This window comes from Saccostrea echinata, unplaced genomic scaffold, assembly GCF_033153115.1.
Source record: "Saccostrea echinata isolate AGI-Se365-2 ecotype Australia unplaced genomic scaffold, CSIRO_AGI_Sech_v1 ptg000054l, whole genome shotgun sequence".
In the NCBI taxonomy this organism is placed as follows: Eukaryota; Metazoa; Mollusca; class Bivalvia; order Ostreida; family Ostreidae; genus Saccostrea; species Saccostrea echinata.
Genome location: NW_026889803.1, coordinates 46,163,903 through 46,275,838, shown reverse-complemented (window position 1 = coordinate 46,275,838; position 111,936 = coordinate 46,163,903). Strand labels below are relative to the sequence as shown.

The 111,936-nt window shown below is 33.5% G+C and overlaps 8 protein-coding genes and 1 long non-coding RNA gene across 10 annotated transcripts; 6 read left to right on the top strand and 3 right to left on the bottom strand.

Moving 5' to 3' along the window:
- The first annotated feature begins 2,866 nt into the window (after window positions 1-2,866).
- LOC133204942 (uncharacterized) lies at window positions 2,867-4,789 on the top strand. Its single transcript, XM_061340685.1, has one exon. The coding sequence runs from the start codon at window positions 2,867-2,869 to the stop codon at window positions 4,787-4,789; it is 1,923 nt and encodes a 640-aa protein (XP_061196669.1).
- Window positions 4,790-11,432: 6,643 nt separating this feature from the next.
- LOC133171785 (adhesion G-protein coupled receptor D1-like) lies at window positions 11,433-15,617 on the top strand. Its single transcript, XM_061306586.1, has 10 exons — window positions 11,433-11,474; window positions 11,598-11,701; window positions 11,800-11,899; window positions 12,491-12,583; window positions 12,949-13,079; window positions 13,301-13,367; window positions 13,538-13,623; window positions 14,349-14,475; window positions 14,712-14,887; window positions 15,475-15,617. Exons 1-10 carry the CDS (start codon window positions 11,433-11,435, stop codon window positions 15,614-15,616), a joined length of 1,068 nt encoding a protein of 355 aa, XP_061162570.1. The 3' UTR covers window position 15,617.
- Window positions 15,618-30,445: 14,828 nt separating this feature from the next.
- Window positions 30,446-32,592, bottom strand: LOC133205666 (transcription intermediary factor 1-alpha-like). The gene has a single exon (XM_061341512.1). The coding sequence runs from the start codon at window positions 32,579-32,581 to the stop codon at window positions 30,593-30,595; it is 1,989 nt and encodes a 662-aa protein (XP_061197496.1). The 5' UTR covers window positions 32,582-32,592; the 3' UTR covers window positions 30,446-30,592.
- A 3,365-nt stretch (window positions 32,593-35,957) lies between these two features.
- Window positions 35,958-63,632, bottom strand: LOC133172361 (PH domain leucine-rich repeat-containing protein phosphatase 2-like). 2 transcript variants are annotated; one of them, XM_061307234.1, is made up of 17 exons: window positions 63,556-63,632; window positions 51,738-52,405; window positions 47,803-47,937; window positions 47,468-47,649; window positions 47,021-47,196; window positions 46,282-46,428; window positions 45,597-46,048; window positions 45,214-45,274; window positions 44,973-45,068; window positions 44,601-44,759; window positions 44,309-44,503; window positions 43,787-43,949; window positions 43,514-43,644; window positions 39,561-39,695; window positions 38,721-38,915; window positions 38,248-38,467; window positions 35,958-38,159 (listed from the first exon to the last, which is right to left on the bottom strand). In XM_061307234.1, exons 1-17 carry the CDS (start codon window positions 63,609-63,611, stop codon window positions 36,165-36,167), a joined length of 5,166 nt encoding a protein of 1,721 aa, XP_061163218.1. In that variant the 5' UTR covers window positions 63,612-63,632; the 3' UTR covers window positions 35,958-36,164. The 2 variants fall into 2 exon arrangements, with proteins under 2 accessions (XP_061163218.1, XP_061163217.1); XM_061307233.1 differs by lacking the exon at window positions 63,556-63,632 and adding an exon at window positions 54,282-54,536.
- A 13,289-nt stretch (window positions 63,633-76,921) lies between these two features.
- LOC133204941 (E3 ubiquitin-protein ligase TRIM33-like) lies at window positions 76,922-77,932 on the top strand. Its single transcript, XM_061340684.1, has one exon. The coding sequence runs from the start codon at window positions 76,922-76,924 to the stop codon at window positions 77,930-77,932; it is 1,011 nt and encodes a 336-aa protein (XP_061196668.1).
- A 1,660-nt stretch (window positions 77,933-79,592) lies between these two features.
- On the bottom strand, window positions 79,593-80,843 carry LOC133204940 (nociceptin receptor-like). The gene has a single exon (XM_061340683.1). It carries the CDS (start codon window positions 80,841-80,843, stop codon window positions 79,593-79,595), a length of 1,251 nt encoding a protein of 416 aa, XP_061196667.1.
- Window positions 80,844-86,277: 5,434 nt separating this feature from the next.
- LOC133204939 (von Willebrand factor D and EGF domain-containing protein-like) lies at window positions 86,278-93,113 on the top strand. Its single transcript, XM_061340682.1, has 16 exons — window positions 86,278-86,320; window positions 86,580-86,824; window positions 86,958-87,044; window positions 87,154-87,528; window positions 87,837-87,986; window positions 88,103-88,309; window positions 88,435-88,640; window positions 88,754-88,822; window positions 88,956-89,235; window positions 89,418-89,567; window positions 89,841-90,033; window positions 91,589-91,773; window positions 91,876-92,133; window positions 92,267-92,297; window positions 92,550-92,649; window positions 92,909-93,113. Exons 2-16 carry the CDS (start codon window positions 86,642-86,644, stop codon window positions 93,111-93,113), a joined length of 2,679 nt encoding a protein of 892 aa, XP_061196666.1. The 5' UTR covers window positions 86,278-86,320; window positions 86,580-86,641.
- Window positions 93,114-101,923: 8,810 nt separating this feature from the next.
- Window positions 101,924-102,653, top strand: LOC133172578 (uncharacterized). The gene is made up of 3 exons (XR_009718950.1): window positions 101,924-101,977; window positions 102,311-102,508; window positions 102,587-102,653. It is a non-coding gene; the product is annotated as an uncharacterized LOC133172578 (long non-coding RNA).
- A 7,798-nt stretch (window positions 102,654-110,451) lies between these two features.
- LOC133204938 (uncharacterized) lies at window positions 110,452-111,658 on the top strand. Its single transcript, XM_061340681.1, has 4 exons — window positions 110,452-110,634; window positions 110,744-110,830; window positions 110,938-111,316; window positions 111,522-111,658. The coding sequence occupies exons 1-4, from the start codon at window positions 110,452-110,454 to the stop codon at window positions 111,656-111,658; spliced, it is 786 nt and encodes a 261-aa protein (XP_061196665.1).
- The last annotated feature ends 278 nt before the right edge of the window (window positions 111,659-111,936 follow it).

Below are 111,936 nucleotides of genomic sequence, written 5' to 3'. Positions count from 1 at the left end.
ATTATTTTTCTTGGTTATTGCACCTATCGTAAAATCATTGTACATTTTTATGGACGAATTTAAGCTAACCCTCGCTTTATTTGCTCATAGAATAAAAAAAAGATGAGGAAAGGTACGTAGTTCATGTTATGAATATTGCATTGTTACATGTATGCCCTGTCTGGAAATGAGCATGAATTGTACATACATTTATGAATATGCCACAACTGATTTTAAACACTGAAGCACATGTAATAATCTGTGTGTCAATCAATATTGTCTTAGACAAATAATTTACATATAAAATATTAATACTATTCAATAAAATAATTTATCAAATAAAATTATTAAATAAAACAAACTAATTGAAATAAAATAAACAATCAGCTAAAACTTCAGATCCACCCCTTGTACTATTCCTACACCTATAATAAGCTACCTGAGTAGAATTCAACTTTCTTTAATCCTATTGGTCAAGACTTTTACCTCCAAATTCTTGACACCAGACAAAGACATTATTCAGACTGCTTTCAAACATACAAGACATGTTCTAGTTATTATCAATAATTTGAACTGTGAACTTGCTACCAGATCCTAATATGTAAGTAACTTATTTACTTCTTCTTATTAACAAAATATATTTCAAAATCTGTGATTTATCTGAAATTAATAAACTAATAATGAAAATATTGAGTGTGCAAGAGTTAAGAGTGAATGTTATTATTATATTACAGTATATAACTGGTGAAGTGCCAGAGATATGATTATATAAAGGTACCAGACACTCTGTTCCATAAACAGGTACATTTCATATTTTAATAAATGTACTTATCATTTTTATATATTCTGAATTAATAAGTGGACTATAAGATTACTTAAAGATTATCATAAATAATGTAAAACAATTCAATATATGTTTCAAGAGAATATATATTAATGTACAAGTATAAATGTAGATTTTTATAAAATGCTGTGAAAAGGGGAGTAACTCTTTCAAATGATGCATATAGTAAGAATGTACTAGTAAATGTGATTCTAATTATATGTATACGAGGGGTTATCAAAAAGTTCGTGGACTAGTGCCACAAAATTAAAACCGCGTAAGGTACATCAATGATTTATTTAACATTTAATAAACAGCATTTTTTCTATCTATATAATTAGCTATAAAGCATAAGATTTATTTTTCAATAACTTGTTAATGTTTTTGTAAGCATTGGTGTGTCCAAGCATCCTCGCAAGCCAGAGGCCCTGAGTCAACACGTTGCCGTCCAACGGTGTCCAGGCGGCGCAACCTCGAACATTGCGGGTTTTTTTTCTACCTGAGTGTGACTGAGGAAAACTTGTTTGATATTCATGAGTATTTGTCATCCAAAAATCCCCTTAATTCACTCATGTGGTATGATACAATTATTCCGTAAAAAATTGCAATTTTAATCTCATTCTGTAAGTTCTATGAAATTTAATCGTAAATTTTATAGTGAATATCCAATCAATTTAGGGGTTGAAAATGACGTCAAAAAGGGAGAGGAATTTCTTTGTCCAACATTCTATAACGTTTCACCTATGCAAAAAACTGGCATAGACCTAGGAAATGTTTGAACGGGCTACAGGGAAATAAAATGCATCCAGAGTACCTATTTTTAAATGCCAAAAAAGATTCCGAGAGAGGAGAGATGCACAGTTAATGTCGATTAGTAGTCCAGGTGTCCAAAGTCAATCACGTCAATATGTAACGTCTGTGGTAGAAACTGAACTTCGACAAGCAAATTACTGTAAACCAACTTTTATTCGCGACGACTTTATTTCGTGATTTACCAAGGGTTAACTAGTTCGCGACGATTAATTTTCGCGATCAAGTCTTTTTTTTTTATCTGTTGTTAATAGAAAGAGAGACTTTAAGGACCGGTTTGCGGCGAAAAATATTCGCGATGACGAGGCTCTTGCGAACCTCGCGAAAATTTCTCGCACGCGAATAAAATTTGGTTTACAGTATGCTAGCATGATGAAGTGAGGATCTTTCCCTCTGTACAGATCCATTTACGATATTATGTGGATTAAAATGAACTGTTCATGACTGTGTAAAGTCATATAAAAAAGTTGGGTTTAGGTCTTCACTTAACTCCAGTGAATATCATCAAAATAAATGTATGAGGTAGAGGGAGCGGACATTGGGAAACAATGACGTTGTCCGACGTCATGAAACTAAACGGCGACAGCTCCGGGTTATCATATAGCCTGACCACAATGTCTTTTTTATTTAATGATAATTTGTCTAATTATCAACGTATCAAGCTGAAATTTTCAACACTTCTTAAACTTTTGTTGTTTCATGTTTCTCATCAATTTTGTAAGCACAGACTACATAGTTTAGTTTTATCGCATCAGTCCACGAACTTTTTGATAACCTTGCGTATTTACAGGGTGATCATTACTGATTGCCAGAATATCATTGTAATTAACAACTGAGGAATAAAAACGACTAACGAACCGCAGGTGTCTTATTGTATTATTATTATCTGCAAGACCCCTCTTACAAGCACAATTCATTAACTGATTATTCTGCCATATTTAGATGAAACGTTTTAAAAATGGTATACCTTAATTTTATCCAAGAGGTTTTAAATTTTTACGAACAAAGCGTTAATCACACTCGAATAAAAACTCGCATTCGAGGCATATTAACTGGTATTAGTGCTACCCATTGCTTGTCGAAACTAGCAAATTTTAAGCACAAAGTTAACATCAATGACGATGTCATCAAACGACAGAGTAAACGACGTTTTAACCTCAATTCAACGTGTTATTGAACGTAACACTATACCCATGCAGTGAACTGCATTCAAAAAACTTCAACGATTTCGTAGTGCGGAAAGTGGAAACAGAAATGCGTTTGTTGAACATTAATGTGAGTTGTGTTCAAATCGTGGAGAAATTTGACAGATTGGGACGAGAAAGAAACCCTGAGTGGAAGATAAGTAATTTTTTGCCTGTGTACACTGGAAGTTATTCAGAGGGAATGCCAAACTCTAGCGACACGGACAGACTATTGATAGCAAAATGGATAAACGTTCAGGAAGAGGGTTCTATTATTCCTGATGTAAACGAAAACTCAAAGCATGATACCATGAATTTATTCTATACAACAGAAGACTGTCATTTCGGATATATTAAAATCGTTATATCGAAGGGAATCAAGCATATTTTTAGTGACGCTCAAATTCGAAGGTACAAAAGAGTTTCATATTTAAGAAGCGATACCTTTATCCATGATATGAAAACATGGATCGGTGCCCCGCCACTTTCGGAGCTCCAAGGACCTTCAATCACATACAGCGGGTACGAGGGTTTCTCTTACGATGATGTTTACGGTGTAAGGATATCTGGGTGGCCATCTCTTGCGAAAGACACACTGGACAGGTGCAATCAGAGAACAAAAATTGTTTTACAGACCTCTGATGTATACGCAGTTCCAGTCGGATATACCCTCAGTAAAACAAATGACATAGAATGGAGGTTATCTTTTACAATGGCAGAAAAAGTCTTAATGAAAAAATGGTCTAAAACTCATTTAAATTGCTATTATTTATTGAAACAACTGAAAACGATACATCTTGCCGACCCTGATTGTCTCAAATCATATCATATTAAAACTGTGTTGTTCTGGATGACAGAAGTCTTACCTATAACATACTGGTGTCGAGAAAACCTTCTCAAGTTATTTGCCAAATCGCTACATATCCTTCAATGGTTCCTTTTTCAGCATTGGTTACCAAATTATTTTATTCCAGAGAATAACATGATTGACCATAAATCAAGAGAGGAATGCCAGAATGTGTCTATTAAGATATCCTCTTTGTTAACAGGCAAAATGGAACTCGTTATTGCAGAACTTTTATGTGAAGATCGGATCGAGGAAATTTACGAATTTGTAGGCTTAAAAAGAAGTGTTTTACCACCCCGTACTACTAAAATTTGTATACTAATTGAGAAATATATTCAGACTTTATATGCTGAAATCTCAGGAAATTTGTTAGATGAAGCAGACAAATTAAGTTCTTTGACTATGTGTACTATAGAGAATTTGTGTCAGTGTAAGGCAATGGAGGAAATCATTCAAGACCTGCAAAATTTCTTAACAAAGGAGGTTTCGGGGTCATTTTCAGTAATCCTACGTCGACAAGTTGCAGATTTTTATCACTCCCAGAAAACAAGGCAGTCTTACGAAAAGGCAGAGAAACTGTACAAAGATTGCCTCTCTCTTAGATATCCCAGTGGATTTGATGACAATTTTATTTCTGGGGTAGCCCACCTTGCGTTTTTCTATTACCTGAATGGCAACTTTATTGCTGCGCTGGACTCGATAGAACCAACTCTGGAAACCATCAAACAAAGCGTCAAATCAGAGACGACATGTGGCTTCCTTCATACTGCCATACCCTTTAATGTGTGGAGTGATAGAATTTTGCATGACATCTTGCAATCTCTGTCTTTCTTTTATCCATTGTACATGAATGTGATTTCACTAATTCTTTATGTCGCAATAAGATCTCTCCTCGTCTTGTTTGAGCCACAATCCAAAGAAAGGGAACTTTTACAGTTGACTGAATTGTTTGTCCAATGTGGACTTCAGAATTTAAACCCCTGTTTATTGGATACCTACAACTACCTGATATGTGAAATCAGGAAACTTTTGCACTCTTGTTCCATCCCTACACATACTTTATCACCTTACACGATGCCCCAGATTGCTACAAGAACAGAGAGGCTGAAAAATTACCACAACTGGAATGAAAATGGACCAAAATAAAAATGGTTCTGCTTTGGAAATTGTCGAAGAACATCAAAAGGATTAAAACACATCTTACAATGTTCATCAATTATTATTCAGCTATATATTTTATCTGTCTCATCAATAAATTTATCTTTTAAATGCTCTTTGCATGTTTATTTGGTAATCGACGGTCCTTGAAAATATTTAAAACCTCGAGTATGATGTGGTGAAATACAGGTATGTATCGTTTCTCCTTTTCATAACAATGACGATGAATTTATTCTCATAAAACTGGCATAAAGTACAGTGTAGAGACAAATTACAAGTATAGTTTTTAAAATATATGCAAGCGTGAAAAAGAAAAAGAAGTTCAAAGACAAAAAAAAACTAGCAATACTATGAGCTTACCAGGACAGCCAACTCTCTCAATGATACTTTTTATAAATTTCCATAGTTTTATCAATTTATCTTATTTTTTGTATTTAAAAGTTGTTCAACTTAATACATGTTTGCATATAAATGATGATGATAATCTTGATTTCAAAATAAATGGATCATGAAAATTAAATAAGTAAATAAATGGTATTCAACACAAATTTCATTTTTCGAACATAACTCACAAAGGTGTGTTCCGCGAACGGCTACTCGCCAAAAACAACAAGTAATTATCACACTCAATTAAGGGGCCCTATAAGGGGTACTGGTAGATTTACCTGTGTTTACCTGGATAACCAATTTTTGATAAATCAAATAAAAATATGAAATTTCATTTTTTTCTATTAAATTTAAAAAAAACCCAAAGATTTAAAAAATAAATTTAAACGAAAAAAAAAAAAATCAAAATATTATCAAAACATATTTTATACATTGCTATGTAATATTAAACTTTTGATATTATGGTACGTTTAAATATATTTTTTTCAAAGTATTAAATATTCTATTGATGGGGAATTTTTTGAACTTGAAATGAGGGTCCAATTTTTTCTCAAGTTTTTTTTTTAAATACATTGCCTAATGTATGACTTAACTGCCACAAGAAAAAGAGGGGGGGGGGGCAGCCTTTCAGTAAACATTTTCAATAGTATATTGTTATGTTTGGAAAAAAGTGGGGGAGCAGCCTCCCTCCTGTCCCCCTGTAACTTCGTGCCTGGAAGTTATTACTTGTCAAGGTATTTCCAATTTCCAGTGGTGTCATATGTTTTTGCCAAAACTGTTATTAATTAATTATTAATTTAAATTTTTTGCTTAGAAATACATCTTTTGGAAGAATGCTTTTCAATAAGCATAAGAAAAAAAATGTTTAGAAAAATAATTTTTAAAATTACTACTTTCTTTTTTTAATCAACAAAACTCTTTAAAAGATGTTGCTTAGGACAAGAACTCCTTCTCATATACCGTATAACGGGTATTTTCTGCGGTTGTCCAATTTTTGCGGAATTTTGCGGATAGGACAAATCCGCAAAAATTACAATCGCAAAATATTTTTCAATATTTCTTCAGATATATATTTTATACACGCAATTATAATAAGTTGTGCGTATGTCACAGGATTCTCATTAACGCAAGAAGCTGCGTACTGGACGCAGCAAAATTATTTGGGACGCAAGGTTCTTAAAAACGATGCGTCCGCAGACTCATGAGTGGACACGTCCTCGTTAGCGAGAATATTCGGGTGTCATCGAAAGTCGAAGATTTTAGATGTCACTCAGGATTTGTCCAAAACATATTGAATCAAAACGGTCCTGTAAATAATATCAATTTCATAATTTTATACAAAAGATCTTTTCTTGTACCTATTTCTTTATTTTATACGGATATGCATGTAGGCCTACATGTAAATGACTAAAAGAGATTTCGCAATTATTCGCCCAAACTCCGATAGCTGCAAACAACACATATTAGCTTTTCTTTCTTTCTTTAACACTTTTTTTCAATCTTGTGTTTTATCTTGAGACCATAATTACTGCTTGTATACACAATGTGGCTTGATTGTCTCGTGAATTTCACTCAATGCAGACGACTGACAGGATTAGTTACGCTTCATTGCACATGGCACCTGTGATTGTATACGGTCAACTTTAGGTTACCTGATTATGCAACTGTTTGTTTGAGCTTAAAATATAAACACCAGGTTAATTTTGATGGCAATTAAGTATAAGTGTATTTTTAGAATATGGCTTGGATGCATTAATTATCTATATATTTAAATATTTTAATAGATCGCATAAAACGTTTGTTACAATGTAGAATAAAGATTTTTATTGTTGTTTGGGTGGACTGATACTGTAATAATTCATTTCAATTGGGACTCGACATAATTGTACAAAGACTAACTAAAAGATAGTAGTTTAATTAAGCGAAATAGCTTAATACCAGTTCTCATGCACCTTTGATCAATATGCCTCAATGAATTTATAAAACGTAAACATGGCAGCTATCTGATAATTCTTAGAGTTTGGTGATCATACCCAGTATATATTTTTTTGCGGTATAATGCAACCGCAGAAATTGAAAACGCAGAAATTAATTTGCTATCTTTTAGGGGTTAAATCGCAAAAATTTCCAACCGCAGAAAATACCCGTTATACGGTATCTTCATTCAGACATTTTATTTATTGTATTTCTAATGTAAAATGGTTCCTTGATATTCACAGTTCAAATATATTTACAAAGTAACAATTATTTTGGACCTTTAGCATTTTTATATAACATATTTATATAACATATATAACATATTTGGAAAGTGACAATTATTGTTGGAACTTTCAGCATCCGAATTATCCATTCGAACCAGTTTTAATATAATTTTTTATAATGTTGACTAAAAATGAACGTTTTTTATGCTGAACATACACTTTTTTTTATGTCTTACGTCTTAGAAAAGGTATGACAAATTATATATCTATTGCAGTTATTGATTAATTAAAACTATACTCAGTGAAAATAAATGCAGTTTTTCTACTTTAAAACCCAAAGGTAGAAATACCTTAACTGTACATCCTCAGATAGAAATCGAAGTTATTTAACAGCAAAAATAAATAAATAAATAAATAAAAAATAAATAGTAAATAAAATAAAATAAAATAGATAAATAAATTTAAAAAAAACTACAGGATATATTGAACTAAAAATGACTTGATAGATTGTTCTGTTTAAATATACACTTAAATTCAGGTAATTTATTTCATACAGGTAAGTCTACCTGTACCCTTTAGAGGGCCCCTTAATTGGGTGTTATAATTAGATGTTGATTTTAGCGAGTAGCCGTTCGGGGAATAAGCCCTCACAAATTCTGATTTCTATGTACATTTTTCCATCTCCCAACTTCTGTTGGTAATTTAGTATTAAATGTTCTATTACAAGTTCTATATTGATAATAGAATATTGATAATAAAGAATGGTGGAAAACAATAGGTCTACAATCTAAATGTCATAATTACTCAATAATTTTACAATCATAGACAGTTCAAGGTCATTAAAGATCAATATCTGGTATGCCCCCCACAGGCACCTATGATAGCCTAAAACGTCATCCCAATTGACGCAAATGGAAGAATTTTAATACTGTATGGAATGCTATTCCACTCTCAATGTAGAGCTTTGGCCAGTTGTTGCCGAGTCTGAGGATGCGATTGTCTTTGGCGCATTTGTCTGTCCATTTTGTCCAATGCATACTCATTGGGGTTAAAATCTGACGATTAAGATGGCCAAGGATGCTCTGGCTTTGCAAGAATGCGCTTGTGAAACGAGCCTAATTTGACTGTGTATTGTCAGATTGAAATACGGCTCCAGGATGCTGTATTATTGGAAGGACATGTGTAGGTAGAACAATATCAGAGTACTGTTGTACCATTAAAGTCCTTTAATTTATAAAATATAAACAAAATCAGCCCTACTTGTTTGTTACATTTTGTCCAGCTCTGTGTTTTATAATATACCGTTTTCCACATCATTACACTACCACCACCAAATCTATTAACCTCCTGGAGGCAGTTTTCTGTAAAACGTATATTACGAAGCTTATGCACTCTAGCTGACTCTTACATCAGGCTTTGCAATAAACATTTGGACTCGTAGCTGAACCAAACTGTTCAACGGTGTTGTTGTGGCCCTACTCTGAGACCTTTGAAGTCGAATTTGCCGTGTTGTGGGGTCAGAACAATGGCATGAATCAGTCCTCTGGCGATGATTCCAGCATCCCGTAGTTAATTGGAAACGGTCTTGTTAGATATTCTGTGCAGTTCAGGGATAGCTAATGCTATAGACGACGTTGGGAAACGTTGATGAAAATTACGCAAACAACTGAAAGGATTCTATGCTGCTGATGTCACGCATGATCTGCCGTATTTTTGGCGATTTTGTCGTACCATTGCCATGCTGTTGGTATCTGTTTTACAGGTTAGATATGGTGCTTTGTGCAACGTTAAAACCTTTTGCAATTGTAGACTGTGGTACACCTGACCCAAGTCGTTCAATTTCCTTTTTTGCAATAATTGCAACATTCAGATGCAGCACTTTTAAATAGCGTCAATTTTCAGAAAAAAAAAATAAGAATCAAAATATCGACACCCCAGCTTTTGATGGCCCTTTGGTACCTGAAGAATGTGGATTAGAAACCGTGTCAAAAAGACCAAATTAAAGCATTTTACAAAATAATTTTTTTCTCTGTGAATTTTGTAGAATGGCTGTCAAGATAACAATAGCGTTAAAAAAAAATAATGCATTAATTCGAATTTATCATATCCATCTAAAAACAATTGTATGAAAAAAACTACATGTATTTTATATTATTTAGGGTATTAAAAACTATTATTGCTATTGTGCGGTTTTTTCTTGCATTCGTACATTTAGTACATTAAGTATTATGGAATTAATGATATCATTTTTGTTATAACGAATTCAAATTATTGTCACTGTAGATACATGTAATATTGAGTAAGAAATTAAATAATTTCTGTTTTAGTCAATGAGTATTATTTTGCTGATATTTAAGTGATAAAAATATATATACTGACAAACGCAAAAGCAGTTAACTACAAATATTTGAGTTTTTTATCTAATAATTTTCAAAAATGAATACAGTAAGGTATAACTCGATTTTAAAACAACAGAGATTTGATAAAAATGTTGAATGATTATTTATTAACTTTAGAAAGTAACACTGTCAAAACACCCCCTCCCTGCCATTCAATTACAGCACGCAAAACTGCCATACACAACAATTGCAGCTTGATTTCTACGATGCATTAGGTTTATCAATCTCGAGATTTGAGCGAAAGAAATATTCTTTGGCATTTTAAGTGCCTGTTTTTCAGATGTTTCAGAGCTGTTTTTCGAATTTTCTCGAACCTAGTGCAGTGTAGTACCCTTGGACTTCCTGTCCACGGACTGTCAATCATGCTAATGATACGTATGAGCCTGTTGAGGCGTGATGTGGTGCATATTTGCATCTGCAACTCTACATCACCTTTATTTTGAGAATGTCCAGTTAGAGCAATGGAAATGCGTACTTTTCAGGAAGCCTTGTCATCGCTTCTGGAAAAGAAAGGAGAATTTATTTTTCAGAATATTGCTGCATTACTTATGATGAACAGATACAAACCCTTAAAACTCCAAATTATTGCCAAATGTTTTGATTTCTGTTAAGCGGGCTCAAAGTTAACTTCCGGTATTTCCCCCTGAAATAGGATGTTGCGTTTCAGTATATTTAATCGACATGAATACCCAGGATTTAAACTGGCATATATATGAAAAATAGAGAAGTAACGACAGTAAAATGTTGAAAACTCAAAGAGGATATTAGTAAAATAAAAAAATATAGAAAAATAAATAACTCGGTATAGTTTTCAGCTGCATTGGTAACATTATTGTCATATTGTAATTTTTGAATTTACCGGGTGGTAGTAAATACAAAAATTACATATTTTAATTTTTTTTATTTACTACCACCCGGTAAATTCAAAAATTACAATATGACATTATTAGTTCTTCTTACTTACAAGGGTGTAATACAGACTTATATCATCAGTGTATTTACTGAAATCTTCCATAAATCTATACATCTGAGAAGAGTATGGACTTGCTGGTAGAGACAAAGAGCCTTACTGTAATTAGTCTGCTAATTACAAAGTTAATCACATTTTGCGATTTAAAATAGATGAGGAAATGACTTCTCACGCTAAATTTCGTGCTCCACCCCGCCAATCTGCTTAGCATGACATTCTCAGAGAACGAGCACAAAGAACTCAGAATTCCAGGAACACTGAATGTTAAGTACTGATCACAACAGGTTTGTCACATTACACAAATGGTTTAGGGTGGTGGATGAGAATAGGATGACAGTGCAGTGAGCCGGGGATCGGGATATAACAAAGGTAATCATTGCAGAATTCTAGTACGGTGAGGTAAGGTATGCAATAATAATAATTTTTTATAAGTTTCTTGAGTGTAAATTAAATCTAGAATTGGTATATGTGCAGATATGATTAAAGCAGCTAGTCCGTGCACTTAAAGGATTGCGTAGTGTACTGAAACACTCAAAATTTGCAGAGACTTGTTACAATGATTGAAAAATCTTTAAAAAAATCTAGAAAGCAAAGAAATTATATTTTTATTACTTATTATCAGCAAAGACTTCTTTTTTTTATAGCTGAAGTTACAACTCTTCGATCAACAAAAAATGGCGAGTTATACTTTTCTAATGGATGTTGGAAACGCATCGGTCAGTTTTTTTCTTGAGTAAATTTCATATAAATAGAACATTCAATTTATAAGGTATTCAATCTCACATATGCAGAAAAAAATCAACTCATATCTGTTAATGTAGATCATGTTTTCTCTGCAGCTTACGGACTCGGAAGTTTCTTCCATGGTGAAACTTTCTGTAACCGGAAGTGGCTTCTCATTGGTCGGAACCATGTTGTCTTTGTGCTTGATTTGTTTTCTACCGTATGTAGAGTTTTTTCCTTCATTTTTCTTATATGTAAACAAAAAATTACAAAACATGAACGAATAACTGGATAAAGTGTTCTTTGCTTGATTTTCAGAGTTGCATCAGACGGCATGTTTATTCTTATAAATATGAACGTTTCACTAATTGGTGCTCAGCTAGCATTGATCGGTGCAGAGAATTCCTTTCAAAGCAAAGTTAGTATTTCATAGCAAATTAAAACTACTTTGAAATATTTTCAATTTACTCTCGTAATCTTTTTTTTAAAATTTGCTGCATTGTTTTCAGCATGCCTCATTGATGCTGATATTGTAGTCAAGTAAATTTTAAAGCCAACGATTTTAATGTATTTTTTTTTTAAATATTAAAATTTTCAATGTAATGATGTACATGTTTGGTAACAAGAGTTTTCAGTGCAATTATGAATCCCACGCTGGGTGACTTTTATGTGAAAGTGCTATTCAACCCAGACAGACAGACAGCAGACAGAAAAAGATTCCTACAAGTGCAAGTGGATGTACATGTCTAGCTAGCTAGACAGGCGACAGGATGTATATTTACTATATTCAGGGTTATTTTCAACCCTTGTTATTTTCACCCTTTCACACTTTAAAACAATTTTGCCCTGTTTTCAATTTGCCCATAGTTGTAATTAAGAGACAATGCTGTTTTTATTTTAATTCGCACCGTTTTAAATTCGTCAATTGCGACGAGGGCGAAAGGGCAATAATAAATTGGGGGCGAAAATTTCTTTATATACAGTATTTCAGATGTTATTTTTTTTCCAGCTGGTGTGTAGGACAGCTACTGCTGTGATTCATTATTTCTTCCTCACTCTTCAATTTTGCTCTCTGTCTTATGGACTCCATTTACTCTCAAAGGTAATAATCAGTAAATACACACTTATTACACATCTTTTGCTTGTTCTGAACAATCCTTTTGTACTGGTCACCTTTGAATGAAATTATGTGAAGATATGTCGAAAATTCATTCTTGTTCCAGTAACTTTTCATTCTGTTGGGAAGTGTCGTAACACAGAAAGGATTGATAAATTTCAACTAGTATTCTTAAAAATAAACCATTTCAATATAATTTTTGAATGACTATTTAAATACACGGTAAGTTGCGTACTAAAACTGATCATGGACGCATGAAAACGTACAAAAGTTGGATACAAGATCTGAACTCAATTATAAGTGCTTCATTTTAACGACCGGATGTCTATTTTAAATGGGTATCATTCCAGCTGAAGTCACTGGCCTTCATGGAGAGGTGCCACAAGCGTGTGACGGCCCTGTTTATCTGTTGGGTGCCCGCCATGGTAGTTGTGGGATTGACGGCGGCTCTGAGGGGGGACACCTACGGAACAGGATCACTGTACTAATTTGTTGATCTGTCATCAGTAGAGTTTTATTAATTGTTTACTTCTCAAAAAAAATTATTTTTGATATACTTGTTTTTAATGGTACATCGAGTATATATAAAAACAATGTCATATTTTAGATGCTGATTTAAACTAAGTTTGATAACTCTGAAAATGCTTGAAATATTGACAGATATTTGTGTCAAGAAAAAAATATATCGAGATCTTGCTTCAGATGCTGGTTAACGGCTGAAAAAGGAACTCGCTGGGCATTTGTTGGTCCCACTCTAGCCATACAGTTGGTGGGTTCAAGATCCCGTAATCTTACCATCGAAAGTTCAAACATTTTTTTAATTTAAATTATTCATTGAATAAAAAAAAATGTATACAATATTATATAAATCGAGACAAAATTCGACTTGATTTTTTTCCCACTGTTTAATATGATTACGAAATTTTCATTTTTTATTAGGTCAATCTAAATGTATTTGGTTTAATAATGACCACAAGATTTGCAATGGATGTCAAAAGGAACTTTGGATTCAGACGTGTTGCAAAGTGAGTTTAATTAAGCAACAAGAAAAATTAACTTATAAATGCTAAATACTGAAAACTTTGAGAAAATTTAAAGAGATATGTAAGACATCTGAAAAATATAATTATATATCTTGTCATATCTAAGGAATGGTTAGTACTGTATACAAGGAAATTTTCGCCCCTTTTGCCATCGTCGCAAATGGACGAATTTAAAACGGGATGAATTCAAGGAAGACAGCATTATTTCTTTAATTGCCAATCTTTCTGAGCGAATTTACAACGGGGCAAAATTGTTTAAAATTGAAAAGGCGAAAATAATTCTGTATACAATATTAAAAACAATTTTTATTAGACATACCTCAAGTAAATCATAAAATTTGCAGCTTCTGTGTAAATCAAAGCCTTGGGAATAGCATTTCAATTCACACGACCATATCTTTTCATTACTGATTTACCTCAATAGGCAGTCCTTTAATATAAAATTGACCTTTAACCTAACTCTTGTATGTATGGTGCGCTTTTGTTTAAAGAAATGCTATTTTTCAGTGTTCTAATTCTTTCTAAAGTACAAACAACGTGAAATGCATTGTCCTTTATTTGGTTTGGGTTATCTTCGATATCTGTTTGCTATATTGGTGTGTATAGACACTAAATATTTGAATGTTTAAAGGTATAATGACTGGGTATATAGTAATGATAGGGTGAAATATCAGTTGATTTATCATGACTATCTGGTGTCGTATTAGGAACCAACTCTTGACTGCAATGTCCCTTATCCCTGTCCTTGGCCTCATGTGGTCCCTTGGGCTAGCCACAACATTTGGAATCTCCAGGACCACCCAATACGTATTTGTGGCCCTGTGCTCCACTCAGGTATGTGTTATACAGAAAGAGTAACAAGATATGTACAATATGTGGCTTAATTGCTTACAAGTTTTCATATCTTTAATGCCATTTTCTTCTCCATACAATTTTGGGGTTATTCTCCAATATTTTATTGAAACCTTGGAATTATTTAAATCATGAAACTGTAACAATAAAGTATTGTTGCTTATAAATACTCGTATAAATATACGTTTTTTTTTAATTTTCTAAATTTTGTCCTATAGGGAATGTGCATCTTCCTTGGTCACGTGCTGACAAATAGTCACGTGAGAAGGTTGCTGTGCATAAAGATAAAACCGGAAGAAGATAACGATGAGGACGCCTCGGTGACCAACGAAATTAGTAATGAGGTCACCTACGTATCTCAACTCTCTGAAATGAGGGAGATGCCTAGAGGTAGGTACGTATTTATAATGAAACTAAACTCAACAAAAGTAGGGCTGTTATAATTTTACTTTAATTTGGTTTCAGTGAGGATTTGTGAACTAGTGGTATATATCTATCACACCATCTACAATATATGAAAATATATTAGAGAAAAGTAACTATACAAAAACATTCAATAAGGACTTTGAACTCAGTATAGAGACATGCTCACTATAATAACGTTATCACAGACATTAACACAATTGCTGAGATAGCCTTAAATTAAGTGCTAGTCACACGGAAAAGTGGTTAATACCATCCTCGTGTAGAATCCTGAACAGAACCTGGGATTAAATGGTCTCTCTATTGAGAGAATAATGATTCTGTATATTAAATGTTTGTAGGAAGTTAATTGTGAACTGGGTTAATTGTGTTGTAAAAGTCACAATATAGATTTAAAGTAAGTTTTATACCCAACGACTATACAATGTTGGTGTTTCTACTTCACTTGATGTAGAGAAGTATTTACAATGTATATGTGAGTATTAAAATCTCTCTGGTATATAAATCTTTAAAAAAAAAAGTAGCATTAAACACTAATGATGAAACATACTGTTGTAGCTTAACAAACAACGAGAAAGAGAGGGAAGTCGAGAAAGAAAGAAGTCTGTCTGAAACGGACATACAGGTCTCTCCTAAGAACCTGCTTAACGTTCCCGAGGGAAAATGCCGACAACGAACGCCAAGACACAGCCTAAAGTAACATCATTATTCTAAAATATCTGTTGTGTAATGTCAATTTTTTTAATTATTATTAATACATCAAACTATATCATGTATTTTAATTGTGTGTATGTAACACTACGATAGAATGAGAAATTTCCATTTGGTATTGTTCATCAAACACATTTAAAAGAGATTCTTAAGTGTTAAAACTAAGCTAAAAAAAATTAATATTGATGATTTTTATTTTTCCTCTCAAACTTATTTTTTACACAGCAAAACATGTGATAGACATGCTGTAGCGCCTGTAATGGTTTTGTCATTGTTAATTGAATACCTTATACCTTGTACTTTCAATACTGTTTTAGCAACACACAACGTACAAATCTCGAAGACAACTCAGTAAGTAAGGTTTGACCTTACGAAATCATAAACGAATTCAGCAGCCCTTTTCATGTAAAATATGATCAATACATGATCAAAAAACAAAAAAAAAAAAAAAAAAAAAAAACACACACACACACACACACACACACACACAAACAAACAAAAAGAAGTACCAAAAATGACAATAAATACACCTTAAATTGTCCACTCTCAAATTCTTACTATTAAATCCGACATCCACCTTCTTTCTTCTTTAGTTTTGCAATTAAAGTGTAAATTGTTGTTTTCAATTGCAATTTATCTTAAAATAAAGTAGAATTGTGTTTTTAATCGCAATTTATCCTAAAATGAAGCAGAATTGATGTTATAATTGTAATTTCTTTCTTAAATATAGCTGACTTGACACTTTAAAAAAACATTCTTCTTTAACAGATCCAGTTTCTAATTTTACTGAGCAGGCTAAGCCTTCATGTGTCCATTTCTCATAGAAACGGTACACAGCTTGTAATTAAGCAATGTACATTTATATTTCACATTGCATTTATTTATTTATATTTGAGGATATTCAGTTATTCAAATATTTTGCTCCTTGCTGGTTTAGTCCAGTGTTCAGTAAAGCACAAACAAACATCTTCAATATTTCTAGAAAAGTAAAATTCCTTCAATACTTAATATTATAAGATATCATATATTTTAAGATTGTTTAATGTACAATTCATTTAATTGTTTTACCGAATTCATAATTTTTACATGTACGTACGATTGCCAAAGTGCATGGAACATTACTGTGATTGTGGTATTGCTTATAACATTCGTACTTTATTTTAGAAATATTTTTAAGCGAAATGGAATTTTTCGAAACGCATAGCATGCATGTTTCTTAATTTTATGAATATAAAGTATTTAATTACATTTCAAAGTAATTGACCCCAACCCTGATATATAATACAATTATGTAATGTACTTCCATAAACCATCGTGATTATTAAAACTGACACACTGAACTAGTGTACATGTATGTTTTACACAATGTGATTGTGACTGTGTAAAAATGAATGTTGAATAGTTTGTGTGAACAAGAATAACAATTTATTTAGAATGCTTTAAATTAAATTAGAATTGTATGACAGAGAGCTGAAATGTTTAAGACTAGATGTTGACTACATGAAGATATAAATGTTTAATACCACTATTATAATGTTATGAGTCATAGAAAGTGAGCTATGTTTATTGTAGTATCAATGTGAATATTGGAATTAAAGAACAAATGTTTCAGTGTATTTAAAGTAACGCCATTGTTTTAGTGCTTCTTATGTTTATAAGATACCAACGTGTTCGATTTCTTTAAATTTTGAAACACAAAAATACATAAATGGCGAATGTATTGAACATTATTTATTCACATGTGTTCTATCAAACTTTCCTATATCTTAAAATATGTATACTATGGACATATTATATTGTTTCTGTACCTTTAGTTGTTTATCATTCAAATAAATTAATTTGACTGCATATATAAATCTTATACTTGTAGAAAGTACACTCTTCCTCTTATCTTTGAAACAAAAATCTACAGTGTGAAAATCTCTGAAAAACAAAATAAAAATATTAAATAAAAATAAATAAATAAATAATGGGAACGCAAATTCATAAAAAAATATTGATCAGATCGAATATACTGGTAAATACATGGACCTAAGAAACTGCAGTGGAGGCTCTGAGACTATTCTTCACCCAATTTACACAATTTATAGGTAATGGTTTATATGTTTGTTTGTTGTTTAACGTCTCTCTCAAGAATTTTTCACTCATATGGAGATGCCACCACTTGCCGGTGTAGGGCTGCAAATTTATACCTATGCTCGGCACTTATAGGGCCATTGAGCAGTGAGGGATCTTTTTCGTGCCAACACCTACTGTGACACGGGACCTCGGTTTATACGGTCTCATCCGGAGGTCCGGTCTCCATGTCCCGCAATGAATTATATGAGAGTCCTTGATCCTGTGCATCCATACTCATTGCCAAAAGACAGCAAATCTTTCAATGCAATAAACTTATTAAATTGCACGAGACTGACAAAAGGGTCAAAATAGAAGTGCAAAATTTACAAGATAGGTGCAGGCAAAAATAGATAAATAACACCTTGGCACACGTCTGACAGTTTGTTATCTTCTGTAGCGTCACTTTACGTCACGTGATATGGTATAGGAAGTCAACCATAGATCACATGATGAAACCGCCACAGCAGATCGGTAACTGATATCGGGGTTTGTGGCCCTATCTGATGGCGTGAAGGCACTAGTTCAGTGACTACTAAAAGCATTGGAGAGATAAGAGACGTACTACTGTTCTTTGCGATCCCCTACTGAGGTTTCAATCTTGTCACAATCTTTAGCAGAAGCCAAGAATCGTTTGTCCCTAATGCATGATGATGCAAAAAGAAACTTGAAGAGATAAAGTATTTCAAATTTCAAAGGTGTACGTTCCAAAAATAGTAAGGGCTATTCTTTTAAGATCTTGTAAAATAGTCAAATCACCACAACTGTTTCTGCCTTCGAAGAGACTAATATTCCTCACAATTAAACCCTCTGTAAACATCAAATATGGGACAAGAGGATATGCAGATGGACATAGCAGAACGATGTGATAGTGTGAGTGACTTTGTATCACCAATGTGGAAAATCAAAGGAAAATCTCGCAAACAGCGCAGTAAGAAAATGCCACCACCCATCCGTCCGTTCTCTGTGATTGGGTCGTCCAACTCGGATGAGCTCCACGTTGACTTGCCCGCACGTCCAGAAACATCATTTCATAAAGTCAATACTAACTTTTTGATGACTTCTAATGGCGAAGGTGTCTCCGTGTTGGATTTCCAGGACGACGAGAGGCCCCTTTCTCCGGCAGAACATCCTCGTTTTCTATCCGGGAGCCATCTGAGTCAGTTTCATAGTTTAAAGACGTACCAGGTCCACTCGCGGACACCACACTGGAGGCGCCATATTGAGGCCCAATCCAAACCTGTTAACGGAGAACACTCCACCATGAAAATTGTGGAAACCACAGAGAAATGGTTGGCTCTATATGATGACCTTTACCGAGCAACCGTCTGACGTCGTCCATCGCTCCATTATTCCCGTGTTCATTTGTGTTTCTAACACAAAAACATGATAGAAAACAGGCACCTTTGTCGCACAGACAAGACAGTACCATTGCCATGATACAAAGACTGTAATACAGTCTTATATGAGAGCAATATTGAGAGAAAATATATCAATAATGGATCCGATGGTTTTTCCAAAAAAAAAAAAAAAATGCCAACATAAAATTTCATATATAATTACAATTTGTTGTCACGTCACCTTGTGAGGCATTTTAAGTCATTTTATTTATTTATTTATTTTTTTACAAAAGTTTCTATTTGAATTTCGTAAACAGTACTTCATTCTTTACATGTACTTGAAATAATGGATATATTACAGTTGCTTTTGGAGAGCAAACCTTTAAGCACTGGAGAAAATTAGGAATTTTCATGCATGTAAGTCTGTATCAACAATTGTCATTTTTTAACTTTTATATAAGTGGTTGTCAAATTTATATACATGTAATGAATTTTTGTACAGTATAAATTTATCTAAATGTATATCACTATGATTTGTAAAATTTCTTATGATTTTAAAGGATGCAATAAATAATCATAAATCTTTTTTGTCCATCTATATTTCTTTTAATGTAAGAACGTAAATCTAGGCAAAATACACAATTTTTACGTGAATTAATGAAGGAAAAAAATGTGCATTAAATGTATGTGTGTATATACAAGTTTTTTTGATAATAATGTGGCTTCCTTTTAAACTAAGCTAGAGATGAGTATCGTTTGCTTTAACGTTGTCGGAAACCAATTATTCTTTCACAGCTGCACAAAACTTGATTTTCATGCTGAATTAATATTAAAAAATAAAGAAAGTTCCCTAATTAAAAAAAAATTCTCTCAGGGGTTAGAACAATACTTGCTTATGAAAAGGACTGCAACAGCATTTCCAGTTGAATTGAAATAAATAATGATCAACTGTATTATTTTTAAAATCCTATCCAAGATTCTTTATGTGCAAAATTGATACTATAGCAATTTACTATATCATCAAAGAAATCAAAGCAATTTTTTTTTAATTTTTAAAGATCAATTTGATATAGAATTTTCATTTTTTGAATTCCAATGTTTTCTGATGACAGAAAAAGAGCCGTGAAGTATTGAAAAACAATTTTTTTACTTCAGTTTCGAAAACATTTTTTTTCTTCTGATCGTGATGATAAAGCACAAGTTATAATTAAACAGTTAGTAAAGATGAATGAGCATATGAATGCATTGCTTTTATAGATCACATACTTTTTCAAATTATCACCGCTCAAAGATGTAGTTGACCAATGTGATAACTACCTCCTTAACTGTTGTCACGTCACCTTGTGATCACGGTTACATTAGTAAGGTTGTCTTTGGTTGCGTGCAACAAAAATTATTAACGTGGTTGTTAATTCATTGATAGAAACCACTCTAAAGAGCTCGACAACAACAACAAAAAGAGAAAATGGTTTATATATATTATTGTGCCAGCTGTGGTCTACCTTTTCTGCTTTTTAATTTGGACTCACAAAGATGAGGTCAAGTCCAAACACGAGTATATATATCTCACATCTAGTACACATTGTTAGTTTCCTTGATATCATGATAAGTTATCCAGTGATTCTGTTCATATATTTTGGGAGATATGCTTTGGGTCATATAGGGTTACTGACTTGATCTGGGTACTTTAAATATGCACAAGAATTCAAGAATTACATGTATTAACGTTTTTTCACAATGTACTTGGTTCTGATTATTTGTTTTTAAAGATCTTTAGCAAGACGAGGGATCGATCAACATTGAAGTTCTAAACATTATCTGGTGATGATGTTCATCGAAGTATAGAACAGTCCAATTTTTTCAACGTCTTCATTAAAAATAACTCTAGCATCAACGGATATGTTTCTCATGGAATCGGTTCAAATTTTAATCAAACACAATAAACACAGTTTTTCACATTGTAGAACTCTAATTGTATAATCTATAAAAGCCGGTGCTTTTGTTTTCTTGTTCCCTAAACAACGAAGCTCTTCCTCTACCTCTTATGCCAAAATACTTAATGTAATACTGAGGACTTTTAGACATTGAGCACTACATTGTAACTTTCTATAAAATAAATACTCTACACATGCACGTGCATTATTCGCCCTATAACCCCCGAGGTAACAAAATTCAGGATTTATTTTTTTAGGGAAATGGTGTATACTTTTTCCCTCTCTAATGGAAGAACTCGTCATACTTGTCCCACTATACTTAATAAAGGCTTGTACAGAGAATGGGCGAGGTCTGTTACAATAACTTCGCTGAACAAAATATTCTTAGGATTAATTCGCATGTCCCGATGGTATAAAATCTTGAGCTTAATTATCCCAACAATGATTATTAAAATGTAATTTTATCAATACAGACAAAAATAACTAATTTATTTAAGTACAATATGTAGTTTCTTGGTTTTTTTCTTTACTAACACAGTGTCGTGTGAGTTACTGTACATGTACATACTTTTGTTACACAATAACAACTTCACATATACATGTATTTTTGTGTTACCTAGCTCAAAAATGAACGAAAGTAAAAATTGTCTAATCCGGATGTTTATTCCGAAATCTTGCCTATTTCAATGAAAACTTGTAGTCCCTTTTCAGTAAATTCAATTGTTTACAATGTCTAATCCGGCCAATTTCTGTGGAACCAAGGGTGTCCGGGTTGGACAAGTTTTACATTATAAAATGCAAATTCTTTTATTACTATGAAGTTTCTGTCTAGAAACATGTCGACATGGAATGTAGTTCATCAACACTAACATTGTACGATACTAAGAATTAATGTCGCTCCTGCGAGAAGTCCGAACGACACATCCACATTGTCTCTGAATATTTTGACGGACAGATCCTTTTTCTTCAATTGTCTTTTTGTCTCCAGCAAATTTCCAAAGAGACAACATCGGTCGTAGATGTTCCCCACTAATCCCATCATGCTTTGCGTTGACAGAGTCTGTCTGTTCGGAACACTTTGTACAAGATTCTAGCTCCCACTCAGTGTCGGGAAAAGACGGGATCAAGGAATGTCTCCTTCCAGGCCGTCCTAAGGCATGATAGCTATATTCTAGTCCGAAATGACTCAGATTAGAGGCTGAGCTGGGTCGAGATTTCCTTACGTACCTAATAACGTTACGCTCTTCCACCTCTGTAGAACCGGCATGTGATTTATCCGGAGAGTGTGAACGATTCTTCTTAGTATCAACTGACTTTACGTTTCCTGTTGGTCTTATCATGCCCCTTTCGCGGATATTCAAATTCTTTCGAAATTTCTCTTTGCTGATATCCAGAATCCCCATCCAGAAAATTGTATATTGTTCTGTGCGTGCGTACTTTGTGGGTTTTTTGAAACTTTGTGGCAATTTATCTGGGTTTTATAACTTATTTTGACATTTAAAACTGTAAACATGTTTCTTTAAATGGAAACGGATAGATTTAAAATAGATGGAAAACAAAGGCATTTAAATCGTTGTTAGACGAATTAACAGGTTTTACAAAGGATAACATCAACAGAATTGATTGGATTACTTCTGGTGACCAGTTGTCAATGTACTTATTTTTAACAACTCAATAGTTATTTTTCGACCTAAGTCTGGGCTGACAGATAGCAAGGTCGGATTTTTCTAATGCTCAATGCAAAAAAAACTATGTTTGTCTTAATAAATAATAAGTCAAATATATAGGCGATAAAGGGTCAATTATATTACATTCCAATGTACCATGTAGGCACTGCATGTCCGGTGTACTTTCTTATAACTGATTGTAGAATAGGCTTTCCCCTCTAAAATCGTTTTCCCCGGAAAACTGTCTCTAGAGTAGGATTTCCCCCATGGGAAAATGACTCTAGAGTAAGATTTCCCCTAAGGAAATCCCACATCAGATTCAATTTTCCGGGGAAAACCCTACTCTGTGATATTTTTAGATTGCGTTTTCCCTCAGAGCCACCCCCCCCCCCCCTCCCCCATGAAATATATACATGTATTGTTACTAGCTTCGTGTCCCTTCTTCAAAGAAGATGGGTGAACAAGGCGGGCGAAGTGCCTATAGTGCAACAAACATGAAGTGAAAAATAGAATCTCAATTATATAAAAATTTTCTTTGATATTTCATCTAACATTAAAGTATATTTTATGCTAAATCTCTACAATTTACAAAAATCTCACAAAGACTGAAATTATTTGCCTACGAAATAGCATACACACACTAAAGAGGACAAAAAGGATCATTTTCTCACACTTTAACAAAATTTTTCGAACTGAGTGGGTCTTCTCTCCATTTTTTTGAAAGTTGATCCTAAAAGTTTGCATAAAAATATACATTTTTTGGTATACAAAAACATGGAGCAAAGACCCACTATACCTTTAAAGTACACTTTTATGACAAAGCATTCGCATCTTTCCCAGAAATACTTGAAGTCCATTAAGTCAAGGGTCATATCACGAACATGATTTAAATGCCACTATTCGTCAGGAGCTGCGTGGCGTAGTGGTTAGCGTGTTAGTCTCAAAACAATATGATACTCCGGATTTTTATTGATAGGGGGTTCGAATCCCACGAATACCATTTTATTTTTTTTAATAAAAGAATAATTTTTTCCGAGATCTTTTTTCTCAGAGAAGTTTTGTTAATCATAATTTCATAAATTTCATGAGAACTTTATTTTAAATACTTAATTCACAAATTGATATGATTTTATTAATATCTGAAGCTATAGGCATTCTGCACGCCTTGTTCACCCATCTTCTTTGCAACCAGGTCCATTGAAACATACGATGTATGAAAATTTCAAATTTCAAATCTCTTTTTTCTCAGTAACCGTCAAACCAATTCTTTTAAAGCATTAAAATATTATTGAGATCAGGGCAAACTGTTTCTGAAAGAATATTGATACATTGTAATCAGTTGAACAAATTTAAAACAGCATTCATGGAAACAAAAAGGAAATTTATTCTAAATACAAATGTAGATTTTTTTTCTCCCATTGTATTTTAATCTACATGTACATAAAATTGATGTGTGTCTCTCCAAGATTCTATAGTTTAAATATCCTAAATAGCTGACGTTGCCATGGAACTAAAAATTTGTCATTTATTTCTTAAAACTTGAAAGTTTGCAAAACTTCAAGAGAATATTTTCTCTCTGCTTTTAAATCCAATATTGCACCGCTGGGGTCGAAGGGACATAAGCTTTGGCTTGCAAAAGCAGTGTTTCTTGTATGTTTTGTTTTTGGACGTTTTTCCCCCATTGAAGAACTACTCAATTCAAATGCTCACAAAATAGCATGTGAAATCTATCAATATAACATAAATTTTAGAATTTTCTCACACACTCTTTGTAAAGAGGATCCATCCATAGATAAAATACTGGGCATTGGAGAGCGAACAAATCATCAAATCACTAAAGATAGCCTGATATACATTACAACATTCATGAACAAACAGGTACTCCTGCACCAAGAGAGGGTGATAAGAAATGTAGTCTTACGATTTTTTTATTTACTAATTTTACAGTTTCCTGTGAGTTTAAGTTTTAGATTGAGACTTGATGATTTGAACTATACATTAAGATTTCATGTATTACTAAATTCGACAATGCTTGAGTCGAAAACACTCATATTTCCTTGAAAAAGAGCTAGGTTCACTTAATGCATAAAATGGCCCTGTAGATATACTAACTTATTGACTGATTTATTGACTTCAAACATCAATATAAAGTAGAGACTTATGGCTCCTATTTCCTTTATAAAAATTTTCTCTGAGGGTCCAGGTATTGAAAAACAGGCTTTGTGGTAATGCAATTTTCTTGAATTTTAAAGAAAACAGGTTTATTTGAGTACTTTCAGCAAAGAATCATTATATGAGCGCATCCCTCGATCAAAAAAAAAAATAATAAATAAATAAAACATTAATCGTTATCTTCAGACACAGTTCTATCCTTGTATCATTGCACATTTTTAGTCAGAGGTTGACTTGCACTCTATACGAAATATAAAAAATAGCTTAAAAATTTGACCGTTTTTTGTATAAATTTTCAGGATATAAGAAACATGACGCAATTCATGACGTCATAATACATTCAATAGCCAGAAAATTACCTCATTTTTGACAGATACGCAGTCACCAAGGGTTTAAATGAAAATGCATTGTCAACTAAAACTAAATAGTTTCAATCAAAACCAAAAAAGGCCCTAAGTGAACCTTTCATATAAACTTTTAGCCAAAATGGAGTCGATATGATTTAAGCATTGATAAAAGAGGGGAAATCCTACTCCGAGAAAGAAAGAGGGGGAAATCTAGAGTACAGGTTCTGGGGGGAAAGCTGAATATGGGGAAATTCTACCCTACTCCACAACATCGGAAGTAATTTAAGATCAGTTTTGAACAAAATTTGTATCCAAAGAATGGATGGACATGATGGCATATTAACACTTGTGAGAAAGTAAGTATATCAATTATTGAAAACATTCATAAAAAATCCATTAGCGATTAATATAAAAAAAATCCACAAAAAATAACCACAAATGCTATTGTTTCAACAGAGAATTGTTTGATGATCAACCACACTTTTCTGTCGTGTAAAACCTGGTTTCAATATTTTTTTGAAAATAGATTTCCTGTCTGATTAAATTCTGTTAACTTGGTTGTCCTCATAATATTCAGAACTGTGAAATTACCTTATTACCTTGACTAAAAAGCAAGACAGACTTTTCTGTCAAACAGTTTTGGGTCACCCGAGTCACTCAGTTGACCTATTACTATCCGTTTAAATTGTCTGTTGTCTTGCGTAGTCCGTCGTGCCTTAACATTTCAGCATTTTCAACCAATTTGGCATATAGCATCTATGAGTGAAGGGGAACAAAAATTGTGAAATTCATGGTCCATGTCCCCCTGAGTCCTGAGGGGTGGGACAAAAACCACCAAAATCAGTGCAATCTTTAAAAACTTCTTCTTTACTCCAGGACATCAAGCAGCCAAACTGTTGGCATGATTGTAATAAGCATTGAGCCCTTTACCAAAAATTGTGAAATAATTCATATTCCCAGTGCCAGGAGTTCTGGTGCTAGGGCGGGACTATATATAGACCATATAGTGAAAGTGCACTTATTCTTTGAAAATCTTCTCTGCTCCTGGGTAGGAAACAAACTAACTAAATACATAATTATGATGAGCAAGGGTGCTTCTTCCAAAATTACGAATTTCTTGGTCCCTGGGTAAGGGGCTCTGGTGTCAAGGTGGGCTTCTATTGATTAGATAGTGAAAAGCATTATTTTTTGGAAAATTTTTCAAGTCTGCTATGTATTAAACAAAACTAAGTACATAGTTATGATGAGCGAGGGTGCCTCTTCCAAAAATATGAATTTCATGGCCCTTGTGTCAGGGGTTCTGGTGGTAGGGCGGTGCTCTATTGTCTCCTGTCTGCTTCTTAGTTATACAAACATATTAACAAAGTTATGATGAATAAGGGACATCAATCGCCTAACAATGGTTTGAAAAACGTCAGCAAACATTCGAATTAATAATAGATTTTATTTGCTGACTAGGTCATTGTATCGACAACAGAATATGCCAAATGTTGACTTTAAATGAGACTGTTGAGATTATTGTTTCATCAACTTATTTTTCAATAACTTGCCTCCTCTTAGAAAATTGTTTGTTTGTAGAGCATATTCTTGTGCATCAAATCAACTGGGAGACATAAGCTATTAACTCCACATATAGGTGATAATGGTATATTTTTATATAGATAAGGAAGTTGACGATAGAAAAGTTGAAGTCATCATGTTTGTCATAAAGTTTTGTTGTCAGGTTACCATTAAAGTCTTTTTTCTAGTAAAATATCCAAATATGAAACAGATGTATCAGACTCAGTGGTATCCTTTTTTCCGAGTTTAAAACGATATATCGAATTAACGTAGGAATGAAAATGAATGTTATTAATTGATAAAACGTCGTCGATAGATCTAAATATTGAATTAAAGGCCACCGCAAGAGAATAAATGTAAATTATCAAATGTCATGAATCAAATATGAAGATTACGAAGAGAATTCAAGCTCAATGTCCATTTAGACAATACAGATCGGGAGCAGGGCAAACACGGACCTCCAAAAACATCAGAGGTGGGATCAGGTGCCATGGAGGAGTGCGCAACCCCTGCCGATCGGTCACACTCACCGTGTGCTAGCTCCTCGTCCTGACCGGGAAAACGCAAAAATCTGTAGACAATTCAGTATGTAAATAATGGCCTAACAATTAGTATGAAGAAGATCTGTCAGCATTTGACTTAATGATAGATTGTATTTGCTGACAAGGTCATTGTATCGACCATAAAACTTGCAAAATGATGACTTCAAATGAAACTGTTGATACCCTTGTTTTATCAACTTGTTTGTCAATAGCTTGCCTCGTTTTAGAAATTGTTCACACTTAGAGCATGCTCTTACGTATCGAATCAACTGGGAGACAAAACCCCATATGCAGGTGATAAGGATATATTGCTACATAAGTAAGGGAAGTTGACGATTGAAAAATTGAAGTCATCACGTTTATCATAAAGCTTTGTTGTTAGGTTATCATTAAAGTCTTTTTCTAGTAAGATATCCAAATATGAAACAGATGTGTCAGACTCTGTGGTATCCTTTATTTCAAGCTCACATGGATATATCGAGTCGACATATGAATGGAAGTAACTATTATTAATTGGTAATAAGTCGTAGATATATCTATAAATGTCGAGTTGAAGGCCAGAGCAAGTGTTTCTTCTCATGTAGAAGTTTTGAATAAATTCTACTTCGTATGAATACAAAAATAGGTCTGCTAACAAGGGGGCGCAATTGGTACCCATGGGAATTCCAACAGATTGTTGAAAGACCTGATCTCCAAAAACTACATAGATATTGTCAATCAGAAACTCGAGCATCTTTTTAATATCAACATCAGAGTATTTGTGTGTACAACCAGAATGCTTTTTAACAAAATAATTTGGCAAATGACCAATGACAAGGAAAGTAAATGAACGAGTTCCATTTTTATTGAAAAAACAGCTGTCAATGATGTCAAAAAGTCTGGACTTTAATTTATCGTGGGGAATGGTTGTATAAAGTGTTAAAAAGTCGTACGTTTTGATGTTATTGATTTTGTTCAAATTCTGTGATTTCAAAATTTTCTAAAAGTTTGTTGGAGTTTCTAAGTATCCACATCTGATTTATACCTCTTCTCGAATATACTCTTGTACAGTGCTCCAGAAGTTTCTCCTTTACTGATGTAAATATTTTAGTGAGGAGTAAAGAAAGAGGCTTGGTAGAATATTTACTTGAACCCGCTGTAAGGATTTTTATGGAGTTTTGGAATCCAGTATAGGTATTGAAATTCAAATTCATTTCGATTGTTGGAATATTAAAAATATTTAAAACTGGCATATGATTTTAAAGAATTTCCTCCTTAGAAAGGAAACTATGGATATAAGTTGGGTTACCACTTACAGAATTAAATCCTAGTTCCTCTAAAATCCAATTCAAATAATGAGCCTTACAAACAAAGACAATGTTGTTACAAATGTACCTGCTTTGTCAGCCGGGACAGGTACATACTGATCGTATGAATCTTATTATTGTTTCAGTTCTGCATTGTCAAAGTCAGAAGGATAGATGATTTTCATATTGTCCCTCAATCGCTTAATGCGCGATTTCAAAATCCATCTAATGATGCATTTAATCCATTCTGAAAAGTCTCAAGGTCTTCTTTTTAATATTTAGTCCATCGTCTGGCGCAATCTTCTAATGAATTCATAATATTTATGACGTTATGACGAGAGTTGAAAGATCAAAGTTCCCAAACTTAGGCCCTCTTATAATAAGTGATTTAATATTTACGTCCCAGTAATGACGTGGCCAGCAGGACTATAGTTGTATGCTGTCGTTGAAGAAGAACATGTACACATTGGAGAATTATGTTTCAGATGCACTATAGAGTTTTTTTTTATTTAAAAAAATTTGGACTTCATTTTGAAATATGATGGAATACAAGACTGGACCTTTTTGTGATTAAGAATAATACTTATATTAATTGCGTCAATTCCTTGTTGGTATATTGAAGTTTATGGAACAAACGGATTGTTTGAGTGGTATTTTCTTCCGCGAAACGTGGCGGTTCAAAGAGCTTGTGATTTGCAATATCCGTTATCGCAGATCCGAGCCTGTATTTTGGTGTCGTAGAATCCAAATATGGACTTTCCTTGACTTTTACAAATAGACAATTCAAAACTTTCAGAGGAACAGAGTAAAGTTTGGTGCGAATGTAATGAAGGCCTAACTGTTTATTTACATAAGGTAGTAGTGAATCAAAGAATTATAACTTTCACTGACAAAATAGAATGATCAGGTAAATTAAAATGTTTGTATAGAAGCTGCTGACTCCCGTTGTTGGTTTGAAATCTATGCCCCGATATTCTTTTATTAAGTGAACCCTTGGTTTCACCAACATAAATAAGCCCACAAAATCAGATACTGGAGCGGATATTGGAGCGGAAAGAGGAGCCCTAAAAATCATTCTAGTCACCTTATTTAATCTTAATATTTTTAGATATGCCCAGAACTTTACAATTTCATTAATTAAATCAATTTTTTAATGGTAAATGTATTTAGATTATTAGATGGTCCATTAGTCACCGGTAATAAGTTTCTCCTTCCTTTGCATTTGAAATTCGAATGTTAACCAACTTGAACTTTGAAAACTAAATATCCCTTGTATGTTTATCAGTGTATCTTTTTAAAGAGAATTGTTTAATTTTTGAGTAGATGTATGTATAATACTATTTCTTTTCTTTGTCTGGCATCTATTATCCCAGTTTAATCAAATTGCTAACCTTTCCTGGTGAATAGTTCCTCAGACATGTCTACTAGCTGTTTGTTCTTCATTATGAATATTTCAAGTTTTATTCTCTACCTTTTATGTATATTTGTCCCAATGTTTGCTTTATGAAGGGGAAAACGTAGAGAAAAAAAATCAATAAAATACTGTATGTGGTCATATATTGGCGTATTCAAAATTTTGCGCAATCACTGGTTATGGATTTGTTGGCGAAATCAAAAATTAGCGCTTCACATGTCCGTGCCGTATATTGTACATGTATTTATAAATGATTTCTTAGCGGTGTTCATAAATTAGCGCATCATTATCTGCGCCAAAGCCGCTAAAATATGAAGCCCGCTGTTTTTAGCATTTTCATATAAATAACAATTTAGACATGTCGATTTTATTTTCATTTGAACATTATCATCACAAAAGAAAATTGAAAATCTCAATTCAGTCCAAAGTTACTCATAGATTTTAAAGAAAATATTGTAATTTTGACAATATCCTTACAATTTACTCATTGCTGAAATCATTTATAATTTTCACAAAAGAAATAAATGTCCAGTATTTTTAATTTTGGAACCACTTCACTTTAAGTGCATTCGAACACGTGCTGTCCTTCTAATTCTCAGTCTCAAGGCGATTTCTGTGACATGATATATCAAGAAGCAGAACAGCTCCTTCCGTGTTTGTGAGAAGACATCTTGTTCCTTTTTTCTCGACGTTGATACTCCATAGTTTATTTACCCCGACAGCAGGGATGTTTATTTTTCTAATGAACTGTCCATCGTGAGACAACTGGAAAATACAACTTGATTTATCATGGACAACATATATGTTACCAACACAGTCAGTAGTAATACCTCTGACGACATTCAGCTCAGAATCAGAGTAAAGTTCCTTTGTTTTCTGCTCTGAAATGGAATACATGTAGCACATTACAGCATGACTAGTCCCAAAAAGAATTTTTTTGTTAATTGGGTCACAAGCCAGTAATTTTGTGCTGTTTGGATATATTTCAATTTCTTCCTCTCCACTTTTCTTTCGAACCCTCCAACGGTCGGAATAAAATATTGTGTCCCAAATGTATGATACTCCTTGGCATGTTGTTAAAGTACGAATCTCTAAAGTTTTCTGGCAAGTGTTCGCATCAATCCGAACAATTTTTTGCTTTTTGGGAAGGGAGATATATATGCCCTCATTATCGTCTACTGATAAATCCCATGGGTAGTCTTCCAGTTCAACTACTTTGTCTGGCAATTCATTTAGCTCCATGTCACAAAATTGGATAAAGCTAGAGTACTGAATTATTATCACGATGATGTTTCCATTTAAAAATGCAGCATTACAGAAACCAAACTTCTTTTCGAATCTCACCAGTTTCAATAAAGAAACCTCTCCACTTCTATACATAGACGGCAGTGTGCCATACTCTCTTCTTTCCACTTCTAGATCACCTACTGAATTCAGAGAGGTTTTTAAAGCATAGAATGACTGACTTGGTTTGAAATTTAGAGCACAAACGAAAGTTTTGTTACAAAATCCCTTTGTGCTGTGTTGGAGTTTCTCTTCAATTTCACATACATTTTTTCTTTCAATAAGACATTCTACATCCGATCCACAGTCAATGCATGTTTGAAGCACTGATCCGATTTGTTCCACTCTTAAGAGCACATTTGACATTCCGTCCACATCAGAATCTATCTGGAGGTTGCAAAGTTCTAGCTGAGATTTCAGATCATTAAGTAAGGTAAAACAAACGGCGTCTAGATGTTTCTTGATATTTTCTTGGAAATCTTTTATTACATTCTCAACTTCAGATGCCTCTTTTTGAAGTTCTTCTTTAGCTCCCTTACCAGAACTTATCATTTCTCTTAAGATAGCTTTGAGTTGACTGATTCGGTTTATCAGCTTACAAGTTTCTTGATTTTGTTTGACTCCTTTGGCGGCATTTTCGATTGAGCAAACATCAACACATTTTCTGTGACCGACAGCAGCACAAATAGTACAGCAGTGGATTCTGTGGTCCTTGCAGTAGATCCTTGCAGGCTCGGAGGGATGTTCGAGACAAGGTATAAATCCAGACACATCATACTTATCCAGAACTTCTTCTGCAAGTCCAACAACTCGATGGTTTTGTAAAAGCTTGAATTTCTTGTGATAGTCTTTGCATTTTTCACAAAGCGCCTCTGTGCAGTTCAAACACCAAGCCACTGCCTTCTCCTGTTCGCCCTGTGTTAAACATGGATCACAAATCTTTTCCATAATTCTTATTGCTCGTTTATCCAGCATGCTGACGATAAAATGGTTGCTAGGTATGTGCTCGATCCATGTTTTCCTGTCATCTTTTTCCTCGTTAAATTCAATTTTCATTCTGCACACTGGACATAAAAAACTTCTTTCAGTTAATGAAATACATCTATCGTTGTTTTCACATGGATTGGATGATGGTTCCCTTTCCTTTACGTTAGTTGAGATATATGCCTGCAAACACGACTTACAAAACGTGTGTAAGCACGGTAAATATTTTGGCTCCTTAAAAAACTCCAGACATATCGAGCAAGTCAATATATCATCACATTTCTCGTCCTCTAGCAAAGTCCGTGTCATACTTGTCGCCATTTTCATGCCGAATTCACTGGGTATATATAACCCTACTTGAAGGTCACAGGATGAAGGCAATGAAGCGTGAAAAGAGAGATACGTTGTGGGATTTTAGTATAGATAGTTGTTCTCGTCAATACTGAATGTATTTTTTTCTTTTGTCATAGGAAATAAGAACGATAATCGTCAATGTAATATAATGTATACTGAATTTACCAAACTTACACGTCCAGTCATCTGCATGCAAATTGCGATATTATTGAAACGCATCGAACACTGTCTATCAGGCAAAATAAGTATGCCCTTCAAAATGGACCAGAGAGAATATAACTATCTCCACAAAAATAAAGCAGAAACATGTATTTGAAAAAAACATAGCAAAAAGGGACAATGTCTTTGGCTCGAAATTTTGGCATTTGATCCAAAAGAAGAGTTTTTCTTCTTTCTGTGTTTGCAATCATTCCAATCCAACAAATTAAAGATATACCATTTGAACATTTTACCTTCTTTTTTGAAAAAAAAAAAACAAATCAAAACAAAACACACAAAATTTGCAAAATATGGAGAACCGCAGAAATAATTCGAGTTATATGGCATATATAAGGTTTAGTGAATGAGATACATGTACAGACAAAAACACGCTTCCTTTTACTCACTCTGCAGTCTGGGTTTTACTGAAATTAAACACATTCCCTTCCTATCAAATGTGCACGTGCGCTTGTGTCGAAAGAGTTCATTTCTTCTTTATAAAATAACGATTCATACTTTTGTAAAAATACAATTGACAAGTATTTTATGCTGATGAGATGCATGCATCATCTTCAAGACACGGTACATACATGTGATCTAAATGCACGGAGTATAATTACTCAAGTTAGGTCATGTCACAGGCGCCTGAAATGTGGATGGATAGCCCCCCCCCCCCCCCCCGCGCTTTTTAATTAAAAAAAATTGTAAGAGTTTATAATTTCTCAAAAATATAAAATTTCCCCGTCAATCACATCCATATGTCGTTCCATACAAGCAGATTGTACTTTTTCTTACGTTTAGAGAATGGCCTTGTACGGTATAATAAAAATACAAAGAAATTATAAACTCTTACAATTTTTTTTAATTAAAAAGCGGGGGGGGGGGGGGGGTTATCGATCCACATTTCAGGCGCCTGTGGTCATGTATGGGCATTGTACGGGTGCTGATTTTGAGCATGAAAACAAAATGAATGCGATAATAATTATTGATTGTCTAAAATGAAAGATAAAGTCCGCAGAACTTTATGAATACAAACACTGTCATTTTTCTCCTAGTGCTTATATACCATATCTTTGATATAATACAATACACCAGTAAGAGATAGTTTCTTAAAGTCCGATATTTTCAGAGAAAATAAAGATTGTTTCTTACTTGAGGAAATTTTTCATGTCAGCGATGCAGCTAGAATATGCCTATAGATAGCATCATAGCCTATAGTTTACAGCTGAGTCAGTATTGCTAGGGGTGGATTCAGATTTTTCTTCCTGGCGGGGGCATTATTTTGCATTTACCCCCCCTCCCCCCTTTCCCTAGTAAGTTCAAAATTTATATCATGATAGAATTAATATAGATACGAAAACTACCAATTTACTTTTTTTACACGATGTTTGCAGAAAGATATTTGTTAGAAGATCGAGAAGGAGGACATTTTTCCCGCTCCAGATATAATGACCTAGAAAGTACTATGCAGACCCCCCCCCCCCCCTTCTCTCTCTAGAGCTTTCTATACTTAAACATATTTCTTTCAGGTATAGCACTTTGTAAGCGTTTGAAAAATCTAAAATCTTCAATGAAATATATACAGTCTCTAACTCAGAGGGACTGACAAAACAAAATAGCTGAGGAATCGAGGTATCAAAGCTTTATACATGTACTTTAATTCATAGTTCCGATCATAGATAATTTTACGTTTGGTTTGGAAACCATGGTTTCTTAATACATCTAGGAAGCTTCTCTACCTGCATTCCTGTGACTTCTGTATTTTATGCCAATTGGTTCCTGATTTGGTAATAAATTCTATGCTATTTTAATTACCATCTGCCAATCTTAGGTTTGTTAGTGCAGTTCCCGATCGAAAATGCCGATAGGCAGGAAAAACGTTCTCAAATGGTTTTCTGGTTACTATTTATAACCCCACATCACTTGTTTTTCTTCAGTATTTTATGGAAAGCAGTAATAAACAAATGCAAAAAGCAACTTGAGTTCAAATATTTTTTTTTAATAAGTTTTTTTTCCCATGTAGCCTAGAAAAGAGAACCACTCTAAATCCCATAAACAAAGGTAAAGAAGATATTCTAACCTAAGTACTTTTACTTCAAAAAAAAAAAAAAAAAGGAAACAGGCTGATTTGCTTTCTTCTTACACACTCCTTTTTATGCCCCCTTAATCGAAGATTCTGGGGCATACAGCTTTTGCTCTGTCCGTCTGTAAGTCTGCAAAAACTTTAACCTTGCCCATAACTTTTGAATGGTTGGTGTAAGGTCTTTCGTATTTCACATTTATATTTTCCTTGTGACATGACCTTTCTTTGGGTACCAACATATTACCTTTTGACCTTGGAGTTTGACATACTTCTGCAAAATTTAGTTTTACCAAATTTTAACCTTGGCCATAACTTTTCAACAGTTGATGCTAGGGCTCTTATAATTCAAATTTGTATTCCACGTGACCAGACCTTTCTTTGGTATCAACTTTTTTTTTACCCTTTGACCTTTACCTTTGTCCTACTTTTGAAAAACTTCAACCTTAGCCATAACTTTTGAATGGTGGGTGCTATGGCTTTCAAATACCACATGGGTATTTCTTGTGACAAGACCTCTCTTCGAGTACCAACATTTTTACCTCGTGACCTTGACGTTTGAGCTTGACCTACATTTGATTAATGTATGACTTTCAGTGCCTGCTGTTTTGCCTCACACTGTCGGTAAACATCTAGCCAACAAAAAAGTTGGTATGAAGAACATATGTACTTAAAATTGTAATACAAGATAGTTTATGTATCTTTGCATGATAGCTTTATACAAAATATGATAAATAAAGAGACTGGCTGAAATCAATTTTCCTCAAACCCTTAGGAAGCAATTTCAGTGAGGGAGATGTGGGGGCAAAACTAAACATTTTCAGTTTTGTGGGGCACAAACCAAAAATTCCTTGACAAGAGGGGGCACAAGCATTAAGTAGGTACATTTTCTAATGTACACTATATATGAGCAAAAGTATAAAGGGAGGAAGCCCCCCCCCCCCCCCCCGGTACCTCTTATTTACTTTGCAAATCAAATTAAATCCTTGTATATATTTTTTTTTTTTTTACATTTTTATTCATTGATTCTCAACATGAAAATCATATTGCACAATTAAATTTTTAAGACATCATTTTAAAATATCATAAAAACCAGTATTAAATTGATCAAAGAAAAACTGTGTATTTCTGGTCACTTTACAAGCAGCTGTATGCCTGTGAATATGAATTTCTACTATTAAAATTTGTAAGAATGATCATTATATACCGGTATTGCAACAAAATGTTTGGTAAATCCATTTAGAGATGGTTTACTTGCAGTTATAAGTATGTTTCTATAACACTCTGTTGGCTCAGTGACTTGTGCAGGAGAGACTCCATTGATGGTGTACTAAATGGATTACTGGCTTCATCATGACACTGGCTTGTATGAGTCCCATTCTGTAGGGCAAAATAAAAGTTCTGAAGACTGGTCAGAGAATTGGAATTCACATCAGGTTCGTGTTTTAAATAGCCTTTATCCTCACTTGTTTGTGTCTCACTACCTTCAGAAGTTAGAATATAATCCACATTCCTCTCTGGGACATTGGAGGGTTGGTGGTCACCGATTTCAAATTTGGAAATTTTGGCACGAATATTCAACACATCTCTTCCTTGCAAAGCAAGAAGAGAGTCAGTAAGCTTCTTTATCTGACTGTTGTCCCCTGCCTCAGGTTTCGACAGATAGGTCCTTGGAGGAACAACTGGTTTCACAGTTTGAAATGCAGATTTTTCCTCATCTTCCTGGACTTGAATTGTGGTTTTTCCTTGTGGTGATCCACAAGTTGGTGGTAGGGGTGCAGCTCTCCTTTCCTTCTTTTGAGGTTTAGCATACAGATCCTCCAGTGACACTCTTGGTGGGAGAGGAGGGGGTGGAGGTGCCCTCTGTTTTTTGTCTTTAATTGTTGGGGATGTTTTATAGCCACTTACAATGGTTTCATCCTCATATATTTCAGGGGTTTCCTTAACATTTTCATCAGAACCTGCTGGTGAAATGACAAGACCTTGGGGTTGGCTTTTTTCTTGATTTTCTGCTACAAACAAATTATTCATTGAAGCATCAAATTTCCTGTCTAATTTATGAAGTTTCACATGTTCCATCTCCACAGACTTTGTGTCGGGACAGGAATTAGGAACCTCCCAGTCAAAGTCCTGTAGAGAGAGATTCTTTTGATGTGTGGGTAGGTAACTAGGCTGAGACCCTCCAAGTCTCTCCTCCCATGATCCATGATGTGGTTTATGAATGAGAACCTCTATACTGTGAGAAGAGCTCTTAGTTGCCACAGGAACATCCCTATATGATGAACTATTGGGAACAGACTGTATGGAATCCATGCTATCTGTGCTCTTACTTTTTGAACGTGCTATCTGCATCTGATGAAATAACACAGCATCTCTGTCCACATTCTGAGAACCACTGTAGTCCTTTGTAAATTCCACTGATTCTACAGAAGGACTTGCATTGATCAAAGCATTTGGTTGATAGTTCACAGGACTGATAATGTTCACATTAGGATCTGGTGCATGATGTTTCTTTTTATATTTTTTCTTGCTGGTGTCTTTTGTATTCCAGTTGGGGTCCACACCATTGTATCCCATCTCAAAAGCTGCATTCATAACATCAGTCTCTTTGTTCTCATCATCAAACAAATGTCTAAGTTCTTTGTTTTTCACTTCTTCTGCAAGACGCTTTTGGAGAACTTCTTCCCAGTTTTCACTAGAGGAATCAGAAGAACTGAAAGCAAGACTCACATAATCACCACCTTCCTCGTGGAACACATCGAATGCCTGCATTCTCCTTTTTCCATGTTTTTTTAGTTTGAGGATGTCCATAGGAACACCATCTTCTTCATGAGCAATTTCCTCTTTTTTCTTCCTCCTCTCCTCCTCCTTGATTGCATCCCTTTCTTTCAGAACAGCCAGTAATTCCTGCTCAGCCTGAAACTGCTTCTGTAAAATGGTCTTCATTTTGTTTCTCTCCTTCTCTGACAACAAGAGTCTGATGACAAGAATCCCTATGCTCTCCTTTGATCCATATCCCTGTGCCAAGTCTTGCAAGCGTTTGGCAGCTATGACAGGATCAGGAATGTTTTTTATTTGTTTCACAGCATCCTCATAGTTTACATATTTCCAGAGGCCATGATTAGCTATGATGATGAATTGGTCATCATGATGAAGATTTACTTGCACCAGATGGGGGTCAGGAATAACATGGGGATACAGAAAACTGCTTCCAAGGAGTCTAGTCTGAAAGGCCACTCCATTCACTCTGCCATCCTGAAAACAAGGCACAAATGATTCCTTTTTTTAGCATTAAACTCAAATGCAGAGATGTGACATCAAATTTATATTTTAGTAAACAAACCTCTGTAATTATTCCATCAGACTTGCAGATTCGTCGGCACTCTTCCTGGTCACTCTGCACAAGGAATCGCCTAGAGACAGGCACCACCTCCCCTCGACGACAGATGACTACCTCTACATCCCCAACATTAGCCATACACAGACTGTACTGGTTGTTCTCTTTCTTCAGATGACACACAGCAGCTGCAGCTCCTACCTTCTGACCGGTAGACTGCAGTTTGCTGAAAAAGAACCGTTAATATTCATTTGAATTCCATTCCTGTTTTCTAAATGACCCCATTGATTATAGGTTTTTTGAAATGCTCTTTACAAACAACCTTTAACCCAGACAAAGATATCTAAACCAAATGGTTTAAGTTAAAAAACCATGATACTTGAACAAAAAATTTAAACTCTTAAAGGGGTTTAACTAAAAATTAAATTCTAAAACATTTACTGGTCCACAAACCTTGGCTCAGATTTAGATCATATTACCTGTGAACAGAAAGCAGGGCATATTTCAGACTCTGCTGATTCGCTGAACTCTGATTGGATTCCTCCAGCACCGTGTCACTGATGACATCATCAATGATCTTAATGACCTCCTCATTCCGCCCTCCATCAAACACGCCAAACAGACCCTCCACCTCATTGGTGAATTGGGGCTTGTTAAGAATTGTCACACAGAGTCTAAAATAGTCAGCACAACAGTAAAAAGATTACACACTTTAAAGTGAATAAAGGTCTTGTATACTAAAGTTGATTACTTTCAACACTTATATTTTAAATGTGGATATAAATTTAATCACAAATAGTTTAAAAAATATAGTAGAACCTGGATACCGGTATATGTAACAAGATACATGTAACTAAGTTGAGTCCTTTTAAAATAAATAATAACTTCAGAACCACTGACTCAATATGACCTATCCTTGGTATTCAACATACTCGTATTAATGTGTGTGATTCTGATGTTCAACTGTATAAAGCATTCAAAATACAGTTGAACTTTGGTATTTCAAACACTGATATCTCAATTAACATGGATATGTCAGAGTAATTTGGCAGTCCCATCCATTCATTCTGTAAGTATTTTACCCTTGATATCTCAAATTCTCAGATATCTTAAAGTTTTCTTTTGGTCCATCAAGTTTGAGATAATGAGGTTTGACTGTACTTTGAAGACAAGCACAATTCTCTCATACAGTAAAGTAGTTTACAATTTTAGGGGGAGTGGGTGAATTCTCTCTACTAAGATGCATGCATTTGTAGAATCAATTTAGAGATACATGGTATATTACAGTAATTTATTTGTTAATTAAAAATAATAATTACTTATTCCTCATTCCTGAGGTCTGAGACAGTCCAGTCTGCCAGGGACACCCTCCACTCTCAAAGGGAGCCTGTCTGAGGTCAAGCAGTGAGCGGTTCTGTCCCCTCATGTCCAATGTACATATCTTCTTAATGGTACTGAAAAAGGTAAAAAGTGAGAAAATATATACAGTAAAACACACTTACAGCGAACATGCTAATAACGAATTGACGCCTACAGCAAAGTGATTTTCATTCCCTATGGCTTTAAAATATATTGTGATTTTAAGGGATATAACGATTTATGTTTATAATGAAGCAAAATTGTCCGTCCCTTGCACTTTGTTATAAGCGTGTTTTACTGTAGTCCTTCATTTGTATTTAATGCTAAACTAGTGCTAATTGTAACGGGAACCGTTACAGATGTTCCCCAAACAGCTACCCAATCCCTTATGATGCTCCATTCCCTACAAGCTTAAATAAATTAGACAATACTTTAGTAATATAGATGGACACTTTATTTTTAAGGGTATTTCATTGGAAACTACTCCAATATAGCCATATGGGTATTAGCCAATCAAATTTCAGCGCATGTGCTTGCACATGTTTTCTACATTTTTCACATTAATTTTCTTATAGTGTCTCACAATACATACATTTGTGTTAAATATTAAAGGATCTCATTGAAAAATAAAAGAGATGTAACCCTTTAGGTATTAGCCAATCAGAATTCAGCATAAGCGCATGCATGGCCTTGCATTCAATTTTGATAGTATCATAATGTGGGGGCTCTATGTGCCTATCCATGTCGTAAATTTCATTCTGTTTTGTTGAAAACCAAGGGAGTTATACACATTTAAAGTTTCAACCAATCAGATTGCAGCACACCTGCATGCGCATGTTTTCAAGAAATTTCCTATATAACATGTTGTAGCACTTTATAATATATACTTATATTCTAAATTTCAAAGTATTTTGTCAAAAAACAAGGAAATTATTGAGATTTTTGTATCAGCCAATCAGAGAAGAGCGCACGTGCATGCGCGTGAGTTCACGCTAATTTGACCATGTTTTCTTGTCTAGACTACTAATATATCTTTATACTTTGAGTTTCAAAGCAATTCATCAAGAAATATAAAAGTTATGGCTTCATCAAGTATATCAGTCATTTCACTCATCGCATGCGCGCGCACGTGCATGCATGTGCGCGCAAAATGACCTTCGTTCCGAACACCTACACAACATGCCTATTAACCCTAAAAAGGTTTCATGTCAATTGGATGAGTGGTTCTATGAGAACACTCCCGGACAAAAAAGTACCGGAGAAGAAAGTAGAAAAAAAGAATAATAATAATAACTAGAAACTCATTGCGAGCAATGAGAGGTCTTCCGTCCGATTCTGAAAAAAAGAAAACTCAAACTGAAAAAGTGATAAAAGAAATTCAGACACTCTGGAGATTTAACCCTCGTCGTCAGACTGAAAATCCAACGTGCTAACCATTAACCATTCCCTTATTTGCATTACTTTCTGTCACGACCGGAAGTAACGGCGATACAAGATTTTGTCACGATTCAAATAAACTGATCACTGACTATCAGTCCTGAAAGTTTCAGACTTCAATCGTTTACTGTTGCCGAGCAATAGACCGGAAGTTGACGTTTTATTTCCGGTGGAATCTAACATATTTCAAAACAGCGAAAGAGATGCAATCAAGTGATGCAAGTTTTAGCTTAAAAAAGAAAGAAGAGAAATAATATGATTGCATCCTCTGATCTAAATAATAAAACAGGTTTTGTAATCCTCAGAAAAAGTTCTATCATTTTATAGTTGCATATTTAAGATCAGAGGTTACGCTCTATATTAAATATCGAAAAATTAGCTTTAAAAATTGGTTTGTTTTGTAGAATTTTTCACGATATGAGGAAAATGTCGCATTTCATGACGTCATAATGCATTGGCTAGCCAGAAAATTACGTCATTTTGATAGATACGCAGTCATCAAAGGTCTAAATGATATTTAATGCATTGTCAAAGAAGTTTCAGTTTTTCTGAAATTCACAGGGCCAAAAAAGGCCCTAAGTGGACCTTGTTCTTTAATATTGATACCACTACACTAGCGCAATGTACCAGCCATCATTGATGTTTACCTTGCACTCATTCCCTGAAGTAACGAGTGTCAGGCAGGTTAATCTTTATTTCTTATAGTGTGGAATTATAGGATGAAAACTTGCCAGCTAAATTTTGTGCAAGTACTAGTAGATTTACATCGGATTTGTTACTTGAGTTTTAACAATAACTGATAGCAGAGAAAATAATCTGTTACTGATAAAAACTAAAAAAAAAAAACTATTGTGTTTACTTCCTTTTTTCTTTATGCATTCAACTTTCTATTCTATGCAATTCCAAATTCAGACATGTCCGTGTAATCTTTTTCTGTACTTCTACACTACTGCATCAGACCATTTGTGAAAGGCGGGTCAAGATACATTATTTCGCGCCAAACGTCACGAGTAAATCATCGCGCCTTTTCTTTGGAATGTGTCTTCAATTGAATAAGAGTACGTGATAGCTTCAATGAAATTTTTAAAAATATGTTGCTGTAGCCTGATTTTCGAGTCTAAGAATGTATATTTATCACACTGTACATATTACATATCGTATACGGGCAAGTAACATAAAGGCAGCACTAAGTTTTCTTACACATTTTATATTCCTCTTTACCCCCAAAGTGGATTATTCCAATTAGTAACACATTAATGAAAAGACTGGAATGTTTCGCAACAAAACACGTCTCTCCATATGACGCTCAAGGAATCTGATACCTATTATGTTCTGTAACTTGCATCTATAAAGGAATATTGCCCTACTAAAATCAAAGAAAAATATCATTGAAGTTTATTTTTCTCTCATTTGAAATTGCTATATATGTTATTCAATCAACATGAGAAAGTAACAAATTCTACTTTCAAAATACAATTCCGCAACTCTCCAATTTATGATACAATTGCATAGGTATCTAGCTACATATACATTTGCACCAACATGTTTTCCTCATTTTGTCATATCACAATTGCATCTATGCACATTAATTAGTGCAAAATTAAACTGCAAACTCTTTATGAGGGAGTAAAAAGACACGCTGATATTGTGCCGTCAAACACCGCTGCTCTGACGTCTAAAGACATAGCCCCCCCCCCCCCCTTTAAGATAAAATCTTATATTTGAGCCCCAAAAAGTGAGAAAAAATTCGGAAATTCTTTGGATTGAATCCAGATCGCCCACTAGAAAATTCAACATGCTAACCATTACACTATCAAACACCGTCTCTTAAAATTGAAAAATGATAAATATTCAGAGTATGGGTTAATCAATTTTTAAACAAACTACATATTTAGCATTCTTGTAAAACTCTTTATTAAGCCTATCAACATCATAAAAAAATATTGAAAAACAAAAAAGTTCAAAAAATTACCCTTTTTAAATCACTTCCTGTGACGACCGGAAGTTACGACGACACACGAAATGTTTCCATCACACATCTACAAACCAAATTCTATCATACCTGAAAGTTTCAGACTCCTACCTTTAACAGTTTCTGAGAACATTCATGGACTAGATTTTTAGTGGAAAAAGTGAAAAATCGTAATAATTCCCGACCGGAAGTAAATTTTTCCAAACTTTTTCAATATTTCAAAATGGCATGAGATAACAAATCATTCCTGAAAATTTGGCTGAAAATGAATGAGTAGTTTTTGAGATATCGCGATTTGAAAAGGTCAGAAAAATAAAAATGAAAAATAATAATAATAATAATAATAAGAAACAGTAGAATCACTATAGGTCTTCCGTTGAAAACGGAAGACCTAATAAGAAACAGAGTAAAAACAATATGTTCCCAAACTTCGTTTGGGGAACATAATTAAGAGTGTTCTGAGAATACAAGTAACAAGCAATAAACATTTGATTTTGTTTTTACCTTATTCCTTTCAGTTCACTACTCTTGACCATGATGTCTGGGTTACCAGAAATGTCCAACAACTGGACCTGGGAACCCATTAAACCGGTGACTGACACATCAGACAGTCGATTCGATCCTACCTCTAGGACCTGTAAATAAACAAAAATGTACTAAGAAAGGCATGAAAATATGAAAAGTATTTTTTCAAAAAGGCACAAAAAAAATTATTGCTGTGGTCCTTGTGTGTAACACCTCTGCTGAAAGCATAATATATTAAGCTCCTGCACAAACCTTCAGGTTATTTGCCATTTTGAAATCAGGCAGCTCCTTGAGGTAGTTTGTGTTGGCTCGTAAGACCTGCAACTTAGGATGTCTCCCAAGGTTGTGGGGAAGAGTTCTAAGGTCATTTCCTGATAAATTAATCTCCTGTAGGTTCTCTAGCTTAAAAATATCTCTGAAATTGTGTTAATATGTGATAATGTAAGAGACGAACCAGTACATTATTCAGTATAAAAGCCCATGTATAAAATGTATTTACATAAATGTACATCTACAGTAGTCTGTTCTGCAATACTAGCGAATTTTAATATCAGATTCAATCCTTCATTGGAGTATTTCTGATATTAACAATCAACTGCTGCAATGCTTATAATTCACCTTTTAATTTAAAAAATGATACATGTACTATAACACACAAACTCTTGTTGTTTTTTTTTTTTAAATCTATTGGAAAAAGCAAGATTCTTTTCTGAAATTTTCAAAAATGCAGTATGCCTGCCAGATGACACACAAGACATCAATACAAGTAATTACCTGTTTCTGATTTCTGTAATCCTGTTGTGAGCTATGTGTAAGATTCTGAGCTTTGTGAATGAACACAAGAAAGGAATACAGTCATCCTCAAGTTTGTTATCAGACAGGTAGAGCTCATGGAGCCGGGAACTGTGGGTAAAACTGAATTGTGGGACTGACTGAAGGTTATTTCCTGTCAGATTCAAATACTTTAATCTGAAACAAAGCATAAAGTCTTGTTAACATTCTGTACATGACAATCAATGTTCACTGGCAAAGTAAATTGAGTTTATAAGAGGAGAGTTATACTGACTTGTTAGCCTGCAGCATGAGATGACCTGGTAGTAGATTCAGACAGTTGTGCTCTAAATGAAGCTCCTCTAAGACACAGTTTTGGGTATCCGTGGGAACCTCAGAGATCTGATTGTGACTCATATTCAGCACCTTCAGCTTACGGGCATCACAGAACAACCTAAAAAATAATCATTCATCACGAAAAAAAAATTAATGATAGGAAGAAACAAGTGTCATTTTATTTTACTCCTAGAAAAATCACCTAATTTTCAAAAAAAAAAAAATCATTTGTAATTTATTCTATTTGCACAATTTCATTACTTATTTCCTTTGGCAGTTTAGCTTACAATTCTGAGGAGAGCACAATATAAGGGGGATAACTCTTACTCACCTTGCTGGCAGCTCTGTTATGGCATTGTGACTAGCATCAAGTTTGACCATGAAAAAGCACTCAGCAACCCAGGGAGGGAGGCTGGGTAATTTGTTCCTGACAATGACAAGGAGGAAATATGAGTTAATGTGGATATAACATATATATATAAAATAAATCTTCAATGCAAGAGTAATTATTTTTGTAATGAAACAGATGTTAATATTTGGCGTATATGGTAGACTGATAAACTACTGTGTACCTTGATATATCCAGGTTGACAAGCCATTCAGGTTTAGGATTGACTGAGAAAACTTCTAATTCTAGAAAAAACAGCAATAGAGTAACAATATGATACAATTTATTCAACAGAAATTGTGTTGAATGGTTTAGGATTGACGGAGAAAACTTCCAATTCTATAAAACAGTTGTCGAATAGCAATATGATACAAATTATTTAACAGAAATTATGTTTGATACATGTATATGATAAAAACAAGAGCAATTTTTAATGCTGGAGTCAATACATGGTACTTTACCACATCTATATACATGTGTATGTTCATAAATATAGTTTGCATATAAGTCTAATTTTTTTCAAATTCTTATTTTTTAGTATTTATTAGCCTATGTATTTAAGTTTACCATTGTCAGCAGCATAAAGATTCTTCAGAGAAGATCCATTCACTTGTAGACTCTGCATTGTGTTCCTTTCACAATTAAGGTATTCCAGAGATTTAAGAGAACGGACATCCAGGTCTTTTATGTGGTTGTCCCTCACATCCAGGTGAGTCACAAGCTCCAGAAAATGAAACTTGGCTGTCTCGCTTGGCAACAGTGATAAACTATTCATCCTAAGATCTATCTTCTTTATGTGCTGCATCCTACATAACACCTCATGTGGAAGTTTTTCTACCCTATTCCCTGCCATAATAATGCTGTCCAAATTAGACTTGGAATTCTGGGATTGTAGAAGGACTTCTGGGATTGTAGAGAAGTGGTTGAAGGCAAGAACAATGATTTTGAGAGAGCTCATCTCTGTCATTTCTGTGGGTAGTGAGTGAAGATGATTGTTGTGAATGTGCAACATCTGAAGACTAAAAAGGAAGAGAATTCAGTAAATTAGTACAATGGCTCAATATACGCAATGCTTTCTGAGAAACGGACAATTATAAATCTTTATTTTTTTCCTCTCTAATATAATTTTCTTATTAATCAGCATTTCATCAGTTCTTAAATTTTTAAATTAATATCTGTTCTTTCTAATTAGAGTTGTGCTCTGTAATAGACTATGCAATAACATCTGACACAAGATTTCAGCAAAACCTACCTGGACATGTGGACTATTTCTGGTGGGATTTCTTTGATTTTGTTGCTGGCAATGTTGAGTTCAGTTAGTGTCACCATTTGACAGAGAGCCACAGGAAAGTTTGACAAGTTGTTGTCAGCCAGATTCAAGCTACACAAACTGTGGAACCTGCAATAAGTCAAGAACAAACATACAGAAATAAGCAAAACACAGATGATTAGACAGGATTCATGATTTCTTTACAATTATATGTATATGCATATCCTAACACAATCTATTTTCCTAACAAGTCTCAAACTAAAAATACAGCTGAACTTTGGTATCTCAAACACAGATATCTCGAATACCATTGATATATCGAAGTGATTTGGAAGTCCCAATCACTTTATCTTTAAGCACAGTTGAACTTCGGTATCTCAACCACTGATATCTTGAATACTATGGATATGTCGAAGTGATTTGGAAGTCCCAACCCCGTAATCTTCAAGTACTTTACCCTGAATATCTCAAATCCTCGAACATCTCAGAAAGTTTTTTCTTGTTCATAATGTCTGAGATAACAAGGTTTGACTGTATTTACCCTCAATATCTTGAACCCTCGGATATCTCAAATTTTTTCTTGGTCTAAATTGAGTTCGAGATAACAAGGTTTGATTGTTTTCATTTTTAGCACCTGTTGTATCACTTAAATACCAGTCTTATTTCATAAGAAATTGCATATTAAAACCATTTTGAAAGAATGCTTAGTATCAGTACATACTTTGGGAGGTCATCCAGCCAGCCAATGGTATATATGTCCTCCTCTATTGGCCTCTCTTTGAGGGCATTATGTCTCAGATTGAGGCTCCTCAGGTCCTCATTGATAAATACTGTTTCTGGCAAAAACTCCAAGTGACAATTAGAAAGGTCAGCCTTAGATGGCAGCTTGGCTGTAGCCTAAAATTATAAAGATAATCAATTGTACTTATCAATTTAAACACAGAAACTAATCAGAACTTTGAAGGAAACACATTTAAACAAGACCTCCAATGAATGAAATTTAATGTGGAGTATGTATATTCAATTCAGTATCCTGTTTTAAATAAAATGTAGTAAAGCTATAAACAAGATACTCTATTATTTGGGAATCAATGCATGAATTTATCCATCTGAAATTCTTTTAATTTATCACAATGTATGTGGGTGGTACATAACAAATTTCTCTGACCTTTTTGGTTTTTCTAAGCCACTTGGAGTAGTCATTGTCACTATCAAATGACAGATACACAGACCGGTCCCCCTGCTGGGTGGAGGTCAGCTTTAGGCACCGCTCATGACCTTTAATGGTCACCTCCTCCACTTCACCTTTGGCCAACTGAACCACTGTGGGTTTGGTGGTCTTGTTTTTGTCTGCAAAACAAAAAAGCATTTAGAGCAAGTAGTTGATAAAGTCACTGTGCTCTTCTTCACAAGATATATCTTTTAATATGTTTAAATATTAAACCTTTTAGTCCTGGGATTTCTTTCACAACCATGGATAGACTATAGTCCTATCATCCTTACCTCTGTATATGAGTAACCTGGTTCCCGACACCACACACAATCGCCTCACCCATTGGTGCAGGAGTTTACCCTTCCTTACATAGGCATAGGATGTCAGCTGATTCCTAGAATAGGTTCCATCTGATAGAGGCTTACCTGAAAAATCAAAACATGGTCAAGAAATTTGTTTACTAGTTTCTACATAAAACAATAAATTTCCATTTGAAAACATCTTGCCTGCAAAGTAAGTAACTATCAATTATCATTTAAAAAAAAAACAAATCGAACTAGTGATGGGAGTTATAAGAAAGTATATCAACAGATTAGCTTTCCTAGGGAAGAAACAATTCACCACAAAGTTTCTATAAATCTAAAACAACAAAAACCATAAAATCTCTTTTTTTCATAGGGTCATATTTTAGCGATTTAACTGAGGAAAAAATATTTGTGGGGATTTGATTTCATTTTTGAAAAAGCAATGGTAAGACAAACATATTAGTGTGATTTGAAATTTTAACATTTCTAAAGGATATAAATTTTTGGGTTACTTCAACAAATGAGACCCATGCGCCACATCGCTCACCTGAGCACATTGGCTATGAAAAAAGCAAAAATCAGTTCAGTATTGAAAAGTTAACTTGGGGAGGGGGGGGGGGGGGGGCTTGAATTTTAAACTACCTGATGATGCTTCCAAATCAATATAACAAATGGCTTTGCTTTTCTTTGGCAGCAGATTTTTTCCTTTATATTCATTTGTAAAAATTTGATACCCAATTGTTTTTTGAATGATGCTATTATTTTTTCACTAATTCCCAGTTATCTCCCCTTGAAAGAGGGTGTGGCCCTTCATTTGAACAAACTTAAATCCCCTTCACCCAAGGATACTTTGTGGCAAGTTTGGTTGAAATTGGCCCAGTGATTCTTGAGAAGAAGTCGAAAATGTGAAAAGTTTACAGACAGACAGACGGACAGACAGATGGTTGCTGGACAAAAAGTGATCAGAAAAGCTCATTTGAGCCTTCGGCTCAGGTGAGCTAAAAACAATGAAAATCAAATGAGAAAAAGATTAGTGATTTCACTGTAATAATTTCAATAAATTTAGGATGCTGCACTTAGTGCTATAATTAGTGAAATTAGTAAAGGCAGCTTTATATTGTTCCACTCAAAAATATCAAACTTTAACTTGCGTGTAAATTATGCCTGCATATACATGTACATTCAAATAAAATTAAGTGAAATTCATTTTTATCCAAAAATAGACAAGTTTATCTCAATAATTCTTTTTGAAAATGAATTAATATTATAAGCATACAAATGTCTATTGTATACTAATATTTTTTTTAAATAAGTGGCATTATATTACAATGTTGGCACTATATCTGTTGACAATCAAGTGCATATTATTTACAGTACATATTTATTTATGTTCATATATGTAAAGTCAAATTAATTCCACAACAACAAACATTAAGTGTAAGTTGAGGTTAGAAGGAAGGAATTTTAAATTACTTTAAACCCCCAGGGTAAATTATTTTCCCACATATGTACGCATTACATGGCTATTTAGATTAATTAATGCAGTTGATCAATAGATTCTTCATTTCTAGGTGTACATACAGACCAAGGCAGGCAGATTTCTGTCTATAAAATTTGCCCTCTGATTTTTGCCTTATAAATCAATAAAGTGATATGGTAATTACTATACTCGATATGTTTAAAATGATTTTAAATTTTAAAATTTACACTTACGTGACTTAAATAGAAAAACAATTTTTGTGGTTCTTCAAAATGCCTAATGACAGTTATTAAGATCACTACATGGAAAAAAAGAAGATTTTTAAAAAACTGAAATTCCTTTCTGAGAAAAATAAATACATAAATGTTCAATCAACATGATTAAAATCAGCTTGTTGATATATATCATCTTATTACAAACAAAATAACCAATATATGCCTTGATATACAGAGCATATGTGGGGGGGGGGGGAGATATGTTTTCTATGAATCTTAAAAATAACCAGACTAAAATACTGTAACAGCCACAACACCTTGACAAGATGTCAAGCAGTGTATACTTCTTTTGTTTAAATTTTCTTTGTTTACTGTGATGTAATTAATCTGAATTTCAAAGGCCTGGCTTACATAAATGTAAATGTATATTGTAGTACCAAAGTCTTATGTGGTTAAAATCTAACACAGGAACATTGTATAAAAAGATGTACCTATATTTTCCTGTGTTTCATATCCATAAGGTTGTCACATGGGTCAACCAGTTGACAAGTCCTTTTTCCATTTTTGCAATCTTTTTCTTGAGTAACTATGCAATTAAGTAACACTTTCAATAATCAGACCTTCTGATGAGCACCGGCCTGGTTAAATAGGTATTCATTGAAAAACCTATATATCTATATTTATATATAGAGAGAGAGAGAGAGGGGTTGGGGGATGCAGAGAGACAGCTAGTACACAATGTACATATATCATGTATTTTTTCAATAAATGTCTCACAAATTTCAGAATACAATTATTTTTGTTTGTCCTATTCTATTTAAATTCGGAGCTGCTCTCATTTTAAAATCACATCATTTAACAATTATTCTGCCCCACTGATCCTGATGATTGACCCATTTAGTTTAATAACGATTTTGAGAGTTAAAATATCTAAATGGGCCAGCTTTTTATACCGATGTATCTGTATTACACAGATTTACATGTAATTTCACAACAACTTGTGTATGCCATTGTTGTATGAATATCTGATTTCATAAAGAATGCAAAAGTCATGAGAAAATTTAGGGAAGCACTCTTGACAGCTCAGTTTTCATTTAAATTTGAAAAATGCCACCTCAAGATTCAACCTAATCTCAAATTACAGGGTGACATCAAGTCATCAAATTTTGTTTTGTTTTTTTTTTTTTTACCTTGTTTGAGTGTAGGATATATGACCTTACATGATATATTTTTACTATGAAAATAAAATTCTCCCCGTATTCAACTCCATAATATCAAATTTTAAAGATTCTTTCATTAAAGATGGTTCTAGAGTAATTAATGCTGGTTTATGTCCATCCAAACACTTTATTTTTATGACCTGGCATGTTTATCTCTGCTTCACAAATGTTCCTTTTCTCGATAAATACTATAAATTGGTGAAATAAACACATAAATGGTCAAGCAAGAGAAATATTTCTAATGTTAAATGTTAAACTACAACCGAGGAATGTCCCCCATCAGATCTAGATATGACTGGTGCCAGCATTTTACTGGAACACCCCTAAATCCAACAGATCACCACCATAACACTTTAACACCATCCTCACACACAGAGAAAGCAACTTTACCTATCAAAATTGTTCATACTGCCCCCTCTTTCTGTTTATGTACATTGTACCTGGAGATCTTTTACAGATTTCAGTTAATGGACATAGTGATTACACTGATGTTTGGCCAGAAATGTTGACAACTGTATCAGTCATGCATACAAGTAAATAGTCCCAAGTTTATGCAGTTAATATCATTTTAGATGTATAAGAAATACCTTTGAATCGAAAATTCATTCCTATATGATTCTTTTTTTTATTAAATGTAATAAATCACATTTTAATGGGTGCATGCTTTTATAATGTGACGTTATCCTGATGCATCATAACAGTGTTCAAGACATCTGCAATTCCATTTATAATTCATCTTAAAATGAATGTGAATTTAAAAAGTTTTTATTTAACACAGAAAAGATGGTCTGAACTCTAACTCTATATATGTAGGAGGATGTAAGGTACGTCACAAGAAGTGCATAAAATTTGGAGAGAAATCATTACATTTTCATGTTAATAAAGACCGGTGTAACCACTTTAATATGTAAATCCAAATTAAACTGTCTCAATGATCTCATACCTTAACGAGTGTTTGCTAGACATACACACTATAGAAACTAGACAAACATCCCTGTCTCTTACCTGCATAAAACTTGACTAGCCAGGGAAGATCAGAACAAAGTCCCATCTGTTGAATTTTTCTGATGTCTTTGTACCCCACAGTCTGTAGGTATTCATTCTGAATGGCCAAGGGACTATCAATTGGTTCTAGCCTTCGAATGATGTCCCCATTCAGTTGTATATGCAAGGAGTTTGGGGGTCGACCACACTGTAAACAAAGTTTGTGTGCTGTAGTAGACAGAGTACATGGAAATACTTTAGACACTTCAGAATCAGGTTGAAACACCCGCACAAATCCATTATTTGTATCTTTCTCCAACCACTTCTTATCAATTTCAGTCTTTGATTCCTTCAGTTGTTCTGTGACTTTGTCTCTGTCCTGTTGTTCTCTCTCTGAAGCCTCCATGTACAGGTCAGCGATAGAATCACTTAGATCCCAAGTATCGTCATCGTTTTTGCCACTGAGCGACAAGCCCACACTCTGATGAGTAATTCCCTGCTGTAAGAACTCACCCACGCTCCACCATGCCTCTGCTCCGTGATACTGAGTACTCGAGCCAGACTCGCTCCGTGACTGAGTCTGTACAGTACTGTTACTCGATATCGAGTTCATACTCTGGTGCCCTGTGGTTGGCTGGTGCCCAATAGTGGGTTGGCTTCCTTGAGGCATCTCCAACATTACATTTGGTCTGAAATTCACAAAAGTAGAAAAAAAATTACCTATGTAGAAACAATAACACATCGATCATACAACAAAGGACTTGCATAATAATGAGAGTAATTAGATTTTCTAATGATTTCAAGAGCTGACAGAGATCACTGAGCAGATCACTCATTAGGGAGGAGCGTAGTAGGCCATGTGCACAAATCTCTGCATTTTGCATATATGTAACAGTGCCTTACTTATAAATGAGCATCGAGGGCTTTACAGGGATATCACAAGGAATACATTTAGTATATAAATGGACATAAAAAAAACCTTAACTCATTCTTCATGATACTTCCTTTTCCATAAAATTAACATTTGGTTTCTTTAACAAAACAGATTCATCATCAAAATGCATCTTTAAAATGGGAATTGAAATTTCGTTAATAATTACGCAGTTAAAAAACAAATATTAATATTAATGTATAAACATGTTTTCATTTAAATTTAATTGAATGCACAAAGCTACCAATAATTCTTCAAGGCTTAGATGCTAACACAGAAATCAAAAATACATTCTTGAAATATTTCACCAAATATATAATGATATAATAGAACATTATATTGTCATAACTTCTATCCATCAGTTTTCATAGTCTTGAATTTTATTGGCTTTAAAATGATGATGCATTGTATCTTAGTTTATGAACAAGAAATGAAGCAATTTTATACTCAATAGAAAACAGTAAGAGAAAAATGGCATGACTCACTTGCTCAGAATCCACATTTTTAACTTATTGTTCAGATGTTTAATAATGCCTCATAAACTTTCAAAGAGACCAAGGTATAGACATGGAAATATAGTTTGAATAAACAATTTCATCCCCCAGTGAAAATTACTACTTATCAATATAAATAACTCAGGTTTCTAAGTCTAATGTGACAGGAATTTTACTTTTAATATATACCTTTCATAAACATCTCGACCGATACTTTAAACATTAATTTGTCAAATGCCCCTAGACATATTATTAAAACTTTGCCATCTCAATACACGGCAACACTTCCAGCATTGTCATTCAAAATCTTATTAAACGTATCGGAATATGCACTGGAAAGAATGTCCTAAGTCCATTTATATTGAGACTTTTTAAACAAACTCCAAACATAAATTAAAAATTTATCCCAACTTAAGAGGACAAAGTCTTGTTAATCATGTTGACAAAAAACAGCTCTGAATGTCATTTAAAACCGGGGACTTCCTTCTGGTAGCGAGGCTACTCTGTCAGTCAGAAAGCAAACAGACAAAGAGACTGTAATACTATACCCTTGATTCATGCCCGTTAAATGAACTTTTGACTGTAGCAATTAAAGACTTGTTTTCTTCTGATTATAGGTAGTTTGAAATGCTAAACATAATAATTTTTTTTTATTAAATATTGAAATGCATTTAAGCCCGATAATGAGGTTTTAAAGAAAAAGAAATAAGACAAGTTGTACTAATGAAAGCCATTTACATGATAGTCTTTAATGTTGCTGTTACATGTACTATAATTTGTGAATGGACTGAGTGTCAAAAATACAGATATACCAGAGACATAATAATTAACTTCAAACATCCAAAGATTGAAGGCTTTACAATGTATACAGGTACATGTAGATAAACTTGTTATTCATCTATGACAAAATCAATATCTGAGAGCTAGTATTCAAATCTTGAATTTCTTCAAATTATAAAGAAAAATTATAAGAAATATACCTTTATGGCAAAAAAAGTTAAAATGAGACAACTGCAACAGTCTAATGCCAAAACAAGAAACTAAATCACCCAATTAAGCTATGGAAATCACAAGTGAATGGATGGGGAGACTATGAATTAAACCAAGATCAGAGGTCATAAGTGAACTATTGGTACTCACTTTGGAAATGGGAAGACCATTTTAGAGAATTGGGGGGCATGTTTAGGTACCTCATACCCAGTGTCTTCAAGTTCCTCGTCCATCAGATGGACAGTTTCTGAATCCTCACTCATATCTATAGAACATCCAGGTAAGAAATGTCACTTAATCAACTCCATTCATTAAACATTCACCACACTGTCTGAAAGTAAGACTTAATGAAGTGACGTGTCCCTGTGTACTGGACAGTGTTCCATGTACTAGCTAGTATTGAGGGTAATCCTATTCCATGGCTGATCGACTGGTACAATGGGACAAGGGTCACACCAATCATAACAAAGGGTGTTCTAAAGACTTATCAAAAGTCTGTCACTGTATCTGTAGACCTGACCACGAAATATACACAACCTCTACAAAGGCATTCCACCTGTAGGCTAATCTACCTCCTGGTGTAATCTAACAAAACTTATCTTCCTAGAATAACAAAGACAGCAAATTGTTTATCCATTGTTCATGATGTGTGTAACTGTAGTCACCGGTCAAGCTGGGCAATGTTCTGTCATTATTAGCACTGTTCAGATTCTGTCAGAGAAATACACAAGCTTAAAACACTGTGGACTTGTACCCTGTGAGTCAAGCAGTTTCTTTGTGCTGGAGCTTCTGTGGTTGTGACGAGGAAAGAGTGACAAAGGCTATAGACTGCCACCCACTACAATATCTTCACATATTCCATTCACTGATCTCTAGGTATTTAGAAAAGCAAAAACCACTGTCATTAAAAAAAAAAAATCACACAAATTCAACTGTTCCAGCTGACTTGACAGACTGTCAGATCAGACGAGTCTCAGAGAGAGAGAGTGACATCTTAGTGGATCTGTTTACACCGATTCCACTTCACTAAGCTTACGGCCTATCCTCTGCTTATACTAAATGCAAATTACTTGAACTGCTTAAGTTTCTTTTTTTTAAAAACACAGACAGCTGTTAATACACCTCACGACAGGAATAAAGAAATCAACATGCCTTTAACGACCAGTAAATTCATCTTTATCCGTATCACTGTTCGATAAGAATCACTGATGCATGTCTATTGATTGCATTATCCCCCATTATAAAAGAATTGTCAACATGCTCCAGTCTAATTTTTTTCGTGGACCCATTGACGTTGTATAAGATTGGCTCCATAAGGAACACTGCGGGCATTTAAAGCCAATTATCACCTAAATTCTCACACTATAAAACGCTTACCAGATTAAACTAACTCAACACATCCTTTTTGGTCCTCGACAAATATGCACAATGCTTTCATACATTTTCAATAATCTTTTCATCCGAACAATGACATTTACTTTACTGCATACAGTCATTACAACATGGCAAAGAATATTAAACATAAGGACCAAAAAAGGTCCACTGGTTTAATTTTTCTCAAGCCTTTGCCTCAACTGTGGACCAGAAAACTTGTCAACTAAGAGATAAAATTTATTGCCAGAAGCCACATTTAAACTATTGTCATATTGTCAGCAGCCATAGAAAGCATGTGATTAAATTCAATTAGGAAGCCATTAGAGAGCATCGTTTTATCATTTAATGTCCCTCCTGTTTCTCAAGGACAGTATGGAAAAAAGGTATATGACCACAAAACTTTTTGTTTCGAGGGTCAGTAACTTCATTCTATTCAAACTAGTGTCACAAGTACAAAATAATACTTATGAAAATATATCAATTTCGAACAATTCCATAATCATTTAAAAAAGTCATGTAAACCAAAAGCAAAGTCAGAGTGAGTCAGACAGACCCAGCACTATTTTCATTTGGTACAGATTATATAGGAAATAATCTCCTAATTACTTATGTACATGTATTTTACATACATTATCTGCAACATTAAATACAATTATGCCATCCTAGATAAGGTCTTCTCACACTTATGGAACAGGATCTCCAGCATCAAAATTTCTTAAAACTCATTTTGTACTCAAATTTTTATACTTTCAAAAAGCACAGTTACTATACTGACAAGTACATGTACATTGGTGTGCATGTGCAAGTGAATAATATTTAAATCCATTAAAATGAAAATTCAGTAAGTTCATGATACATGTATCACAAACGACCAAACAAATAATAAATTATAGGCATGCACTGAACACATTTGTAATTATAGTCAATATTTACCCAAATTTTCTGGCCAGAAAATTATGCATCATCTTACTGCTCTGTTAATCATTATCTATAAGTGTCCTAAAATATTGAAATTAAGACTTTTACCAAACTGATTTAAATAGTCCTCAAATTTAAATAACTTTATCAAAACATGGTACTCTTTATATACTTAATGATTTAAAAATAAACAAGTTTTTTGTTTGACAATTTAACCTGCAGTTACACACTAATCAGAAAGTTCAAAAATCACTTATAAAAACCTGTAGGGATTAGTTGAAGGGTAAGGTTGGTATTAAGATGTGACATTGTAACAGTCCCAGTACAGTTATGGTCTGGGATGACAGTTATAGTACAAGACCCCTGAGGGTCGGATTGACGTGACATATCAATGTTCGATCTTGAGAAAATATTGCGGGTCTAAAACAGGTATTAAATTAAATGTTTCATAAGCTTTGATAAGTAATGGAGATTTATAATGTGTTACAGTTTAATAGCCGGATTACAACAGTCGCTGAATGGGTAAATGACCTTTTAGTATATGGAGTTTAAAGTTACTGGACACAGTGAAAGGAATTAAATACACTCATATGTATACCTGACTTTCAAAATTATTTCATTAAATATATGTCAGACCAAAAAGGAATATTCTTGCAATGCATAATGATGAATGAATATGTAGATACTGCAAAATATTTTTAAAAATGTTGGGGTTTTTTATTATCATTTTACTGAACACGTACCCCTCCCCCTTTTATAAAAAAAAAAAAAAACAACTTGGAATTACATATTTTAATGAAAGCTACATACAAGAAGAATGCTAAATAATTAGAAAATAATATGAAAATGAAAATCTTCATGCAGCCCCCATTCTACTTTTTGCTGTAGTATTTCAATATACATTCAAAAATGGAAAATATAAATTTCAAATCAAATGGACTTACTTTTCATATTCCATTAAATTACAGCTGCCTGATCTCTTGTATATGCTGATCAGCAATAAAACACAAATCATTCATTAATTATAACACCAAGTCCAACATAACAGGGGACTAATGTAGCACCAGAGGGGGGAAACTGGCCAGACTTAGTACATATTGTATTTGATGTTCAGGACCAACTCCACCTTTTTAAATCGTTTCCCCTATCTGATTAAAGTAGCCACTGATTACAGAGCCTTTTAGCACGGAGCCTCCATTAGATAATTCCCACACACTGGAGTTGTTAAGTAGCAATAGAAAAATGTCCTGCCTTTAGCTATATTTCCTTTTTAAATATATTTTAAACTTACCTAGTGTCCTTAGCCTTGATCTCCGTTGTATCTATGTTATTCAGAATGAACAGATATCTTAAATATATAATTATAAAAAATACATGTCAAATACTATTTTAAGTATGCCCACAAAATCTAATTCATATCATTATCAAAAAAAGTACTCCATAATTTGAGTTAAAACTACTGGTATTTGTTTAGATTTTTCCATTCAAATAAAGTCAAACCTCAGAATAAAAAAAGTTATTCTTTACATGAGCACTTTGAAATGTGTCTCTAAAATGAGAAATTAATTGCACAAATACATGATGTAATGACAATTTTAAAAGTTAACAAATTCAAAAAGTCAATTACAGCCTTGAAAAATGTCATATTTTGTCAGAGAGAGGTTCCAGCTAATAAAATATTAAATAGGTATAACAAAGTACAGATTAAGTGATTTTGGGTTTCCCAAGCATGTTAGTTGAATCTACATGTTACTGCAATAAGAATCCAGGACAATTTTACACAAATTTAAATATATTTCTTATCTGAGTGAACATGAGAAAGACAGCTTTTAACAAATTTCTGAGCACCATTTTCAAAAACGAATTTTGTGCATTTTATTTCTTAATCTAATTTATCATATAGTGTTAGTAAACCACATTAAATTAACCTTTCACCAAAAATAACCAAAGCAATGAAACCAATAGAAAAAAAAATAATACTCTGCAAAACAGAAAAAAAACCTTGGAGCTGTACTTTTTTTTAATCTTTCCATTAAATGAAATCTTGTTTAAAATTTTTTAAGCAGTCTTACCTTTTCTTAGATAAGAAGAAGTAAATGTAACCTATGAATACACATTATACATTGCTGATCGTAAACTCTCAGAGAATTAATCAAGTCAACTGATGAAACATAACACTTAACCCAATAAATATGGGAATTACTCATAATCCAAAGATCAACTGTTTTAACATAATCTTCCAATTCTAATCTCAGGATAAAGAAAAGTTTTTATTGACTAAGGCATTTTCTTTATATGTCACAAAGTCACTGATCTGATTTACGGGAATTTGAGATTAAAGAATTTATTCGGCAACTGTCTGCAAGTCAACAAGTAGTTGTTAGAACTGGTCATTTATATATTTGCCCTGCGTCACTGTAAATCCGTGTACAAACAGTGATTTTCTTCTTCAGAGGAAAATGAAAATTAATTGTTCTTTTATCAAAATATTTGAATCGCTTGAAATTGCTGAGGTATTTTAATAGTTCAGAGATATTTCAATATTTGAGAAGGTTTTGAGCTCAACTGCTACTACAATGTATTCACTCTAATCTAAGATCACTAGGTACAAAATTCCCTGAGACACTGAATTTACAGTTATATTAAGCAAATGTACACATTCTCAATTCATTAATCTGTCTCAATATCAGAACTGCAGTTGTAATTATTGAAAAATAGCTGTTTACCTTGTTTTTTTAGAATTCTTTAAACGAAGCAACAATCAAGAATAAAAATGAAAATTCCAGCTATTTAATAGCGATGCTCTATTGAGGTCCTAATAAATTCTGCCAAAAAAAAGACTAGTCCAAAAAATATTTAACAGGCAACATAATATTAAATGTTCAGTGGTTTTGCTATTAAAGACAAGAGTATTATCTATCTTGTGAGCTATGAAATATTCCATACTATCAGTCATTAATATATAAAACAATGATGGATGTACACGGATATTGCATCCCACACAGAAAGCATTTATACAGTAACTAACTCTGTATAAAGGGAGATAAATCTTACAGCCACTTACCAGTGAAATCTCTATCACTGATGCATCTCTTTGAATTTTTTTTCTAAGTGCACTAGAATATAATCCTCATTTATTTGATCTTTGGCCCAAAATAAATAGTAGTTCCTATATGATCTACAAGTATTTGTGGAATGAGAAAATTTCTTTTTAACAAAGACGGAAAAATTCACGGTTCACAGTTTTTTTCATTTCACGTACACAATAGACCGAATACGTACAGCTGTTGACATCTCATTGATGGTACATGTATACAGAGCCATGCAATAAAGACTTTCAAATTGATGAAGTTTAGGGTAGCTGATGTTATACAAAAACAAGTAATACTCTTATTTAATCCCTGACCACTGAATATTTGTCCAGTTTGTTTATGTTGATTTTTCTTGTCCTCAGAACAACCTTCTAATCAGAACACTGAAATACGAAGAGAAATCTAATCATTGCCCCATGTTGTCAGTCTAAATAAATTTTCACACATACCAACTTTGTGATTGGATAATGTTTAAATCTGAGTATCATTCCAGAGAGAAATTAATCAAAACATTCTTTTCCCAAATTAAAGAAATTCTCAAACTTAATTTTATCTTTGACCTTGGTGAAGCTTTACAGAGCTGTGTCAAAGCTAACATTTATAATACAGCTGTCACCCACTTAGATATCAGAGGTATATCAAAAGTGCTTTGTGACTTCATCACAAAAAAATGTTAAATTTTAATGTATACATCTGGAGAAATTGAATGTTTTAAAAAGACCTGAAATACTGATATTTATGTAAACTATATGTTTGTAGATCAGTATGGCAACTTCATGTCATGATTTTTTTTTTTTTTTTTTTTTTTTTTTTTTTTTATTGGTGAGAAAACCTACAAAGTGTTTGTCAATGTTTGCATGTACTAGTATAGTATAATGGTATAGGCCAGTACATGTACAGTTTGATAGTTTGCATTTTTAGTTTGGATGGCTAGTTGGAAATCCAACTTTCAATGTGAATCTTTCGTATCTCTGAAACATTGAATCCTTTTGTTCTCTATTTTAAATTATAGTAAACTTTATTAAAATAGAATGGGAATTAAAAAAAGAGGCAAACAAGGCTTATGCCCTGATTCCCCTCTAACATCATTAATAGATAAAAATGGTGACAAATGATGCTATATTAATGCATACATATACATGTAAGTATACGCATCAAATTTTAAATTTATAAGCATCAGTCTCTCTGTGTGGGCTGATAGAACTGTAAGCTGGTATTTGACCTCTTGACATGAATTTGTCACCTTGTCTATAGCACACAAACTTCACATGACTATATATACAGAAGTTTACGGTATTAAATTCATGTCAAAATGTCAATGTTCTGTGGTGTTTAAATATTCTATGAAATATCTTATATTACAACAGACATTCTCATAATACAGGTAGTGTAGTAATTTAAATTGTAAATCCAACACAAAAAATTCCAATCAAGATATATATTAATATATATAGATAAAATCTTATTCATTGTAATTCAAAGTTTTCACCATTAGTACCTTTAAGATTTCCAAAACAAAGATCTACATTTTTTGTTAGCTGATAAAGCTAGATTAAAAGTGCAAGTGGAATTTTCTTTTATCAAAAATTTTATAAAATTGAAAGCATGCAGTTTCAACATGCAATTATAAACATATAGCCATAAACTTGTTTTTGGACTTCTAAGTACTGTCATATGCAAAATCTTCATATCAATTTTCAAATATCATAAGATATCACAGAAGAGGCTGCACTCACGACAAAATCAGAACGAGTATAAACAATTATATAATAATTACGTTTTTATTTCTTTCATGAATAACGAAAGTCAAAATTATTGTCAGCAGTGTTTATGAAAATGATGATCACATGAGAAGATATCAATCTAATATTTATCAAGTCTCAAACAGAATACCATTTCCTACCCACAATTTGCAAATAGATACCTTTTTTTCACTTGTAAAAATGTCTAGATATTTAGAAAAGCACAATTTTTCTCTCCATCTAGTGCTTTTAAGACACATAAATATACCAGATAGGACATTGTTAAAAGCTTTCTGACCATTATCATTTATGGATGAGATATTTCAATATAGTAAAAGTTGGGAAAACACCGAATTGTTAATATTTAGGTGAAAAGACTGAAACCCTAAACAAAAGACAGATTCATCTTGTCACTTTAGGACTAGGTGCATGGCCACCTGGCCAAGTGAACACATAGAAGTTAAATGTATTTGAAAGCATGCAGACATTGGTGAAAGCATATGCAAATGAATGAAGTACATGCAAATGCATCTTGATTATAATCAAACAAAGTGACTTTTAAATTAAATGTGCAAAAAATTTCATGTATCCACCCAGTCCCCCTTTATAATATATTTTTGAATTCAATGGAATTAAATCACAAGATACAATTTTGGTTAGAAACAAGAATTTTTTTTATCTTAATGTTAAAATAAATTTTAAGTATTTCAAAATACTTTAAGATATGGTTTCCATCTTTAGCTATAGCAACAATATTGTTCATTGAAATCACATTTATAACTAGAGTTCCTAGGAGCAAGCTCAAAAAATCCTATATATCTCCTGCTGCATTTTTTCTTAAAGTAACCCATATACAATTTTCTAAATGTGACCTTGAACTTGCTAAAAATCCTCGTTTAAAGAGAAAGACATTTTCTGGTCATCAGTAATCTATGAGTGAAATATGGACATCCAAGGTTTATCCATTAGAGAGTTTCAACTCTTTTGGCCCAATGGTTCTTTAAAGATTTTTTCCCCATACACTCCTATGTTAATTTTGATTGCCTATTGTGGCCCCACCCTACCCTAACGGAACAAGATTTAAACAAATTATAATAAGAACATATGCAACACAGTTTTCAACTTTAATTTCTTATTCCCTGTACATTTAAGAGTTTAATAACTGTAGGACCTTAATGTGTGATTTTATGATGCCTGAAAATGCTGTACCACCTTCTCTGAATCAATTTTATAGGAAATAACAGCTAAAACTACATTTTTGTTAATTAAAAAAAAAACACAAGTATTACATCATTTGATATCTGTTCAAAACTCCTAGTATTGTATGCTGACATTTTATCTAAGAAAATTTGATGGTACCATTTGACTTTAAAATAAGAAAACTTTGAAAATTATCATAAGGAAAGGTACATTGTAGAGTACATATACATATGTCCTGAATCAACACAACGTAAAGGAGTCATTGTAACTTAATTACTTTTCATTTGACACAACCCAAAGTCTTTAAGTGCAAAAACGACAAAGTTTAAAGATCATAAGTTTAAAAATGTCTAGATAGGCACGATATGCATGTTATTTGATTTGTTTGCACAGACTGTTGCAGTTATGAGACTACATCTTTCAAAAAATAATAATTCAATGCTTTTTAAAAATATATCCTCATCCTTATGTGTATGTTTTGTGATAATCTGCCCAGTGGTTCATGAGAAGATTTTTTAGCAACCACTATTTTTTTTATATTTCCCCAATTATCTCCCCTTGCTGAAGGGCCACATTTCTATTATTAGTATAAATGAAAGTCCTTGGCCCAAGGATACCTTAAATTGCCTGAGAAGTTCTTAAGATATGGCCCACGTCATTCAAAAAGGATTACACCTGTCACAAGCCAGGCCATAGCATTAGCTCTTGGAGCCTTAATTTGGCTCAGAAGAGCTTACAGTTGAACTTCAGTATCTCGAACACGAATATCTTGAATACCATGGATATGTCAAAGTGATTGAGAAGTCCTTACCACATATTTCTTAATTAAGTATTAAATTTTACCCTCGATATCTCAAACCCTTGGATATATTGAAGTTTTATCTCAGTCCCATCAAGTTCAAGATACTGAGGTTTGATTGTACTTAGAAATAATTTTTTTTTTTAATAAGACCATATTTGCAGAAGCAGCATTTCAAAAAACAATAAAACTTTAACATATAGTAACTTGGACAGACAGACAAAAGACACTTTATCATGCAAAAATTTCTAAATGAAGTCTTTTACTAAGCAAGCTTAATATGCAGAAATTTTACGTACAGTTCAATTGTGGATTCTGTTCTCATTTCTTCTTCAGCCATTTTCGTGCTTATCATAGAAATCTTGCACTCTTACACAAGGTCTGATAGATGATCAACTTTCTACCTAAAACATATAATAACTGAGTCAGGTTTTAAACCTTTGAAATGCAACACTTATCATCTAGTGCAATCTTGATTATTTTATACAAAAACGAAAATAATAGGACATGCAAATGAAAGTGTTTAAAAATTAATGTAGCCCTTTTAAAGCAGAAATGTATCAGATTTCAAAATATCAATATCGTTTGTTGAAATTATGATAAAAAGAACTGCACAACTCAAAGTGCACCAAACACTGAATAGTTGTCCTGATTGAACTATATATGTAATAATTCTAAAGGAAATTTTCAGATTTGCATATTTTAATTATGCTACTCATCAACTCAATTTTACAACTACTGATCCTTCCAAACTTATTTTTCTATTGATATTATAAATAAGCAGTCCATTTTGAAACTTTGCCAATACTTAAGTGACCATATAAAGTTATTTAGTGTAAAGTATATAAAGTTTTTGACTGATCCTTTTGATCTTGTCCTTTTGCAATTGACCTTGGTCTAAAACAATGACACATCTCTAGTACCATATACATTGTACAGTATTGTATGTCAAAAGTGATTAATGCAATGCTTCTCACACGCAGAATTGTGCCAATTGGAATAATGCTGGACAGAAAAAATGGACATAAAGATTAAACATCAAATCCTTATGGTGATTGCAGGGAAAAGATTTATAATATTAATACATGTACCAGGTAGAAGTAAAATACTTTGTTGAATTGAACTGGAGTCATAGGTAACACACTAGCTTTGACTAATTATTCACTCATTGCTTCATTTGGAAGACTCAGAAAATCCCTAAAACACTATGGCGATTTTATGACAATTAATTCTCAGAAAATCTTGATAATTTACTGAATGAAATTGATTCTCAGTTTCATTCATCATCTGAACTTCTACACTTCTCAAATAGATGCTAAAACTAGAAATAATTGTAATTGCCTACAATTACCTCCATAAAAGTGTTTTTGGACTCACTTAGGATGTCTTTAAAAATGAAATCCTTAGATGGATTTCAGAAAAATTTGATACTTTTATTGTACAAATCTATCAGAACTCTTGATCATTCCCTACCACACAGTGTTAAGATATGTTGAACATGATTCTAATAATTGTTAATGAAGGGAAAATCATAAAACTCATACATGAATACAAAATATGTAGGTACAATAGTATTATTGTATATATAATAAGCACATCCATTATTATTTACTCAATCATTTAGGCAGATCTCTTAAAATGGTGTAAAAATGTATTGTAATCTTCAAATACAATCTTATCTCAAATAATGGAGGTTTATCTACCAAAAAATAATTTGATAGTATGTACTATTACCTACACACCAAAAACTGAATAAAACTGTGTGTCACTTGAGACTTTCCAGAACATTTTCTTGCTAGTTTTCTCAAGGTGATAGAATGTCCTGTCAACAGTTAGTTGTCTCCGACTTCCTGCCAACAGACACCGCCAAAACAATTTCTAAAACTACACACCATTTCGACACAGACACTGTATCACATTCATAAGAAATTTAACTACAGCATTAATAACAACCAAAACCTTAACACAATGCATTGTTGAGAAAAATTATTACGAATCAGTCATTATTCCTATTGAGCAGTCACACACTTAACATTGTTGTAATCTTAAACTTCCTAAGCCTGTCCATTTTTTAAGTGTACAATTCTATCTGTTCAAGGAATAGATATAAAATGTCACAGTTCAAACAGTTTTAATGCAATTATATGCATGCTTAATTCATATATTTTAAATATTTTTCATATGGTATAAAACATTTTCATGGAAAATATATCATTTACTAAAGAAATCTTTATTTACAGTAATAATCATGTGACCCTGATGGTACAAATTCGCAATACACGTACACATTTTTTCCAATGACTCATTTAACATACTTAAGTGCTTCTTGCAGTGACAATAACAAAATATATTGTGCAGGCCTACTACAGTCAATAAATTGCAATGAAATGTATCGGTACTCCTGTGGTAAAACTGTCATAAAAAAATTAACACTTACAGTATCTAAAAGAGTGGCATCCATTCCATGTTCAATCTTCATAGAGGATGGCGAAGGTGATAAATGATCTTACGCAGCGCATGAAAAAAAAAATGCTACAGTTTAAAAATCACACTTAAAGATGCTGGAAATCACTTATATATTTCATCGGTTGAACTTTTCATATTTCGTATTTCAGACTTTAAAGCCAGATCATTTTTACATTGACAGTATCACAAAAGATTTATTTAAAATTCCATGGCAATACAAAAGCTTTTTTCTGTGCCACAACTGTGTTTCATATTCCCTGTTCATAATGCACACATCGAATCAAGCGTAGCTGGTTGAAGTCATGAAATTCACTCAAGCATGGAAATGCATGGTAACACTGGTCTATACATCTCTGGAAATGGAAAAATAATACAGGTGTCTGTAACACCCTCTTATAGGATTAAATCACAATTACTGCTAGCTAGTTTGGAACCACTGCCATTCATCTGCAAAACAATTTCAGAGTAATTTCAGATCAAATCACATGGTTAAGTATTGAAATTTTTTTTACAATCTATAAATTCCTATAGGATATGACTGCCCATGCATGCATTTACTGTGAGTTACATGTGTGCATTAGAGAAATTAAAAAATAAAGGTCATGTGAAAGGTCAAGGACAATATATTTGAGTACACAGTAAAACATGCTTAAAGCAAAGTGCAAGAGATGAGCAATTTTGATTCAACATAAACATAACTCATTACATTCATTCATAATTTCACAGTATGTTTAAAAACTATACACTAGGAGTGAAAATCACTGACATACACAATTGAATTCATTATAAATGTGTTTGCCAAGGCCATGTTTTCCAGTATAGTTAGATACCTAGTGAATGTAAGTTGAATTTTCACAAGAAGTTACATGAAGAAATAATTTACAATGCTGATGCAAAAAAAAAAAAGATGTTTTTGTGAAACACTGATGCCCCCTTATGGCAGCTTATGGCGAAGGTTAAAGTTTCTCAAATGCAAGTCAAAATCCAGGCCAAAAGATAAAAAATGTTAAATGTTCAAAAGTTATGGTGATCAGGTTAAAGTTTTTTAAAAGTAAGTAAAACATCAAGCTCAAGGTCAAAGTTGTTGGTATACAAAGGAAGGTCTTGTCACAAGGATTACAAAAGTAAAGTTTGAAAGCCCTAGCACCAACCATTCAAAAGTTATGGCCAAGGTTAAAGTTTTTCGAAAGTAGGTCAAACTCCTATGTCAAGGTCAAAGTGGTTGGTATCCAAAGGAAGGTGATGTCACAAGGATTACATATGTGAAGTATGAAAGCCCTATCTCTAACCGTTCAAAAGTTATGGCCAACGTTAAAGTTTTTCAAAAGTAGGTCAAACTCCTACGTCAAGGTCAAAGGGGTTGATATCCAGGGGAAGATCTTGTCACAAGGAATACACATGTGACATTTGAAAGCCCAAGCACCAACTGTTCAAAAGTTATGGCCAAGGTTAAAGTTTTTCAAAAGGAGGTCAAACTCCAAGGTCAAAAGGTCAAAGTTGTTGGTATCCAAAGGAAGGCCTTGTCACAAAGAATACATGTGAAGTTTGAAACCCCAAGCACCAACTGTTCAGAAGTTATGGCCAATGTTAAAGTCTCATAAAATTTTGCAAAAGTGGGTCAAACTCCAAGGTCAAAAGGTCAAATATGATGGTACCCAAAGAAAGGTCTTCTCACAATGAATACACATGTGAAATATAAAAGTCATAGCTCCAACCAATCAAAAGTTATGGGCAAGGTTAAAATTGACAACAGACAGACAGACAAACAGATAAACAGAAAAACAGACAGACAGGACAAAAACAATATACCCCCGGGATCTTTCGATCCGGGGGCATAAGAAGAAAAGAAAAGAACAAGATGTGTTTGTGAAACACTATGCCCCCGATGGTAACACAATTCTGGAGTGGGACGTAGACTACAGTGCAACAGTTATGGCCAATGTTAAAGTTTTTCAAATGTAGGTCAAAGGTCACAGTTGAGGTCACATGATTAAAAATTTCTGTACCAATGGAAAGGTCTTGTCATAATGAACACTCAAATCAAATATTAAAGCCTTACCCTTGACAGCGCAATCGTTATGGGCTAGGTTAAAGTTGACAACAGACAGACAAACAGACAAACAAATAGACAGACAGGACAAAAACAATATACCCCCGGGGTCTTTCAATCCGGGGGCATAAAAATGTGGTCGGGTCAAAGAATATTGCCAAATTAAGTCGTAATTATTTGGCACAATGAAATATTCTTAATGTTTCAGTTATAATGAAATTCACTGGAAATATTTTTGAGTGTTGATATAAATGAGCTAATTAATGCAAGAATTAAATGCAAAACAGGAACCAAACAGACATACTGAAGACAGCTGAACAGCATTAAAAGTATAAGCCTCAGCATCACATTTCTTGAACATTAGAAAATTAAACCATCAAGTATGTGTAAATTGTTTGATAAATATGCTTTAAATAGTACACAGAGGAAATCCAATTATGAAGAATGCATTACTAAATGGAACAATGATTCCATGGAACATTAAATGTTTCCATAGATTGATTTTCAAATATTCCTCTTAAAAAATAGTGAAGAATCAATAAATAATTTTGTTTGTACACTATAGCTTGTATAAAAGTATTGGAAATCAAATTTAAATATATTTTCAAGTTAATTGTGCTTGGCACAAAATACAGTTTCTAATTCTGCATGTACTCAAAAGATATTACACATGTACATGTACAAACAATTATTTTCCTTTATATTGATGTAGTACATGTATGTTTTAAATTAGCTGCAGATCTGTAGCTTGCTGGTCAACCATAGAGTTAGAAATTAAGCCACTCATTGAATAATGTGTATATTTATTGAGCAAAAAAGTGTGCTGTTTCTTGATTTATTTTTCCATCTATTTAAACTGTAATCTCAAAATATTACAGCAAGTTCCTAGCTAACATATTCTTTTTCTATTTTCACAGAAATTAATTTGCTTTAATCATTATTAATAGCCCTCCTGAAATTGACACCATTGAAATTTTCACCTAATTTTACATCCATTTTGGAACTGTATATGGATGGCAAGACAATTCAATCCAATGCACTAATGTTGCAGATGTTAACAACAAGAGAATTTGATAGAGGTCAAAGGAATTTTTTGAAATCGAGGTTTTGTGCAGTTGAGGTAAGAATTTGGAGAAACAAATTCAGAACCAAGCCCAACATTTTGTGCAAAATAAAATATACAGTAACTCTACGGGTGACACTTAATAGCTCTCCAGTTTGTCAATATTCTTTTTCCAGAGAGCTACAGTTCTGCAGCTATAGTTTTAAGTAGGCCTTTTGCAAATTTAATAACAGCAATCTATCTGATACAAATTACGTTTTATATTATTAAAACATTCTGCATTTAAACATAAAAGTACATGTGCCTGTCTCCTTTGCCTCAGTAAAATTAACATTAATCATAAATCCTGAATTTAATAACAATTTCCATTTCACTTAATTCATTCTAAGTACATTTATTAAGAGATAACAAAGTTTCTATTATACAACATTTGTTTGATGTTCGGTAAACCCTTGTACAATCCCTTACAGAGCCATAAACAGTTCTCTATCACTTAGTAAATGTAGCAGGTGTGAAACTCTGCACCTCTTTTGTTACTTCATTCTGTTTCTCATCTGCTGAACCAGGCAGGGACATGTACCAATACATAAATGTAATGCTGTATAATTTTATAATGCCATTCATCATTCCTGTCTGACCATCACATCACTGGCATTTCGTCCACACACTTAAGGTGCCTGTCCGATTAGATACTATGGAATGTATAGATCTCTGATCTTTCCTGGTTCACAGACTTCTCACATTCTCCTGAAATATATTTTGTTTGCAAAATCACTGTGCATCAAACCACAACTAAATAACAGGAATTAAAGGAGGCTAATTTTAGTGTTACTAAAGGGTACTGAAGAAACATCTCCAGATCCTTGAAATTTACTTCAGTTGATCTTGCTGAATTTCATTCATTTAAAAGTGAAAAAAATTCTTATTTTTGAATATTTCAATATTCTAATAAAAGGAATAAACAATAAATATTAAAAATGCTTAAAGCGAAGAGACAGGGACCAAAAATTTTGATCTAGCTGTTATAATATAAACATAATTCATTATATCCAATATAAGCTAGTTCAAATTTTTTAAAAAGCAAACAATAGCTAAGAAATTAATATCATTTTTTTGAATTAAATTCAATATAATCATAGTCATTGTGTTTTACTGTATAGAAGTTAAATAAAATGACTTAATTTATAAGTTTAATCCATCCACATATCCTTTTTTTAATTAAACACATTTTAATCAACAATAAAATCTAAAAATGGGTCTTAATGGTCAATATTTACAAGGAAATAAAGGAAGGTCAACATCAAGAAAGAGTTTCTGAATATATCTTTGTTTACAAAACAAAAATTTGTACCTCAATCATAAATATTTTGGATATGAAGCTAAATTTAGACCTAACAGCAAAAAGGAGAGATCTCTGTCTACATCTAGAGTGTTTTTATTTTCAGTCATTTTCCATAAAACCAAGTGTTCTATGACTGCCACATCTAGCAGCACCAATAGCAATAAATCATTGCTGTACAGACCAACAATACTGGGCAGACTAATGCAATCAACAAGTACTGAAGTTTGACCATTTACACCCTCAGGTTATCAAAAAGATATGATTTTCCATGTAGTACATGTATTATTATTATTGAAATATAAAATCATGAACTAGCTTTCTTCATTTTTTAATATACATGACTGTTTTGAACTGTTATTTGAAGTAAAAGTATGCTCTTCACCTGAATAGCATATCAGATTACTTGTATGTTGAAATGTTTGTCGATGCACATTAACTTATCATGTAAATAACAACATGTACAGCTTTAACAGTGCATAAATGGTCAGATTGGGGGGTTAGCTGGCTTTGGGTTGTCATTAAAATGTCCATCTCATTTGTAGATGTCCACTTTTCTGTTTTCCTGAATAGCACTTAATGTTGTCTAGATGACAAAAAGGTGAAAATATGTCACTCTGATACCTGTATGCATATTATTCATACTGTACAAATGTTTTACATAAAGCCTGAGGTATATTGGATTTTACCATTTTATTTCATATATCATGATATGTTCTCATTGATATTCAACATCCAACAGTTCTTCCTTTTATTGTAAAATGCAGTAAAACAAGTTTATAAGGAAGTGTCAAGGACAGACAATTTTCCTTTATTATAAAGTTAATTCATTATATCCGTTAAGTTCAAAATATAATATTTACATCCACTGAATATAATCTCCTTTATTTGATTCTTTATATAGACGTAAATATAAACAATAAAATGTCTTTCTTTCTTTGTTAGTATGGGAATTAACTTTGCAGCTATTGCAGAAAAAAATTATATTTTTTTTCTGCAACATTAATTGCCATACTAATAACCAAAGAAAGCAATGACCAATCAAGAGGCCCATGGGCCACAACACACACCTGAGACATCTTGGCTTTGTGTTTTCAGAAGATTTTTAAAAGATTTTTTTTCTCCCTTCATTTACATGCAAAAATTTAAACTTATATTATCGATCCATAATATATCCCCAGACCAAGACTTTAACAAGTGGCCCATGGGCCGAATCGCTCACCTGAGCCCCCCCCCCCCCCCCCCCAGCTAGGTAAAAGCAGAAATCATTCAGTACAGTATTGATAAGATTAAATATACAAGTGGTACCAAATACCCTGATTTTTTAAAACTTGAATCCATGCAAACAGAGGATGCTTCCACATTTCTTTGGTTAATCATGGCTTTACGTATACAACATTTTCCAGATTTTTTCCTATAGGAAAGATTTTTAAGGTTTTTCCTATGTATTTCAAAGTAAAACTTTGATTGCTCATAGTGGCCCCACCCTACCCCTGGAGGTCATGATTTGAACAAACTTGAATTTACCCCATGTCAGGTCCTTCATCTGAATGAACTTGAATTACCTTCACCCAAGGATACTCTGTGCCAAGTTTGGTTGAATTTGGCCCAGTTGTTCTGGAGAAGAAGATGAAAATGTGAAAAATTAACAACAATGTCAACAACAACATCGACAACAACAGCAGACAAATATTGGTAAGAAAATTTTACCTTAGCCTTCAACTCAGGTGAGCTAAAAAGGATAGCACTGTATTTATATCATGGACATGATTTATAAAATTTATAAGGTCCTCCTTCATGCTATTACTCCTTCATCAAATGATTTAGTATTCATTTATCAACTCATATTCAAGACAATTTCATAACTTTTTTAAAAACATTAAATTTTTAGGCTACAATAAAGCCAAACCATACCTGCTTCTTTCTGGATTGTAATTTTTTTGACTGATGTGCCCCCCCCCCCACCCCCTTGAAAAAAAATCCTGGATCCCTGCCTGTTATGTCCACTTTTCAGAAAAATATGTTGTCTACTGATGGCATAAACTTGGCATAGACACATTTTCATCTTGAATTTTTATAGACCTGAATAAGTGACAAATCAACAAAAATATCTGAAAGTTAACAGAGAGACATATATAACTTGTTATTTATGTCTCTGGTTAACATAATTAATATCTGACAAGTGGGGGGACAGAACTATGCCAACATACAAACTTTTAATATTCAAGCTATTGCCAATTAACTAACATGCATTAGACACATTAGCTACAATTATCTACTGTAATTTAAGTGCGAGATGAAAATTTAACAGGTCTGGTACAATCACTAAGATTTAGCTACGTAGCTTGAATTACCTACATAGCTTTATTTACCTACCTGAAGTAGCTTTATATAGCTACTAAATCAAACTTATTTCTTGAATTAACATATTTCCCAGAAGGTGCAGAAAATTGCACTTTGATGTGATAATTAATTTTCAACTTTAAACTCATCTGAACATGCTGAAAACAATTCATGAAAAAATCACTCTGGGAGATGTGTCTTTTTCTGCGCAATTGCAATCAAAGTTCTAAAAGTTTTGGGGCTATATAAAACAGTTAATTTGTGACCTAACAGTTATTTCTTGAGTGAAATAACAAAGAAAACCAGTTCTGGTTAACATGAGCACAATGTGAAGTAATCATACTTATCCACGCCTCATCGCACACAAGGTGGTGTACAGTTACTCAAACAATGGAAATGCATCTTTTCCTTAAAAGTGCTCAAACACAGCAATGTTAAAACTATCTCGATCACCTTCAATCGATTGTTTCCTACTTTAGTTTCACTAAGTTTGCTGGATTTTAGTTCTGCCGCCATTTAAAATACCGAACCCGATCGAATTTTGCTCCTCTACATGTGAAAAACAGGTGTAATGCACACATGCTCCAATTATGATAGGTTTAAAGTATAAGTGTGCATGTTGTATGCATGATACAGTATAGCATTTAACGCGTTTTTCACTTACCATGTGTACATGTCACATTTGTGACGGTGTCATAAATCAATTCAATTCAATTCAATTAGTCATTATTCAATTCAATTCAAGTCATATGTATGAATAATTAACACATTTCTATCATTTATTGGATCCCATTCCACAATTTATGGAATCAATCAAAGAAATAAAGAAACAATCGGCCCTATAAGAAATAAAACATAATGAGAATACTGCATCAAACAATATATTAAATTATATGCAGTATCATGGATCGACACGGGTTTTAACTCTTACAAATTACAGAATTACATGTACCAATTAAGCCTTGTTCAGATAGGAATTTCCTTAAATTATGAATAATATTGATAAAAGTATATTACAAACGCATAAACAAGTAATAATAAAATAAAAATTATTTACATGGAAAATAGTACATATAAAAACATTGATGTGATGCCAATCCTTTGTTCTTGCAATCTAAAAATGTACATTTACCTTCGGCAGTCCTATATAATACTGAGTTCTAAGATATTAAGTGTAATATCAGACGGTCTCATCACTGGTTGAAAACCTAAAAACTGGATTGTTACTGAACAAAAGATATTTAGCAAACAGCAAACTTATATCTATAGGTGCAATGATTATATCAAAATAAATTGTTAAGTGTTGATGAAACAGAATTAAAAAAATGAAAAATTAAACTACTAATTAAACTGAATATATAGAGCTCTGTTACAAGAAGGGGAAAATGTGACTGACCAGTCTAGGATACAAACACGAGCCCCCCCCCCCCCGAACTTGTTACAAACTTCTTTAACTTTAGCAATGTTTTAATTTAGTGTAGAAACTTACCTGAGAAATCACCTTACCTGAGATGACTGGTAAATTTGTCATGATTTTAATTATTAAAAAAAGAGTTTTACTTTCGGGTATATTACAGAATTATCCATTACACATGCATTTTTTTTTATAAAATTATTCTCAATGTCTGTATCAGGCCCATGTGCATAGGAAGCAATTTCAGTTTGGGGGGCACAGCCATATATTTTTCAGTTGACAGTTGAGGGGGCACTACCAAAAACTTCCTGACGAGCAAAAAAAAAAAAAAAAACAAAACAAAACAAAACAAAACAAAAAAAAAAAAAAAATAAAAAAAGGTCATCAGACGTTTTTATTGATTTTATTGAGGGGGCACAAGCATATAGTATCTACGAGGGTTGATCAAAAAGTTCGCGAACTATCTCTATATTTACAAAACCACAATTCAGATCAGAATGAAGTTTGGCACACATATAGTCATACACATATTCTATAAATAACATATGTTAAATAATGTTTTGCTCCGTGTTTGTGACGTCACAATGTGAAAATGACGTCAATATGTAGGTCACTTGTGACAAAAAATGGTTGACTCAGTCGTACTCGAGCAACGAACGGCTGTAAAGTTTTACGTATATCTTGGAAATTCCTTTGCAGTAGAATATGATAATTGGTATAAGGTTTATGAAGACAAAAGACTTACCAGAAGTTCAAACATTAATTGGATTGATTGTTTAAGTAAAGACAGGGAGACGGTTAAAAATGATGTTTGTTCTGTTGCCAAGCGAGAGCAAGCCGGGGAAAAGATGTGTCCTTAGTTGAGCAATTTGTTTTGAAACATCATCAAGTAACAATTAGAAAAATTGTTGTATATCTTAACAATGATATAATTATTAAATCTCTAAAATATCGTTTACTTTAGACTTTAAACATATGAGATATGATAAAAAGAAGGCGCCCATACTTTATCCACGTTGGAAAAACGACTCTCCCGAGACAGAGGACTCGGGTTGTGATGGGTCACAATACTAATTGTGGGAAGGGATATCCTTATCCACCCATCCTATTGCCGAGATTTGGCCATTTCTGACAGATGGACTGTTTTTAAAATAACTTGCATGGTAAGAAATATAAGAGTCGGAAAAATCTTTTAGCTTCTCTGAACAGACTGCTTCGGAGCATGTCACATGACTGCCTGGATCACGTGATTCGCGCATGGGCAGAGCAATGGCAGATGTGCATTAAAATCGGAGAGGACTACTTTAAAAAATAATAATCACCGAAACTTCATTTTATTTCTTTTAAAGAAGTAATTCAATTAGTTCGCGAACTTTTTGATCACCCCTCGTATATATATTTACTATAGTAATCTATATATAGATTACTATAGTATATCGGCAAAATTATTGGGGGCCACCCCCCCCCCCCCCGGTTCCTACGGCCATATGTATAAATTAGAAATTAAATATACCTTCCTTCTTTTATTTTCTGAGTTTGTTCTGTTCAAATCAAAGTGCATATTAAGCTCTCTAGATTGTGACATACTTGGTTGCATTGCTTTCTGCTCTCTGCATGAAATTTCCTCCCCACTCTTCAGATCACTTCAAATACCTTCAATTGTGTAGCTGATTCAAAAATACTGGGTAGATTTCATTCAAGCCTGCATTCTTGAAAGAATTGCTTCAATGATCATAATTAACACTTTTGTCTTTTGTTAAAATATACTACTGTGTCAGGTAAATCAACAAATGAAAATTAAAGGGCAATGTTTTAAGTACGATACATGCCTCAAACAATTACAGTTATGTATGAAAAATGTCAGACAGTTTTCGACCAAAACTGTTTGATTTTTTTTTTAAACAGAACTGTATATGGCATAACTTAAAATCCCATATCATATGTCATATCTGGCAATTTAGGTCATTTTCAAATACATGGAGTCAACAAATTTTAGTTCATGAATAGTAGTACATGTATGTTTCAATAAAATCCAGTTTTTAACTTAAAAGTTTTTTTTTAAACGTTACTTCTGGTTTGATAAAATAGTTTTTGCACGCCGGTCCGATTCTGAATCATTCTCTCTACAGAGTTGTTTTCGGGAGCATAAGGCGGGAACGACAACTCTGGACAGAGAACGCATGTACTTTTCTGTAATAATTTTTTTTTAATTCTTTAACCAATAGTGTAATAATAACAATTAAAATAACCATAATAAGTTATTATTGTACTATGGGTCAAAACATTTATTACAGAAACAAGTGCCTGTGATAGAGAATGCGGTCTAAATCGTGATATGGGTTTTCGGACCGTCTTTGATTGATATATGGGGTATTGTGAAGTCACTTGTATCGTACAATGCAGAATCGGTGTATTTACTGCTAAGTGTGTATGATTAAAAAGTGGTAATTGATATGATTGAAACAAGATATTTTAAAACCAAAAAATATATATTGATCAGTTGAAGATCTTAATACAGAAAGAGTGCCAGTTTGTGAAAAGGGATTGATTTTCATTGTTGAGAAGACACGTTTCATTACAAACAAGAATTGATTCATTGTCAGGAGGACCCCTTATAGTGCATTACAAGAACAAAAATCGAACTCAAAATAACGAAAAGGCAGAATATCTGACAGTCCTGATTTAGCATGGCAGAAAACAGCATATCAGAAAATAATATTTATAGTGACAACAAAAGTATTGAGGAAATTTTAAAGTGTCCTATCTGTCTTGAAAAGTTTAAGGAACCACGATGTCTACCTTGTTTGCACACCTTTTGTACCTCGTGTTTGCATAAATATATCGCCGGTCCCTGGAATCAACCACTAGGATCTTCCCTTTGGGAATCTCTTTGTCAATCCTTTCAAAATCAAACCGTGGATTCACAGAGTGATCTGTTGAAGAATCATGGATTCTTGTGTCCCGTATGTTGAAAGCACTTAGATATTGATATGAAGTATGAAAACAGAGAAGAGTGGATCGAGCAAATTCCAACCAATCATTTTATGAATAATTTGTTGGATAAATTGTCAATTGATGAAAACAAGAAAAATTGCGATCCTTGTTTTTCTCAAGGCAGCAGTAAACTTGCTACCTCCTGGTGCCTGAATTGTCATGAGGCTCTCAGACAGGCTTGTGAACAGGATCACAAAAAATTCAGGCTATTTAGAAATCACATGCTTTCGGACTTAAAAAGAAAAGGAACTGATAGAAAGGACCAAATTACTGGTTTTATTCCATGTCCAGATCATAGATCAGAAGATGCCAAAATATTCTGTCATGATCATCGAAGCGCATGCTGCACCATTTGCGCTACAATTAAGCATCGGTCATGCAAGGAAGTTACTTCATTAAGAGATGCTGCATTTGAGGCAAAAGAGAGTTCGGAAACAAGGAATTTACTTAAAAGATTAACAGATATGGATAATCAGTTGAAAAAAGCAACCGAAGAAAAACAAGAATTCCGCAAAGAAATAGCAAACGAGTCCACATCAATTAAAATCAGAATTGAAGAATTCAAAGAAAACGCAAAATTGAAGTTAGATAGCATGTGCTCTTCTCTTCAAACACGACTTCAGTTTGAAAGTCAGAATGCTGATTTTGAGATAAATAATTCGTTACTTGATATTGCTCGCGTTTCCAGTCGTTTGCAGCAACATATTCAAATTTTGGAAGCATCGATTTCACAAGGGTCCAATGAAGAGTGTTTGATTGAATTAGAAACAGTGCGCGCAAATGAAAGAGATATCAAAATCGATGTCAAAGATTGTTTAATGAAAAAGACCCCTCAAAAGATATCTCTCGAGTCTAATGCCTTTTTTGAGATGAAATGGCCGGTGACACTCGCAGATATCCGTGTCCTCCGTTCACCGATATCCATAAACACCGAGACTCAGTATAATTCATATGAAAATCCCGTCAGACATGAACAGCGCCGAAGTAAGGGCATTTATCGTCGTTAATAGCCATTAAAAAAGAAAGAGAAAGTTTAAATGTATATAACTTTACATTCCCATCTCTCATATCGAGGCATCATCAGCTCTGGGTGAAATATCAAATTTGCTGTGGAATCAACCAATACAGAAAAGGATCTTTCCAGCATGATACACTATCTCGAATGATGATTATAAGAAGATCTTTGACTTTCACATGCCTATCTTACATCGTGGTGGTGGTGTGAGTAAGGATGTGCCTTAAATTATTTGGTGACTGTTCCTTCGTCCAACGCTTTACAATAGAGCACTTTGCTGTACTGAACTAATTTTTTGGAAAAAAAAATCTTATTTTAATTTTACGAATTTGTTCAATATGGCGTTTTTATAATTAATGAGTGGTTGATGACATATTTAAACACATGCTTAAAAATTATCATGATTTATTATTTTTATCCCTATAATTGCATTATCATAATTGAAAATCACTTCACTATAAGCGTCAATTCATTATAAGCGTGTTCGCTATAAACGTATTTTACTTAACTTATTCATTATGCCCGGGTAGCTCAGTGGTTGTGCAATGTCAGTAATATTTCCAACAAAGCGCAGTAGTATGTGAGAGCGTATGGTTATTTACAGCCCGGATGCGAGGTTTGATTTCCGGGTTCTCCGGCTTCTTCCAGAGGGTCTGACTATAGAATGCATGCCCAAATTCTACACTAAATATGTAGAGCTATGTGTCATATTATTACATGTAATTACTTGTACTGTTAGATACATCTTTTACATTTTCAATGTCATTCGCTAAACGCAGAATATATAAGAAGCAAATATTTCTTCAATATTCTAGAATAAATGTATACTTCCAATCTGAAGACTTATTTAATTTGGTTATAGGGAATGTAAATCACAAAAATTAAGCTGTGTTCGTTTTGTGTTTCCTCACACACACACGGTCCATAAAGTCCAAACCACCTCAGCTTTAATCAAATATTTATAAACAGTACATCTTATACATGTAGAAAATTTTATGAAAAATAGATAATTTATTCAGATCAGCTCCATTTCTATGGAAATGTCAACTTTAAACGGACAAGTTGATTTTCAATCGGATTTCACCTGTTTTTTGCGAGACATATTTCTTATTCCTTCATATCCATGATTACACTAAAATATTTGAAAATACAAAGATATTTTCTGGATAATCATAGTAGTATCTTTATTAATGGCGTATAATTTACAAATAAATATATTGCCGAGCTTTTTTTCGAAATGTCAGCTGAATGCAGTTTAGACATGAAAAGTAAGTAAATCGTTGAGTGGCCCTGGTTGTATCCATGCAACTCCGGCCCCTTTGTTTTACTGCCCTGAGTAAAATTTAGAGGAAATCATGAAACACATGTACAGTTTAAGGAAGACAAGACTTCAGAGTAGTACTGTAATAATGTCATTTATTCAAATAGTATTGTCGTTTCCTAAATAATGAATTGTAAGGAGTGCATGACTCATATTATGACACTTTTGTAATTCATTATTTAGTAAACGACAGTAACAAAAAGGTTTGATATAAACTTAACATTATAAAAAAAACAACAAATTAGCACTTTGTTTATTGTTATTTTAACGTAAACTGGATCAATGTGCAGAAGGGCATGTGTGTATGACGTCCTGTTAATCCAGTCTTTCACTAGTCTTCTGCTGTTCTGCATTTTGGACTCGATTGTTTCTTGGAAAACGATTGCTGAAAGCTGTCTTTGGAGATAGAGGCCATGGATGCGTTGAAATTTCGACTGAAAGACGCTCTCAATGGCCCATTTCTTTGAAACATACCCTTGAACATAGTAGAGAACCTGTCATCAGATAGGCCGTAAATAAACGGGTTAGACACATTATTCAGGAATATTGTCCACAGAAATATGTAGTACAAAGCGCCGCCATAGAATCCCATGGAACACTCAAGATTTTTCTGGATGTGCAGGACAAGTGCCAGGATATCGTGAGTTAGGGCGTTTATTAAATAAACAACGGAAATAATTAAAAATGTCATCGTCGTCTTCCCGATGTTGAAATTTTTCTGCTGTCCCTTTTGGCGGTTTTTAGTTCTTACAGTGCTGTACTTGGAGTGGCTACGAATCCTCCGGAGAATCAGGGAGTACAAGACACACAGAAAGACAGTGACAATGACCAGCATTACTGTCAGGGCTATGTAGTTCCACTGGGCGATCGTTATGGTCAAAGGGTCATTCTCCAGAAAGCAGCGTGTTCCTTCTATGTGGTTGATGTTCGTGTTAACTTTTGAATTTCCGTATAGCAGTGGCGTAAACCACGAGAACCCCAAGGCAAACACACAGATGAACAGACAACTTAGCTTGGATTGCTGCTCCGTAAGCTGTTTCTTTAGAGGCCGGCAGACTTTCAGGAATCGGTCCACGGCTATGAGGACTAGGACCAACGATGACGCAATGTGTACAAAAAATCCAAGAAAATAACCGGCCTTACAAATAAAGTTAGATGGAAAGTTAACGGGATAGTACAATGAGAGAATTGCGAAGGGCATTACAAATACACAACTGATGAGATCTAGCATCACCAGGAACAAGACGTACACACGGTAGTTAGAGACTTTAGTCTTCGTGCTATACAGCAACAGAACACTGACGTTTCCAATCAAACTCAGTGTCATTTGGAGACTTATAAAGTAAATCCCCGGAATATTTCGGCGCATGAATTCAGTGTTGATGTCTTCAAGCGTCGTTTGGTTGTTCCATTGTCTGTGGACAAGCCACTGAGGACAGGAGAGAACCTCCCTCTGTGCATGGGTGTGGTTCCTGTGTGAGCTGGTCAGTGGGATATCAGATCTTGGACTGGGTAGATGGTCAATCACTGGAGGTTGGTCCGGCATAGGAGCTGGCATATCATGTAATCCGTCTTCATCCATCTTTGATATATTCTTTAGAACTGTTGGTTTTACTGGTAATGCTCTTTCGGTTTACGTGTTCTGTTGTAAAAGCAATACTGATATTGAGAAAGAAATGTATCTGTAGACTTCACATAAAATGATAAACGTCGATTCAATTATATATTTATTACTTTTGTCTCTGACGTGTATTTCACAAGATAACATCAGTAATACTCAGATATCAGTTTAAATGGAATATAATTGCATTAAAGATAAAATGATGACCAATTATCGATGTCCCCTGGTCAGTTTTTATTCATTGAAGGTAATAAAATTATAAGTCTCCCTGTAGGTTAAAAATGTAGTAATATGTTGTACCTTGTTTATTTGAATTTAGTAGACAACCTTTTAAAGTTAATTTTTTTTTTGCATTATACATGTACATATACATGTATATAAATTTCTAATCAAATGTCAAGAGTCATATAGACACATGAACTCTACTTTAAACTGACTAGAAAAGATTATATTTTAATTTAATATTTGAAGTTATGCTTTTCAAATCAATAACAAATTGTAAAATTATAACATTAACTCTTATCGTTTTCGATTATCGCAGCACTTGAGTATGCAGTTTTTAATTATAAATATAGATCGATTGTGTTATATTTCTTAAAAAATTTAGTAGTTCTGTCGAAATACTGTTCTTTTTCTTCGAGTACGTATAGAATAATAATAATCCCACGTAGGAAAATTTTAAGTCATTTGGTTCTATTTTTAAATGTTTGATATGTTTTATTCCTTTATTTGAAACCAATCACGTGTATTAACTTGGCATCTAAACTGCAGTAAAAAAAGTCAATAGAATATATAACAGTTATCTGATTGTATAAAACATTATTTGGACCTAAGCTGCCAATACAAGTTATGTATAATGGTGCTACCGTTAGGACTGGTTTTCCTTGTTCTATTGCGCGGTTCTTATGGTAAGGATGATGATTAAGTTAAAATTTGTATCCTAAGTTCAAGTTCATTTTAAAGAAATGAACAATGATTTTTATACATGCAAATTTTCCATGCTTATGTGGAAGTGCTCTTTTCTAAAAAAAATCTCAAAGGTTTTTCATATGGAATGATATAAACATTTTTACGAAAGCCCATTGAGCTCATTCTCGTAGATAAAAAAATATATATTTTTCGCGTTATAACGCGTAACTTTCGCGAATAAACGCGTAACTTTCGCGTTATAACGCGAAACTTTCCCTGTAAAACAGAGACATTTGCATAAGTCTACAGTTTGTTTTACTTTTTAATGATCTAGTTTATTCATTACAGTGAAAAACGAAAGACTATTTTGAACTTGGATTATCACGAGCTGAAATTTTATGTTTTCTCGCCATTGAATGTGTCTTTCCTCTTTCTAAATCTTTTTTGCCGTCACATTTTGTCTTTCTCAATGCTGTTCAATACAAGTGTTGAAGCGTATAGTAGAGGAGCGAAAATACAAGTCTAGATTGAACACTCTGTATAGAATTTGAAATAGAAGATCTCAGAAAATTGACAACAATGAGGTAAATTTGTATTTCACGGAACAATTGTGTCACATCACATGTGAGTAACCTAATGTGAAAATTGGATGACAAATATTCGTATCAAATATTTCATCTCCGATAGACTCACTGAAGAAATACAACATTGTATGTTAAGGTTGCACCATTTGGTCATACCATTACTTACGAAAACATTGACAATTTATTCAAAGAAAGCAACGAGTGGAGATCTTCCTGAGAAAAAAAAATTAGATTACAGAATTTCTTGGATTCAACAAGTGAAAAACAAGAAAATCTTTAAAGGAATATTCATTTAATTAATTAGTAGGGTTTTGAGATTAAATGCAAAATCAACACTAATCTATCCATTTCTCGCATCAATTCTCTTTTATATCTTCTGAAGAAATGTCATTTATAAATTCATAGAAGTCCCCCTCTGCGTTCATGTTTTTTATCTGTCAGTCAAGATCACAGGTTCCTGAGTAACAAGACTATATATGTATAATTTCGCGTTAAAACGCGAAAGTTTCGCGTTTTTTCGCGAAAGTTACGCGTTTATTCGCGAAAGTTACGCGTTATAAGGCGAAAGTTACGCGTTTATTCGCGAAATTTCGCGTTATAACGCGAAAGTTACGCGTTTATTCGCGAAAGTTACGCGTTTATTCGCGAAAGTTACGCTTTATAACGCGAAAGTTACGCGTTTATTCGCGAAAGTTACGCGTTATAACGCGAAAAATATATTTTTGTTACCTACGAAAATGAGCTCAATGGGCTTTCGTACATTTTAAAGTAACTGGTTTATCACATAGAAAAATATGAATTCGTCGAATCTTTATATAGTGTCAATTTTGAAAACTGATAATAAAAGTCAAACTTCAGTGTACACTTATATGAGATTATTAAATTTGATGGCTTCCTTCTTTGTGTACATGTATGTTTGTGAAATTTCAGGTTACCACAATGACCCTGAAGCGTGTACATCAGACAATACGACTGTGATAGTAATCAATCAAGAAGTCTCCTGTGTATCGCCACAAGTAATCTCCAGTAATACGCTCGGTGTTTGGATTCGACCCCAGCTCCTGGATGGACGACCACTTGTGCTGTCGGACGAATGTACGTGTGAACATTCATGTTCTTGGCTTCTAAACGGTAAGTTGATTGTATACTGCAAACTGATATATGAAATAATTTTATATATAAAATGAAATGTGAAGGTAAAGAAAGTTCAATTAAACAATACTTGTTGATCAGGTGCCCTGAATTGTTTTGATAATTTTTAATTTATTTTTAGACACGTTACCAGCTAATGGTACAAAGACGGCGAGGGTATTTTCTCAATGTTATGGAAGCTGGTACTTTTGGGTCAGGAAATGTGACGGGTTCTTTTTGTTTTACCTGGATTACTGGGATTATTTCGTTTTGATAAACTGGTTTCATGGTGGAATATGTCTAGGTAAAATAGAATGTTTTAAAATCCTTTTTATACCCTTAAAACTGTTTGAAAAGTTAAAAGAAAGAAATAAATCTATGGTGATATTAAATATGTGTAAAAATGTATATGGGAAGGTATGATGTAAGCCAGAAGCGTTTAAATCATCGTCCAAACAAAGAAACAGATACAGATTAACTCTAGGTCATCGAAGTTTCACAACTAAATATGATCGCGCGATAATTATTTGATATTAATAAGCGAGACAAAATTTCACTAGCTTGGGTAATTCATTTATATAATCTTTGAAAATACAAATACGCAAAATAAACTGTATCCAATTACTCGAAATTAAAGTTCTCGTGAATATAAAGTGAGTTACACTATCTAAAAACCATTAGACAGAAGCAGTCCAAGGACATGCAGGTAATTGTAATTGAATTTAAAAGCTTTTCAAAATATATTGAATTACACCACGCTGAAACACGTTATTGACAACTGAAGGCATGAGAGTGTGCGTGTATCAATTGTTAGGTGTGATTTTTTTTGGTTAAAAGTGTGGATTATCTGTACATAACTCCCATTTTTCTATGAACTCCGCCCATCAACCCAGGACAAAAGAGCATTTCAAAGAACCAAGCCACATTTTTTTTAAATCGAACAATCATCCGGACTAGATACACCAAAATCAAGAGCAAAAAATATATAAATCGTAAAAAACATCAGACGATCATTATTAGTTGAAAACCTGCATTTTAGTCTTTGACTTTCGTTAACATATGAAAAACAAGTGCGGAAATCGCAGGATTAATTTTTTTTTTCATTTTTCTATAAATATTCCCATGGTCATTGAGCCATTACCTAATATTGGTGTTGATATGGTCGGTATTTCTTAAATGATTCCAATATCGTTTTATTTATAACCAACCAAGAAATTTGATATATAACATCAAAAATGTAAAGGATCAGAGTTTCACTTAGAAAGAAACTTCCGATAAATCATTATACTCACATTTTCTGTCCCCAGAAGACTTTCACACTATCTTCTTCCTCAAACTCCTCTTACATTTTTGCAGTAACCATGCACTAATATTTGGAATATGATTGAGACTGTCCTGTAAACTTGCAATAAAGTTTCGGAATTTCGATTTTCACCCACAATAAGGAATCAAAAAATGACGTTTTTCTACAAAAATATCGTTCTCTGAACTCCTCTTACATTTTCTGCAGTAACCAATAATCTTTCACTGAACTCCTCTTACTTTTTTTGCTGTACCCGTTTCCTCTTTTGCAAGATGATTAAGGGTGTCCTGCAGATGTGCACAAAGGTTTTGGAATTTTTATTTTAAATCTAAAGGTCAAATTTGGGTTGAAAATTGTTGATTTTTCATTTTACAAAAACCTGGTTCCCAGAACTCCTCATGCATTTTTCACAAAAGCCATGTTATCTTTTGCAAGATGACAGGGAGTGTTCTGTAGATGTACAATAAGGTTTTATTATTATCATTTTTACCCTGGGGGCCAAATGGGTTAAAAAAAACACGATGCTTTTCATTATACAAAAACCTGGTTCCCTGAACTTCTCTTAAATTTTATGATGTTGCCATTTCAACTTTTGCAAGATGATTGTTTGTGGGTGTCTTGTAGATGTTCAATAAAGTTTTAGAATTTTCATTAATTTTTTACCCTTTGGGCCAAATGGGGGTCGAAAATTGACGGTTTATGTTCTAATTTGGGCGATTTTTTCTTCGGTTTTTTCCAATACAGAAAAACATTTTTTTTTTCTGAAACTCCCTCTTTTAAAATCAGAATTTTCTTTATTACATTCGATCTTTAATTTCAGACTGTTATGAATTTATTTTTTAAATACTAACATATAAGACGTCCACGGCCATATGTTCATCTGTCTATTTTACGCTTTATTTGATAAATGTATACATATTTGTATTTATTACAGAGTAATTTTGTGGCTTCTTCGCTACCCAGGTATAAGGGAGCTAGCGTGCGTTAGAGACAAACACTTTAAAGTGCGGATACTACTGTCTTATGACAGCATCTAGTTTCTTTAATTCTGACTTCTAAAAGTTTGTGGGACAGATCCATGAGACAGTCACTAAGAATCCCGGATCTATAAATAATTTATGGTTAAGCCCAACTTATTTATATAAAATTGCATCAATACTGGCATCGTGCATTTTAAATTTAGAAGGTGGAGGTAAATATTTAAAAAAAAAAAAAAAAAAAAAAAAAAAAAGTTCACTTTGTAATTTTTCTGATGCCACCTAACTAGTAAAAGTAATTATAAAATTTACAAATTGTTGTCATGTTAGAATTTTTGAATTTATTGTTGCAACCTGGTAAATTAAACAGATTACTATGTAATACGACGTGGAGAAAATTAGCACTTTTTTATTAAGCTTAAAACAGAATTCACTTTTCTTCAATGTAGTCGTGAGAGCAATATATAAGTACATTTATTCTTATAGCTCCGTATCAAGGATCATGCAAGAAATCAGGAACCTTTGATGCCACAGGTGAGTTCTAGGTCAAAATATCCTAAAAGCACTCATGTAATATTACAATATAAAAACTCTAAACATCTGTTTGTTGAATCAAAACTACCCGATAGTTCTGAACCATTAAAAAAATTTCCCTTGAGTACACCATATCAAAGTAAAAAAAAATTAAATGTTCTCTTTCACATGGACGCATATTTTACATTTTTTTAAAAACAACTTGTTGCAAAGCAAATCTCTTCAACAAAACATTCTGACTTTTTCATTAAAACCGAAGACACTCTGAATGTGTGTCCCAAAGTGGGGAGTTTTCATGAGGAAACTGAAGATAAGACAGCAATGGAGGCGGTCTTTAAGTGTCAATTCCAACCAATTCCTGGAAACGTTGTGTACGACGTCCAGTGGTATATCGACGGAACGCTCCTCGATAACGCCAAATACACTGGGGTCAGTTACAGTAACATTAATGATACAGCCCTACGGACAAAGCACTGGGTGAACAACTTCACTCTGAGTTTTCAGGTACAAATAATTGAAAAAAAAATCATGCAGCTTGTAAACGTGTTGTCATGTGCTCTCAGTGTATATAAAACTGATGAAAATTGAAAAAAAAAATTGCTACTGAATATCTTAATCGTTACCTATATATTTGCAGTTATCTTGCGCTGTAAGAGTTAGAAATGTAACGACTGGGATACAGGGAGATTTTACTGAAAGTTATCCATATTTTGCGGGCATAAAGGTAGAGAAACAATTAATTGTGTTGTGTTTACTGTAATAATTCACTTGAAATATTTTGCATAGAAGTTGATGAAAACAATTATTTTGACACAAAATGTTCAATCTTGCAGTCAAGTCAGCTCCAGTATTTTGTGTTTGAGGGGGAGACAATTCAGATAAGTCTGGAGGCTACAGTGCCATTCAGCTGTCCTTCTACTCTGAGTGACGCAATGAAAGACTCCCACTGTAATTTCCAATTTTATATCTGGACCCCAGGGGAGGGACAGTGCGTGAATGGTCTTACTAGCAACGGAGTGGCCTTCAAGGATAACCCTTGTGGAGTTACATTTGGTTATAAAGACAAAACGGCATCTATCAGTGTCACTGGTTATATTGACGGAATGGTCAATTTCAGGGAGAGAAAATCTACCTTGAGGATTGCTTCTACAAGAAATCCAATGGATTCCACTGGAATATGGAACGGAGCAAAGATTCCGGATATTACAGTACGTTTAATTTATCTCTCCTATACTTATTTTCTGTATCTTTACTCTTATACAGAATTCGTATTTCCCACTTTGCTCTTCCACTGGTATTGTCTGCTATTCTTTGAGTACCTTTTTATCCATAAGTTCTCCGCATTTCACCTCAATTTTTTTTCTTTGTTACATCATGTAACAGTATATTTTGGTTGATTCGCTTTAGACAACTACGGTTACTTGTAACTGGTGAGGTACACTTCATTGATTAGCTATTATACACACTAGTTTGGTGTACCTAAGGAAATATGATAAATTTTATTCATGTCCTAAAGGTTACCGTAAAAGACAAAGACTCCTTGGTATCGGGTAAGTTATGTGCTTCCTACACGGATCCTCACCAAAGAACATTCGACGGGAGGTACTTCTCCAACCAACGGGCTGGAGAGTTTTTGCTGTACAGGCACAAAACGTTGCCCTACACGGTATGTCAATTTAAATGCAAAAAAATCAACAAAAGTATGACCACCCATCATATTGGCTTAAGAGATTTCAGCTGAATGGTCATTCTGTAAATATGGGCAGCTCATAATTTTTTCAGGTGCATGTTTTGTTTTCTGCATGTGTTTGGAGACGCGCCACATGTAATTGTGGTATTGCCATAAGAAATGGCAGGAGTCTCTTTTCTGTTCGCACATGCGCCGAGATATCTACAAGTTGGACAAAGACTTTGACAATACCAGAAGAAAAAACCGAAATATGTAATGATAACGATCTCCACATTGAAAAATTTTGGCGCTATTACACGGTAAGAAAAAATAGAACAACGCAATCTTGCTCACACAAACCGTATGTGCATACTATACTTTAAGCTTTATCTTATTTACTAAGTGTTTGGTTTGAGAAAAGGAATAAATTTAATGGTTCAATTAGGTTACTTTTCCGAGCGGTACGGAGGTGTCGTTCTCGATTTCCTGGTGGAGTAACTGGGTGGGTAGTATTCGAATTAGAGCATCTGTTTCTGATATTGGGGAAACGGAGGGCTTGTGTGGACCCGCCAATAATGATGTCACAGATGACTTCATTCCTAGAAATGGACAGAGGGCTACAGATCTAAATAGCTTCGCAGAATCATGGAGGTATGGCCTTAAGTTATTGAATAATAAATCTCTATTTTTTAAAGTATCTGTCGACCTGTCAGCTTTAGATATAAACTTCACATGAGTATATAGTCTAATAATTTATTGTGCAGAATACCATGGAATTCTGCTGAGGAAAGTCTATTTGTGAAAAATCCAAAACTCTTAACGAAATCCTTTTCGTAAGTAAAAATTTAATCCTATGAAACATTAAAAATGCATATCCATCGTTATATTTTTTGAAATATTCATATGTGTCTGTTTTAAATTTTGTATATCATATTTCAAAGACCTATACCTCTACATGTACCACAGCTATTCCTCCGAGGGCAACACAGACAAAGAGAATTATTGTACGTGCCCGTCTGATGAGCCACTGGATCCTTACAGTCCAGACTTTGAGTCTCGAAATCAGGCCCACTGTAACCAGACGACACCAAGCTCTGTGTGTGGCAGTCAGGTTTCCATGGTGATGGATTCTTCTGCATGTGACACCACCTCACGTAGAAGAAAGCGTTCAGTTGAATCAGATGATGTTGGGGACTCTACTGTACTTACCTATGCTACCGATTACGATGAAACAGCTGTCTTCAATGTAAATATGAGAATTAATTAAATTTTTGACCGTATGTTTTACCGTTTATTTTCAATTTGTTAAGTATTCTTTTACGTTGACTATTACCTATGACCGTTTTTAGAATTTTTATTACACTCTCAATATGTAGTCTTTTGGTGAATCAAATCATGCATTTCATTGGACATAAATATCCAAAATAGGTAAGTGACTGGATTAATGGATGGAACGCCACGTCAGCCAGGAAATATTGCACTGACGCCTTTACCTTTGACCCCGCTGTGGAGACGTGTAATTCACTTGTCAACATCTCTTCAGAGTCTTACATAGACAGTTGTGTGGAGGATATCAAAGTATTTAATTTTTCTCACTAAATAGCACATCCTTCTTTATCACACAGTCTTTTTTATTTTGATAGGGGTATATTTTTATTTAAATATAAATACAAAAAATCGACTTACTGCTGAATGTCTTACATGCAAATATAATCTTCAGGACTCATCAATTTGTTTGCATCAATTAACAAAGCATTTACTATCCTGAGTTAATATAGAATGATGTGCAAATATACATGATGTATTCAGTGAATCAAATAGTTACTTGTAATTAGCTGGTAATGATTTCAGATGTCTGGAAATACAACGTGGGTAGATGATACACTAGACACACTAAAAGGGGCGTGTCTTACGGAGGCCAAGAAACAGGAAGTGTTTTATACTAACTCCACCTCTAACTCCTCCTCGGAGTTGTCAATCATCCAACTGATCACAGCTCAACTTTGTCCCGCCAACTGCTCTGGAAATGGAGAATGCAAAGATGGTATATTGAGGACACTATTTAACACAAATCAGTTCATTAAAAAGTCTGCACAGTAATTGGCAAATCTATCGAAATTAATATACTGAATATAGATTATCATAACCATTCTGCATTATTGCTATGCAAAAATATTAAATCAAGTTCATGATTGAATCCTTATTTGTCATTGGCAGGTTCATTAATATAAATATTAGGGATGTCAAAATATTTATTTTCCTTAGTCGATTATTCGATTGCATTATTCGAACGATAGTCGAATATTCGGAATATTTTCTGAAAATAAAATTTTATTTCAAACTGCGCTGGTTCATGACATATTTATAACTCAAAAACCCTTTTACATAATCTATTTAAAAACGTAACATCAAAATTAATGCAACGTAACGCGTGGAAAGCATGATTATATGAAATTTTAGAAACCTAATTCTCCAAAATATGTGATTTCCCCATCAATCGAATTCATAAATCGGTCTATACATGCAGTCATTTTTTTATTTTAGTAGGCATTTAAAAAATTGCCAGCCGATATCTTTTAAAGCTTGTTAAGAAATAAATGGGGGGGGGGGGGTGATCAAACACTATCCACATTTCAGGTGCCTGTGAAATTGTTTAATTAACAGTTAGATACTGCTTATTCATTTATTGATTGCTCTGCCTTTCAAAATGTCCTTAAACAGTTTAAAATATAAGCGAATTGTTTTAATAATTATAGAAGTGTCAAAACATGTCATAGCTATGGTTTGTTCCTTGCATTCGAAGATTGATTGATTGATTGTATGTTGTTTTACGTCCCATTCGAGAATTTTTCACTCATATAGACGTCACCACTACCGGTGAAGGGCTTTAAATTTTGACCTTTACACTGCACTCAGGGCCATTGAGCAGTGAGGGATCTTTATCGTGTCAACGCCTGCCGTGACACGGGGCCTCGGTTTTTAAGGTCTCATCCGAAGGACCCGCAACTTTCACTTCAAAGTGCCGAGCGCATGGCGAAGGAACAGTTGCTACCTATTTTTTATCGACTTAGGTCTGTCGCTGCCGAGATTCGAACTCACGACCTTCCGATCACGGAGCGAGCGCTCTACCGACTGAGCTACCGTGAACGGTTTGCATTCGAAGAATCTTAAAATAAAAGATAATTGGTGCATGTATAAGATCAAGTCCAATTAGTAATTTTATAAACAAAGCCCAGTATAATTACAAAAACAACACGGGCAGTAACTGACAAATAATTCTCGCAGTATTGAAGCACTTATTATTACTGTACAGTTCTTTCTATACGTGCATGGAAAATCAATCATTTTTTGTTGCGGAAAAATTATATCTTATCGACTGTCTCTGAGGAAAGACGGTTTCTCAATTTTGTGATAAGAATTCCATATCGTTATCATTCTTTTATTGCATTTATTGAATTATAATAATAATATTCAAATGTCGTTTCATTATTCGATCGTCGGTTTATTCGACTGATAGTCGAATAGTCGACTATTCGTGGACATCCCTAATAAATATGTTTTGGTTTTCTTTTAGTTACATCATTTTTTCTGTTAAATAGCTGCGTGTTTCTGTCGTAACGGGTTTATTGGGAGTGATTGCTCTGTCCGTTTGTCAGTGCCACCAACTGACTTTTCTTTGCCGTCCAGTGGAATTTGTGATACAAGAAAACGATCATGTCAAAAAACAAATATTGTAGGCAAATTCTACTCTGAAAACGTCGTTGCAAAGATGTTGTATTTTGAGGTAGGATATCTCAGTTTAAATCTAACAATTGTGTAATATATCATACGTTCTTCAAATAACAATGGTCAATAAAACTAATTGAACAAAAAATATATTTCTAAGATAGAAGAAATGGAAGTGTCAGAGTCTTTTTCTGTGACCTCAAATGCAACTTTCCGTCACTTCAACCTGATCACTGTGACGTTGCCTTCCGTTTCTGCGTCTACTCGACGTCGACGTCGCTCAGTGATGGATGGTGTTCATGGTTGGAATATCTCGCTTAGTTATGATGGTATAACCTTCAGTGATCTTGTGACTTTATTGGTGTATGACAGTCAGAGATACTCGTGTGACACAAAGACTCTAACGTGCCAGAAGATGGTATGTGAAAGTGAAATTTAAGTCTCATTTATCTTTGTAAAGCAAACAAAGATTTAAAAAAAAAATTGAATATACATGTTTTAGATATAATATAAATATATTTAGTATACATTTGAGTGTACAACTTTTTCAGATAAGTGAGGCGAGATCCTCATCCAAATCAGGTACGTTAAAATTCGCTTTACACTTTTATTTCTGGTACATTCAATTTTACCTATGTTGAAGGTTTACTTACATTCATAATATATAATTGTGATCTTTATGTTTTTGGGTGGAGATGCTCTTTTAGATAGACAAACTGACAAATACACACGATGTCAAGAGTTTATACATCAGATGTGTACATTACTTAAAGAAATTACATGAAAGATTACAGTGTACTATAACGCCAAACTACATACTTGTTTATATTGTAGGTCCTGACGTCAACATTCCTGCCATTGCTGGTGCTACAGGTTTTGCTACTGTAGCAGTTGCTGTAATTGTAATTGTTATTGTTCTCATTAAAAAGAAAAGGTTAGTCGTGATGCGATTCTTTGAAGACAATTACCATTTAGAATTAATGAGAGCAACTGAATTGAGACATGCTTACTTTGACTCTATACTGTAATGTTGTGAGGATAGTAAGATTATGAATTCCAAAGAGCTTGCAATTTAGCTGAGATTCCAAATATAAATTTCTTTTTAAACGTGCAGGTGATTTTCTTTGGAAAAAGAGATATTTTACTTGTTTTATGCATCTTTTATCCACATTTATACTATTCATGTATTTCAGGTTTCCAGAAGGTCGCGCCCAGTCTGTTATAGGTATACAGAAGGAAGACGGTCTGAAAACGATACCAAGAAATGACGCTGGGTCTCTGTGGGTGGGGGGTACTGACTACGGTCAGCCCATACCGTCCCTGCCCCCAACTTCTTATGTCTACCAGCAGAAACGGGAACCCACTGATATATCTCTGCATTTTGAAGAAAAGAATTAGTTTTTTTTATTTCTTAAATGGACGATCAATTTGATACGGCTTAATTGTGAAGATTGTATTACTTTGAATCATTCTTAATATTTACGATTTAGTGACCAAACTATACTAGTATATGACTCGTAACTGTGTAAAATAATTCTGATATTTTTATATTTTGTGAGATAAATAAAGAAGATGGGCATATTTGGGTTCTGATCTGCAGGAATCATCTCTATGAAACATAGTTTAAAAGTCCACGATATGGTCGGCTGACCAAAGCTGAACAGACTTTACAAAGTTACACATAAAGGAAAAAGTTTTATTTACATTAAATTGCCCTGTCAATTTTAAATTGTCCATTCATCATAGTAGTTACGATAATATAGATCACAAAAATGATAAACATCTATAAGATAATAAGATAATAGGATAGGGTACATATTTAAGTTTCAGTAGGTTGGAAGAATTGCTGTCGCTGTCGTTGCAATTGAACCTTTATTGATATTTTTTAAATTTTTAATAAATCAATAAATATAATTAAACTGACAAATAACTTGATTGTTAGCTGAGGAACTGTAACGTTAAGGTTTTATATTTTAGCCTTTGACAACAACGCTACAGATCTCGTAATGCAAATAAAGTGCAATTTACGGCGCAAGATTTTCTGCGCACTTTGGGGATGTACTTTGCCACTTTCCAGCACTAGTCAATCAATGATCTTTCATTCCCTAATTCTAGACATATTCTATAACCAACCTGTATATTTTTTCCACCTACGAACCCTTTCTAGTCGTCTCTACAGACCAATAAATAACTTGAAGTATGGCTAGATAAGTCATTTGGTACAGAATGTTACATTTTAAAAAAAAAATAATCTAAACATTTACTATCGCAGTGACTCTCTCCATCATTATAAAATGTTTTTGTGCATTTTAATCTAAAGAAACGAGCAAACATTTTTAAAAAGAAACAAGACCAAGAGACCATGATGAATTCCCTTACTAGCAGTCTTATAAATATCTCTCAGATTTTGTGATATGAATTAGTCTTTTAGTGGATGACTTTGCATGTATTTATGATGTACATTTGCAAGCAGTAGTAGTGTTTATTTATTATAGTGAAGTGTTTAACAAAATAAGCAATAGGCATGAATTAATATCATTAATTGAAATACAAACACCCAGCCTGCTGGGCCTATATGTCACCTTAGAAGAAATAATCATAATTATCTAGTTCAAATATACAGCTTATATTTTTATACTTATACAGCCTGGTCTTTTTTTATTTGGATAAGAGGTCTTTATAATTTAAATTCATTACAGATGGCTCGCTCCGTAATTGGAAGGTCGTATGTTCGAATCACGGCCGCAACTGACCTAAGTCGATAAAAAAGTAGGCAACAACTGTTCCTTTGCCAAGCGCTCGGCACTTTGAAGAAAAAGTTGCGGGTCCTTCGGATGAGACCTTCAAAAAACCAAGGTCCCCTGTCACGGTAGGCGTTGACATGATAAAGAACCCTCACTGCTCAATGGCTCTGAGTGCCGAGTAAAGGTCTAAATTTGAAGCCTTTCACCGGTTTATGGTGACGTCTCTATATGAGTGAAAAATTCTCGAACAGGACGTAAAACAACATATAATCAATCAATCAATAATTACAGTGGTCCATAGTGAATATCATTTGAATAGAAAATTCTGCCACTATATATAGATATATCCGTGTTGAATTTAGAAAGTTCGGTGGACTTTCATCATAGTTCATTAAAGTATCAGATCTAAAGTGAACCATGGCGCAAATGAAAATCATACATCCTCACTTTCACAACTCAGACAAATCTGAATCTAGATCTGTACATAAAAAAGATCTCTGGTGGCAAATCGAGGTTGATTACTACATGTATGTTTCATCTTCTTCGTTTTTGCAATTTGTTGGGCTAGGTTGCCGTGTGTAATGCGTCTGTTTTCATCCACGCGGAGTGATCTGCTCTGCGCTTGCGGCAGACTATGGAGTAATGAGCGTGCATTGGTTTCAATAAGATGCTCGATTTTGGATTTGCTGTTTTTTTATATTCACTGATTTAGAAGACTCGCAGTTTTTTAATATTCACCTTGTTTCTTAACAACCTTCTCCTCTTTATTGTGCAAGCTGATACATGTATTTGTATTACTATCACAGTGGATAAAATGCTTTATATATCAAGAAATGTTTAATTATTATCATTAATGGTTAATAGAGTTGAAGTGTAATGATACAATTTTATAAGAAATAGATGCAAAGTGATCCAATGATGTTGCATCACAGTGTACATTATAATTGGTTGATTGTTCCTTCGTCATGCAAATATCGTGACTAAAATGTATGTAGATGGCAGAAGCTGTCAATGCATTTAACTCCTGTTGAGATTCGTAAAATTATCGTGTCAAGTCGAGATTATTTTTGTGACAATTTATTGAGACGTGATACAATTTTTTTGTTGAAATTTACAATCCATTTGATGTAATTGATTAATTCCTCTGATTTCTGGCTATTAATGATTGAAAACGAAAATATAAATGTACAGGTAATTGATTAAATTATTGCTTTAACATCATTGAGCTCGTATTATGAATTGTTTGATGACTACTGAGTTAAGTGTTGCTTATTAATTGATTGTTGATGAAAGCAAATCAATTTATTCCCAAATGTTTGGGAATCTTAACATGAAATAACAGCCATCAGCTTTCCATCATTGAACATACAATACATACAATCAAAATGGTTGATTTTTGCTTTTAAGTTCACCTGAGCCGAAGCTCAAGTGAGCTTTTCTGATCGAAATTCGTCCGTTGCCTGTCCTTGTCGTCGTCGTTGTCGTTAACTTTTCACAATTTCATCTTCTTCTCCAGAACCACTGGGCCAATTTTAACCAAACTTGGCACAAATTATTCTTGGGTAAAACGGATTTTAGATTGTTCAAATGAAGGGCCTCTTCCAAGGGGAGATAATTACAAACTAGTGAAAAAGTATGGCATCTTTTAAAAATCTTCTTCTCAAGAACAACTGGGCCAGGAAAGACGATATTCATGTGGAATTATCCTCCGGTAGTGTAAATTTAAATTTGTCCAAATCATGACTCCCAGGGGAAGGGCGGGGCTACAATGGACGATCAAAGTTTTACATATGTAAATATAGGATTTTTTTTTAAATCTTCTTGCACAGAACAACAAAGCCGTGATTGGTAATATTTATATGGAGGCATCCTCAGGTAGTGTTGATTTAAGTTTGTTCAAATCATGACCCCCGGGGGATAGGGTCGGGCAACAATTGATGATCAAAGTTTTACAAAGGTATACTTAGAATTTTTTTAAAATCTTCTTCTCAATAACAACAAAGCCATGATTGGTCATATTTATATGGAAGCATCTTCAGATAGTTTAGATTCAGATTTGTTCAAATCATGACCCCGGGGTGGGATGGGACCACAATGAACGTACAAACTTGTAGGAAAAAAAGACACAGTTAGTCAAAGAAGCATGTTAGCATCCTTAGTTAGTGTAGAAATCATACCCCTCACCCCCACCCCTTGTAGGGGTAGGTCGGGACCACTTATGCATTTAAGCTTTTCAATACTGAACTGATTTTTGCTTTTTTCCTAGCCACAGTGCTCAGGTGAGCGATGTTGCCCTTGAGCCTCTTGTTTTAAAAGTTACTTTGATACTGAAGGGTGATATATATCTTGTTAGGTTAACGACAGCTTTACATGAACTATAAATGATTTTAAATTCCTATATACACCAGCCTTTGCGAACAACGCTATTTCTTTCTTCAATTAACCTAATATTTTAGGTATATCAAATGCATAAAAATTTTGAAAAAGTTACTGATTTTTGAAAGATAAAAATATACAAAGATGGTAGACATAGACATTTAAAGTTACACGGGATTAAATGATTAGACGATTTTTGATGCCACGTAAGAAAATTTTGAACATTACTTGGTTCAATAAATACATTGTAGACCTATTTTATTACTTACTGCATTCTAGCTTCTTTACATAGATCACACATTTAACATAATGCTCAATGCAATATTTAAAAACTACTTTATTTGGTTGTAATGTATAGAAGTCGGACTTGGAACTGATTTTAATAACACGTGTTGCCAACAGACAAACATGCCAAATGGTGATAGTAGCATGGCTGGTTTTATTTCTTGCTTGAAATGTGGATAGTATGTTAAAATTGATTAGATAGTTTTTATTTCCATCGAACAATTAAAAACATATCTTATTAATAATGATGGATAATTTTGAGCCTTCATGACGTTAAGAATTGTGAATGACTTTAAAATTTTAAATTCTTATTAGTATATAAGATACTTGCTATACTTGCTTGTTAACGCCTTCTTTCAATTCTTAGATAATATCATTTCTCCCACAAAAGCTGGCCACACCACTCACCAGAGTCAATATGGCCCAGTCCTTCTTCATCATAAATTTTTTTCCAATATATTTGTTAAGACGCTAGTTGTTTTCAATTGACGTCCGTCACCGTGAAAAATATAACTGATATTGAGAAAGAAGCGGACCTGTAGACTTAGCATAAAATAACATCGATTAATTATATATTTATTACTTTTGTCTTTGACGTGTTTCTCTCAAGATAATATCAACAATACTCAGACATTAGTTTAAATGGAAACTTTAAATATAAAATGATGATAAATTACCGATGTCCTCTGGTCAGTTTTTATTCATTAAAGGCAAGAAAAATTTTTTATGCTTCGCTTTAGGTTAAAAATGTAGTCATATGTTGTACCTTGATTATTTGAATTTAGTAGACGATGTTTAAATATTTTACTATTTTTTTAAACAAAGTGGTTGTTTTTCCTTGCATAATGTTAAGTACATAGACACGTGATTTCTTCTTTAAGCTGACAGGCAATATAGTAATTTGAAAAGGGTAGACAATGGAGTCGTGCTTTTTTAATGGAAAACAAAGTGTAAAACAATGATACTATCTTATCGTTTTAATTAATAATTATTTGATGAAAATTTGTACATACAGTTTTTATTTTCATATATGGATTAATTACAATGTATGTTTCTCTTTCATCCAATATAAGTTAGCTCTGTTGATAAATATTGATCTTTTGAGGACTAAACTTATACAATAGAAATAATGCCAATAATAAAATTTTAAAAGTTATGTGGTTCTAATTATATGTACAAGTATACGACTCGTAATTATTCCTACCTTATAACTTCCTGCTTTATTTCTTTATTTGGAACCAATCATGTATTAACTTGGCATCTACACTGTAGTTAAAAAAGGGCAATAGAATATTTAACAGTTATCTGATTGAAATGTACGAAAGCCGGATAGGCTCATTTTTGACAAGACAAAAAAAATATTTAACTCGTTATAACGAGATAATTATCTCGTAATAACGAGTTAGTATCTCGTTATAACGAGTTAGTATCTCGTTATAACGAGATAATTATCCCGTTATAACGAGTTAGTTATCTCGTTATAACGAGTTAGTTATCTCGTTATAACGAGTTAGTTATCTCGTTATAACGAGATAATTATCTCGTTATAACGAGTTAGTTATCTCGTTATAACGAGTTAGTTATCTCGTTATAACGAGAAAATTATCTCGTTATAACGAGTTAGTTATCTCGTTATAACGAGTTAGTATCTCGTTATAACGAGTTAGTTATCTCGTTATAACGAGATAATTATCTCGTTATAACGAGTTAGTTATCTCGTTATAACGAGATAATTATCTCGTTATAACGAGATAAAAATTGATCTAGAATTGATATATCTAAGTAAAGAATAGACCATTATTTATAGGAAATATACAGAAGCAAGTCGATCAAATTTGTTTGAAGTGTGTTTGATAAAGATTTTATGGAACAGCATACTAGTTTTTTTGTGTTATGCCTTTGATTAGTATTGTTTATTGGAAAGACCGAAGACAAATATACGGAAACTTGTGACCCCCTCATGTTGTTGTGTTATACCTTAAAATTGCAAAATAGAATTAGTGTCATCTTCAAATGGAATGTATAAAACATCAAAATTTTGTCAGCTTGTACAAGGAGATCAGAAAAAAATGATATACTCTGGCTGATTTAACTGCCCTGTTCAAGCTTTCTTGAATTTGTTAAAATTATAATAATGTTTGCATAATATTTGTCGCAATAAAAAATGCATAGAAATAATCCCATTTTTTTTAAATATTCCGAGTAAATCATGTGGATATGAAACCATTTGTTAGGCTTTAACGATCATATTTTGATAATTCCTTGCCTGTTAAAAAGGAATACCAGTTCAATTTTATCGTCTTAGAGTGGCAAAATCAAAATTCAATGTCTGACAAAAAACTAAATTCACGTTGTTTTTATCATCAACCCCTCCTTCCCCGCAATAATAAATATGATGAATATCAAGAACTAACACTGTACTTATCACTTAATAATTTATATATTTCTTCTGTTTATTAAAAGAAAGAAACATTTTAATTTACCAATTTGGCATGGAATTATAAATTACAATATGTAATTTTTGCGTTATTATCAATGTGGTAGAATTAAAAAAAACTTTTGGAGCTCTTTATTCTACGGAAGCCACAATAAAAGGTGAAGGTCAGCATTAGTAAAAACAGTTGACATGTGATCCTTTTTGGGTATAGAATGAAAGTTTAATATCTAAAGTTTACAAAAAGAGAAGCATTACTTAAGGTGTATTTCAAGCATAAATTTTGCCAAGAAATGTGTATTGTATGTTGAGACAGGATTTTTGATATTTTCACTCGTGCTTCGCACTCATGAAAATATAAAAAAAATTCCTGTCCCACTCGTGAAATAAATTCCATATCAACTATAAAACATTGAATATCCTCTATTTATTTATAAAAATTATATGCTTGTAAAGTATACATAATAAATATTGTGATGAGGAAAATAATTAACGACATTGCTTCAATGTTGTATTAATAATATAAATGTACATATGTAGTATTAGGCCTATTCATTGATCAATCCTAAGTAAAAAGATTATAAAAGTGAACTGGCTTTGTAAACTCTGTAAACTTTTGTTTTGTTTTGTAAACTCTGGTTTGACGTTCTGACACTATGTGGTAAACATATAGGATCCGCCAAATAGACGTGAATCTCAAATAGGTCTCCGTGAATCTCTACAACTTGGACCCCTCCTCCCCCCCCCCCCCCCCGCAAAAAATATAAACAGTGAATCATGACAGAATATTAGATAAAATGTCAATATCAGCAGATCAGATTTAACGTCTTATTACTTAAAAGGATGTAATATCATTTTTGCTTCACCATTCCTCATTATCGTGGACAATATGCATAAGCTAAGTCACAAAGTTCAAAGGGGGGGGGGGGTAAACCAAGTAAAATATTTGACAAGTAAAAAGAAAAAAAATAGATTTGATATTCCAACTACGAGTATTCGCCATTATTTTCGGGAGATATTTACTCAGGTAAAAAAAATATGGAGGAAGGGGCACAAAATTACTCTTGACCGCCCCCTTTTCAAAAGTGGTGTTGTGGACATGAGCCCCTCTATTACTACGCCTATGATCTAACTGCTGATGTCTCACCATCCCCCGTCTTCAAAACATTTCTGAATCTCAGAAGTAACATATGTATAACACTGTAATCTATATATTATATGTTGCATAAACGATATGTTGCACTTATATTGTCTCTGATATTTAATTTTAGCGGTATAGAAATTGATATATGAAAGTGTATAAGTCGTCCAAAACATATCGAAATAGTGTCTTTCATCAGAAATAGTTGTCATAAATAAATTGCCAAAGTTTGAAGCAAGTATGTTTGGCAATATTATTTTAAGAAAAATATCGCGTCCTAATGCAACAATTTGAGGAGGAATTCACGAAAATGTGTAAATGTGTTCGCCTTAGAGTTGCTATGATTATTGACAGCGAGATAGTTCAAGATTAAATCATAAGTAAACCCCAGAGCAAATTAAATTTTCAACCATTTATCAATTGTTCAAGTTAAATTTGACTGATCAATAATTACTTGCTAAAAATTCAATGGCATTTAAAACTGCAGCCATTTTTATTCCTATATTGCTATAAAGTCTCAAAATAACAAGAAAACTGTCTCGTTATAACGACATAACTAACTCGTTATAACGAGATAATTATCTCGTTATAACGAGATAATTATCTCGTCATAACGAGATAACTAACTCGTTATAACGAGATAACTAACTCGTTATAACGAGATACTAACTCGTTATAACGAGATAATTATCTCGTTATAACGAGATACTAACTCGTTATAACGAGATAACTAACTCGTTATAACGAGATAACTAACTCGTTATAACGAGATACTAACTCGTTATAACGCGATAATTATCTCGTTATAACGAGATACTAACTGGTTGTAACGAGATAACTATCTCGTTATAACGAGTTAATTATTTTTTTATCTTGTCAAAAATGAGCCTATCCGGCTTTCGTAGAAATGCGTAAATGTCTGGTTATACTAACTCGTTATAACGAGATAACTAACTCGTTATAACGAGATACTAACTCGTTATAACGCGATAATTATCTCGTTATAACGAGATACTAACTCGTTATAACGAGATAACTAACTCGTTATAACGAGATAACTAACTCGTTATAACGAGATACTAACTCGTTATAACGAGATAACTATCTCGTTATAACGAGTTAATTATTTTTTTATCTTGTCAAAAATGAGCCTATCCGGCTTTCGTAGAAATGCGTAAATGTCTTATTAGAATTTTTTTGGACATATGCTGCAAATACAAGACGTGAATAATGGTGATACCGTTAGGACTGGTTTTAATTGTTCTATTCCACGGAACTAATGGTAAGAGAATTGATAACACATCTATCATAAGTCCAAGTTTTTCATACAGCTCATGTCAAAGAAATGGACAATGATTTTGTTCATACATGCATGTTTTCTATCATGAACGTGGTTTGTGGAGTTGACTTCTTTTTTCCCCTTGAAAATCTCAAGTTTGATACATGACTGTTTATAAACATTTTAAAATAACTGATTCATCGCACAAAAAAAGAATACGTCGAATATTTGTGTAGTTTCAATTTCGCAAATTGAAAATGAAAGACAAACTTTTATGTACACTTACATATGTTATTAAATTCAAACGTTTACTTCTTTGTGTTTGCTAAATTTCAGGCTACCACAACGACCCTGAACCCTGTACATCAGCCAATACGTCTGTGATAGTAATCAATGAAGAAGTCTCCTGTGTAAGACCTCATATAATCTCCAATATCTCCAGTGTTTGGATTCGACCCCAGCTCCCAGATGGACGACCACTTGTACCTTCTGACGAATGTACCTGTGAACTTTCATGTCCCTTGTTACTAAACGGTTAGTTTCATTTTTAATTGTAAAAAAATGATGTTATTTTTCAAAAACAATTAAATCTTAATCTAATTTGATTTTTAGACACACTACCAACGAATGGGACAGAGAGGATAAGGATGCATTCCTGTTTTGGAAGTTGGTCCTTGGGGATCAGGAGATGTAACGGGTTCTTCGTGTTCTATTTGGATTCTACGACTTATTTGTATTCGGTGTTGGGTGAAACGACATGTCTAGGTAAAACAAAATGTTTTTGACTTCTTTTTCACCTTTAAGGACAATGGATACTCAAAATAATATGTCTTTGAATTTTAAAACAGCTTGTACAGGCTTTATTCTTGCTAAGAGCATCAGATTATTCTAATGATTTCCTAATACAAAGTATCAAAACAATGTTCCGGTATATCATAAATCATGGAATACAGGAATATTTAGAAAATCTATAAGGTCATTTTTGGGAGAATTTAATATTTTTCCCAATGTTTTTGCGTTGAATTTCAATGTATTTACAAATATGAAAACAAATTTTTGGGAGAATACAAAAAAAAAAATGGAAAATTGTCATAGTTCTAAAATCTAATCAACGTACTGATAATGTGAGGCTATACGCATACATATTTACTTAATAACTCTTTATTAAAATCACAATTTAATAACCAAAAAGAATAAAACTGATTGCAAAAGCAGATTTTGGCTTTGATAAATAAATAAGCTCTTTTGTAAAACAAGGACCGGTCTGACAGGTAGAAATTCATTGCATAAAAAGTATTAAAACTCATGGTGGTATTAAATTTTGAAACTGAGTTATTCATTACAACTGTACGAATATTTGAAATTATTACAGTGTGTTTAGTAAAGGATGTATTTTTTGAAATTTAACTTTGTCGAAAATTATCTATAATATTTACCAAAGATGTTAAATTGTCATTGAGATTAATAATTTTCATGTTAACTTGAAAATTACTACCCTAACCCTCCTATTTGATCAGTCAGAGATTATGAAGCAATGATTGCTAGACATCATGAACATATTTGAAATTACAATTACATGTAGAACCGTGCATTTCCAAGTCTATGTCTAAATACATGAATGGAGCGGATATTTTCCTTATCCCAAACATCTGCATATGGGTGTTTGAGCAAACATGAGAAATATTGAACAGATGATTTATTATTTTCTATATAAATTATAAATGTCATCTTTCGTTTCTGAGCTATTGCAATTTTTTGAGCTACTTTGGATTTTCTTTCATTCAAAAGCAATAACAAAGAGTAGCGTACGTTTTGATTGAAAATTACCGATCTCCCCTTATAATGAGAGAATGCTTACCAGTTTTGGAAATTAATTTGTCACCAATTTATATGTATATCCGTTTCAAAACATTCGAACCTTTGCAACTTTCATTTGTAGTTGTCATTGATCCGTTTGTCGTAATCTTTATCCAAGGTTATTTCCCACTTACCACAAGTACGATATAAATAATTTGGGAATATTCGAGCCATAACTTTAAGGTCACCTGAGTCACTCAGGTGACATATTGCTATCTGTTTTCGTCTGTTCTCATGCTTCATTCGTCGTGCATTAACATTTGAACATTTTTAGTTTGTTCTCTGGAACCACTGAACCAATTTCAGTTAATAAATTTGGCATATGGCATCTATGGATAAAGGGGAACAAAAGAATTGTGAATTTCATGGTTCCTGTCCTCCTTGGGCCGGAGGGATTGGGCTTAAACCATGCAAAGAGCCAGGTACATTAGTAGTGCAATTCGGCCCTTCTTTGAAAATTAAAAATAATCATAAAGAAATGACTTGAGAATGTACACTTTATAAATATATTAACAATTCTTATCTATCTTTTATAGTTTAGTTGCAATAACTCTCTGAAGATGGAATGTATTTTATTGCATTTAACCGCTTTGAGCACTATGACGTCATTATTGCCGTCAATTTTGAATTATATTTAAAAAAAAAAACAACTTTTATGTACCATTGTATTTTATATGTAAAAGATGATAAACTTTTTACGTACATTGCATTGTTTATTTACTTCAAAGAAAATATTGCACAAAAAGAACGTTTTAATTAATTGAAAGAATTTATGACCTCCATAGTGTCAATTCATCTGAATATCATATCTGCAGTCAAAATTGCTTGCTTAGTGCAGTCCAGTTTTCTCCACAATTTTTTCCACCGGAACGTTAAATAAAAGATAGACAATGCAAAAAGATCATTGAAATTTAATTTCATTAACAAACAAGAACATTAAAATATAACTTTCTTTAGCATTAATTTTGACCTATTTGCACTTAGGTTCAAATTATAATAAATACCAAAAAATCGCCCTTTTCGAGATTAAAAACAACAACTGAAAACAATATTAAATTATTCATGCAAAATAGAACAATGGACAGCCAAAAAATGGAAAGGAATTATATAATCAGGATTTAATGACATTACTAACAACTCAGGCACGAAGTATCGGGGGGGGGGGGGGGGGATCCCCTTTTTTTTAAACATTACCTTTTACTATTGAGAATGTTCACTGAAAGGCTATTAGCCCCCCCCCCCCCCTCCCCCACTGTTTGTTGCAGCTTAGTCAAAATCGGAGTTATGTGGTAATGTATGAAAAAATAATGATTGTGGAAGAAGTTGAGAAGTCGTCCCCCACCAGATAGGATTTTCGAGTTTGATTCTGCCCCCCCCCCCTTTTTTTTTTAAATTTAAATCGATACTATATGTCTGCAACTTAAGAAATATCTAGTAAAGATCATTAAAGATCATTGACGTACGATGACCTTTCAAATTGTTCTTTGAATCTGGACCACTGACGAAGGTGTCAACTAACGAAGAATAAATTAAAACCATCTTCCTAACTTCATCAGTGATTTTCAACAATGAAAAAAATTAACTAATCTGACTTTGATATATAATAAATAAAAACACTAATCTGACTTTTGTATTTTGCTTTTCATAACAAATAAAAACACCATTGTCCAAAGACTTTTTTAACAACCCTTGTATACAGCATTATTGACACGAATGGCACACCTTCTGGTCCAATCGACCTTCTTGGGCCTTTCCGACAAGCAGAGGGCCCGAGATGACGCAATTGATTGTATTTCTTCAAATTACGTATATTTGAATGTCAAACTTAGTTACATATTCATCATAATTGTAATTGTTTGTGTACAGAAAAAAGGTAATGGCATTTTAAATTAATTAACATGAATATGAAGTTTTAGGAAAAACAAATGAATTTTCAATTAAGAGCCAAAGAAAAAAAAAGATACAGTCTTTTGGTCACAAATGATGTTGAAGTTATAAATTGTCAACAAGTCTATATTCGTTGATGCTATTAACAAAAAATCTTTTTAGAATAAATTAGATCTACTATGCAACACGAGTCCATCTTTTATACATTGACCTCGAATGAAGATGGAACATTAAAGTTTATACCAATACTCCTCAACATTAATACACGCATCAACCAGGTTCATGTTGAATTTATTCCTCTCGTGGTTTCGGATTTAGAAACTGACTGTTGATCATTTGGGGACGAACAACACCAAAGTATAATGTGAGATCTGAGTATTTTAGTGACGTAGGATTGTTTTTGAAAGTGTGTGTAGGGGAGGGGGGGGGCAGCCTGAGAATTTTTTCTTCAACCTACCCGAAAGAAACTTGACGAGCAAAAAAAAAATGTACACACTCGAAAATGCTATTTCGTGGAGGGGGGGGGTAACTTCTTTCAGTACCAAATTTTTTATTTAACGTTACTGAAACAAAAAGATGGGGGACACTTCAATGAACATTTGCTATGGTAAAAATTATGTCTGGAAAAAACTTTGGGGGGGGGGGCAGAAAATACAATGAGAACTGAGGGTACAACCTAGAGACGTTAGGTTTTTGCCTTAAAATCCACATAAGATGTCTTTATAAAAAATCATCAACTACAATAACATTTCAATTATACCCTTTTACAACACACTTTCTAGATTTAGACGTTATAATATTATGTATACATTGTACATGTAAGTATGTTTTGCTTGTTCTTGAATGTCGTTGCCTGGAATAAAAACGATTTCAAGTAAAAAAGGTGGTCGCGAATTTTGAACAACTGAATTATTAAATTAATTCTTTTTATCATTTAAATTCTCTACAAAGTAAGCATGCATCCTAATGTTATTCATTTTCTCAGAATATTATTGAAACACCAAGCTAATTCCATTCTCCTCATGTCAAGATCTGTAAAGCAGACGACTGATAGTATCAGAATTTTACAAAATTCACTGTGGCCGCAGCCCACGACCAGAACAAGACCTGAATAAATCAACCCCTTTTATGTTAAAGTATTTCTGGTTAAAATATTTTAGTGGTCGATGCTTGCAGCCACATCGAATTTTCCCAAAAACCGAGTGAAAGTGAAGAAAATTGCTTGTTTTCCGGATACGGCATAGGTTTGGATACTACATAACAGCACACGAAGCAAACTCCATACAGTGTCAATTCTCCGGGACTACTTTCCCTACGAATAATGTGAATATGGAGTTGTAGCGTAACGTAATACTGAGCTGTCTGGAACTTGCACACGAAGCTTGGATCCGCCCAAATAATTACATATACGAAGACTTTGGTTCATAAACTTTATAAATATACATGGATAGTTGGGATACACAAACAAATTTTTTTATGTATTTTGCAGGGCCTGCTGACATTAGCTAACGTACCTGGCTCTTGATGTAATCTTTAAAAATCTTCTTTACTCCGTGACATCAAGCAGTAAAACTGGGTCTATTGATTATAAAGTGAAAAAGCACTATTCCTTTGAAATCAAAATGCATTAATACTTTGAAAATCTTCTCCTCCTCCTCTCGTGGGCAACTAAGAGACAGAGTACAAAGCAGGGGTATTTTTCAAGATTTTTGAAATTCTGAAATGGGTCTTTTTTATGCGGGGCAGGGCTTTATTGTTCTTGTAATGAAATTTGTACTCTATTGACAGAAGATATTCCCCTTTGTTGTTTTCCTATGATAATTAATCGCTGTATATAATGTAACTGACAGGTGAATTAAATGAAAGAATTGGACAAGAATTTTTAATGTGTGATACAAAACTTATTTTCATACTTTTCAATGGTCAGGTGTACTTGTAAATAATAGAAAAATAAAAATGAGTGAAAAATACTTTATCTTTATAAATGAAATGTTCTTTGAAGACAAAGAGAGGCTAGGTATATTGTTTTGTTTAAGTCTGTATGGTGATACTGACAAATGGGAGTGCATTAGCACTGGCAAGTACAGTAAATAGATCTGCTTAATATGACTTCTTCCTGAGTACTAGACTATTTTGTTGATCCCTAATCATTTTATTTCTATTGCGTTTGGGCAATATATCTTAATCTATCAGTTTTTGTTCTATTTTATACTTCGAGGGATCCTTTACAGTATTCCATTATACTCAGGTGACCGTTAAGGCTCTCGGGCCTCTTGTTGAAATGTTCTCACACTGAATCAGCAGGTGCTTATAACCAAGTATTTGTCAAAACCCTATCTCTTAGCTATTAATATATTGTAAGGATCAAGGTCCTACATGCTAGGGATATTTAGCAACGGTAAGAGTTTTTTGTGTAAATAAATACATTTAATTTTTTTTTCACACGAAATAGAGCAAGACCATGGGATAAAGGCACCTCATGATAATATGAGCTACAAAATAAAATAAAAACAAACAATAAGCCATGTGTGCACTTTTATGACTATTACATGTATTATCTATGAAAATAATTAAATACATGATTGTACATTTATGACAATTACCTCTTAAAGGTAGAAAAGTGAGAATGTGTGCATGTCATATAGTAAGACTCCAAGACCCCATCTCCCAAAAATGACTTTCTCGCTATTTTGCTCAAAAGGAAAGGGATGGCAAATATACAGTGACTTGTTCCCTCAATAAATCTTACATGGAATATATAGAGAATTTCTTTAAGCCATAGTAGAAATAATGGAGACTGGTTTATACAGAAGTTCTATATCCTCTATACATTTAATCATATCAGCAAGTTTTACTTTATATGCTTTATTTGTATGTTAATGTAACATTACTTTAATCCTTAAAATAAAAATTAAATCATATGAAGTAAAAATGATTTTTGTTCACTGAATTAACGATAAATAACAAAGATTGCAAAACAATGTTATTTTAATGTTGATTAATTAACAAAACATTCTTTAAAACGTTCGTATATCAAAAGTCATATATCCTTGCTCACCTAACAATGTGATGCATGTTTAAAACAACTACATATTATTGAAAGTATTTCATCGAACGCTATGAACCGTCACGGTAGAGAGCTCGCTCCGTGATAGGAAGGTCGTGTGTTCGAATCACGGCCGCGACTGACCTAAGTCGATAAAAAAAAAAATACGTAGAAACTGTTCCTTCGCCAAGCGCTCGGCACTTTGTGAAAGTTGCGGGTCTTTCGGATGAGACCTTAAAAACCGAGGCCCCGTGACTGTTAAGAACCCTCACTTGACAATGGCCCTGAGTGCCAAGTAAAGGTCTAAAATTTGAAGCCCTTCACAGGTATATTGTGACTTCTCTATATGAGTGAAAAATTCAGGACGTAAAACAACAACATTCAATAAATCAATTAATAGAACGTTATGAATATGAATGTTTTTATTATAAATGCATGTAACAATTCACATCTGATACTCTTATGGATGTACAGTACAAATCAATGAGATGTTCAGGATTTCTTCCCTCATTTTTAAGGGAATATCCAATATGCTAACCTCTAAGTTAATTCATTCGAAAGGTCATAATCCTTTCAAACTGAGAGGACTTAAATATTCTATCTGAGTTCAGTATCTTTGTAACTCACTCTTTTTTTTATAAATCAGTACAAAATAAATATTACCACTCATCATCTTTCAAATTTTTCAGATAAACTATTATCTTTCAAAATATTTCAAATATAACTCATTATCTTTCAAAATTCACAGAATTCAGAAATATTCAAAATATTAGTTTTGGTTAAATGAAATTTTCTTTTTTGTCCCTGGAGTTTAAAAGTAAAGAAAAGCTAGTATAGTAACAAAGAATGCGATAAAAAGGCCTAGACTATTCAAATCAAGATGAATTTGCTTCTATGTGACTTGGATCTTTCGCTCACTTCCTCTGCTTATAAAGTTACCATGTGAATGTATGTTTATCTTTGATAAATGTATGCCTTAATGAAATTTTACTATGTCAATTATGGTGTTCATGTACATGTATTACTAGTAATTTAAAATTTACAGTGTAGCAATAATTTGCATAATTTACCACCTATAAAAGCAAATACATGTATATAAACTTTTTAAAAATTTTGGTAAACACTTGATTTTTTACCGACGCCCAGTAATTACGCACAATTTAAAGTGAAACTTCAAAGCGAATTTTTACATCATTGCATTTTTACAATATTTTACTGCAATATTTTAGTTTATATATCTCTATAGCTCCGTATCAAGGATCATGCAAGAAATCAGGAGATCTTGATGCCACAGGTGAGTTTTGGGTCAGACTTGTACATAAGCTCACAAAACATGTTGTAATAAAATGATATAGACGTATTTATTAAGCTCAAAACATATGTATTCAATCAAAAACATTTATTCCTGTAGTTTTGAAACATTACAAACAATCTTCATTTGAGTAATTATAGCAAAGTCACAAAATAAATTTATTCTTTCATCGACAAACCAAACATATTTATGTTTGTTTAAATACAAGGTACTGTTTGCAATGTAAATATCGGGGGGGGGGGGGGGGAAATTGGTTCAACAAATAATTCTGAGTGTGAAAGTAGAGTACAGTGTATATTCATTAAAAACGAAGACACCCTAAATGTGTGTCCCGAGGTGGGGAGTTTTAACGAGGAAACAGAGGATAAGACATCAATGGAGGCGGTCTTTAAATGTCAATTCGCACCAATTCCTGGAAACGTTGTGTACGACGTCCAGTGGTATATTGACGGAACGCTCCTCGATAACGCCAAATTCACCGGGGTCAGTTACAGTAACATTAATGATACAGCCCTACGGACAAGGCATTGGGTGAAGAACTTCACTATGAGTTTTCAGGTACAAATAATCGAAAAAATGCATGTAGCTTGTATGTGTTATCATGTGCTCTCAATATGTAATACTGATGAAAAATAAAAAAAAAAAGATTAATGAATATTATTTGCAGTTATCCTGCGCTGTAAAAGCTAACAATGTAACGACTGGAATACAGGGAGATTTTACTGAAAGTTATCCATATTTTGCGGGCATTAAGGTAGAGTAGCAATTAATCGTGTTGCATTTACTGTAATAATTCACTAGAAATATTATGCATATATGTTGAAAAACAATTGATTTACATAAAAATGTTCAATTTTACAGTCAAATCAGCTCCAGTATTTAGTATATGAGGGGGAGACAATTCAGATAAGTCTGGAGGCTACAGTGCCATTCAGTTGCCCATCTACTCTCAGTGACGCAATGAAAGCCTCCCATTGTAGGTTCCAGTTCTATATCTGGACCCCAGGGGAGGGGCAGTGTGTGAATGGTCTGATTAGCAATGGAGTGGCCTTCAAGGATAACCCTTGTGGAATTTCATTTGGTTATAAAGACAAAACGGCATCTATCAGTGTCACTGGTTATATTGACGGAATGGTCAATTTCAGGGAGAGAAAATCTACCTTGAGAATTGGTTCCACCAGAAATCCAATGGATTCCTCTGGAATATGGAATGGAGTAAAGATTCCGGATATTACAGTTGGTTTTATTTATCTTTTCTTTACATATTTTCTGTATCTTTACTTTTTTACAGAATTCGCATTTCCCACTTTGCGCTTCCACTGTTACTGTCCACTACTTTTTGAGTACCTTTTATTGCATAAGTTCTCCACATTTCACCTCAATTCTCATTTGGTTACAAGGATCATGTTACAGTATTTTTTTTTTTTGATTGATTTGCTTTAAAGCTCAGTCAGATTTCCCGGCCGGTGGCCTTAGACCGGTGGTAATCGGTGGTGTGAGCGATGCCCCAACATCGGTCCTTAACACATCTGTCACAGCAACAGGCACCGTAGGGAGGCCGTGCATACCCTATGGCGAGTGACTCCAGAGCGAAAAAATTTTGACCGGCTTGGCACCGATTACAGACCCGAACATCGGACAGTCTTCACCGATCATCCTACAATGCTCGGCCGGTGACCGGAGGGTTAATCGGATAGCGTACGGTTATTGCCGGCCATCTTACAGACATTGTAGGATGTCCGGGTGATGGTCGACCGAAGTAACTTGAACTTCCGTGGACGATGCCGATTCTTTCGGACAAGTAGTATAAAATGACCACCCTTCCTAGCATGGCCATTCAACCACAATGGCTTTGGCTCC

Excerpts from the sequence above, each read along its gene's own strand:
- LOC133204942 (XM_061340685.1), top strand. The coding sequence starts at position 2,867 with ATGCGTTTGTTGAACATTAATGTGAGTTGTGTTCAAATCGTGGAGAAA.
- LOC133171785 (XM_061306586.1), top strand. The coding sequence starts at position 11,433 with ATGGCGAGTTATACTTTTCTAATGGATGTTGGAAACGCATCG. Across the intron at positions 11,475-11,597 it reads TGGATGTTGGAAACGCATCG|CTTACGGACTCGGAAGTTTC; the intron begins GTCAGTTTTTTT and ends TTTTCTCTGCAG. Across the intron at positions 11,900-12,490 it reads AGAATTCCTTTCAAAGCAAA|CTGGTGTGTAGGACAGCTAC; the intron begins GTTAGTATTTCA and ends TTTTTTTTCCAG.
- LOC133205666 (XM_061341512.1), bottom strand. The coding sequence starts at position 32,581 with ATGACACGGACTTTGCTAGAGGACGAGAAATGTGATGATATATTGACT.
- LOC133172361 (XM_061307233.1), bottom strand. The coding sequence starts at position 54,394 with ATGAGTGAGGATTCAGAAACTGTCCATCTGATGGACGAGGAACTTGAA. Across the intron at positions 52,406-54,281 it reads ATGGTCTTCCCATTTCCAAA|ACCAAATGTAATGTTGGAGA; the intron begins GTGAGTACCAAT and ends TGTGAATTTCAG. Across the intron at positions 46,429-47,020 it reads TGGCTGGATGACCTCCCAAA|GTTCCACAGTTTGTGTAGCT; the intron begins GTATGTACTGAT and ends GACTTATTGCAG.
- LOC133204941 (XM_061340684.1), top strand. The coding sequence starts at position 76,922 with ATGAAGTATGAAAACAGAGAAGAGTGGATCGAGCAAATTCCAACCAAT.
- LOC133204940 (XM_061340683.1), bottom strand. The coding sequence starts at position 80,843 with ATGGATGAAGACGGATTACATGATATGCCAGCTCCTATGCCGGACCAA.
- LOC133204939 (XM_061340682.1), top strand. The coding sequence starts at position 86,642 with ATGGAGGCGGTCTTTAAGTGTCAATTCCAACCAATTCCTGGAAACGTT. Across the intron at positions 86,825-86,957 it reads ACTTCACTCTGAGTTTTCAG|TTATCTTGCGCTGTAAGAGT; the intron begins GTACAAATAATT and ends ATATATTTGCAG. Across the intron at positions 89,236-89,417 it reads ATGAAACAGCTGTCTTCAAT|GTAAGTGACTGGATTAATGG; the intron begins GTAAATATGAGA and ends TATCCAAAATAG.
- LOC133204938 (XM_061340681.1), top strand. The coding sequence starts at position 110,452 with ATGGAGGCGGTCTTTAAATGTCAATTCGCACCAATTCCTGGAAACGTT. Across the intron at positions 110,831-110,937 it reads CATATTTTGCGGGCATTAAG|TCAAATCAGCTCCAGTATTT; the intron begins GTAGAGTAGCAA and ends TCAATTTTACAG. Across the intron at positions 111,317-111,521 it reads GATTCCGGATATTACAGTTG|CTCAGTCAGATTTCCCGGCC; the intron begins GTTTTATTTATC and ends TTTGCTTTAAAG.